The 104,437-nt window shown below is 40.7% G+C and overlaps 1 protein-coding gene across 1 annotated transcript; it reads right to left on the reverse strand.

The window, feature by feature from the left end:
• Nucleotides 1-1,067: 1,067 nt before the first annotated feature.
• On the reverse strand, nt 1,068-83,825 carry MYH15 (myosin heavy chain 15). Its single transcript, XM_040336646.1, has 42 exons — nt 83,701-83,825; nt 79,833-79,936; nt 78,711-78,854; nt 78,373-78,529; nt 77,821-77,848; nt 74,315-74,411; nt 73,195-73,215; nt 71,995-72,087; nt 68,536-68,599; nt 66,642-66,740; nt 66,047-66,150; nt 65,275-65,413; nt 64,899-65,017; nt 55,247-55,396; nt 52,642-52,812; nt 52,345-52,524; nt 48,339-48,471; nt 47,814-47,878; nt 38,682-38,769; nt 36,907-37,024; nt 36,459-36,582; nt 32,809-32,945; nt 31,405-31,660; nt 30,749-30,991; nt 30,457-30,633; nt 30,064-30,209; nt 29,182-29,272; nt 27,207-27,596; nt 25,820-25,946; nt 22,377-22,495; nt 19,539-19,735; nt 18,489-18,838; nt 17,370-17,494; nt 12,992-13,107; nt 11,133-11,325; nt 10,797-11,000; nt 8,726-8,851; nt 6,441-6,611; nt 6,066-6,170; nt 5,826-5,921; nt 3,535-3,666; nt 1,068-1,190 (listed from the first exon to the last, which is right to left on the reverse strand). The coding sequence occupies exons 1-42, from the start codon at nt 83,789-83,791 to the stop codon at nt 1,173-1,175; spliced, it is 5,808 nt and encodes a 1,935-aa protein (XP_040192580.1). The 5' UTR covers nt 83,792-83,825; the 3' UTR covers nt 1,068-1,172.
• Between the last annotated feature and the right edge of the window lie 20,612 nt (nt 83,826-104,437).

Here is a 104,437-nt window from a genome sequence, read left to right on the forward strand (position 1 = left end):
GCTCTTGCCATAGTGGAGACCAGAGAGTGCACAACGCTGTTCAGTGTTCACCACCACTGCTGCATATGAGCAGCCTGAACGGGTGCTGAGTTCGGGGTGCCAACAGCCAGAGTCACCTGGGTGCAGAGTAGAGAGTGGACTAATCGATGTGTGTGACCAGATGGTGAGCTGCAATATCTCTGGGACTGGTGAGTTGCTGCTGTGGGGATATACCATCTGCTGCTAGAGAGACTGAGCCCTTTAGGAACTTACCATACAGTCATCTAGTAGCCTTGTTGCTGTGTGCAGGTTGCACTAGGACTATTCTCATGAGCACCAACAGTACAACTGAGCCCCATTGCTAGCTGGCTGAAGAGTTAGGACTAAAACTTTCCCTTTACAGCTGATACACAAAGACCTTAACCTATTGTCTATGCTAAGAGGTACCTCCCAGGGGACATTGCATCATATTCTAGCCATTCTCCTAGAGTGCACTCTAGACTAGTTATAGTCTTATCATTCACATTGCAGGCAATGCTTATATGCACTGTTTAATGCTGATTTGTGAGTTAATCCCAGCTTAGTACTACAGAACTCTATTCTAAGTTACATTGGCAATGTGATTATACTGTCTAGCTGACTGTCTGAACCTACCTTCTGTATTCATTTATGCTCATACCACCATTCATTCTAACCCATATCAATACAGTGAATTAATTTACCACTAAACGGTCTTGTATCTATTTCTTGGTGCTAATTTACAGCTGAGTTAAAGGCATCTATACTCGTGTTCTTATAAGCGCTTGCAAAAACTTTCATTCAATATGCGCCTATACAGTGAAGCAAAAGAGCTGTAAAAAAAACAGAAAGTAAACATTGCCCTGTGCTTCCCCCTCTCATTGTTTTGTCAATTACTGCTATAAACTTGTGCATTAGACATACAAAAACTGCAGCCAGTGAATCAATATTGTAAGCAGATACCTGGACTCGATAGCTCTAGTGATATTTTGCCCATCATCAACATTTTATCCTCAAGCAAAAACTTTTCTCAAGGACTTATAATGTGAGAATGAAAATCATATACAAAATTATGCTTATTTATTGCAGATGATATTTATTTCAGAAAATTTGAAAACTTCAAGTTGCCGTAGAATAAAGCACAATCTCAAGTCTTCAGACTGTCTTCAGACTGTCTACTCCTCTTCACGTACCTATAGGGGAAATGCACAAAATGAAAACCAGAACTGTGGAAGAGTAGCAGCATATTTACACATAACATACCCATGCTTATTCCAAAGCCAGAACTGTAATGAAGGCAAAGGCACACATTGCATTATTATACAATGAATGACCTGATTAGGACTCATTTATCTTTGGGCTTAGAGTGGCTGTAAACCTCAGACAATAAATATGAACAAAGCACATCCCTCTATAGTGTGTACTTGTCTCAATTAAGAACATTACATGTCATATCTGTCTACTGGTTTGTTCCCCTGCTATCAGCATTAATCACTGAAAAATGGTGACAGGGGAGGGACCTTCAGCAGATTGGCAACCTCAGCTCTGTTCAGTGTGCTGTGTGAAGGGAGTGTGGCTCTTCCCTCCAATCAGCTCTCAGACCTCACCTAACTGAGCTCTGCAGAGTGTAACTTCAGCTCTCCACTCCCTTTTATTCTGAACTCTAAGGCCCCGTACACACGATAGAATCTATCCGCAGATAAATCCCAGCAAATGGGTTTCTGCGGATAGATCCTATGGTGTGTACACGCCAGCGGATCTGTTTCCGCGGAGAAATCTCCTCTGGGATGGATTCCAGCAGATCGAATATTTGTTGTGCTGCACAACATATCCATCTGCTGGAATCCATTCCAACGGATGGATCCGCTCGTCTGTACAGACTTACCGGATCCATTCGTCCAAAGGGATTCCCCGCACGCGTCGTAATGATTTGACGCATGCGTGGAATTCCTTATATGACAGCGTCGCGCCCGTCGCCGCGTCATAATCGCGGCGACGGCGCGACACGTCATCGGCAGAGGATTTCCGCGCGGATTTCAATGGGATGGTGTGTACACTCCATCCCATCGAAATCAGCGGATTTCTTTGAGAGGATTTATCCGTGGAAACGGTCCGCTGGACCGTATCTGCGGATAAATCCTCTCGTGTGTATGGGGCCTTAGGCCCCGTACACACGAGAGGATCTATCCGCTGGAATTTATCCGCGGATCACTTTCAGCGGATAGATCCGCTGGTGTGTACAACCCAGCGGATATTTATCCGCGGATATTTTTCGGGCCGATGGTTTTCCAGCGGATCAAAATTTCTTAGCATGCTAAGAAATCGATCCACTGGAATCCAGTCCAGCGGATTGATCCGATAGTCTGTACAGACTCACCGGATCAATCCGTCCGATTCCATCCCTCGCATGTGTCGTAATGATTCGACGCATGCGTGGAAGTCCTTATATTACAGCGTCGCGCACGTCGCCGCGTCATCATCACGGCGACGGCGCGACGCGTCACCGCGGAGGGAATTCCGCGCAGATTTTTATCTCATGGTTAGTACAACCATCAGATAAATCCTCTCGTGTGTACTAGGCCTAAGACAAGCTTCATAATTCAGTACTTTAGATGTAGATAAGATAGACAGATACAAATTATGTAGGATTTGTTTCATCTTTGTGTATCACCTGAGAATAGTCCATTCGCTGGGTATATGGAAGGGACTACATTCACTTTAAGAAGAAACTGCACATATTGAAATATGCTGTTAAGCAACTAATTTATTCCAAGTTATAGATTTTCTTATCTATCATACTTTATTTACCAAAAAAGCTCATCCACTTTTTTATTGCATATTGGATTGGCTTCCCGTAGTCTATTTAGCTAGTGTCATCACTCTGTATTATCAGCACAGAGCAAAGGGGAAGTAGAAGAAAATAATCCTAAATTAACCGTCGCTTAGAAAAAAAATTAAAGAATGAATGCTCACCTCTCTTGCGATTGGCAAGTATGACATTTGTTGTGTTATAGTTACAGCAGAACACAGTAAAAGCATTTGGAGCAGTGGAATGAACCGTTGAGCACAGGAGGGGAATAGGTATCCGTCAGACATCTGACAGATGAAGTCTTTGTTGGAAGCTGTATCGCTATAACCCCGCGGACTTGCTGCCCTGGACAGAGAGGTAAGTATTCACAGTTTTCTTTTGCAGGGGCCATTCTTTGGATTTTCTTTGGAAAGCAACAGAGTTGCTTTAACTCAACTCTAGTCTCCTTGGATTCTCTAGGTCAGGGATATGCAATTAGCAGACCCCCAGCTGTTGCAAAACTAAAAGTCCCATCATGCCTTGGCCTCTGGGTGTCATCCTTGTGGCTGTCAGAGTCTTGCTTTGCCTCATGGTACTTGTAGTTCTGCAACAGCTGGAGGTCCATTAATTGCATAGCCCTGCTCTAGGTTCTTACAAACATTCAGATTTCCATATGATTGCAATATACAGTATAACAGTATGCCTTTGTAACAGTGTATCCCTTCTGATAAGGTAACAAAATCTCTTACTTTTCCACTATCTCTTGTTTTGCTGCGTAACTTGTTCACTTGAGATTCAGCAATATCAGCCCTTTCTTGGGCATCATCAAGCTCATGCTGCATTTTCTTGTATTTAGATAAATATTGATTAGCTTGTTCTTCCTGCAAGAGAGTTGGTAGGGTTATAAAAGTAAGCTTGACTCAAGTTTGTAACAAAAAAAATATGGTACAACTGTTTTCCCTGCAAAAGAAGACAGGCACGTGACATGGAAAAAACTGGTAATGCAGCCCATGGTCAGAAATGTCCCATAATTTACTTTAAAGTAGAACTAAATAAATTCATTTTAGTAATGGAGGGTTATGACCAATGTACATTTTTTTGCCATCTGTGTTCTATTACGAAGATTTCCCTTCACCTTTTGTCCCATAGACACAACAGGAAACAGGAAGTGAAAGAAAATCCATTCAAAAAAGTGAGTGCTTGTCACCAGGGACACCAGAACTAGTTTCCCTTTTGGAAAATGTCTCCTCTATTCCTGTTCTGGTGATAATCAAAGACTTAAGATTTAATTTTACTTTCACAAACAGTAAACAGGACAAATAGAGAGGGTACATCTCCCTAACCTGGGGCACAGACAGCAATAAAAACCTGAAAGATGTTCTAATCTACCTTCACTCTATACAAGGTGTAAAATGTGGTCTGTTTTAATCAAATTGGCAGGTATTACAGGCATCCTCTGCTTCCTTCTCTTATACCTCCCAAACTATTTAAATCAGACCTAACACTTGAGTTTGGGTTAGCGTTGAATTAATTTTTACATTATTTGGGAGGACCACATCTACCAGAAACCATGATCATCACATAACTATCTTCTTTGTTCCCTTAGTGATCTGAAAATTTACACAGGGGCATCCTGATAGGATAATTCTTCTTTGATCAGTCAAACTTCAAGTGTTCCAGAAGCAAGATAATTTTATTTCAGTTGCACCGGTACAACTGGATGAGATCTACATGCTAAGTGAAAAAGCAAAAGTCCCATACAGACACAAGGTGTGTGACCTTCTTATATGGTCAACAGGAAGTATACTATTGGCTTAAAGCGGAGTTCCGGCCACAATTTCACTTTTTAAATATAAATACCCCTGTAATACACAAGCTTAATGTATTCTAGTAAAGTTAGTCTGTAAACTAAGGTCCGTTTTGTTAAGTTGTTACAGCATTTAGACAATTTATAAAATAGAAATTGACTGGGGCCATCTTAAGTGTGGGCATCATGAAGCCAGACTGTATGACTTCCTGGATTTCAGCCTTGCAGATCTCGCACATGCTCAGTGCTGCACAAGCAGTGTCAGATCAGGTTTCAGCACCTGTGCTGTCCAAGTCACATGATTCTTTGAGACTGGGTAGTGCACAGACTCCTGGAAAGTTACACCCACTACATTCCCAGGAGTCTGTGCGGTGTAGGTTAGGAAGCATTAAGCACCTAGGTGCAGGAAGTGGGAAGATTAACTATTCTGCCTAGCAACAACACTTTGAAGGCATCTAAAAAAAAAAATTTTCATAAAGGACTAATGACATTTTTTTAAAACTACTGATGTAATGTTATATTTATGGGTGGAACTCCACTTTAAAGACCACCGGTGGCTCATGACGCAAACAGCTTTATTGCCAATCCAGTGCCTCTTTACAACTCTTAGCAAAGTTTGATTTAAGGAAGTAAAACAAACAATAGAATTAGGCTAGTTAAAGCAACATGTCTCTAGAAGCCATTACAGAGGCAAGTTAAAGCAACGTGTCTTTAGAAGCCATTACAGAAAACTGGAATCCATTTTACATTCTTATTAATAGTCACACAATACACATAAAAAACTTTTCCAACACATCCTTAAAGAAAAACTGTGGGCATCAAATAGCCAACTCCAAATAATAGGGTGCGCTTCCTGTACCTTACTGTTGTTTAGTGAGACCACCCATTTAAATGATGGGCCTATGATAAAATGCAAAAGGAACAAAGTAGTGGGCCAGAGGCAACAACCACAGAAGTTATATATTGGTTTCGGAAGTCCCTGTGCTCTATCAGAACTGGTATGTAGGCACCTAAAAATGTTTTGTTTTTGTAGTAATTGTCAATTGTCAGTTCACATTCTTTTGGGGCCCACAGGTTCAGTTTAATGTGTAAATTTAAGATTTTCAGTGGTTGTTGTGTGTCTTAAGAGCTTGTGATGGGGCACAGACTTTTATTTTCTGGTGTGTCAAAGGGAGCATCTTGTATGTTGCATACATTGTGTTTAATAAAGGACACATTATTTGAAAAACTTACAGTCTCTTCAGCTTGATGCTTATAACTCTTAACTTTAAGTTGTAATTTATCAATCAAATCTTGCATTCGGAGCAGATTTTTCTTATCCTCTTCCGCCTTCCAAAATAAAAATCAGCATGATTAAAAAAAAGGGACTAGATGACATTTGCATGTTTTTCAATTTTTTATTTATTTTTTATTTTTTTTATAATATTTAATCATTCAACATCTACTTATAGTTTTGTATAGTTTATATTATACCTGATAAGTAAGTTCTTTAATGCGCCTTTCAAACTTGCGGACTCCCTTTAGTGACTCTACATTCCGACGCTGCTCCACTTCCAGCTCATTTTCTAATTCACGCACCTAAAACAAACCATTTTTTTTTTAAGATAAAGAACTGAAAATACAGTATCTTGTATATATATATGGGCCTTTTCATGTAACCCTGCATATTATTTTATTGCTCAATGTTGATCGTTTGCTGCATGATTTTATATACTTATAGATATGAAACATAGTAACCAAAATGAAAAGTGTACAATTAAAGGTATTTACATGTTTCCAGTAGTCTAAGGAGTTTATACAAGTGTAAATGGGGTCATAGTATACACTTAGAAGAGAATAATGTAATACCCTGGACTCCAACTTCTGAATCTGCTTTTTCCCCCCCTTAAGTGCAATCTGTTCCGCTTCATCTAGTCTCTTCTGAAGGTCTTTGATGGTTTGCTCCATGTTCTTTTTCATTCTCTCCAAGTGAGAACTGGTGTCTTGTTCTTTCTTCAGTTCTTCTGCCATCATTGCAGCCTGTAATTGAGAAGGATTACATAGCTGGGTATCTTGGCATACAATATTTAAGATGCAGATGGGTAACCAGCGGTGCACAACAGAATTTAGGAATGCAGACTGGAAAGGAAGCGCCACATTTCACCAGGAGAAAACATACAAGGCTTCTCCCAAAGGTTTTCCACACTTTTTTAAACTCTATTATATAGATGAAACTTTTTGAAGGCACCTCGTAACAAAACTAATATTGGGTTGTCTGTGTTGTCTAAGACAGGGATCTGCAATTAGCGGACCTCCAGCTGTTGCCAAACTACAAGTCCCATGAAGCATAGCGAGACTCTGACAGCATCAAGCATGACACCCAGAGGCAGAGGCATGATGGGACTTGTAGTTTGGCAACAGCTGGAGGTCCGCTAATTGCTTATCCCTGGTCTAGGATATAGATATGTAACTGACACTTGCTTTACGAAGGCTTTACTGCGTGCTGCACTGGTTCAATGGAAGGCTTTTTAGTTTCTCACATATCCTTCTGGGTTATACTTTCTCATTGAGTCCCAAGCCCTACTTCATAGAACCCATGGTTTTCATACACTGCACTGATGATGGTAAACTGAAAAAGCTGTATGGAGTTTGGAATATCATTAGACTGTTTCTGTTCTGGGGATGCAGTTGGCAATTTGGGTAAAAATTAATTATCTGCTAGGCTCTCTACTCTATATTAAATTGGGGAATGAGCCTCTTATTTTGAGATGTGTTGATAACAGCGCAAAATATCACTTACAATTTCTTGCCAAGATGTGTTGTGTGAATTAGAGGTGTAAACATACCTAAAAAATTATGTTTTTTTGTAGCTAACAAGATAATACGTCTTCATGCAAGATTGTAGATGCTTACTTTAGGCATTGATTAATTAATTTTTTTTTTTTTTTCAGATTATTACGAAGTGTTATTTGGATCCAATCTTGTTAACAAATATAATGTATCGCTCCTAATGACAGAATCTCAAATTCAAACAGTGATTATACTGAGTATTCTTAGTTTATCGTGAATCTCTAATTCAACAATGGTTTTACGGTATATTCCCTTAGTTCATCAAGAGATATTCATGGGTATCACAATTGTGCAGCATATACAGTAAGTAAAGTTGAAATCCCCCACAGCTGGCATATACTTTTGGATATGAACCGGCTAGCATGTCATGTTTGAACAGCCATGACAAGATCAAAATGTAGTGCTGCCTAAAACATCATTGGGTGTTATAACTATTTTCACATGTGTCTGTAACCCTCTATACTGAAAAGTAGAAGTCAAACCAAGTATGAGAGCCTATAAATCAAAGTGTAAGTATTATGTTACGATGAAAGGTTTGTCTCATTTATTAGAATGTTTAAGAGTAACAAAAACATAGTGCTGGAATTGCCCAATGAGCTAGTTGACTGGATTGTGCCCTGCTGTGCCTAACCTAAGTTTTTGGTCTGGCCCATAACTATTCCCTGTGGCTTTCTGTGTATTACAATGTAGCTTGGTCCAACATGCAATGCTGTTGATACGTGGAGCCAAAGGCACCATTTGCACTTAAAAAATGTGTCTGTTTCTTGACACACATAGCCCTGACCTTTACATGGGTATGACTGTTGTTTATGTCAACACAGGAGAATGCTCATGCATGCCTTTATGGATCATGTTAATTGGCAGGGCTGATGGCATAAGTATTCCATGAAAACTTCAGTGGCATCATAAGCAGGAGCTGCTTGCCTGCTTGTAATACACTCCCACAAATCCAATTGTTGTACTGCCAATTAAAATTGAGAAGCTATACTTCCAGCTATGTGCTATGGCATTCAGAACATGTGTAACAAATGTGAATTGTTTTTAAATAATTTTATATCGTTTTATCTTGTCTTTAAAATGTGTGAATGGTTTGCTTTATAAAAATGTTAGGAATATTTGAATCACTGAGTAATTACAGCAAGGGTTACGTTTTGGTATGTAATGTAAATACCTAGGTTTCTGCTCTACAAAAAAATACTTGTACAACTGTGTTCATATTGACGATTACAAGAACAATGTTGGTATCAACAAGCTACAACACACTGCTATGAAGATTATGTGAATGGAAAGTGGTCATGACTCACATCAGTGATGGCTTTTTTGGCTTTGTCTTCTGCATTTCGGCATTCCTGAATGGCCTCTTCTACTTCACTCTGCATGTGGGACAAGTCACTCTCCAGCTTTTTCTTCTGATTGATCAGACTGGTATTCTGTAGAGAGAGATATGTACCAGAATATATCATATTTAGAAAATCAATGTACTGCAGAGGTGTACATCCAATGGGCATGAACTCCAAATGGGAGGTCACTAATATTTACTGGGTCCCTTAGATTAAAAATACCGTTCTCTTATTTTTACTACAAAAAATAAATTAATACAAGGTGTAGAAAATGTTTGCTTGCAAGCTACCTCCTTTCAAAAATTTGAACTAGGCAATCTGTACACAGCTGAGAAGGAAGAAATGGGATGATTGACTGCTCTCATTACGGTTGATTTACTAAGGGGGAAGAGAGTGTTCCCTTAATTTTATTAATATAGTGAAAAAAAGTTAATTTAGAAAGTCAAACATGTAAAAAGAGCTCCAAGCTCTATCTGCAGCTGGAAAATTAGAATACAGAATATTCATATGTAATATTTCATATTCATTTAACCTAAAATAAAATAGATGTGTATTTTTTCATTGTGACTACGGATGAGCTTCGTATTCGAGTCGAACTCATGTTCGACTCGAACATCGTATGTTCGATCGTTCGTCGAAATATGAACAAAACGGGTCGTTCGCGACAAATTTGAGTTACGTTTCACAGACCATAATTCACTGTGGCATCGCTGGCTGATGATTGGCCAAGCATGCACTATGGCCCGCATGCTTGGCCAATCACAGCTTGCAAAAAACGGAGAGCCATAATTGGCCAAAGCCAGGGTGACTTTGGCCAATTATGGCTCAGGGGGTTTAGTACACGCCCCACACTATAAAAGGCCGCCTGCAGGTCGGCCTTGTGTAGTGTGTTGCGGTGGTTAAGAGAGGACAAAGAGAGTGTCATTTTGTGCAGGTAGATAGAGCAGGCAGGCAGGCTAGTCAGTTAATGTTACAGTGTGTAGAGAATATATATATATCATAGGTGTTGTATATATATTTATACACTGTATAGTTTAGCTAGATCAGTTCTTTCTAATTTACTGGCAGGCAGGTGATTGTGCTAGCTGCAGTATTCTTATGTGGTTTATTGTCTGTGTCCTCTGTAGTTTGCACCTAAAGCTACTTTGTGTGTACTGGCCGTGTGCTCTGTAGTTTGCTCCTAAAGCTACTTGGTGTGTACTGGCCGTGTGCTCTGAAGTTTGCACCTAAAGATTCAGGAGCAGTGATTTTAATGATGCTTAAATAAAAAAAAAAGAAAAATTCCTTTAAATATTGTACATGCTGGGTGTCTATAGTATGCCTGTGAAAACGTATTTGAGAACCCGGGTCTTGCCCGAGGGAACATGTATCGTTTTTAAAACTTTTTTTTCCATTGATACATGTTCACTCGGGCAAGACCCGGGTTCTCAAAGACGTTTTCACAGGCATACTATAGACACCCAGCAGGTACAATATTTAAAGGAATTTTTCATTTATTTTATTTTTTTAATTTAAGCATCATTAAAATCACTGCTCCTGAAAAAACTACAGTTTTTAAAACTTTTTTTCCATTGATACATGTTCCCTGGGGCATGACCTGGGTTCTCAAAGACGTTTTACGACAATAACTTGCATATGAGCACTTTTGAATTCGAACGTTTGAGTCCCATAGACGTCAATGGGGTTCTAAATGTTCGCGTGAACGTTCGGTTCGTTCGAAGGTTCTGGTGCGAACCGAATGGGGGGGGGTGTTCGGCTCATCCCTAATTGTGACCATAATAAATAAAGAAAATATATGCATAACCACAATACAGTAACTTTAGGTTTCTGTTAAAACTAAAAAAAAAACGAACAAATGGATGACTAAAATAGATCAAAGCATTCCCCCAACAAGGGTTTTAACAATCAGCTGGAGGTTCTCTGTATTTCCAAAAACAAGTCCTGAATATTGGAGATGGATCAGCTTAGTTTGAAAATCTCAAAAGAAGAAATACTACCTACAATCTCAGCAAGTAGTTGTAAACAGATTTTGGACCTGTGAATGAAGCAAGTTGACCCTTTCTGTAGCTTCCAGTAGTTCCTGCTCTGCCAGCTTCCTTGCTCGTTCTGTCTGATCCAGTCCTGCCCTTAGTTCATCCAGCTCAGCCTGAAGCAAGTTGTTTCGCCTCTCACTGACTGCTGCTTGTTCCTTGAGGTCCTCGGAAAGGTGAAGGTTGTCATCCAGCTGAATTTGAAGGTCCTAGTAAAATGAGATGAAAAAAAAACATCTGGGTTTGATAATTTTTGTGACATATTTTTTTTTTATTGTAGAAGCAAACAATTGTATCTTAGCATTAGTTTGTACTTAGAACTCAGTTAGTAATTTACATGCCTTGATGTGGGCTTGCAGATTTCGCATGGCTTTTGTTGCGTCTGTAGCCTGACGGGTAGCGTGGCTTAGCTGAATTTCCATTTCATTTAGGTCTCCTTCCATCTTTTTCTTCAACCTGGTGGCTTCATTTCTGCTCTTGGCTTCTGCATCCAAGTTAGATTGTAATGTTTCAATAATTCGCTGTTGGTTTCTCCTAATGCGTGACAAAGAAATGTAATCAATTCATATGTTTGCACAAAAAGCATAACATACTGTGTTATACCAAATTTAAAAGGGATATAATTAATGTATATTAATTCATATGTATTACCTACTTGCAATATAACCAGATTTAGTTTTGTCTCGTGCAATAATTTTTTGCATCAAAAGACTAAATTATACTAGGTTAGTTTTACCCGATTTGTTGTATCCCAAGCAGATTTTTGAAGGAAACAAAGTAATGACAGCAACATGAAAGACTTCCATAGACAATCAGAATGTGCTAGTTGCCTGTCTCTCATTCTGTCACACTTCCTTAAATACTTTGGGCCAGATTCACATAGAACTGCGGCGGCATAACGTATCGTAGATATGTTACACCGCCGCAAGTTTTCATCGCAAGTGCCTGATTCACAAAGCACTTGCGATGAAAACTACGCTGGCAGCCTCCGGCGCAAGGTGGGCCAATTCAAATGGGCGTGTGCCATTTAAATTAGGCACGCTCCCGCACCGGACCTACTGCGCATTCTCCGTTTCGCAATTCCCGTTGTGCTTTGTGCGCCGTGACGTCATTTTTTCGAACGGCGACGCGCGTAGCGTACTTCCGTATTCCCGGACGTGTTACGCAAACGACGTTAAATTTTAAATTTCGATGCGGGAACGACGGCCATACTTTAGACAGCAATACGATTGCTGACTAAAGTTAGGGCACCCAAAACGACGACTAACTTTGCGACGGGAAACTAGACTAGCAGGGACGTAGCGAACGCGAAAATCCATCGTGGATCGCCGTAACTCCTAATTTGCATACCCGACGCTGGTTTACGACGCAAACTCCCCCCAGCGGCGGCCGCGGTACTACATCCTAAGATCCGACAGTGTAAAACAATTACACCTGTCGGATCTTATGGATATCTATGAGTAACTGATTCTATGAATCAGTCGCATAGATAGAAACAGATACGACGGCGTATCCCTTTTGTGAATCTGGCCCATTGAGTCACTGATCTAAAACAAGTAAACAGGTAACGGCTTCTGACTTACTGACTTTCCTGATAATTAATCTTGTTCCAAGTTAGGGATTTGAAAGTTATTGTTACAAAAAGGTCAGCATAAAAGACAGGAAAATAGCATTTTCAGAGGGAAGATAGCAGTGCCAATTTGCATATTTCACATGCTTTAAAGCAGGGTTTCCTAACCAGAGTTCCTCCAGAGATTTCTAGGTGTTCCTTGAGCAATGAGCTATTTCTGCCTCTCAGATAAGTATCCACTGACACAATTGATATTTTTTTAGCTATTTGAAAAGGGGCAATTCTTCCCAATGACCACAAGTATAAGAAGCATTATTCCTAAGGTCCATCACACAATGTATCATTAGTTGCTATAGAAATTTTTAGCAGTGCTTCCCTGAGACTGGAAAGTTATTTCAAGGGTTTCTATGTGTTGAAAGGGTTGAGAAAGTCTGCTCGAATGCATTTTGCACCACGCTGATGTTAAAGAAATACAGAATAAAGAAAAGTACGGTAGTGCCATGACCATCAATTTTTTTTATTGAGGCATTAGGCACTCCATTGCTGTGTCAGACTTTGCTTGAAAATCATGGGTCATCTTTGACCCACACACAGTTTTTAAATAATGCCTAATCCTATAACAGAAAGTACCTGATATTTTCTGTCTCTTCATCTTTTTCGGCCAATTTTCTTTCAAATTCTGATCTTATCTGAGATAGCTCCAGTTGAAATCTGAGGCTTTTACTTTCCTCATGTTCTAGTGCACCCTAATAATAACATAAACCAGGAATCCATTAAATTAATAAATGGCTAGAATAAAAGCATAATACAGCTTGATGATTTTAACATACTGGTAATGGTAACATATCAGCTACCTCTCAGTTTTCCAGCCTAACCTCATCTTTTGACCCAACATAATGGACAGATACTCTTACTCACTCTAATGGCAACACCTTGTAATATCTTACCTCTGCACTCTTACCTCCTCTCTCCAACGCCCCCCTTTCCTCTCTCTAATCACAACATTATCAGTTCACACAATCCCTGTTTTTAACATCCTATGCCTCCAACCAGCAAGCAGCTATCAGAAATCCTCCACACTTTAGCCCTTCCCCTCTCTATTCTGCTACTGACTACCTCTACAACAAAATCTGACCCTTGTCCTGCCCTGACCTAGCTACTTTGTGTACAAAAGCTCAATCCCTTCCTCCCTGGACACCCTTGCTCCCCTCACTGAACACAGAATTAGGCCCTGACCACTACAGCCCTGGCAAGCAGCACCAGAAGTCTCAAAAGATATAGTCACGCTCTTGAGCGAGTGTGGTGTAAAACTTGGTTACTTGTCCTTCATAAATATGCTCTCCTAAAATTTAACTCCTTCCTCCATTTTGCAAAATAGACATATTTTATCATTTTCATTAATAACCTTTTATCCAGTTCTCTACTTTTAACTTTCTACTTTGTCCCCCCATTGCCCAGTAACTCATTCACTGCCTAGGACTTTACCAATCATTTTAAAAACAAGATAGATGCAGGACCCGCGCGCCCGCTATCCCGCTATCCTGCTTTCACGGACTGACGCAAGTGGTTATGAACTTGCCACATTATCACCACATAACCACTTGCCGCAACATACAATACATCACTATGGGAGCGATTCTTAAAGAATTACGGACAGTTCTTGGTTTCTTGGTTTAGTAAACTGGCGGTAATTAAGACCAACTCTAATCTAGCTTGCCTAACCAGAGAATGCTATGCCTGTGCTAGAAAGCTGTCATATAGGTAACAGTTTCTTATAAAGGGCTGTATCCCCTGCCTCATTTAACTGTCAGCCAGGAAATTCCCTGTCTGAAACTAAGTGTAAGCAAAATGGATGGGGTTACAGCTAATGTCTTTACTCAAATATGGGCAATGCCCACATTTGGGAAATGACTTGTCATTGGGTGGGTGAAGCCTGATGGGGAACTGAGAGAATAGTTACCCATTAAGTCTGTGTCAATTTAGAGTAACCACGAACAGCAGTGTGTGAAAAGCCACTATTGGACTATATAGTTATTAAAGATCCACACACTCCCATACCCAAAATGGGAGTGGGCCTGATGGGGAACTAGTCAGTTCTGCCCACCCATACATTAAAATTCCTTGGTCAAGCACCTGTCAATGTGATGTACACAGTAGACAGGGAGAGAGGGTGGGAGTGAGAGCACTAGGGAAGGAGCGCTCAGTGTAGACACTCCTTCCCTAATGCAGACACCAACAAATTCATGTACCTGTCTGTGATAGGTACAGTACATAAATTGGTCAAAAGCACCAACTCTTTCGTGCTGCACCACAATGGAATTTGAAAGGGTGTCTACAACACCCTTTATGAATTCCCCCCGACCATGTCTACTACCTTATTCAATATTGCCTGATTTTTACCCTGTCAGTACAGAGGGGGTTGCTAAATTTTTCTCTGATGCCCATCTCATCACCTTTCCTTTGGATCTCATTCTCTCACAAGTACCTTAGCCACCTTCACTATTGTACTCCCACTTCTCTCCCTCTCTAGTGTCTTTGTCCCCTTCACTCTAAAACATGCACTGGTCACTCCGATACCTAAAAATCCCTCACTGGACCCCACCAGTCTGAACCTTAATAAGACCCATCTCCTTGCAAAATTATATATAGTATATTGCGCTGAATATTAACTAAGATAATGTGAAAACCAAATTATACGTGATTCAATATCCAATAAGTAATTACACAGATCCACAAACAAAAAAGAAAAAGGCAATTAGTCCAATTGCATGGATACACCAGTGCTTCTTCCGTGAACAACACCCTGTGAAATGATTGAGAGATGTGGGATCTAGTCACACTATGTAGACATCTGTTTCATATATGCAGCGCTTCCTCCACACTGATACAGCTCATAGAAAAACAAGAGAAGAGATCTTCATAGCGCAAATAGCATGAACAAATTGGGATAAATGATTTCTGACAAGGTCTCACTCACGAATCCGCCGAGTTTAAACAGCATTTAGGACAACCTAGCACCAATCCTCCAAATTAAGCCGCTCAGCGTCTCTGATGCACTCTCCTCATTCGGATCTGCGATCCGTCCCGCTCGTAACTCCTCCCCCACGCGTTACGTCACTAGACACGTGACTTAGTCATGGGTAACACCATGACTAAGTCACGTGTCTAGTGACGTAACGCGTGGGGGAGGAGTTACGAGCGGGACGGATCGCAGATCCGAATGAGGAGAGTGCATCAGAGACGCTGAGCGGCTTAATTTGAAGGATTGGTGCTAGGTTGTCCTAAATGCTGTTTAAACTCGGCAGATTCGTGAGTGAGACCTTGTCAGAAATCATTTATCCCAATTTGTTCATGCTATTTGCGCTATGAAGATCTCTTCTCTTGTTTTTCTATGAGCTGTATCAGTGTGGAGGAAGCGCTGCATATATGAAACAGATGTCTACATAGTGTGACTAGATCCCACATCTCTCAATCATTTCACAGGGTGTTGTTCACGGAAGAAGCACTGGTGTATCCATGCAATTGGACTAATTGCCTTTTTCTTTTTTGTTTGTGGATCTGTGTAATTACTTATTGGATATTGAATCACGTATAATTTGGTTTTCACATTATCTTAGTTAATATTCAGCGCAATATACTATATATAATTTTGCACTACTTTGTTTGACATACATCACTTTATTGCTGCGTTTATTATTTGGTAATTTTGTTAATGTCATTTTTTTAAATATTTAATTAGCGCTGTAGTACCATTTTTACAAGACCCATCTCCTTGCTTCCGCTTACCTCCTTCTAAAATTCCTAGTCTACAGCCACCTGAGCCATCACTGATAACAACCTTTTCAACCCATTATAGTCTGGCTTTCGCCCTCAACACTCCACAAAAACTGCCCCTCTATAACTCACTAACGGCTTACTAGCTGCTGAAACCAATGGCCATTGCTCAATTCTTTTATCATTAGACCTTTCTGATGCCTTTGACGCAGTTGACCGCCTCCTCAATAAAAACGTCAATCCCTTGGTCTCCAGGAGTCTGCTCTTTTGAGTTTCTCCTCCTACTTAAATAGGTACTCCTTCAGGACTACCTACAACTCTATCTCTACCTCTCCTTTTCCCCTTTACTTAGGAGTTTCCCAAGGCTCTGTCCTTGGACCCCTACTATTCTCTGCCTACACCTTCTCCCTTCCAATATAATCTCTATGCTCTTGACACACAAATCTATATCTCTACTCCTGACCCCAAAAAACTACCGCTGCTGCTGAGGCCCCTCCCCTGAATTTTCCACTGGGATGAACAGCACAACTGTTCTTCTCTTCCCTCATGCCAGGGGGCTGTAATTCCAGACTCTGACCTCTATTTACAGCCCCATATCCAATCACTGTCCAAATATTGCCACCTTCACTTCCATAACATTTATGAAATACACTCCTTCTTAACCAAAGACAATAGACTCCTGCTATTTAAATGGCATATTGGGAGTGTGTAATAAGTAAATTATCTTCTACCTGATCCTACCATGAGCAGTCAAAATGTAAAAATCATTCTACCTGCCATACTAATGTGTCTGTTAAATACAATGCAAAGTTCAGTCTGCAGCAGTAAGGCCAACTTCTGTTGGGGATAACTCACCATTAGCGCCCCTGAGTCTTATAAATGCTACTGCATAATTTAGTTTGCCAGAAAACATAAAGAAACTGAAATGTCATGTTTGGGTAATATAATTCTAATAGTTTTAGCTTTTTTCAATATAATTTGTTTATCTCAATAGAGACATAATTGCCATTAAGTGACCTAGTTATCTTGTCTAGACAGACTAGTTTACTCATATCTAGCTGTAACTAAAAATGTTTATATTCCTGGAAGAGAAAAGTTTACAAATGGCAACAACTAATCTTTATGTATTGTCCCATCTAGTGGATTTGGGGAGGTTTTATGGGCCATTGTAAGAAAAGCTAGATTGCTCTATGAGAGAATTCTAATAAATTCCTTAGATTATTGTTGGTCTTACCTCTGCTTCTTCCAGAGCCATCTGTACCTCTGACTTCTCCTGCTCTACCTGTTTCTTCACCTTTTCTACTTCATGCAGAGTCTTGTTACCTTCACTGATCTGATCAGTCAGGTCGGAAATTTCCTCTGAAATGGAAAATAAATTTGTAATAATTGAACAACTTTCTCACATTCGAAAATAGCAGCGATGTTGCAGTTTTAGGGTTTTCCCTGCAGCTTAAGCATCCCACTAGTTATCTAAATATCTTCTATGTTGTGCCAACAAGACCTTTGTGCCTGAATTTAAATTTCCACTCACATGTAATAGGCATTATGAACTATTTTTTAGATTTGCCCTTCATTGTAGGTTAAAGTAATACTGTCATGGTAAAAAGTAAAGGTGCCCTGCAAAAGAAGAGTTCTTATTCTTACATTTCTGGCAGGTCATGTCTCCTACCTTTCCAGCACTGCAGCTACCATTAGTCCCTTTGGCATTCAACACTTACAGGTGTCAGATGTTTGTGCTTCCCATCATGTTTTGCAGTTTAATTCTCCCACCCCTAACTAACTACAGGACTCAGCAGTGATGCAGGGGTCCGAGGACGGAACTATGGTAAATGGCAGGATTCAAGGGAACCCAACACTCCAAGAAGTGTTGAATGCCAAAAAGTCTGGCGAAGGCTGCAGTGCTAGAGACACAAGCCACCAGAGAAGTTAGATTAAGAGCGTTACTATTACAGGGCTCCTTTTTCCAGACAGGGTTGCAATAATGTTTTACATACATGAAGAATACAATTAAATGTGAAAAAGGAGCATCATTTCAGGGAAGAACTGGGAAATACAGTGGTAAAGTGTGTGTGTGTGTGTGGGGGTGGGGGGGGGGGGGTACAAGGATTGTAAGAAGTGGCAGATTCGAATCACACTTCTCATCATTCCTATCCACATCACTTTTTCAGTGCTGATCTGATGATAGATCCGCATAGGTCAGAAATATGTTATACACATACAGTAAATACATATATAACACAGCTTTGATAAAAGTTTTCTATTTCTTCTTATGTTCAATCTGTCCAAAAAGGTATATCTTAAAATAAACCTATGCTTTAAATATTTTTTTTCTGTTATCAAGCAAGGTGGCTACCTTGCAGGTTTTTGTTCTCCCTCTTTACAGTTTCCAAGATATCTAAGACTTCTTCATAGGCATTCTTCAGCTTGAAGAGCTCTGTGCTCAGGCTGCGGGCCTCCTTCTGTGATGCTTCCAGTTCAGCCTGGGCTTCCTCATACTTCTGTTTCCAGTCAGCTAGAATCTTGTCAAAATTCCTTTGCCTCTTATCCATGGCAGCAGCAGAAGCATTGGATCTTTCCAAATCAATCATCATGTCTTCTAGCTCACTCTGCAGACGATGCTTGGTCTTCTCCAGAGATGCACACTTTGCATTAGCTGCCTCAACCGCTTCTTCAGCCTCTTGGAGGCGTACAGCTAGCTTTTTCCTATGGAGGGAGGCACAGAGAAAAAAATATATATATTTATAAGCTTATTTAATGAAGCAGTTAGCAACCAGGTGACATTTCTGTAGTCAGCTAAACTGCATTTGGATTGGTTGTTACAGTTATCCACACTTTATAATCACTGCATTTTGCACCGCTGTATTAAAAAAAGACTGAACACATTCAATCTAATTTTAACTTTTTTTGCCACTGTTTTGCTTTTTTATTTATTTTACTAATATAAAATGAAAGGGCAAATCTACTCGTTGCTTCGTTGTTGGGTTTAATCACTCACTTGTTTCTTAGGCCCCGTACACACGGCCGAGGAACTCGACGTGCCAAACACATCGAGTTCCTTGGCCAGTTCAGCCCTGAAGCCGCCGAGGAGCTCGGCGGGCCGAGAGCTCCCATTGAACAACGAGGAAATAGAGAACATGTTCTCAATTTCCTCGACGAGTTCCTCGGCGGCTCCATCGGGCCGAAAGTGTACAGACGACAGAGTTTCTCGGCAGAATCAGGCTCTGACCGAGTTTCTCGCCGAATTCTGCCGAGAAACTCTGTCGTGTGTACGAGGCCTTAGAGATGTTGCTGGATTCTGTGCAAATTCTTTTTGGAAACATATTTATTTTCATACAGATAAATATAGTTCAATACTTGTGACAATACTTTTGAAGACTGGTTATGAAATAAACTTGCAGCTTACTTTGCTTCCTCTAACTCTTCTGTCCTCTGAATGGCATCAGTTTCATATTTATTCCTCCACAGTGCCACTTCAGCATTGCACTTTGAAAGACACCTCTGGAGTTCTGATTTAGCTTCTTGTTCTTCATCAAACTGTTCGCGAAGGAGGTCACAGTCATGTCTGGAAGACTGCACTGCATGTGCCAGTGCATTTTTGGCCTGAGAAAATAAAATTGAACTATAAAATGTGATCATGTAGAAGGGAAGGAATAAAGTTCTTTTAGGCAAAGTTACATTCGTGGAAATAAAATAGTTGGAATTGTTGCTAATAGCAGTGATCAGATGTTGGATTTCATCGTATAACTTGCTCTACAAAAACAGCAAACTTTGTCAGGTTGCCTTTTATTTGCAACTACTCTGCTTTTTTCAATTTTAAAAAGCCGAGGGGTGGGGGGGGGGGGGGGCTTTGTCCAGCCACAAGACTGGGAACAACTAGGAGCGGAGCGGAGTAATGGGTCTTGGAGCATATCAATAGTGGGTCAATATGAATTTTGTCTTAATCTAGTTGTATATCTTATCACTGCCTTTTAAGATGGTTAGGTGCATGTGACAAGGTATTTTTGTGGTTAGGATAAGCTAAGCAAGGTATGGTACTCTTGTGAATGTTGAAAGTCTTATAAAATTGTTCCTTATTGTTTTTTTAATGCTAGCCTAAGGTCTCCGATTGTTTTTTGCTTTTATTCATGTTGGCACACCATAGGCTCAAGAGAGAGGGGGGGGGGTGTTTCTAGCACAAGGAGGCACATACCCTTGCAGCATTTTTAGGTGGCCACGTGTTTTTTTACCCAATTTTATATCTGTCATCTTGAATGTTATATTGTTTATATTTTTTTTTTTTCAAAAACACCATAATACCACCATTGTACTTTCATGTTGACTGTATTTTCAACATAGTGATGAGGTATGGTGGTACATATAGGGTCAGGTCTTTGGGACTTTGGGCCAGATTCAGGTACATTAGCGCCGGTGTAACGTAAGCCGTTTACTTTACACCGCCGCAAGTTTTCAGTTTTAGTGCCCGATCCACAAAGCACTTACCTGGAAACTTGCGGCGGTGTATCGTAAATACGTCCGGCGCAAGGCGGTCCAAGTAGAATGGGCGGCTAACATTTAAATTAGGCGCGCTCCCGCGCCGGACCTACTGCGCATGCTCCGTTTCTTAACTCCCGCCGTGCTTTGCGCAAAGTGACGTCATTTTTTTGAACGGCGACGCGCGTAGCGTACTTCCGTATTCCCGGACGTGTTACGCAAACGACGTTAAATTTTAAATGTCGACGCGGGAACGACGGCCATACTTTAGACAGCAATACGATTGCTGACTAAAGTTAAGGCACCCAAAACGACGACTAACTTTGCGACGGGAAACTAGACTAGCAGCAACGTAGCGAACGCGAAAAAAACTTTGTGGATCGCCGTAACTCCTAATTTGCATACCCGACGCTGGTTTACGACGCAAACCCCCCCCAGCGGCAGCCGTGGTACTGCATCCTAAGATCCGACAGTGTAAAACAATTACACCTGTCGGATCTTAGGGATATCTATGCGTAACTGATTCTATGAATCAGTCGCATAGATACTCTGATGCCGCGTACACACCATCACTTTATGTGATGAAAAAAAACGACACTTTCTGTGAAGTAAAAAATGACGTTTTTGAAACTTCAATTTTCAAAGACGAAGTTGCCTACACACCATCGTTTTCTCACAATGATCTTGCAAAGTGAGGTTACGTTCCACCACGTTTTACCATTGAAGCTTGCTTCATAAGTAGCTTCTGGGCATGCGTGGATGAAAAAACGTCTTAGAAAACGACGTTTTTTGCTACACACGGTCAATTTCTGTGAAGTAAAAAGTGCACTTTTGAAAAACGACACATAAAATTGAAGCATGCTTCAATTTTTTTTGGTCGTTTTTTACAAGACATAAAACGACGTTTTCCCCCACACACAGTCAATTAAAGTGACGTTTTTAAAAACGTCATTTTTTTTCATCACATAAAGTGATGGTGTGTACGCGGCATGAGAGATACGACGGAGTATCTGAGATACTCCGTCGTATCTCCTTTGTGAATCTGGGCCTTAGTACCCAGATGCGAGGTTCCTAAACAAAACCCTTCTGAATTTTGTTCAGCATGGCTCCTTATGTTCTGTATGATCTCGGGTAAATTTAGACTTAATTTTTTTTCCCCCATATTGAGATATAAGGAGGCGCAAAGTATTGTGATGGGTTATTATGATTGAGATATGATTTAGAAAGGCTGTGGTTAAGAGGAGGTCTTTTCTTTTGACAGAGTTCCTCAAAAGGTGTATTTCAGTCAAACGGGTTAGGTCTGCTATTTGGCCACATGAGGTAATGTATCTGGTTTATCATCCAGGAGTTTAACAATAGGCCTGTCATGGCTAGAATAATATACTTATCCAACATCAAAAAGTGCTTTAAACAGAACTTGTTAGAGTTTAGTAAGGTTTTAAAGGCACAGTCGTGAACACCTGGTAGAAAGTTTGAGTAATCAATGACTGGGGTCATCGTTGATTGTTGGTAGATTAGTGTCTATTTTTTTAAATAAATATATGAGTTATTTTTGTTAATTCTGTTAAATCATACAAAAGCCAGATTTTATATTCTAACACTAATGACCTTTTATTACAGTCACTAAATAATCCTATTTCCAAAACTGTATATTAATTAACAGTAGCATTTCTTCTATTCAGTAGTAATTTATTTAGATTTTTTTTTAACGTCCCATGTTTTTTTTGTAAGGTCCAAGCTGATGGGATATAATTAACTAGCCATTAATTACCTTTGTTTCTTCCTCCAACTGTCTCCTCAGGTCCTCAATTTGTTGAGTAAAAGAAGACTTCCCTCGTGACAACTGACTTATTAATGATTCCTTCTCTTCAAGAAGCCTTGCAAATTCACCTGTTGGGTAGAATCCCAAAAGAATACATCATTCTACTTTCACGATAAGAGGTATTTTCTGAGATACTGTAGCATAGAAACGTGGGGGCTTAGGCCAACAAGCTAGCACAGGACACGAGGCATGTTACAGACCATAGCATTCTCAGTGAAAACACCCCTGCTTGCTAGTTATTCCGGATTTCCAGGGATATACATGGATTATTTTTTTTTTAGGATTTGTCCCACCAAATGTCCCTGGCTTTAATACCATAAAACCACTGATTTCTATCTGCTACCAGGATAAAAATATTATAAATATAAAAAAAAAAAATATTCCAATTTATTTAAAATATCACAAATACAGTATGTGACAGTTACAAGTTAAACAGTGTAAAACAGTGTTCCATTTAAATACCTAATCATCTGCAAAGTAATTGGAAAAACAGAATTTTGCTTTGCATGGGATTAGGTGAGTGAAGTGATTATAGCTTACTTTTTTTCATTCTTCTAAGTGAACGTTTAGTCAATAGACTCCTATGACTTAAAGGGTCACTAAAGGAAACATTTTTTTGCTGAAATGACTGTTTACAGGGTATAGAGACATAAAAGTTAACTGATTCCTTTTAAAAATGATTAAAAATTGATTAAATTAAATCATATAATGTGCCTACAGTTTCACGTTCGTTTTTAAACTGGTTTCATGTTTCTGTGAATTAAAGAGACCCACAGAACAAAAACAAACAAATCCAGTGCAGTGTTTTGTTTTTAAAATGAATCTGATTGGTTCTGTTAAGTTTTAGACACACAGTAATGACAGCTTAGACCACCGTGAAAAGCTCCCAGTACCATGGTTATAAGGAATCAGGCAACCAGGAAGTGTGGAGATCAGAGCAGTTTTACAGCAACATCAAAGCAAAAACGAGCAATGAGGACATGAAACCAGTACTGCAGTAAAGTAAAGGAAGCTATTTAGCTAAAAAAAAAATTTCCTTTAGTAATCCTTTAAGTTAAAAAAAATACTTCTCTTTCAATCACAGATAAAATAGAAAAAAAAACACATTTGTTTTAGCATAATAGCAGCAACACAGCACCATCTAAAGATCTACTTGTTGTTTGCAACATACTCAATAGATAACAGCTGCCAAATATGCTCTTTATGTTCCTAATCTGAAGTCTGTGCCATTTGTGCTTTTAAGAGCCGACTGTCTGGAAATCCATTAAAAGAATACAGCTCATACTTTCAATCTCTAAGCCATCTGTTTCAGACACACCAAATCTACTATGCATAAAGGTACGGTTGTTTAAAAACACAAGGTCTATTGAGAAATTGCGAAACAACCTGACATGCAAGAAAATACTTTCTCCTTCAGATATATGTATATTTTCTACCCTGCATGGGCTGTGGAATAAGACTAGGTTCACACTGGTGTAGTGTAAATTTGATTAAATTTTCAATGCAATTTTATAGTGCAGCTGCCGTGTGACTTAATGCGAATTTGATATATTTAAAGAAGAACTGCAGTCTGCTCACATAATTTGTAATAAAAACATATTTTCCATTCTGAAGCTTCCCTACAACCACTTTGCATATTATTTTATGTGGGCAGCTGAAGCTGCTGTCTGTTTAAATCCTGGATTTACACAGAGGCACACCCCAGCTCTGCAGCTTTCATTGGCCCTCTTATGACTCTTCCCCGCTCCCTTTTCTGGCAAACTCTCACAAGAGTGAGAGAGAGCTGTGCATGATATCATAAGTCTAGGCTTTTTGCCAGACAAGAAACAGGAAGTGGGCTGTATAAGGTATTTACTGGCAGATTTTTTTTTTTTTTTACTATCCAAAGTTAAAACAACAAGGACAGAAGATTTAATAGTGGAAAGTTGAAAAAAATACTGAAGGTCTATAATGTGTGCTTAAATGTGTGATTACTATGACTCATCCCTGCCGTCAGCAGCAGGAATGAGTCAGTGGTTGTTAAGGAGCTGGCACCCTCCCGCATCCTAATAACAATGAGTCGTCCCTGCTGCCAGCAGGATTCCCCGCTGACAGCAGAATGTAATCAAGAGAGTTGACATGAAAAAAAAAAAAAAAAAAAGATGTGCTGGTCCCCCTCCCCAATCTGGTATAGATTTTGGTTCAATATTATTTTATTAGTTTATATATAAGTATTACAGGGATTTACCCTATACAAAACTGGTATATATATGGAGACCATCTACATATACTTTCAGGGTACAGTTTATACCTTCCTTTAATCCCTGGTATGGATTTTGAAGGGGACCCATGGCGAAAACAAAATGCATGGGGGTCCCCCCCAAAATCCATATCCGAGCATTCAGCCTGGCAGGCCGTGAAAGGAGGGGGACGAGCGGGTGTCCCCCCACCTGAACCATACCAGGCCACATGCCCTCAACATGCGGGGGGATCCCCTCTTGCAAAGCACCTTATGCTCATAGTCTAGTGGTTGTGGAGGTGTGGGGGGACTTATAACATCTTCCAGGGTGTGACATTATAGGGGTTGGGGTCACCCATAACCCCTTTGTTTACTTAGTAGCAGGGGGAAGCGGCTCTGTCAATTGGTAAGTTCAAGTGGCAGGAGAGGTCGTGTTTGGCGGGCAGTGTTTTTTTTATCCTGCAGGACAGTGGCCAGCGTTCATCATGGCTGACGATGGACTTAAATTGGTGGACATTTTTTTTAGTTCAAAAGGAGTGGGGGTCGCTCGCTTGTCCCCCCCCCTTTTCCTGGCCTGCCAGACTGCATGCTCAGATAAGGGTCTGGTATGCATTTTTACGGGGGACTCCATGCTATTTTCTTTTTGGAGTGAGGTTCCCCCTAAAATCCATACCAAACCAAAAGGAATTCATTTTACACTAAGGGTGACTCATCTTGTTAGGACGCCGGCAGGTGCCAGATCCTTGACAACAAATTACTCATCCCTGCTGCTGACAGCAGGCATGAGTCACTGGGTGTTAGGCTCCTAACAACCAGCACAAATGGCACACAAAAACACATGAAAAAACACATGTAAATGCGATTTTGATGTATTTCAGTTGGGGTCTAAAAAAAAAAAAAAAAAAAAATCACACTTTATTGCTCTAAATTTGCACCGGGCCTTTCCCCAAATTGATGTGAACGAGCACATTTAGTAGAAATAATATTTTAAGTGCCATGTGACTCAATGCAACTCAAGTCACATCTGAAATTGAATCAATGTGAACCAAGCCCAAAAAAATTATGTGTAGGTAACCGTGTACTATTTGAATGCTTTCTGCTTATCTTTACATTTTCTTAAGTTAATTATACAACACTAATAAAACAGTGATTTTAGAGAACAAAATTGTTCAACCATTTTCAGTCTGCAATCTTCCTTTCTGAGTGGTGAGATCGTTTGATTGACGGGTCATCTCATCCAACTTGGCCTTTGTTTCATTAAGCTGGTCTTCATATGTGCGACACATTTTTTCTGATATGCCCTGTATTAAATATACAAAGCTCCTTAATGTCATAAAAATATTAGCTGTACAAGTTTATGGATATTGAACTTCATAAATCATTATAGTACTTGGTTAAGTAAAGCACATCCAATGCTATACATACAGTATAATCATGGCTGAGAGAACAAGACTTCTCTGATCCATGCCATTAACAAAACAGACCCAAATATCAAACTTTCTGCTATATTTTTACACTATATAGATCAGACTTTATGAAACAACATACAGTATATCTGACTGAATAAAACTTGGCAAAAGCCAACATTGTTTTAATATCCTCTAGACACATTTAAAAATGTAAAAATGCGCAATTGAGAGGTGTATTTACAGCCCCCTTAATCTGCAATAGGCAGCAGACGGGGATGTTTACATGCTATGGTCATGCTATGGTGATGCTGTACTTCACAACTATGGCAAAATCTACCCGGCATGTAGCAACACATTCAGCAGAAAGGGGACACGCCACAAACACCCCACAACTGTGTGCAATACATGCGGTTGCAGCACATTTGTTGTCAAAAATGGAGTTAATCGCCTCTGAAGCGCAATCCGAATGCAAATCATGCATTAGAGAAGAGGTAGAGTTCGACGTACATGTAAATCTACCAAGGCACCAGATCGTTTGAATAACCAGCTTCTGTCCCCTTTTAATTGTCATTTTAAGGAAAACAAAAGCAAGGTTATTCCCCAAAAATGTTTGGACTTCAGAGCCCCAGCCTTCCAGACAGCAGAATACCTGACAAGAACCGTTACAGAAGAAAAACTGTTCTGTGATATTCTCTGAAAACCAAACCTACTAAATGTAATCTGAAAGGTGATGAAAGCAGACATTAGTCATGTGTCACATACCAGTTCTAGGGCAGTGATGCTAAACCTGTTCACCAGGTCACTTCCCTGAACTAGCATGTCTGGTTTAATTAATGAGATAATATAATGAATAATGCAATTGTAATGTAGCTAAATCAGTGGTCACTGGGAAGGACCACTAAGCACAGTGGGGGACATAGGAGATTGATATTTCTGAAAGTGTCACTTTGAGAAGAGATGTCTGGGGACAATATTTTAGCAGAGTGAGCAATAGGAGAGGTACATTCTCTTCTTTGCAGGGAGTATTTTTTTTTACAAAAACTTTATTTCAGGGACAGAGTTGCTTTAGAGATTAACTTTAGTATTGATCAGTTTCAATGAAATGAGGCTACACTTAGTGATATAACATTAGTGCTACAAAATATTATCCACCTTGGATTTGGCAAGCTGCTCCATGTTGGAAGCCAAATCATCCGATTCCAGCTTGAGTTCGCTCTTCTCTTTCTCTAGCTTTTGCTTGACTCTCTGAAGATTGTCAATTTGCTCTCCAAGTTCTGAAACAGTGTCTGCATGCTTCTTCCGGAGAGCAGCTGCTGTGGCCTCATGATGTAAAGTGGCTTCTTCCAGATCCCTGCGCATCTTCAGGTACTCTGCTTCTCTCTTCTTATTCATCTCCAGCTGTGCAGATGTTGCTCCCCCAGCTTCTTCTAGCCTCTCACTTAATTCTTCCAACTCTCGGGAGAGATCTGACCTCTGCTTTTCTACCTTGGCTCGTGCTGCTCGTTCAGCTTCCAGTTCCTCTTCTAACTCTTCGATACGAGCCTAAAGGGTAACATAAGCAACATCATAGGTAAAATGACAAGATGACAAGAGTACTACGGGCCGCTATTTAATAAAGATTGGAGTATCTGTTTAAAAAAAAAAAGATTGGGGGCCAGATCCACAAAGAGCCGGCGTAACGTAAAAATTCCCATTTAAGTTACACTGCCTTAAAATTTCTACCTAAGTGCCCGATCCACAAAGCACTTACCTAGAAATTTTCGGCTGTGTAACTTAAATTCCGCCGGCGCAAGGCGTTCCTCTTCAAATGGGGGTGATTCCCATTTAAATTAGGCGCGCTGCCGCGCCGGCCATACTGCGCATGCTCGTGACGTCATTTTCCCGACGTGCATAGCGCGAAATTACGTTACGCCGAGCTTTGTGGATCGCGTCGGGTCAATAAAGTTGCGTCGGGGGAAAAAAAGATACGGCGAAAAAAAAAAATTTAAAACAAAAAAAAACGCGTCGCTGGACAGAAGGGTCTACTTTTACAAGGTGTAAACAGTTTACACTTTGTAAAAGCAGCCCTAATTTTACACATGCAACTTAATACTTATCTAGAAAAAACGAAGCGTAAAAGCTTTGTGGATCTCCGTAAGTGCTAATTTGCATACCCGAAGCGGCATTTCGACGCGAAATGCCCCCAGCGGCGGTTGCGGTACTGCATCCTAAGATCCAGCAGTGTAAGTCCCTTACACATGTCGGATCTTCTGTCTATCTCTTGGAAACTGATTCTGTGGATCAGTTCCAAAGATAGAAACAGGGATACGACGGCGTATCAGTAGATACGCCGGCGTATCCCTTTTGAGGATCTGGCCCAGGAAACCTGTATAACAAGGCAAAACCTACTCACCACAAAAAGCATGAACAAAATTGAAACATGCGTCGCCAAAATTTTAACATTTTGTTATAATGTACAAATCTTAATTGTATGTTGGCTTTATTAAAAATTTTACTTCATTGGCTGTCTACACTGGTGTAAAGTCATGAGAAATTCCCACTTTTCTCTGTCTTTCATTTGCTGCCTGCTTGCTCTATACTTCATCCAAACAACTAACATTTTAAGAGGCAGTTGGAGAAGCTAGCACTTGCAATCTAGATACAGATATGTTTTCATAAAGATATTTTATGAACATGAGAAATACCATAAAAGAGTGCCCACATCTGCAATTTCATTATTCCAACATGCAGTAATCAGAGGCAATACTTTTGCTATTTAAAGTCAGTGTGAAAAACGTATGAGGCCCCGTACACACGACCGTGCCAAATAACGTCGGAAAACAACCTCGCCGAGGTCCTCGTCGGCTTCCTCGGCCGAAAGTGTACACACGGCTGGGTTTCTCGGCAGAATTCAGCTCTGAACCGAGTTTCTGGCTGAATTCTGCCGAGAAACTCGGTCGTGTGTACGGGGCCTGAGTCGCTGTAGAGTGGACAATAGACATACAGAGGAAATAATGGAAATGTTCAAACTGAATCCAAGTTATAATATATAAATTAAGTTAATAAATAGAATATGTTCCATCAATGCATATGTGGCTTCTTTTAAAAAAAAAAAAGTACTAATAGGTTATTATTACTGTCTTCTTACTTGAAGTTCTTTTATTTTCTTCTGGAGCTGGATGATGATAGCTTGTTCATCTTCCATCTTGGATGTCAACTGATTGATTTCAAATTCTTTCCTTTTAAATGTACAAAACAAAATGTTATTGTAAATATACAAATAATATGGCTGCCATCACTTAACTGCAATGAGTTTTAATTGTACTTAATTGTATTTTCTTCCCCAACTTAAAATTTTAGTTAAAATATTTTTACAAAATGTTGCTTTCGTCAATTACATCCAGCAAACAGTATTGCCTATTAAAGCGGAGGTTTACCCAAAAATCCACTTTTTGACATTAGCTGTAGCATACTGCTAACATCTGCAGTATGCTGTTTTTTTTTTTTTACTTGTACTTATCTTTATATGAGCCCTTATTTTCCGGCTCCGAGCGGGGAATCCTGCGGGGAATGGGCGTTTCTAAGAGAAGAGGAGTTGATTGACGGCTGCTAAGGTGCATCTTGGCCTCTGTTTAATCTTCAACTGCCATGATGCTGCACATGTGATCAGTTATGACACCAGCCATTGGATGGTTTGACAGTTTGGTTGAGAGCACAACCAATGTGACAGTTAGCATTCCCGGCATGCCAGGAATGTAACTGCTTTTTCAAACTGTTAAATTGATGGGTTTACTTCCGCTTTAAGGATGCTGGAAAGTTCATTTTGAGGGTGAACCTCCGCTTTAAGGCCAAACGATGCTTCCTTACTAGCAATTTGTTACGCATCAATAGTGCTTTGCCCTAAAGAAGACATACACCACGAAAAAACAACAGCACTCAACTGGCAGATAAATTGCTTGACCCATGAAAAGTCTGAATGTTTTGTGCATTTCGAATAAAAACAAATATATACACAACATTATAAAATTACTTTTTTAATTTCTCATCCAACTGTTGCTTATCATTTTCCGTATCCATTAGACTCTCTTGTGTCAACTTTAGATCCCCCTCCAATTTCCGTTTTGCTCTTTCTAGATCCATTCTAACTTTCTTTTCTTGTTCTAGTGAACCTTCAAGCTAAAATACAAAAGTTTTCAATGTCATAAGGGTCTCTGGCATGTGTTTTCATAAACATACTATATATATATATATATATATATATATATATATATATATATATATATATATATATATATATATATATATATATATATATATATCTATATCTATATATCGATATATATATAGTGAGAAACAGAGAGAGACAGATAGACAAGACAATGAAAGGACATTACAATTATAGGAAAAATCTTCTTTATCTTACATCATCTACTTGCTGTTCTAGCTTAGATTTCATTTTGGTCAGACTGTTGACTTTGTCCTCTTCAGCCTGAAGGTCATCCAGAGTTTGCTGATGTGCCTCCTGTAGAGCTTTTTTCTCTCTAGTTAATTTTGTTATGGTTTCATCAAGAGTCGCCATTTCTTCAGTTAAGTTTTTGACCTGAGTTGATGATGATGAAACAGGCATATTCATTAATCAGAATTTAATGTAATATAAATAAGTCTACTATTGCTGTAGCTGCGATCAAATATACAATGTTGATTGAGACACGCACCTTATTTTCAGTTGCATGTTTCTCTTTTTCTGCTTTTGCCAATGTTATCTCCAGGTCATCAATATCTTTCTTGAGTTCAGAGCACTCATCTTCCAGTTTCCTTTTTTTGGCAGTGAGCTCTGAGTTCATTTCTTCTTCATCCTCTATGCGTTCTGTAAGATCTTTAATTTTCGCCTCCATTTGTATCTTTGATTTAATCAGTAGATCACACCTTTCCTCAGCATCAGCCAGAGTATCTTGCTCCTACAATAATGTTTACATACAAATGTATTAAATTAGTGTAACGTATTTACTCTATATTTTCTATGTGCCAAAATATTTCACCGCTGACAGGGATTCCTATCTTCTTTCCGGGTTCACAGGCTCTGGCCGTTTAATTGGCAGAGCGGCCAAGACGTCATTCCCAGCTCTCTCAATGGACGGCATGTCGTCCAATGAGAGCACAGTGCGCATGCATCGGTGATGTCACCAGCTGCTACACATGTATATATCTCCTAAACTGTGCCAGTTCACTGTACTTACAGGTAAACCTTATTATAGGCTTACCTGTAGGTACAAGATAAAAAGCAGAGTTTACTACCGCTTTAACAACAACCTAGTCTAGCACAAAGCAGGGAAGTAATAACAGAAGCTTTTATAAATCTATGGTTTCTTACCGCTTGTAGCTGAAGTGTGAGATCATTTTTGTCCTGCACTAAACTGACTTGCTTCTCCTCAAGTTCTTTCCTCCTGGCCTCAGATTTTTCAAGTGCTTCCTTTAGTTTAAGGAACTCATCCTTCATGTTGGCCATTTCCTTCTCAGTCTCGGCAGACTTCAGCAAAGGCTTGATCTTGAAGAAAAGCTTCATCCAAGGCCAGTTTTTCACAGACATAAAAGCACGAATATTCCACTGAATAACTAGCAATGCATCCCTAATAGAGAGAAGAAAAGTATACTTATGCATTTAAATCACTGATTAATACTTACAGCATAATATGTACAGTTATTACATTAGTATATTATTTATAAAATTGACAGTCATTGTGAACACATAGGCTAAAATGGCCACGGATTCATAATAGCTTATGGCTAATTGACTTTAAATAAACAGAAAGCAGAAATGTATTTTTGCCTCTAGTCCCTATTTGAATTCAATAAGTATACATCACAAAGTTTCTGTATTTACCACTGGCAACACATGGCCAGACATATCTAACAGAGGGATGAATGGAGCTTATAAAAAACCCTGTTATAGCATGCATTAAATAAGATTACTGACTAGTGTCTGACAGCTACTATGTACTGGCGGGACCATGAATACTTGATCCAAGCTCTGGATCTGTTCTCTCTGTATTTTAAAATTAGCCAGCATACACAAATTACTCTTCTGTCTTTAGAGTTATAATTAAATATAAAAACTCTACATTGATTTATTGGGGTTAACTTACTAAGATTGGAGAGTGCAAAATCAGGTGCAGCTAAGCAAAGAAACAAATCAGCTTCCAGTATTTACTGTCAAAGCTTAAAGTGATTGTAAAGTCTCGTTTTTTTTTAAATAACAAACATGTTATACTTACTTGCTCTGTGTAGTAGTTTTGCACAGGGCAGCCCAGATCCTCCTCTTCTCAGGTCCCTCTTTGCTGCTCCTGGCCCCTTCCTACTGCCGAGTGCCCCCACAGCAAGCGTGTTTCCATTCAGACACAGAGCTGCCATTCAGCCCTGCCCCCTCTCTCCCCTGATTGGCTAACTGACTTTTATTGGCAGTCGCAGGAGCCAATGGCGCCGCTGCTGTGTCTCAGCCAATCAGGAGGGAGTCCCAGACAGCCGAGGGATTCCTGGACATCAGGCAGAGATGGGGCTCAGGTAAGTAATCAGAGGGTGCTGGGGAGGCTGGTGCACACAAAAGGATTTTTATCTTAATGCATCAAATGCATTAAGATAAAAAAACCTTCTGCCTTTACAACTCCCTTAACTGAAGAAGCAGAAGTTAGAAGCTGATTGGCTACAATGCACAGCTGCACCAGATTTTGCACTGTCCAGTTTTAGTAAATTAACCCCATTGCGTTTCAAAACACATTACCTTCTTTCCAAAATTTTCTGGAATTCAATTCTCATTAGTCTTCCCCGTGCTCTTGATTGGATCAATGTTAGAATCTTAGCTAATCTTTCATCTCGCATTTCTTCAAGACTCCCAAGCAAACCAGCTTTGAAAAACACCTGCGGCATATATAAATTCATGTTATGTACACAGTTTTACTATATATAGTTTAAGTCAACATTATAATTTATTGTGCTAAATTTACTATAGTGTGAAGTGAGTTGAAGTTTAAGAGAGATGTTAAGTGAGTTGAAGTTTAGTATAGAATAGTGAAATTAACAAAACCCCCTAAAATTTGAAAACCTGATACGGGGTCACTTCACTGCAATTTATATTGCAAAATGGAAATGAATGCTTTGTCACTTGAATATGTAGAAATCCCAAACCAGTAAAAAGGTTATTGCTCTGCCAACTTGTGTCCTCGCTAACACGGCCTAATCTTAACTTAATGGTATGATTCACAATGTAGCATCAAAAGGGGAATAAAGATCTGATAACTTTAATTTTAATGTGTTCATTTTGAGCTTTACATTTCTGCTACATTACATAAAAGCCATGCTTTTTTAGTGTGATATCATTTTAAAGTGCAGACTTTGTTGGTCAAATATTTAGGGGTGCACAAATTATGTAAACATTGCTTTGGTAAAAAGCATTTTATTTTTTTCTAATTGTTAACTTTATACACTATGGGCCAGATCCACAAAAACCTGGCGTAACTTAAAAAATCCCATTTAAGTTACACTGCCTTAAAGTTTCTACCTAAGTGCCCGATCCACAAAGCACTTATCTAGAAATTTCAGGCTGTGTAACTAAAATTCCGCCGGCGCAAGGCGTTCCTATTCAAATGGGGCGAGTCCCATTTAAATGAGGCGCGCTCCCACGCCGGCCGTACTGCGCATGCGCGAAGTTACGTTACGCCGAGTTTTGAGGATCGCGACGGCTTAAAAAAGTTGCGTCGGAAAAAAAAAAAAAAAAAATGACAGCGTCGCTCGGCATGCATTCCTGAGGGAGAACTCCATGCCAATTTTCAAAGAAAAAACCGGCATGGGTTCACCCCCCAGGAGCATACCAGGCCCTTAGGTCTGGTATGGGTTGTAAGGAGACCCCCCTACGCCGAAAAATCGACGTAGGGGGTCCCCCTACAATCCATACCAGACCCGTATCCAAAGCACGCTACCCGGCCGGTCAGGAAGGGAGTGGGGACGAGCGAGCGCCCCCCCTCCTGAGCCGTGCCAGGCCGCATGCCCTCAACATGGGGGGGTTGGGTGCTCTGGGGCAGGGGCACCGTCACAGAAGAACGCGCCGGCTGCCTGTTAGAAATTGAGCTAACACACAAAGATAGCAGGCAGCCAGCGCTGAAGAAGAAGGCACCGGACATCTGCAGAAGAAACGGGGTTCGCCGAGTCAACAGCGGAAGAGGGGAGAAGATGGAAGAAGCCCCCCGGAGTCCGGAGAAGCCCCCCCCCGGAGAGCGGAAGAAGAAACCCCCCCCGGAGAGCGGAGAAGACCCCCGGAGAGTGGAAGAAGAAGCCCCCCCTGCTAATAGAGCTAATAAAGAAGACAGGGGGGGCATCCGGAGCAGAATAATAAATTATTTTAAAATGCCTTGTGTTGTGTGTTTACTAACTTTAACTTTTTGCCTACAGGTGAATGGATAGGGGTACGATGTACCCCATATCCATTCACTTAGGGTGGGGGGCCGGTATCTGAGGGCCCCCTTATTTGAGGGGACTCCCAGATTCCTATAAGCCCCCGCCCGCAGACCCCGACAACCAACGGCAAGGGTTGTCGGGAAGAGGTCCTGTCCTCATCAACATGGGGACAGGGTGCTCTGAGGTGGGGGGGCCCGCCAGTGCGCCCCCCTGCCCCAGAGCACCCAACCCCCCCATGTTGAGGGCATGCGGCCTGGCACGGCTCAGGAGGGGGGGGCGCTCGCTCGTCCCCACTCCCTTCCAGACCGGCCGGGTAGCGTGCTTTGGATACGGGTCTGGTATGGATTGTAGGGGGGTCCCCTTACAACCCATACCAGACCTAAGGGCCTGGTATGCTCCTGGGGGGGAACCCATGCCGGTTTTGTTTTTACAAATTGCCGTGGAGTTCTCCCTCGGGAATGCATACCAAATGCCGTCGCTGGAATGGGCTTTTACATGGTGTGACTAGTTTACACTTTGTAACATCAGCCCTAGTTTTACACTTGCAAAATAACACTTACGGCGAAAAAACGAAGCTGGAAAAGCTTTGTGGATCGCCTTAAGTGCTAATTTGCATACTAGAAACGGCATTTCGACTCGAAATGCCCCCAGTGGCGGATGCGGTACTGCATCCTAAGATTCGGCAGTGTAATTCAATTACACATGCCTGATCTTCTGCCTAACTTTGGAAAAAGCCTTTTGAGGATCGTTTCCAAAGTTAGACACAGACTGAACAGCAGTTAAGTCTGCGTATCTCTTTTGAGGATCTGGCCCTATATTGTCAAAAGTATTTGGACACTTGCCTTTACACGTACATGAACTTTAATGTCTTAGTCCATAGGGTTCAATATTGAGTTGGCCCACCCTTTGCAGCTATAACAGCTTCAACTCTTCTGGGAAGGCTGTCCACAAGATTTAGAAGTTTTTCCACCATTTGACCATTCTTCCAGAATTGCATTTGTAAGGTGTTGGACGAGAAGGCCTGGCTAGCAGTCTCCGCACTAATTCATCCTAAAGGTGTTCTATAGGATTGGGGTCAGGACTCTGTGCAGGCCAGTCAAGTTTCTCCACCCCAAACTCGCTCATCCATGTCTTTATGGGCTTTGCTTTGTGCACTGGTCCAAATTATTTGGTGGAGGGGGGATTATGTGGGGTTGTTTTTCAGGGGTTGGGCTTGACCTTTTAGTTCCAGCGAAGTGAACTCTTAAGGTGTCAGCATACCAACACATTTTTGACAATTTCATGCTCCCAATTTTGTGGAAACAGTTTGGGGATGGCCCCTACCTGTTCCAACATGACTGCACACCAGCTGTGCAGCAAAGCAAGGTCCATAAAGAGATGTATGAGCGAGTTTGGGATGGAGGAACTTGAATGGCCTGCACAGAGTTCTGACCTCAACCTGACAGAACACCTTTGGGATGAATAAGTGCGGAGACTGTGAGCCAGACCCTCTTGTCCAACATCAGTGCCTGACCTCACAAATGCACTTCTAGAAGAATGGTCAAACATTCCCATAGAACACATTCCTAAACCTTGTGGACAGCCTTCCCAGAAGAGTTGAAGCTGTTATAGCTGCAAACAGTGGGTCAACTCGATATTGAACCCTACGGACTAAGGCTGGGATGCCATTAAAGTTCATGTCAAGGCAGGTGTCCCAATATTTTTAACAATATAGTGTATCCCCCCCTCCATGAAAAGCCAAGAAATAAAAATATATGTATTCAAATTTGCTACCAAATTAAGCCATTTCTGTCCCAAAAAGCTTGTATAATATGTTGAGGTAGATTATAAATGCTAAAAAGATATAAAGTATAAATGAGACATCATCAAAACAATGCCCTGGGTCTTGAGGGGATTTAGGGAGAAAGAGACTTATATTGTTTATTTGACATTTGCTGTCTACTATTTAACATTATCTTTAATAATCAGAACATTTCTTACCTTTGTGTGACCGAATTGAAACTGAGTGCTATCAATGTCCAAAGATCCCAAAAGTTTTTCAGATGCTTTTCTGCTGTCAACAAACTTGTCCTCTGGGATAGCACTGGGATTCAGTATACGATATCTACAACAGATCCACACAGGGTTTACTATATTGTAAATGTTAATACCTACTTTGCTGTACAGTCACTGTTTTCAATGAGCCCTGCTCATATGTGCTCTATATCACAGGGCTTAGTATAATGATCTTGAGTCTGGCTATTTTATCTTTCAGTATGTGTTTTTATGTAACTAAAAAAAAAAATGTTTTGGCCATTAAACTGGAGAGATATCTCAACATCCTATTGTGGGAAATGGGCATATTTAAAGGACAAATGTTATTTACACACCTCTTGTTGTTTATGACACAATGATTATAATTGTTAGTAGCATGTGGCTACTTTGCTACCTCTGTTTGAAGTCAGCGTACAGAACCCTGTTTGGAAATCCTTTGCGACAGATACGAATTCCCTCAAGGACACCGTTACAACGCAGTTGATGAAGAACCAGAAAAGGGTCCATTACACCTGGTTGTAAGCAAACACAAATCTGTTAAGCTGTATTACTTATTAAAATGTATTGCCAAAATATCATTATTTTCTCTCTGCTTCTCCAAATGTCTATAAAACAAGGAGCAACCAATTAAGATGATACAATCTGAGCAAGGCAGGGGGAGCTGCATGATGATTTGACACAGAAATGTGTCATTCCATTTTTTAGTTTTTTTTTGCTAATATGCTGTACTCCTAAACAGTTGCATAGCCTGTGCTCATAAACACTGAATCATCACTGTCCTGATATCTTTGGAACTTCCCTGCTAAAGCCAGATGGAAAGACCCTTACACTCACAAAAAATATTTCAGATATACAGTATCTCACACAAGTACGTACACCCCTCACATTTTTGTAAATATCTTATTATATCTTTTCATGTGACAACACTGAACAAATGACACTTTGTTACAATGTGAGTGTACAGCTTTTTTAACACTGTAAATTTGCTGTCCCCTCAAAATAACTCAACACACGGCTATTCATGACTAAACAGCTGGCAACAAAAATGAATATGAAAATGTCCAAATTGGGCCCAATTAGCCATTTTCCCTCCACAATTGTGACCACCATTATTTTCCAGCACTCCCGTAACCCTCTTGGGCACCAGAGCTTCACAGGTTGCCACTGGAGTCCTCTTCCACTCCTCCATGACAACATCATGGAGCTGGTGGATGTTAAAGACATTCAATTTGAGGATGCCCCACAGATGCTCAGTAGGGTTTAGGTCTGGAGACATGCTTGGCCAGTCCATCACCTTTACCCTCAGCGTCTTTAGCAAGGCAGTGGTCATCTTGGAGGCGTGTTTGGGGTCGTTATCATGTCGGAATACTGCTTCAGATTGTCACAGTACATGTTGCCATTCATGGTTCTTTCAATGAACTGTAGCTCCCCATTGTCAGCAGCACTCATGCAGCCCCAGACTGACGCTCCCACCACCCTGCTTGACTGTAGGCAAGACACACTTGTCTTTGTACTCCTCACCTGAGATGTGTGCAAACCTGATCACCAACTATAAGAAACGTCTTACCTCTTTGCTTGCCAACAAGGGTTTCTCCATCAAGTACTAAGTCATGTTTTGCTTGGGGATCTAATAATTATTTAACACACTGAACTACAACTTTATTTATTTAGTTTATCTTTTTCTGGAATTTGGTTGATATTCTGCTCTATCATATATAATACACCTATGATAAAAATTATAGACCCCCAATTTCAAATATTTATTTCCCCCATATATACACACACATACATACATCAGGTGACGACCGCTCATGCAGGGCGCAGCCCCCCTAATCCATGTGCCCGACCCCTAATCTAAATGCAGGGTGACAAATGCATGGATTTCTATCAATTTGCACTGATAAGGTCAGGATTGCTTTCTAATTACTGATAGATTATAGCTGGCTTTCCGTGTCTTTTTTGTACCTCCTTTTGTTTGTGTCATTCCATTTTATTACACATAACTTCATTTCTGGACTTATTTGTTTTGTTTTCTTTGTATGTATGGATTGCATGGGTTGTTACTGACATGTGGTTAAAACCCACTGTATACATTTCTAATTAGTGGGTAAACTCTGTCCTTTACTATGGTTTAGAACGGAGTTTTACCATTACTATCAAAAGTTTTACCTGGAGTTTTGGTTTCATTGGGAATGATGCAACGTACAAAGTGAGGTGATGTTGACTTAAGATTCGTCATCAGTTTGTTAAGATTTTCCTAAAATAAAACAGATAAGATTAGTAAAAGACAACATGTTGCCAACATACTGTATTCATGAATATACATTTCCAGGAATTAGCTCTGGTTCACACTGGTGCGACTTTGAAATTGTGCTACTTCAGCACGACTTCAAAGCCACACATCAGTGTGATTTGAACTTCAGATTTCATTGCGGCTTGTGACTTTGTTTAACAGAAGTCTATGCAAGTCGCAATGAAATCAGCAAAAAGTCATTCAGGAACCCTTTTCAAAGTCCCCGTGACTTGAGGCGTGGCAGTTTGAACGGTTCCATTGCTGACAACGATTTGTCATGTGAATTGAAACTGTCAAATCACATGACAAATCACGCTGGTGTAAACGGGAGCCTAGTGGTATAATTACAACAAGATTTCTATTCCAACATCATAATATTTTGTTTGAGTTAGCTTTTTGGAAAAACATGCCTGTAAAGAACTACTGTATTTATTGGCGTATAACACTCACTTTTTTACCCTGAAAATAGAGGGTGGCTGTGGAAAGTTTTTTTCCTGAAACTTCCCTCTTAAAGTTAGCGTGCGTGTTATACGCTTGTGCGTGTTATACGCCGATAAATACGGTAAACCTTATAGAGTAACTACTTTTTACAGGACCATTTCTATAGTCACTTAAAATGTTGCACTTGTGGTTAATTTTGCTAGCATGCAGATTCATTTTCAAAGAACAGCATAGGACGGCGTGGGTGTCAAGAGGCTGCTGTTTGAGAAAAATATCATTATCTTAATTTGGCATGAATAGCAAAATAGTTATTCTTTCAGAATAGAGGCTACAGTAGCATCAGTTTTGCTTTAGATGACCCCCCCTTCATATATCACAACACTGGTGATTTGCAATATACTGTATATTCTGGTGATTTGCAATATACTGTATATTCCGGTGATTTGCAATATACTGTATATTCCGGTGATTTGAAATATATATTCAATATAGGCAGGTATCACCTATGGAATATCTTACCACTCAGTTTTAAACCACACTTGTGATTCACAGGCAGATGAGTGTGGCAGAAAATGAACAATTGCTACCAAAAAGTCACATAAAATCCCCAAAAAGCCTGAATTTTATGTGCATGTTTAGTACTACCTCGGTTAGTTCAATTATAACATTAAAACATTGAGAGGTTGACTACTAAAGGCAAATATGCTGTTCACTTTGCAAGGGAGTTTTCCCTTAGCTTCATGAATGTGGCAAAAATCCACTTTGCAGAGCATACCCAATCATGTGTGTAAGCAGTATCTTTGCTTGTATGATTGGATTATATATCAGACAGGAGGCTCATATCTTATGCATTATCTCTCTTTAATAATGCTCACAGCAGAAAGTGTATCTAAAACATTCAGTGTAAAAAACTTAAAACAACCACCACCCCCCGCAGTCCATATAGTCACTAACCACGCCCCAACGGGGACTCCATAAAAGGGGGCTGCTTGTGGTGGATCCTCCTCTTTCTTTCTGCTCACAGGATCAGATAAGTATTCCATTAGATTTTTATTATCAGACAAATATATAGATTTATATATATATATATATATTGATGTTGGCTAGGGATATACAGAGTTCTCTACCACTCCTGTTTTTCTTCCCCTGGCTTATTCGCATCATTGTTCCCAAATTATATTGATTTATATTGATTTATATGATTTTTATATGCTTATATAATTTTACTTATGGATTAACTTCCTGGTTCCACATTTCCAGTCTCTGACAAGAATTCTCTTGTCTTTCCGTGCCTATCGCACAGTTTCTCTGGCGCTCGAGACCCTCTCTCCCTTGTCACATCACACAGCTCCTCTGCTGTCCCCCCAGCGCACTCCGCGGCTTGTCACCATTCTGAGGGAAGTCTCGTCTCCCTCACTCACTGCCGCACAGAGCGCGCGTTCGGAGGGGGCGGAGTTTGGCGCCATCCTATCGTCCAATCAGCGCCCAGCGGCCGTAGTCTCGCGAGACTTCGTTCCCGGGCCGCTGGGGGAGTACAGGTTCCCTTCCCCTCTGTCGCCATTCAGCGCCGACGGAGGGGAAGAGAGAGTAGGAACCTGGAACTGATAAGTTTATTCTATAACGATTTATATACAATCGATTCATACCTCAAATAGCTGACACCCTTGATAATTATCTGGTCTGTGACATTCAGCACAGGTCCAGAGATTAGACACAGCATACAGCTACTTGCTTACACTGCTTGTACGCCTACCTTTACTATTTTAGATTGAGGATTAATATACATAGAGATCACATCAGATATGTCTGAGACAAATCCCCTCAATGGAGACTCCTCTCCCGCTGCTGCCTCACACATGCTGAGTGCCACACAGTTACAGGACATTATACAAATGTCCATTCAAGCAGCCCTGGCTTCTACAGCCTCACCCGCTTGGGCGTTACAACCCAATGTGGTACACCCACCACCGCCGTAGAGCGGCGAGCCACCTCTAAAGAAGGGTAAAGTGCTACATAAAAGAAAACACACCCTGGTGGTAATTGACTCCCCGGCAGGGGAAGAAAATAGCGTGCAACAGGCAGCCCCTAACACGGGCTACCATCCCCAGCAATTACCTGAATCTGCTCGACCCCTGGACCCCAGGGAGACACATCATAAGGGGTATAGAATTCCTAGAAGAGCCAAGCCAGATTCGTACGAAGATTCCTCTGCTGAGGAATCGGCTGACTTTTCTGAGGGCTCAGAAGTATCAGATGCTGAATCTGTTAATCAGGATGCTGGGGCCATGACGACCGACACAGTCGCCAATCCTGCCACGCAGGACGATGTCCTATTGGACGCTCTAGGGGAACCTTTTTTCCACCCGGACGCGATTACTCACCCGCGTTCCGGAGAGTGGACACCCCTGCCACATGTGGCACAATACGTAGAGCTTTGGGTCAGGAAGTCCCTGGACAGAACGGCCCGCAACAAGCTGAGAGCCGAATGCCCTAGACCCTCATTGCCCAAGAAAGTGGTGGCTACCCCGGAGGTAGACCCGGTCCTCACTAAGTACCTAATAAAAACAGGTAAATTTCAGAAAAAGGGCATTGAGAGGTCCTTCCGGTCAATACAGGACCGAGTTTTGGATCTTATCGGTCCACTGACCAAAATCCTGAACTTGTCCGAACAGGCAGCAACTTCGGGACAAGCAGTTGATTTACCACAACTGAGAGGTTGGGCACAAAGAGCCCTATGCCTAGCGGGCACTGCCAACACGGCATGTTCCGTAGAACGGCGCAGATCCATTCTCATGCGCCTGGATCCCCAACTCTCACACCTGGCTGAGACCGAACCCGGCCCATCAGCCGAGGGCATGCTATTTGGGGATTCAGTCATTAAAGACATAAACAAATTCGTTGGTCTGTTTTCCAGCCTGGACAAAGCTCAGAATTCTCTGAGACGTACCGGAACCAATAAGGTTTTCAACAGGGCTGGCAGAAGTAGAGGCCGTTCTGCCGGCCGCGCAAATTTTTACAGGCCACAGGGTAGGAACAATACCCAATATCAGTACCAGGCTCCAAGCTTCTCCGCCCCGGTGGCTCAACCAGCACCGTTCTTTCCCCCCAGAGGCAGACCCTGGCGCGGACGCGGGGGACGCGGCTACCCTCGATCCAGACCCTATACCGGTGAGTATGCTTTACACCGCACTCGATCTCATCCCAGTGGGGGGTCGTCTGAGACATTTTACCCACGCCTGGTCTGCGATTACGGCAGACGCGTGGATCTTAAATTCCGTAGGGGGGTTCACGATAGACATCCTCTTCCCTCCTCTACTCAATATAATCCCTCCCCCCATCCGCTTTGCAAAAAGCAGCTGCCTTCTCATAGACAGGGAGGTGAGAGATCTATTTATCAAACAGGCCATAGTGGAAGTAGACCCTTCTTCCCCAGGTTTCGTAAGCAACCTTTTTCTGGTTCGCAAGAAAGGGGGGGGCTACCGCCCAGTTATCAACCTCAGGGGCCTGAACCAACACGTCCAGTACCGCCACTTCAAAATGGAAGGAATTCACTTCCTACGAGACCTCCTCCAACCCAGAGATTGGCTCGTAAAGGTAGATCTCAAGGACGCTTACCTGACGGTACCCATACACCCGGACTCTCAGCATCTGCTGCGTTTCCCGTGGAAAGGCAAGATGTGGCAATTTACTTGCCTCCCCTTCGGCCTATCATCCGCCCCATGGTGTTTCACAAAGATCATGAAACCCGTAGTGGCAGCTCTAAGGAGCAGAGGGGTGCGTCTGATTATCTATCTAGACGACATTCTCATCATGGCATACTCAAAGTCACAAGCCCTGTTACACATGTCATGGGCCATGTCCCTTATACAGAATCTGGGATTCATAATCAATCACGAGAAATCTATCTTAGCCCCATCCCATCAGATGGAATTCTTAGGTTTCACGGTGGACACCGTCCAATCTACCCTCAGCCTCCCCAAATCCAAACTTACACTTATTCGCAAAGAGATTCGCTCCGCACTTCGCAAGAGATATCTCTCACTACGTACTCTGGCCCGACTGGTGGGCTTACTGGCCGCCTCTATCCAAGCCATATTCCCGGCCCCCCTGCATTACAGGGCCCTTCAGAGACTCAAGATTATGCATCTGAGGCAGGGCCTCGGATACTCAGACGAGATTCCCCTATGTCAGGAGACCACAGAGGAACTGAAATGGTGGCTACACCATGCCGTCGAGTGGAACGGCAGGACTATATTCAATCCCAGTCCAGACGTGGTTATAGAGTCAGACGCCAGTCGACTAGGCTGGGGCGCACGGTGCAGTGTAGCCTCTACAGGGGGGACTTGGTCCCAATCAGAATCCTCCCTGCACATCAATGCACTGGAACTATTGGCAGCCCTGTTCGCTGTCAAGAGCTTCATGCCTCATTCTCCAGCATGCTGTATTCTTTTTCGCATGGACAATGTGGCAGCGGTGCAGTATGTCAACCGACTGGGGGGCACCAGATCCAAAACTTTGGCTTATATCGCCAGGGACTTCTGGCACTTTTGTCTGTCCCACAACATCACACCCATAGCGGAGTACATCCCGGGAGTCCTCAATTCCGTGGCCGACTGGAACTCTCGATATCTTCGAGATTCCAGCGATTGGAGGCTAGATCGACCAATCTTTCTCCTTTTGCAGAAGCTTTGGGGTCCGCTATCTTTCGATCTATTTGCCTCTCGGCTCAATCGCCAGTTACCCCGCTTCTTCAGCTGGAGACCAGATCCAGAGGCCTATGCAGTAGACGCTCTTCGCCAACCTTGGCCGAAGGGGACTCACTACGCCTTTCCCCCCTTCCAGATACTATCCAGACTCCTCCTTCGGATAACCAATCTGGGAGCAACGGTGGTACTGATCACACCATGGTGGCCGACCCAACCTTGGTTCCCTCTGTTGTTAGCAATGTCGGTGGACTCTCCCAGACACCTCCCGCAATACTCACACCTCCTCACCAACCCGAACGGGGAACCCCATCCCTTAGTTCTGGAGGGCAATCTCACACTTCTCGCGTGGTTAGTATCGGGATCCCTACCTCTGATAGAATCCTTTCAGAGTCAGCTCGAAACCTCCTCGCCCTGGCCTGGGCCCCCGGGACTAGATCGGCATATCGATCAGCCTGGGGGCGCTGGGTTCATTGGTGTGATCAACGGCAAGTTGATCCCGTGCGAGCCCCTGTACCCCTAGTGGTCAATTATTTAGCCGATTCCTTCGATTCCGGTAGCTCGTATAGCTCCATTAATATCTACCGTTCAGCCATTTCAGCATATCACCAACCTGTTGATTCTCTACCCATTGGCAGACACCCTTTAGTATGCCGTCTTTTGAGAGGTGCAAAATTCCAACGTCCCCCCAGGCCTAGATACCAAGCGACCTGGGATGTTTCCAAGGTGCTGGATATGTTCGCCAGTTGGGGGGACAACAATAACCTTTCACTTAAACTATTATCCATAAAACTGACGGTCCTTCTCTGTCTCCTCTCTGTCAAGAGAGTGTCTGATGTTAGAGCCCTGGACATTTCCAGACGCCAGTTTTCCCCACAGGGAGTTGAATTCTCCATTGTACGCAGGACAAAGACCGGCATCTCCTCTGTCTTTTACCCCTCTTTTCCGGATCATCCGTTCCTTTGTGTCGTCCGCTGTCTTCAGACGTACGAATCTCAGACTTCTGCTCTGCGCCCCGCGGGCTCTTCTCAACTTATTCTGTCCTATGTAAAACCCCATTTTCCAGTCTCCCCCGCATCTCTGGCGCGTTGGGTTAGGACCGCCATGGACATGGCGGGGATAGACGTCACACTGTTCGGGGCCCACTCCACCAGGGGTGCCATGGCCACGAAGGTGCTCGTCACAGGAGGCTCTCTCTACGATTTACTGAGAGCAGCGGACTGGTCCTCGGAGACCACGTTCCGCCAGTTTTACTTCAGACCTACAGATCACATATCCAGATCAGTTCTCCCTTAATGAATATCTTATGTTGTTTCTAGGTGTTACAGTTGTGATTGCTATATTAGCTTTGAACTTGCATAAGATATGAGCCTCCTGTCTGATATATAATTTGTGATTTTCCTAGCTTGTGACGGAAAATATTGATTATATGAAGACAGGAGGCGAGTATCTTCCCTCCCTACCCTCCCTATTACGGTTGTTTTTTCTCTCCTTTTTCAGGCTACTGACCGACAATCTGCGTTCGATAGACAGATTATCCAGTTTGAAGGAAGACGGAATCCCGTCCGTTGGATGAAACACATCCAGATTTAGTTTCCCCGTTGGGATCGTTCGTTCCCGGACCTCTGTTGGGTCATGGTGAAAAGTCGTCTCTTCCCTACAGAGGACGTCCGTCGTCGACCGGCCGGTCTAGACCTCAAGATTACATGATTTCGTTCTCCTTCGATGCCGTTCTATACTGTAAGCGTCGCATCAAGAAAGAGGAGGATCCACCACAAGCAGCCCCCTTTTATGGAGTCCCCGTTGGGGCGTGGTTAGTGACTATATGGACTGCGGGGGGTGGTGGTTGTTTTAAGTTTTTTACACTGAATGTTTTAGATACACTTTCTGCTGTGAGCATTATTAAAGAGAGATAATGCATAAGATACTCGCCTCCTGTCTTCATATAATCAATATTTTCCGTCACAAGCTAGGAAAATCACAAATTATAGAAGACAACATACAAGCCTCCTATCACAATTTAGATTAGTGGCAAGAATTGGAAGTGTCATTATAATGGGGGATTTTAATTATCCAGACATAGACTGGGTGGGAGGAACCGTGCATTCATCTAAGGCTCGCCAGTTTCTAAATGTCTTGCAGGACAATTTCATGGGTAAATGCACCAACTAGAAACAAAGCGTAACTAGACCTACTGATTACCAACATTACAGACCTGATCACGGATGTGGAAATACGGGGCAATTTAGGAAACAGCGATCACAGGTCAATTTGTTTTAATATAAATCACACAAATAGGAAACAGTAGGGGAATGCTGAAATTTAAAAGAGCCAACTTCCCTAAACTACGAACCTTGCTAGAAGATAATAATTGGGATAAAATCTTAGGAACAAAGAACACGGAGGAAAAATGTGTATACTTTAGGAGCATATTAAATAAGGGCATTAGCCAGTGCATCCCAATGGTAAACAAATTTAAAAGAGCTAATACAAGTCCTGGGTGGCTTAACTCCAACGTAAAAATGCATATAAAAACAAAGGAGAAGGACTTAAAAAAATACAAGGCTGAGGGTTCTTTACTGTAAGAGCGGTTAGGATGTGGAATTCTCTTCCACAGGCAGTGGTTTCAGCGGGGAGCATTGATCATTTCAAAAAACTATTAGATAAGCACCTGAACGACCACAACATACAGGGTTATTCAATGTAATACTGACATAAAATCACACACATAGATTGGACTTGATGGACTTGTGTCTTTTTTCAACCTTGCCTACTATGGGCTAGATCCACATACATTTGTATCAGAGATACACTACGCCGCCGTACCTTACCTGGCGTATATTCGAATCCTCAGCGAGTTTGCGCCGTAAGTTACGGCGGCGTAGTGTATTTCTGGCGGCGGATTTGAAATTGGGCGGGTTGGGGGCGGGTTTCATTTAAATGAAGCGCATCCCCGCGCCGAATGAACTGCGCATGCGTCGTCCAGAAATTTCTTGCCGTGCTTTGCGCGAAATGACGTTGTTTTTTTTAACTTAGACGTGAGTTACGTCCATCCCTATTCACGGATGACTTACGCAAAAAACAAAATTCAAATTTAGACGCGGGAACGACGGCCATACTTAACATGGCAAGTCTATCTATACGCCGCAAAATACCAGCTTTAACTATACTCCGGAAAAAGCCAACTACAGACGACGTTAGAAAATGCGACGGCCGCGCATACGTTCGTGGATCGTCGTAAATCGCTAATTTGCATACCCGACGCGGAAAACGACGTAAACGCCACCCAGCGGACGCCAAAGTATTGTATCTTAGATCCGAAGGCGTACGAAGACGTACACCTGTCGGATCTAACCCAGAAGCCGTCGTATCTTGTTTTGAGGATTCAAAACAACGATACAACGCAGGAAATTTAAAAGTACGCCGGCGTATCAGTAGATTCGCCAGCGTACTTCGTCTGTGGATCTGGCCCTATGTAACTATGTAACTGAGGTTCAGCTCATTCACAAAGCTAATGAAAAAATTCCATTGCAAAGTAAACCGTCTTTTTGCCTTAAGCAAATCAACTCTTGGGTATCTTACCAAGTGTAGATCAACTAACTTTAAGATTCCAACAAACAGATTAAGAACAAAAATTAAGAAATGAGAATATGTATAGAATATATCAGAGCCAAGGAAGGGGAGAATTGTTTTGATATAGAGTGTAGATATTGAGAAGGCGGAACATTAGTTATTTAGTTAAGTGATAAAAAAAAGGCTGTTATGACATAAATGAAACCGAAATGGCTGTATTTTACTTTCTGTATATGGTAAGAGATATATATAAAATAAAGAATTATAAAAAAAAAAAAGAACAAAAATTACCTTGTGCATAGATGACACGGTTTGGAAAGAAGCTCCTTTCTTGCGCTTCTTTTCGCCACTTTGGTCTGCAGTCAAGGAAATACAAAGAGATCCATTATTTAATTTAGTACAGTTTACTGACAGATAACTTAATCATACCCTTAACATGCAGAGATGGATCTCTTGCTAATCCTCACAATCAATCTGTGAACAGCATTTAAAAAAAAAAAAAAATTGATTATCAATGGTGATCATGATGTCTATGTCAATTAATTATTCTCTTTCCAAACAGTATTTTACCATATAACAAAAAATTACTAGCATGACCATATCTGAAACTGGAACTGATTTTTATTTTCATCATATCTTTGTGCCTGTCACTGCTCATTCTTTAACCCAAAGCTACCTGATTATCTCAACAGAATCTGTAAAAATCTCACAGGCCAACAATAACACTCATATAATAAACACCCTATAGCATTACTATAAGCCCTGTCCCCATTTTTTTCAATGGTGACTCTATGGACAAAAGAAGACTTAACTTACCACTGTCTGAACTGATATAATTTTCAAACAGACAAGCCAGTAGTTTGTTGGCTGACTTCTGAAAAAGTCCCACTACTGTCTCATTAAGGGGGTCTTTGTTCTTCTCCAGCCAGCCACAAATATTATATGGAACCTATAAACAGATAGAAAGAATACCAAAAGATGCTCATCACATGAACAACCGTTCATGTGATGTACAGTACATCTATCTGTTAGTTCATTAGATGTTGTTCAAACAAAATTGGCAGTTAGATTTTGATACAAATGCTCTTTAAAGCGGAGGTTCACCCAAAAATCAACTTTCTGTCATTAGATCCAGCATAGTGCTGACATCTGCAGTATGCTGGATTTTTTTTTTTTTTGTACTTATCATTTTAGCGGTCTTTCTTCTCCGGCACCGAGCGGCATATCCTTCCGGGTATAGGCGTTCCTAAATCAAGCACAGTTGATTGACGGGCTTGGATAGCCCGTCACGCCTTCCGAAAATAGCCGATGTGACACTCGTCAATTTACGGCGCCTGCGCAGTCAGCTCTACACAGCAGGCGCAGGCGCCGTATAGTGCCGTAAGCAGCCGAGAGTCACTTTTTGCTATTCTCGGATGGCGTGACACGCTATCCAAGCCCATCAACTGCGCTTGATTTAGGAACGCCTACTCCCCGCAGGATTCTGCGCTCGGAGCCGGAGAAGAAAGACCGCTAAAACGATAAGTACAAAAAAAAAAAAAAAGAGCACACTGCAGATGTCAGCAGTATGCTGGATCTAGTGACAGAAAGTTGATATTTTTGGGTGAACCTCCGCTTTAATACCAATTAATTACTTAGGGCAAACTATAATGATTTTTATAATTAGCACAGGAGATGTTTTTTTGAGGCTGTGGTTTGATTAGAACCAGTGACTGAGCCATCTAAGCGTTCATATACACTACAGCTTCTAAACTTGAGTTTAGGAGCTTTTGGCACTTTTTGCCAAAGCTCCTAAACTCAACTCCATAAAAGCCTTTGGGGGTTATTTACTAAAGGCAAATCCACTTTGCACTACAAGTGCAAACTACAAGTGCAAAGTGCACTTGAAATTGCACTGAAAGTGCACTTGGAAGTGCAGTCACTGTAAATCTGAGGGGTAGATCTGAAATGAGGGGAAGCTCTGCTGATTTTATCATTCAATCATGTGCAAGCTAAAATGTTGTTTTTTATTTTTCTTGTCTGTCCCCCTCGGATCTACAGCGACTGCACTGCCATGTGCACTTTCAGTGCACTTTCAGTGCACTCTCAAGTGCACTTTGCACTTGTAGTTTGCACTTGTAGTGCAAGGTGGATTTGCCTTTCGTAAATAACCCCCCAATGTGTCCATGTACACATAGGCTTTTACAAGAGTTTAGAAGCCGCTGCAGTTAGAAAAGGTTCAACCTCCCTCAACCTCCCTTTCCTGAACGTGGAAGAATAGTGTTCAGGATAGGAACGTTTTGACCGCAAGCTGCAAAACCGGCGGTCAACATAGTCTGTGTGCACATGAGCCCTAAAAGGGAAATGGTCACTGCACAAGTGAGTCATTGAGATCTGTAAACAAATCGAAATATATAAAAATAATAATATAGCTCCAGCTACTTGCTCAAAAGCAGAATACTAAATATTAAGGTGTATCATGGTTTATCTAAACCCATAAACAGAAATGTTAAATACTGCAGTCTACTAGTAATGGATGTGGTAGTTGCATGGAAATTCTACCAGTAAAACTCTTTCTATCCTCGGCTGACAATGCTTACTCAAAATACAGTATCTATGAATGAGCAGTGTTGTCGCCCTCGGGCAGGAAGGGTATTCGATTTACAGAACACCTGCCCCTCTCCTTACATCCATAATTTAAGGGAGAGATGTTCTACTGTATAGTCCTCAGTGGTAGGGCTGATAACACTGCTTGAGATTACAGTACTATAGAATGTTGCTGGCAGGAATAACTGGTATATTTGCTTTCATTTCTATTTGCAGACCAAAAGGGACCAAATTAGGGTTAAAGTGATTTTTTCTTAAAATAAAAAAGATGGTATATGTACCTGCTCTGTGCAATGATATTGCACAAAGTGGTCACTTACCTCCTCTTTGGAAGTCCACCACCAGCACTGTCTGCTCCTCCTTCCTATGAGTGCCCCTTCAGCAAGCTGGGTCCTAGGGGGGCACCCGTGCAGGTGCGCTACCAAGCTGAACCGTGTGCCTCCAAAGATGCACACAGTGCCGTCAAGCCATCCCCTCGCTCCCTCCTCACAGGAGTTCTCTGTGAAAGCCGGAAGAGGGGAGAGTAGTGCTGCAGCCAAGACGCCACTGGATAGGTGAGGAGTCAGGTAAGTGTTTAGGCGTGAAAGGGGGGGGCAGTTAGTGGAGTGTTTACCTTAACCTCCCTGGCGGTATGATTCTTTCAGAAAAAACATGCTAAAAGCGGTACCATTATTTGCAAGGAAATTTGGCGTTTTATATTGTAGGTCTGTAATTTTTAGAAATAACTCACTTAAATCTGACCAAACAAGATTCTAATAGGCATCCCGTGTATTACATTTTTTTAAAAACAAAATTATAAATTATAATATAATAAATAATTATAAATAATTATAACAAATAATAATATAATTATAATAAAAATTATTCAATAATGTAATCAAATCAAAATCACTGAAATTTGCTCAGTTGCAGAATTGTCGCTGTCATTACTTTTATTTTTTTATGACGAATTTCCCCACAAATCGCTATCGCACAATTCTGCAAGTGATTATAATTTATTATCGCTGTTTTTTAGCTGATCTAAAACTATTTTTGACATAAAGGGACACTTTTGGTTGCTATGGACAATCTACAGTTTGCAGGGAGAAAAAAAGGTTTTTATTATATAAAATGACATGCAGGACACTGGGCAGACCACTAGGGACAGGGGGGGTGTGTTTTTTTTACATACAGTACTGTAATCTATAAGATTACAGTATACTGTGTGTATAGTGTTTGTTTACCTTTTTGAATTTGGCGCCGTTCTCCGTCCCCGTGCGTCGTAACGTCGCAGGGAACGGAGATCGGCGTCACACGGAGGCACTATGTGAATCGAGCGAGGTCCTGCTCGCTCACACAGCGCGGTGGCATCGCTGGATCCAGGGACAAGGTAAGTAAACCATGCCTGTGGATCTAGCGAGGCAAGCCCGTGACTGACACGGGGTTACCGATAGTAGCAAGAAAATCTAACCCCGTGTCAGTCTCGGGAAGACCGCCAGGGAGGTTAATAAAGGGAATGCATTAAAGCAGATCTCCCACCGCCATACAACATTTTTTTTTTGGTCATTCATTTCTTTGTAGCATACTATAAAAAGTACTCACAGGTTAGCTGTGCTAAGTCCCCCGCTTTCCGATTCCGTCTCTAATAAAAAGTTATATTCTTCTAGTATAGCAGATTCCATTTTGTTTGTGGGCATGAGAAGCCCACAAGCAGCCACTTCCTTGTTGCGGTGAATGCGATTCCGCACATGCTCACTCGTAACGCCCTCCACAGTTTGTTTATGTGATCGCGTCACTTCCGGGTTTCAGAAATACCACGATACTTCATAGAAAGGCTCCGCAATGAATACTATGAGCTTTGACAGAAGTTCCCAGGGTACACTGCGGGTTTGGGAAATGACGCCCTACCCGCAGAATACCCGCAGCTTGTGCAGACAGGAAGCAATGTCTAAACAAAGGTACTGTACCAATTAAAAAAAAAAACTTCCATTTTAACTTGTGTGACAGGCAAGCAGTAATAATGAGCTCATGTCTTAAATAGGGTGCAGCTCCGCTTTAAGGTAAAAAAAACTGTTTGAGGTTAGAACACTTTAAAATTTAATATTTATCTGACAAAAGAAAGAAATATAAAAAAACATTGTATTTCTTATTGCTGAATATAATATGGAAAAAATGTACACACCCACTACACATTTCCTTTAAATTCCTAACATGAAACATTTGTTCAATGGGTATTTCTTATCATGACTAAACCTACCACGCCAGCATAGTGAACAAGTTCAAAATGAGCTTCATATTTTCGCTTCTTGTCTGGTCTGGGCTTTAGTAAGTTTGGGGATTTTCCAAGATGGTTGTCATAAAGCTTTGCTTTGAAAGTCATATCTGATGCCTTAGGGAACATGCACTCCTCTTCAAGGATTGACATAATCCCCATTGGCTAAAGAAAACAAGATGGTATAATGAATCACAGGTGGTAAATAGCAATCAAACACAGGACAAGCTGTCATTTTATTATTATTGCAATTCATAGGGTGACAACAAAATGACACTTTACCTTTTCAATCAGATCAATGCAGGCCTGTAAATCAAGGCCAAAGTCGATAAACTCCCAATTAATACCCTCTTTCTTATATTCTTCTTGTTCCAGTACAAACATATGATGGTTGAAAAACTGTTGCAGCTTTTCATTTGTGAAATTGATGCAGAGTTGCTCAAAGCTGTTATACTAAAATGAGAGTTTACTTACAAATTTGCAAAGACACTAATTTACAAAATACATGTCATAATATACACAATAAAGTAGAATTAAATAGCATGACAATTATGTTAAAAATACGTTTTAAAAAAATATCTAAATATTCTTCTCCTTCCTATTCAACAATAAACCCATCTTATGCTTAAGGAGATGCTGTGAGTTTTCCCAGTCAGGGGAAGTGACAGTGGCTGCAGATAGCCCACTCCCTCATTGTCTGTTTAATGATAGGATAAGTTTACCTTTTTTTTTTAATTCTAGCTCCCCTATGTACCAATATACCATTAATGTACCTCGATTGCAGAGAAATAAAAGCTTTCTTTGATCTTTAGAACAAGGCCATACCTTAGCACTTGCTGTATTTCTAAAGCCTCATACACATGATCGGACTTCAAAGAAACTTTTCTGTGGATTTTTGTTCAAAGGGCGTTGGCAGGACTTTTTCTGCAAACTTTCCCAAAATCACGTGTTTTTTCAGCTCTTTACCCTTTGGTCAACTTCTGTATTGTTGTCTGATCTTTTGCATTGGTTCTGAGCATGCGTGTTTGTACTTTGGACTTAGGTCCAATGGATTTCTGTACATACGGCAGAACTTTGCACCATAGGACTTTTGTTGCCGGAAAGTTTGTCTGTTTGCAGAACAAACTTTTGTCAGATGGAGCGTACACATGGTCAGATTTTTTGAAAAACATGGTAATTTTGAAATTTGTTGTCAAAAAGTCATATTGTGTGTATGGGCCTTTAGAAAGCTTCAGAGACATCCTGGTAAGTAGATTTGGGACAGAGAAACCAGTAAGACACAGGAAGGAGTTTACCAGCTGACCTCTTTAGCACACACATCCTGCACTGACCTCATTAAAACTGACACCCTTCACCTCATCAGCTATGTTTGCACAGCATCCCCGGCATCCCTCCACTCGTGAATTTGCCTGGCTTGTCAATGTAGTCTGCTATGTTTGCTATGTCCATATGCTAAACTCTCTGGGGCTGCATGCAGCCCAAGGGCTGGGGGTTGGACAACACTGATGTAGTGCAAGGGCCTGCCTGATTGGATACAGAGTGATTAGATAGATGGTGTCTCCATCTATTCCATAGTTTTGATTAATCTAATGGCGATTGGACAATCAGATTGTATAGTGCATGGCCACATTTATACACCTAAAATTAACTAGTTGCACTTTCAGTGCCATTAATTGTTAATGGCACAGCAAACACACATTTTGCCACATGAAAAAACGGATGACAAATGCAGCAAAACACACAGTAAAAACGTGCAACTTGCACCATGCCAAAATGTCCTATGAACTACTTTGCCATGTGTAGGACAGCCCATTAAAATCAACGGGCTGCCCAATGTGTATCATGGGAAAAATTAGCCAAAAAATGTGCGCTCCCACTACGCAAGTTGTGAATAGGCCTTGAAGGTGAAATCGGTGTGTTTACAGAAGAACAATGAGCCTCCATTCACATATGTGTGTTTCCAAACGCATGGCAAACAGCACAGAAAATGCGGGCTTTGCTGTGCATTTCAGAAACAAGTTGCAAACGCACCAAAAACATGCTAAAAAAACTGTCATGTGCAATATACCAGATGAAGACAAAAAATCACACCTTAAAAATAGCACAGTCCAGGAGGGTAGTCAAAAACTGAAACCAGGGTTTGGATGGGTTATTCAGACGAGCTGGGGTCAGGAAGCCAGAAGCCAGCATAGTAAGGAACAAAAAGAGGTATTGGAAGAGATGTCAGCTAGGCCAAGTCATATACAGGAACACAAATAGGAACACAATGGAAATTATAGACCACACAAGGGCATGGAGGAAATGCGCAAAGCTGTTTGATAGCAAAAAGTGGCTGTCTGTAGGTTGGACTAATGAGGCAGGTAATGGTAACCAGGTAAGTCACTGTGGAAAGAACTCGTAATTAACCAACAGCTGAGCAGCTTCTGTGCACTGAAATAAAAGAGCTGCTCATAAAGAGCAGAAGCCCAGCCCTGACAAAAGAATGCACCACTCTCCACTCCAAAAACAGTTCTGGAGCTTCTTTGGGAAGCCGAATGGCCTGTCCTATGCGTGACAAGCGAAACGGTCCAAAAGCCCCCCAAAAAGAAAAAACAAGCACAGGAACGTGAATTCCCGCTATGTGAAGATGTGAATGGGGCCTGACAGCTGAGTGTCCCCATCCACTCCCTCCTATGTACTTGTATAAAGATGGCCATACACTATGCAATCTGATTGTATTACAACTATGGAACAGTAAGATCCACCTTATCAATCTATTAATTTGTATCAAATCAAGCAGGCCCTTGCAATACATAAGGCACTATTTTGTTTGAGGATTTGCTGATTTCTATCATCGCTTTAGCCTAAAAAAATTTACATTGTTGCAACTACCTAGAAAACAACTCACATCAAAAATTTCAAATCCAGCGATGTCAAGCACACCAATAAAGAACTGTCTGGGTAACTTTGTATCCAGCGTCTTATTAATACGGATCACAAGCCATTTAAACATTCGGTCATAGATTCCTTTGGCCAATGCACCGACTGCGTAACTGACCTAAATACGTTTCAAAGGAAAACAGAGTTGGTTATGCTGTGTTTATGTGAACAACATGGTGGTATATCAGTATCTGAACAATTTGGAGACGATTGTAGTGCAAAAATTCCTAAAGGTTAAGGCTTTAAGATATGTTACTGAACATCAAGGAAGACAAACTCAGCAGTCATCCAGAAGGAATAGTTAGTGGTCTGGTATTGTAGATGTAGACACTATGAAGAGAAATGTACATTTATATATATATATATATATATATATATATATATATATATATATATATATATATATATATATACTGAACATGGTAAAATTATAGAGAGGAAATCCTATTGGAGGGTATGGGACTTTCAAGGTGCTATTCATTATACCAAGTAAAACAGTATTCATTAAAAAAAATTAAAAGAAAGAAAAGTATACATTAATACATATTCTCCATACAGATTTTTCACACTTCACGTTTACATACGTTTTACTTAAACATAAAGTGTGGAACATCTGTATGGAGAATATGTATTAATGTATACTTTTCTTTCTTTTTAATTTTTTTTAATGAATACTGTTTTAATACACTTTTCTTTCTCTCTTTTTGTATGTAATATTAATAAAATAATATATTTTTTAATGAATACTGTTTTACTTGGTATAATGAATAGCAGCACCTTGAAAGTTCCATACCCTCCAATAGGATTTCCTCTCTGTTTTTTCTTGTAAAGGGATGATGGTGTTAAACCTTTCAATTTGGTAGTTGATCACTCTAAATGACATACTATGGTAAAATTATACTTTAATCGGAAGAAATGTAAATGGTTCAATTTCCTTTTAATAACAGAGTAACTTCAGGCAGCAAAACAAAACAAACAAAAATTACAAATTGAGCTGCTAAATAAAAAAAAATGTATGCGGTACAAATTAGAACCAGTTGGCAAGTGGTCTTTGTCCCACTATAATTCTATTGCCCTGGCTGTCATGCTGATCTTATGGCTTTAAAGTTTTCCGAGTCACTATCCCAACAAAAGTATGCAGACCAGGAGCTCTAAATTTACTTTGACTTTCCTAATGCACACTTTATCTGAGTTATAGACTTAGTAGTGAAGATAGAGAAAACCATATATTTATCATATGAAGGTCAGAAATGGCAACATACATAATTTCAGTATGTTTCCTTTAAAGTGATTATACATAGTGAACTATAAGCACACACATTTGGTGGCATTGTACATAAAAAACTACAGTATTTAATAACATTGAAATGTCCATCTAGCGTCCCAGTGCTCCTCTGGGGTATGGAAGGCACTGTCTATCCAATGCAGAGTACAGACAATGTATTATTCAAAGAAATGATCTGTTAATTATTTGGAAGCCTTCTCTCAAATCCAGCATTGACCTCTAGAAATGTTACTATTGTATGGATGTGCATATAGGACAGTGGTGTCAAACATGCAACCTGATAATGTTTAGTGTGCAGTTCGCTGTTTCCAGGTCTAAAGCACAGCGGGTCACACAACGAATCCCAGCAGGTCCAGCGGGCATTAGGTGCTGGAACTGCCTGCTCAATTACAGCCACCATCCACCCCTAAGCCCAGGAGTTAAAAAAAATCTTCTAGGTTTACAGAGTGCTCCATAAAAGGACTTAATAGCAGCACATTACAACATGATTCAACCTTCTGATTAAAGGGGGAGTGCTGTGACATCATATGTGATGTTATCGCCACTTATTACTCCAGTTTAGAGTGGATAGGACTTCTCCCGTTCTGGTCTGCCTCCTCTCCTTGCTGATAACAGTGAGCAATACATCACTATTATAAGAAATCTGTTGTTGCTGAGATGCATTGGGAGGTCTGACTCCTCTGACTTGATCCAGGACTTTCATGAAAAAAAAAAATGTAAGAGAACTAACAAATAAAAAGGTTAGCTTATATAAGGGGAAGAAAGAGAATTCCTCTCCAAATATAGGGATTTTTACGTGAGGTGTGTTGCTCTTAGTATCGAAGGTAGGCGCACAAAACACAAGGTTTTTAGATATCAAAAATAATTTAATTATATAAATATAAAGTTTCACATTTCATAAAATAAGTTAGCAAAATGAAATATACATGATCACGACCAAATTCACATGATTTATACAAAAAAGGAAATGGGGGTTATGTTTAGAAGAAAAGCAGATGCGATATTGCCAACTAGTTTCGCACTAGATGTGCTTCATCAGGGCTTGCATGATACTTCTGTTCCTTAATTACATGTGATGGTCTGTGTATGACATAAAGGTTCATCATTAATGCAGGTATGATCAATTAAATGTCTTTAAATTTTGTAAATAAATGTTCAACACATGTACAAATAATAGAATATAATGCGCTTACCAATTATGTTTAAAAAGCTCAAAGAACCTGGCAGAGCAAAGAGAGCTGCCAAGAAAATAGCGAAGGCGAACCTGATGCGGACAGGAGATATTGACTGCTGCACTTTCAATCAGTGGAGGCCAGATCCACTTGATTTTAGCAGGTGCGGACAATGAGATGTATAGAGGGGGTTCACCACAGTTAAGGAGGAAGAGATACAGGTATTTGTACGTTGTATCTATTTCTCTCCTAAGGAAGAGGACACAAAATTAAAAAATTAAAAAAGAAAGTATGAAAAAATGATGAATGAAAAAATGAAAAAATGAAAGAATAATAATAATACAGCAGATTCAGGAGGTATCCATATATATTTATAGACATTTTTAAGTAAAGTAAATATCTTGTATTTAATGGACATAGACAGAGTAAATATCTATGTATTAAATGAGTATGGATAAAGTCTAAAAAATATATAAATCTAGAGAATATTACCTCAATAGTAGTGAAGTTTGGATATAGGGTTAATACTACCAATAGAGTCCAGTGAAGTTCATACTGAATTCATAGTAAGTTCTATAAGTAAGTAAAGTACAGAATATGTATGCATATATGTATATAGATGAATTCAATTTAATTTAAAAGACATGAATTCAGTAAAAAATGACTATTGCATTGCAACGTAGCACCCGTCTATTAGAGAAGAATATAGTAGAAAGGGAAGAGAATTTACCTTAGATGGTTAATGACATGGAGTATATAGTAATATATGCTGTTGTCCTAGAGGGATATAATATCCCAGTGGCATTATAATCAAAGACAATGCTGTCAGAATAGTCCAAGGGCAGTTATATGTGTTTCATTTCCGATTCTATAAACAGACAGGATAATAGATAGGTTAAGTTTGTGCATATAGCAAGCAAAGCCTGCGTAGAGCACTAAATCTTAAAAAGATGGACTGGAAAGTAATTACCTTAGTTGAATCGTGACAACATAAGGCTAAGTGAAGCAGCGTCCCACGTGTGGTGTGATGTCCTCCCTCAAGCCGTTCAAGTCAGCGTCTGACATTTGCTGTGTCAGCGCTGACCTTAAGAGCAACATCTCCACCGGAAGTGAAGAGAGTCAAAATTGACCCCTGGCATCATATCCGGTCCACGTGTCCCAAGACATTTGCGCGCGCATCCTATGCGCTCCAGCGTGATGACGTAAGCTGGAGCGCATAGGGAGGAGACATGTACTGACAGTCTCAGACCGGCCAGAGACGAAAAAGTGGCCGGATGTGCGCGCGCGTCCCATCTGTTGTTAATGATAGGGACGGGAGGCGTCAAAGAAAGCACGCCCCCTGTGTTGGGACCTGTGATTGGCCACACCAAGGCTATGCAGAATCCGACCTCCCCCCGCATCAGGGAACCCTCCACATGTTAGATGGAATAGTTCAGAGCTCAGAAAACGTAAAAAGAAAATTTTAGTAAACACTAATAATAAGTTATACGCAATAAAACGTGTATTTAACTATAGAGAAATATATTAGAATATATTACTGATTTCTCTCAGCTAGACATCCAATGGCTTATTTTTACATTGTCTTATCTGGGGGGAAGGTTAATGGAAAAGACATCCACAGTAGTAAATATTTTTTTAGAAAGTTTTCACATTTTCCAGTTATTAATTCATAAAGCGGAATATAACAAAGCAAAATAGAACAAAACAAAATACAATCCAAACAAAATAAAACAAAAACAAAACAAAACAAAACAAAGCAAGAAACAAAAGCACAAGAGATACATATCAGCCAATAGCAGAGGGCGAAGCAATCTAGCCATAGATCATAAGGTTCATATCATATATTTATCAAAGATGATTCATTAGATACATATAGGGCTAGTATACAAAGCAAAGACATAATTAGCCCCGACAGGGCGACTATATTAAAATATATATACGGTTTGTAAGTTCTATCTCTGTGATTTGAGCCAATGGTAAATAAATATATAAGGTGTATTCTAATAGAGTTTGATGATGATCAATCACGGCCATGACATTTCCCTATAAAAAAGGTTTGAATGGGTTTGATAGGGAATTTTTTATAGGGAAATGTCATGGCCATGATTGATCATCATCAAACTCTATTAGAATACACCTTATATATTTATTTACCATTGGCTCAAATCACAGAGATAGAACTTACAAACCGTATATATATTTTAATATAGTCGCCCTGTCGGGGCTAATTATGTCTTTGCTTTGTATACTAGCCCTATATGTATCTAATGAATCATCTTTGATAAATATATGATATGAACCTTATGATCTATGGCTAGATTGCTTCGCCCTCTGCTATTGGCTGATATGTATCTCTTGTGCTTTTGTTTCTTGCTTTGTTTTGTTTTGTTTTGTTTTTGTTTTATTTTGTTTGGATTGTATTTTGTTTTGTTCTATTTTGCTTTGTTATATTCCGCTTTATGAATTAATAACTGGAAAATGTGAAAACTTTCTAAAAAAATATTTACTACTGTGGATGTCTTTTCCATTAACCTTCCCCCCAGATAAGACAATGTAAAAATAAGCCATTGGATGTCTAGCTGAGAGAAATCAGTAATATATTCTAATATATTTCTCTATAGTTAAATACACGTTTTATTGCGTATAACTTATTATTAGTGTTTACTAAAATTTTCTTTTTACGTTTTCTGAGCTCTGAACTATTCCATCTAACATGTGGAGGGTTCCCTGATGCGGGGGGAGGTCGGATTCTGCATAGCCTTGGTGTGGCCAATCACAGGTCCCAACACAGGGGGCGTGCTTTCTTTGACGCCTCCCGTCCCTATCATTAACAACAGATGGGACGCGCGCGCACATCCGGCCACTTTTTCGTCTCTGGCCGGTCTGAGACTGTCAGTACATGTCTCCTCCCTATGCGCTCCAGCTTACGTCATCACGCTGGAGCGCATAGGATGCGCGCGCAAATGTCTTGGGACACGTGGACCGGATATGATGCCAGGGGTCAATTTTGACTCTCTTCACTTCCGGTGGAGATGTTGCTCTTAAGGTCAGCGCTGACACAGCAAATGTCAGACGCTGACTTGAACGGCTTGAGGGAGGACATCACACCACACGTGGGACGCTGCTTCACTTAGCCTTATGTTGTCACGATTCAACTAAGGTAATTACTTTCCAGTCCATCTTTTTAAGATTTAGTGCTCTACTCAGGCTTTGCTTGCTATATGCACAAACTTAACCTATCTATTATCCTGTCTGTTTATAGAATCGGAAATGAAACACATATAACTGCCCTTGGACTATTCTGACAGCATTGTCTTTGATTATAATGCCACTGGGATATTATATCCCTCTAGGACAACAGCATATATTACTATATACTCCATGTCATTAACCATCTAAGGTAAATTCTCTTCCCTTTCTACTATATTCTTCTCTAATAGACGGGTGCTACGTTGCAATGCAATAGTCATTTTTTACTGAATTCATGTCTTTTAAATTAAATTGAATTCATCTATATACATATATGCATACATATTCTGTACTTTACTTACTTATAGAACTTACTATGAATTCAGTATGAACTTCACTGGACTCTATTGGTAGTATTAACCCTATATCCAAACTTCACTACTATTGAGGTAATATTCTCTAGATTTATATATTTTTTAGACTTTATCCATACTCATTTAATACATAGATATTTACTCTGTCTATGTCCATTAAATACAAGATATTTACTTTACTTAAAAATGTCTATAAATATATATGGATACCTCCTGAATCTGCTGTATTATTATTATTCTTTCATTTTTTCATTTTTTCATTCATCATTTTTTCATACTTTCTTTTTTAATTTTTTAATTTTGTGTCCTCTTCCTTAGGAGAGAAATAGATACAACGTACAAATACCTGTATCTCTTCCTCCTTAACTGTGGTGAACCCCCTCTATACATCTCATTGTCCGCACCTGCTAAAATCAAGTGGATCTGGCCTCCACTGATTGAAAGTGCAGCAGTCAATATCTCCTGTCCGCATCAGGTTCGCCTTCGCTATTTTCTTGGCAGCTCTCTTTGCTCTGCCAGGTTCTTTGAGCTTTTTAAACATAATTGGTAAGCGCATTATATTCTATTATTTGTACATGTGTTGAACATTTATTTACAAAATTTAAAGACATTTAATTGATCATACCTGCATTAATGATGAACCTTTATGTCATACACAGACCATCACATGTAATTAAGGAACAGAAGTATCATGCAAGCCCTGATGAAGCACATCTAGTGCGAAACTAGTTGGCAATATCGCATCTGCTTTTCTTCTAAACATAACCCCCATTTCCTTTTTTGTATAAATCATGTGAATTTGGTCGTGATCATGTATATTTCATTTTGCTAACTTATTTTATGAAATGTGAAACTTTATATTTATATAATTAAATTATTTTTGATATCTAAAAACCTTGTGTTTTGTGCGCCTACCTTCGATACTAAGAGCAACACACCTCACGTAAAAATCCCTATATTTGGAGAGGAATTCTCTTTCTTCCCCTTATATAAGCTAACCTTTTTATTTTTTACAATTTTGATGGGATTGTGAGTGACTGTTGCTCAAGAGGAAGTCATTCATTCACCTACATACTTGTTTCTCTGTAAGAGAACTAACATATGTCAAATGTAATAAGAAATCAATAAAGAAAAAATCCCTTCTTCCATTTCATCTCTAGTTTCCTACAAAAAATGCCCTGGATGACATTCATTACTTCATGAACTTAAAAAAGGCAAGATCATTAAAAATTGCATTACAATCCTGTGAAAATGTCGCTGTCACGCAAATTTATGTCTGTGCAGATAAGACTTGACCTGCTCTTAACCTCCCTGGCGGTATGATTCTGTCTGGAATTACGTACGAAAAGCGGTACAATTATTTTGCAAGGAAATTTGGCGTTTTATACTGTAGGCCTGTAATTCTTAGGAACAACTCACTTAAATCTGACCAAACAAGAGTCTAGTAGGCATCCCGGGTATGAATTTTTTTAAAAACAAAATTATAAATTATAATATAATAAATAATTATAAATAATTATAACAAATAATAATATAATTATAATAAAAATTATTCAACAATGTAATCAACTCAAAATCACTGAAATTTTCTCAGTTGCAGAATTGTCGCTGTCATTACTTTTATTTTTCTATGACGAATTTCCCCACAAATCGCTATCGCACAATTCTGCAAGTGATTATAATTTATTATCGCTGTTTTCTAGCTGCTCTAAAACCATTTTTGACATAAAGGGACACTTTTGGTTGCTATGGACAATCTACAGTTTGCAGGCAGAAAGAACAGTTTTTATTATATAAAAGAACATGTAGGGCACTGGGCAGACCACTAGGGACAAAGAGGGTGTGTATTTTTTACATACAGTACTGTAATCTATAAGATTACAGTATACTGTATGTAATGTGTTTGTTTACTTTTTTGAATTTGGCACCGTTCTCCGCCCCCGTGCGTTGTAACGTCGCAGGGAACGGAGATCGGCGGCACACAGGGACACTGTGAATCGTGCGAGGTCCTGCTCGCTCACACAGCGGGGGTGCATCGCAGGATCCAGGGACAAGGTGAGTAACTTGTCTGTGGATGCTGCGAAAGGTAAGCCGCGCCGCTGCGCGCTCTGCACATCTACCCCGAGCGTGACTCGGGGATACCGATCTTAGCATAGAAAAACAACCCCGAGTCACGCTCGGTGATACCTCTAAGGGGGTTAAAGTGACCTTTTCACCAAACAGAGCGCACAAATAAAAAAGTTCACTGAAATTACAAAGTATATGCTTACCTTTCCATCCGCCTGTGTGGTTGAATGCCAATCCATTGAAAATAAATCCCTGGCTGAGGTTTCTTCAGAAACCAACACTTCCAGCACAGTCTATCTCCTCGTCTTTCTCTGCACTCAGTGGTTCCTTCCACAGACCACTATGTCTCTACTATGTCCTGTAGTGATGTTGGAACTAGACAGCGTAACCACTAAGCACAACAGGGGACCAGGAAATTAATGCGGGTGGCAGGAGATGCAAGTAAATACTCAGGGATGGGACAAGGGGTGGGCAGGAGGGGTGGCTGCCCTGGGAACTGTGGCATCATGTGAGATTTGGGGGCACCACATAAAGATTGGGGGCAGGGGATTTGTGCTGGGAGTGGGAATTTGGGCTGTGGCAGGATTTAAGAATTGTTCTAGAGGGGGAAACTTGTGGGGTGTGCTAGGAGTGGGGATTTGGGGGGATTGTGTTGAGAGGGGAGATGGAGGAAGAGGATTTGTGCTAGGGTGGAGGATTTGGGGGGGGGGGATTGTGTTAGAAAAGGTAATATGGGGGATTTGTTATAGTAGGGATGATTGGGGGGGGGGGCATTTGTGCTAGGAAAGGAATAAAGGGAGGGGGATTTGTGCTGGGATAGGGGATTGGGGAAGGACAATTTGTGCTGGAAGGGGGGATTTGGAGTAGGGGAGGGAGAGGATTTGTGCTCAGATGGGAAAATTGAGGGTTGGAGGATTTGTGTTAGGACATGGTCATTTTGTTGGGAGCATATTGAAATGAGTGGATTTCCAAGCATGCAGATTAGCGCTCAGTTTTTTTTTGGAGGGGAGGGAATGTTTGCTAACACATAAGGTGCATACATCTTGGGGGGATTTGATATGTTCACCGGGGCTCTATATGACCTTGTCCTGGCACTGTATATACTTTCTTCTTTCCAGGGAACACCTCTATTTACATACTGATTTTGGTTACAGAATGACATTAATATAGCACTGGCAACACATGCAAACAGATTTCTTTTTTCCCCTGTGTGTGTGTAAAATTGAAAGGGGAAAACAACTCCTAGGTTAAAACCTCTATTTCATAATTTTGTCATAAAGCTGGGGAAGTGAACTCCTAATATTCTAGAAGAGCACCAGTTTGTCCAATATAAAGGTATAACACCTTTATATTGTATTATCATGTTAATACAGATTCCATCCTAATAATTTACAAAACTAAGTTATTATGTGGACCTCTGGACATGTCAGGGACCACAATTCCAGATCACTATATTTACAAAGTTGACCACCATTGATATAGAGAAACAATCATATGGAACACGCTATTTGCATTTTTATGTGATGGTCTTACCTGTGCTACACTTTGCCCCTTGGTGACATACTCATTACCTACTTTCACTCTGGGATGCATTAAACCCTTTACCAAATCAGAAGAGCTGATGCCCATAAGATAAGCAGCTTTGTCAGTATCTAATGAAAGAAAAATATAAAAGTAAAAAAAATTATGCTTTAGGAACTATCGAAAACACCTATAAAGAAGACAAATTATTCCGTTATAATTTAAGAGATACTGATTATTTTCATTTACGTTTTTATTTTTTAATCTCTTATATAGCACTTTTTTTAATTTCTGTGTACCATAGTTTGCAAAAGCTAGTTAAAGGAAATGTGGAAATCACCATATCCCATTTATAAAATCTGAATTCACTTTAAGTCAATAAACTTACTTTCTGTGCCATCGGGCTCAGCTTGCTCTTCTCTGGGTCTCTGTTTAAATTTCATATTTCCAAAATGCATTATTGCACCTGTTAGTTTAAAAGATCCATACTTTTCTTCAGAGATAAAGCCCAATATATCAAATGCTTGCTGTGGAAAGAAATTACTTAGCTCAGAAAGAGCAGAAAATAAATGATATCAAACTTTGAGGATGATTACTAAAGGTGTAGAGAGCCTTCAGTTAGCAAAGTGAATATTCAACTAACTTATTAAATGAGGTAAAAACTATGTTTAGTTTGAGGATTTTAACTTGCATTTCATTGGATGGCTGAAGTAAAAATAACTTAATCTTAAAGTAGAACTATAGACAAATCTTTTTTCAGTTTTTCTGCATTTTTGATAGAGTAAGGGAGAGTTCTAACCTCTGTCAGATTTTTTTTCCTCACCATCTGTGTCCCATTGTGTGTTTCCCTTCACTTCCTGTTGCATAGCCAAACAGGAAGTGAAAGTAAATTTCAGAAAATTAAGGGAATTCCTTGGAGACCCTCAGATTACCAGAACTAGTGTCCCCATTGGAAAATTTACCCTCTATTACTTTTGTGGGGGCAAATTAAAATGTGACGTTTTCTAAATCACCTTAATAGGGGCACACATTGAAAAGAAAAACTGACAGGTGTACTAATCCCTAATAGCTAAGCAAACTAAACACTCTCTACACATATAGTAAATTAACCCCACTAAGTCTTTAGTACTTAGAAAGAAATTTGATTTGGATATACGTACATCAGTTGCAAGTAACTCTTCACCATCATCTAGGTTGTCCACTGTAACAACACCTTGTGAGCTAAAGTGGAAATCGTATGGATTTGTGGTCACTAACAGCATATCTGCAAAGAAAAACAATAGAATTTGAATGTTTTCACTGGGCTTAGCAAACAGTTTAGAACCATCCACTAATAAACTATTGAGGTCATGTATTAGTACTGTAGTAGCTCTCAAGGTATAAACCTCTCAGTAGACTATCGTATTTCCAAAAATACTAATTTAAACAAACCTAATGCTATATTTGCAATGCTTTGATCTACTGGATTTGACAAACTGATGTCCAAACAATGTCTAAATTGATGTGCAAACTAAATGTTCTAAATATATAAACTGATCTTTAAACAATGGAAAATTTCTGTTGGCAATGATCTCCCCCTTGGAAACCAATAGAATCACTTTCCCCCACTATTGCAGAGATCTAGCCAAGTCTACTGAGATTTACATGATAAATATATATATCAATTTCCTTAAGGAGGTGATTATGCCTTTAAGAAAAAAACATATATCAGTTACTGTGTTGGTATATTAATGGTCGCCATTTAATTAATCTCACCTTGTAGTTCACTTTTTTTCCCAGTGGTGATCTGGTAAAAGATATGGTAGCTTCGTTCTCCAGGCTGTTGAAAAATGACTCTGGATTTTTCTAGCAGATCTACAATTGTAAGAAGGCCACACATTGATAGTGTTAGAATTACCAGTACATATATGTGTTTTAATTTTTTTTGGCATAAACTATGTTGTAGCTTTGAAAACGATCCTGGATATCTAGCTAAAACAGCTAATTATGCAAGTGTACAAGAGTGCAAAAAGTCCATTACTATACTACATGTGCCAATAAATTTGACATCCTGGCACCTTGCCTGATAATCCAGGCATGTAAAAAATGTGTACACTGACATACGACCATGATTGCAGTTTTTAAAATAGAAGAAAATATGGCAGAGGTAAGAGGTTATTGCTTGTCATCCATGGTGTTAATAACCAATGAACTGCCAATTCATGGCTTGTTTTAAAATTCTGTCCATTACCTTTATGACCCCTTTCACACTGAGGCAGTTTTCAGGCATGTTAGCTCTTAAAATAGCGCCTGTAAAGCGCCAGAAAACTGCTTTCCATGCCACCCGAGTGTGAAAACCTGAGTGCTTTCACACTGGGGTGGTGCGCTTGCGGGACGTTACAGCACTCCCAAAATGCCCCGCCCATTTAAATGAATGGGCAGCGCTTCTGAATTGCCTGAAAAGCGATTCAGAAGCACCGCAACACGGGCACTTTTAACTCCTTTGCCTGCTAACGGGGGTTAAAAAAGCCTGAAAAGCACTGCTTAAACAGCGCTAAAGCGACACTAAAACACCGCTAAAACAAGTGGCGATTTAGCTCTAATGCACCGGCTGCCCCAGTGTGAAAGTACTGTAGCTTAAAGGAGTTGTAAAGGAAACATTTTTTTTTGCTGAAATGACTGTTTACAGGGTATAGAGACATAATAGTTAACTGATTCCTTTTAAAAATGAATCATATAATGTACCTGGAGTTTCGTTTTTGCATTTAGTTTCGTTTTTGAATTTAGTTTCGTTTTTGCATGTTATCCTGCCTGTGTGCATGTACAGAGCCATAGAGCAGTGATGGTTTGGAAAATGAAACTAGAATCTCCCAGTACTGTGGTCATCAGGAAACAGACAACCAGGAAGTGTCCAGAACAGAGAAGAATTACAGCAACATCAGAGCAAAAACGAACAATGAGGACATGAAACCAGGACTGGAGTAAGGTAAAGGAAGCTATTTATCTAAAAAAAAAAATCCTTTAGTGACCCTTTAACTCTGTTGAATAGAAGTGATCTGCCTGTAAAGCCAGCTAATCACTTCTACTGACTGGTAAGTGGTGTCTTCCTCTCCTGCTCCCTTGGTTCACTTGACTTCTCTGTGAGCCCAGGACTGCTGCAATAGGATTCAGAAACATTGAGCTCTGAGACATTTTGTGTACAAAATTTTAGTGTATCGGTGGTACCAGTTGGTTAACCTGTAGATTGGGGACACAATCAGTAGGGCTGAGGTGGTGGAGGCATTAGTAGTCTAATAGTCCCCTGATGTTTGGATAAAAGAAAACCTGTTATTGCCATGTCATAGCAGCCAATTATTGGACCCAGTCATATGATCAAAGGAGTGGCACCACTGAGTTCAGCACTGGTTGTGATGGAAGAAGGATCAGGGGGGAGTACAGGCAAGGTGAGTAAGAGGTGGTTGTGTGGGGGCCCTTTGTAGAAACACTGGGGTTTATTTACTAAAACCTGAAAGTGCAAAATCTGGTGCAGCTCTGCATAGAAACCAATCAGCTTCCAGGTTTTATTGTCAAAGCTTAATTGAACAAGCTGGAGTTAGGTTTTGCATGGGCAAAAGGGTTAACAGAGCAGTTTTTTAAAGTAATATTATCTTTATGTAGTTTATCAACTTACAGATTTCGATATCAGCAGAAGACAATTTGCCAGTGGTACCAAAGTGGATTCTAATGAATTTACCCTGTGGGAGGCAAAAGTAAATAACACATGTTAAATTGTGCTTGATCTAATACATGCTAGAAATATTTGGACCCTTGGTTCAGGTTTTTGGCAAGTATGGTAAGCTTTTCGCCCAAAACCACTAAATTCATTGCAGCGGGGTGCAAAAAAGTTAATGGTAAACATAGATGATAGTACTATAGGGTGGCACAGTGAACAATGAACACATGTGACACACTTAGGCCAGGTTCACATATGTGCGCACGCTGTTTCCAGCCTGGGGTATGGTGCGTTCCTCTTCACTGGTTCAGGTGCGATTCAGGTCCAAATTTTTGCCTGAATTTGCACCTGAACCAGACCCAAAAACGCACAGGACCCTTTTGAAATTTGCACCGCGTCCGCCCCGGACATGTCTGAACCAGCTCCATTGAAAACCGGTCACATTCGCATGTCATGCTAATTGGATGCGGTGAAAATCGCATCCAATTCGCACATATATGAACCAAGCCTTGATCTATTTTTAGAGTGGAGTATTGCCAATGTGTGATAATATCTGCAGTCACAGTAAGTATACCATTCAAATATTCCGGAGCTTCCTGAAGACGCTGCTTAGCAAAAAATGTAGAGGCAGTGGCGAGTGTGCCATATCTGGTTTGGTGGTACCTCCGTGGTGATGTCATTTCCATTTCCAGCAATTATAACAAACATTGGTTCCAGTAAGCAGAACGGCGGAGCGGAATACAGGCTGGTTGTATTGGTGCCAAGAGACTGGGCACCAACAAATGTGACTGTATACATTTTAAGCGTTATGTGTTTGTACCATTTTTTTTATAAATACTGCACCATGAAATTATTTTCTGTCCTTTTTGGGAGGAACTAGTATTACTACTGGGGAGGTGAGATACTTATGAAGAAAGAGTACCATCATATGATCCACCAGCTGGAATGCGGCTGTGAACCCTGGGATTAAGCGCTTATAGCCTTCTTTTTAAGGGGTCATTGAGTTGTGGTTAGTGCATTGAATTATCACTTGTGGTGAAACACTGGGAAATAAGGAGTGGAAGGCTATTGATAAAAGGAACACTAATGGTTTTTATTTTCTTTGCACACTGTGGACTGGGACTTTAAATACAGTATTATCTGGACTATGTTATGTCATTTTATATTATTGCAGTTATATTAATTACTGTATTATGAGATTTGGGATTTTACTGTGTTATGGGATTCGAGTATGTTTATGAGAGCACCGGACCTTACTTTGGAATATTTGAATGTTGTAAGTGGAATAGTTTCTAAAGGGGCAGCTTTTAGTAATTATTATTGTTTTAAACAATATATTTTTTAGATAAAAAGCAGGCACCCATTATTGCTAATTTGTACACAGTAAATATAGCGCTGAATAAAAAGCAGTCAATCAGGATGCAATGAAGCCAAAAAATCAGCTGCTATCACAATGCATGCATTGGGGAAACACCAACTTTTCTGTAGACTAGAATTGTATTTCCTATAAAATCAATCTAACACAGACAATATTTTCTACTATGTTTATCTAACAGCACATTTAGTTGCTTGGTTGTGTTTTAAGACTTATGTTATTCAGCAGTGAAGCAAATTATCTATACAAAGCATTGCTAGCATAAACAAGTACAGGCATACCCCACTTTTAAATACACAATGCGATTTATTTACTATCGCTGGAGAGTGCAAAATCAGGCTCAATTTTGGATAGAAACCAATGAGGTTCTAACCCTAGCTTGTTCAATTAAGCCTGGTAATAAAACCTGGAAGTTCATTGGTTTTTATGCAGACGTGAGCCTGATTTTGCACTCTCCAGCGATAGTAAATAAACCCCATTGTGTACTTAAAACGTGGGGTATGCCTGTATATATTGTTCAGGACTGAGTGTGCAAGTGGTTGGAGCAGTGGTAATATTATACCATAAAACATAATAAAAATAAAAAACCACCTAATCTATTCTGGTAAGAATGTTAATTGCAATTACGCTAAACTTGCCAGGAATACACCTCTGTGGATGAACCCCAAACTTCAACACTTTTATAAATTAGATGATGCACCCGGGTGGGCTTCCAAGGGGGTTAAATTGCTCGGAGAGGTTACTCGGGATGGTGACCTGCTAACATTTGATCAACTGAAAACCAAACACGACCTTCCGAACTCGCAATTTTTTCGGTATCTTAGTTTAAGGCATGCATATCAGTCCCAGTTTGAGTCGCGGAGGGTTGAATCTTTTCCCTCTAGATTGGAGGACCTGCTTGCAACGGAAGAACTGCCCAAAACACTGTCAGTGTCCTACAAGGAGTTATTTAAGGCTAGTCCCAAAGGGTTACTTAAGTGCAGAGAGAGATGGGGGGTGGAGGTCCCGGGCATACAGGGAGAGGAGTGGGATGAAATGGGATCGTCCATTTAAATACTTAGTGGCAGCGAGAGATCGCCTAATTCAATTCAAGTTTTTGCATAGGGTCTATTATACTCCTGCCAGGTTGGCATCAATATATCCATCTGTCCCTGCTGAATGTTGGAGGTGTACGTTCTCCCCTGCTGACGCGCAACATGTGTTCTGGAGCTGTCCCCTAATCCAACAGTTCTGGACGGAGGTCACGGAATGTATTAAGGAGGTGCTGGGAGTCCCGGTCCTGCGGGACATTAGTGTCTGCCTACTGGGTCTGGTCGAGGATGTGGTCCCATCTAGGGCACACAGAACACTATTGAGTATCTTACTGTTTTATGGGAAAAAAGCCATCCTACTCAAATGGAGAAACCCAAAGGCCCCTGAGATTGCGTTTTGGAAGGGCTTGGTGAACGCCATGCTACCATATTACAAAGCAACATATCTGTCCCGGGGATGTGTGGGGAAATTCGAGAAGGTGTGGAGGGCCTGGTATGAATCAGAACACACGGTGGGGTAGGGGGTAGGATGCATAATTCTGGTCGATAATGTTCTGTAAACTGGGGAGAAACGTACATCAGCTGGGTTGGTGACTTGGTTTGCGGCATGCCGTGACGGAGGAGAATATGATTACTGACTTGATCTTAGGCTGAGGCCGGTGGGGGAAGGGAACTGAGTAGAGGGAGGGAGGGGGGGTGGGGGGGTATTGTTGCTGTATTTTGTTTTTTTTTTCCAGTATGCCATCTGCGATGGCACAGTATTTTGTATGTTCCCGGTCATGTTGACCGACTGTTCACCTTGGTACTTTGTCAAGGTGTGTTTTGTTCTGTTTGTATGTCATATGCAAAAACCTTTAATAAACAGAAATTTTCAAAAAAAAACTTGCCAGGAATACAGAACTGATGATTTGCTGAAATTGGTTACCTATGTAAACATCCTATATACATAAATTACAGTCAGGGGGGAAAAAATAAACTGTAGTCTAACCGACAGAAGAATGGCAAACTTACAAAACGAGATGAATTATCATTTCTCAGGGTTTTGGCATTTCCAAAAGCTTCCAGGGCTGGGTTTGCCTGGATGATTTGATCTTCCAGGGTTCCCTAAAAAAATATGCATATTTAAATCAATATCTATTTCCATAATTTCAACACAATACCACAGGCTGACTAAAGGGGTCAATAATGTTTAGCACAGTGAGTGAATAGGGCAAAGCATTGTTCACTTTGCATCATGTTAGGGGGAAAATAAAATAAAATACAAAGAGAATTCTTGCTGGCCCATGATTATATGATTCACCCTAGTCATTTACCTCTTCCTACGCCCTCCCAGTGGCCCTTTAACTGGGTCCTAATGTTGGGAGGTGATATGGACTTCCCAATAACGTGATCACTGCGATTGGCTGTCACAGTGGTCACATGATCGGGAGCCCATCCCACCAGCTCCCAATCACAAGCATAGATTTAGAACTGTTTTGTGACAGCTCAGTCATTGTGCCGGGAGCGCACACTGAGTGCGCACTCAGCACAGAAACCTCAGCCATCATGAACGCATATATAAAGAATGTAAGTGTTAGGCCGCGTACACACGGTTGTTCCTGAGAATGGTCCGACGGGCCATTTCCATCGGTTCACCGCTGAAGTGGCCTGATGGTCTGATGTGCGTACACACCATCGTTCCAAAAACCGATCAGGTCAGAACGCAGTGACGTCAAACACACGACCTGCTGAATAAAACGAAGTTCAAGCATGTGTCGACTTGTTTCTGAGCATGCGCGGGTTTTGAACCGATGCTTTTCTGTACTAACCATCGGTTTGGACCGATCGGGCAGCGGTCCATCGGTTCAGTTTTGAAGCATGTTTTAAAATTTTGGACCGAAGGAAAACAGACCGATGGGCTATACACATGGTCGATTTGGACCGATGAAACTGAACCTCGGTCCATTCTCATCGGTTTGGTCTGACCGTGTGTAAGGGGCCTCAGGGCTCATCCTCCTTGCCCCTACAGATAGATATCATGTGGTCGCCAACGGTTAAAACAGGAAAATGTCTCCACCAAGAACCTAATACTCTCACTTAATAAAAATGACACTGATATTTGCCATCAACCCAATCTTGTTCTCTTATATTTGAGCGTGTATACTGTATATTGATATTAGACAGACTGATATATTCAGGTAGATATTTGGCATATTGATTATGCATACTTACGCCAGTCTTTGTTGCTGGTTGCTGTTAAGAAAAAAACATCCAATTACACTTCAGTTTTAATCACTGAGAAAACGCAACAATACAATGTATGTCTGCCCAACAGACAAAAAAAAAAAAAACATAAAACATTATACCCTGCTTAGCTTCTAAATTGTATTAACATTTCTTACAGCAGGACCTGAACTTATTTACATTTAGTACTTAAAAAATTGCAGAAACAAGCTATGTTTAAATAAAGTATAAAATTAGCCAAACAAGAAACTTTGAATGAAATAAGTCATACGCAGGCCCCATTCACACCTGAATGATTTGAAGCTTCACTAGAAGCATTTCAACGCTCAACACTAGAATTTTCATTCACACCTAAGCGTAGTGTCGCTTGAAGCTCAAAAAATAAAAAAAGCTTCCCTTGGGGCAAAGCTAAGTTTTTGTCCCAATAGACTTTAATGGGAGCACTGTGCATTTTTTATTCCCTTATTCCCTAATAACTAGCTTTCTATTGGTTAAAAAAAATAATTGCTCAACCTGAAACCTGAGCAGAAACATCTGTAAAAACGCTCATAAAAAAAGTCTGAAAAATCACCAGACGCTCAGCTCAAGTGTCAAAAGAGAAATAGAAAAAAGAGGACGCACCAACCTTGTGCATTATCCTTTATAGGATATGTATAGGAATAACATATGTTGCCGTGAAAAGCCTTTGACACTGGTCAGATGAGTCACAGAAGCCAGATATGTTTATCCCTAATGATAACCCTACTATTATGAAGTAAAACAGACACATGAAATTACATGAAATCAGAATGGATGATTAGTATAGCAACTGGGAACTGGTGATGCTGGAGAATCTGTCTGAGAGAATAATGGTGTCTGCCATTGCTGAACTTTCTTTTTGATAATGGTAGTTCCCTGGCTGTCATGCTGATGTTTTTTTAAAGTTGATAAATAAATCACCCAGAACAGGTAAAGAAATAGTGAATTCGGACATTTTCTAACCCTTTTTGGCATACTGGTTCCATGTCTATGACTCAAACATACCCAAATCAAACATGAACAAGCAACTGGAATTTTCAGAAGGAGGTCAGTAAAAGTAGAGTACTCTACAACTAAGAAAAGTACTTACATTCTTTTTACCAGAAGGGTCACCGATTGCTGCAACTGTGGCAAAGTACTGAATAACACGTTTCGTGTTCACAGTCTTGCCAGCACCAGATTCTCCACTATAAACAACAATTTGACAGAATGAATTGATTTGCATGCTAATCATTATACACTGAGAAAAATATTGCTAAAAATATTATCAATGATGACTGGGATGATCTTTCCCTGGATATCGAACTAAACATGTAAAAATGTATATGAAAATGTAACACTATACAGGCGGGGGGGGGGGGGGTTGATTTATTATAGGAATAGAGTATTTTCACCTAGCTAAATGAATGTTTACTTTGAAAAGTGAATGGAAGTGAATGGAATGAATTTGTGGTCACTTTAAAACAACCAATCATGAGTTAGGGAAATTAAGAAAACAAGATTGTTTTCTACCTAATGACTGTATATTTAAAGTAAGCAGTTTCACCCTTTTTTTTAGGTATATATACAGTAACCTATACCAAAGACATTGGGGGAAAAGGAAGATGATAGAAAAGGATAAGGTAGTAACCTTTTGACATAACTTTAATATATACAGGCATACCCCACGTTTAAGTACACAATGGGGTTTATTTACTATCGCTGGAGAGTGCAAAATCAGGCTTACTTCTTCATAGAAACCAATGAACTTCCAGGTTTTATTACCAGGCTTAATTGAACAAGCTGGGGTTAGAAGCTCATTGGTTTCTCTCCAGAATTGAGCCTGATTTTGCACTCTCCAGCGATATTAAATAAATCGCATTGTGTATTTAAAAGTGGGGTATGCCTGTATAAGCAGTGTATTTAAACACAAAGTTTCCCTATCCTTTTGCCCCTAACCACTTAAGAAATATAGGCTAAAAATAAAAAACAGGGAACAGGCAGGCTCTTTATTACAGAAGAGACATGCAATGTCTTCTGCAATAAAACACACTTGCCTGCCGTCTCCCAGTCCTCTATAGATTGTACACTGAGCCACGTATACGCAGCTCAAACTACATTCTGGCACAATGCCTGTTAGCCAGGATGACTGCACTCTTGCACATGCATGGAAGTGACTTTATCTTGCACCGGCCAATCAAGATGGAAGAGAACTGCCACCCAGAAGAAGCCGGGAAAAAGATGTTGGCGTTGGCGAGAGACCTTGTCGATGTTAGACCTTTGGAGCACAGGTAAGTATTCTTGCCTTTAGTTCTATTTGAAAGTGGTTGTAAACCCTTACATATACCCAGTGAAGTGACTGACTTCATGTGATGCACAGAGATGAGACAAATCCTCATACATAAGTTGTATGCGTCTATGAGTTTTCTCTTATGAAGATGAAGATCTGTTCAAAGTGGTCAGAAAGCTGAAATTACACTCTGCAGAGGAGGAGAGGTCTGAGAGCTGATAGGAGGGAAGAGACACACACTCCTTTACACAGCACTCAGGAACAGATGAGGCTGTCAATTAAATGCAGCTCCATCCCCTGTCACCATTTTTCTCTTGGTGTCAGGAAAACTTGTCAGAAGTGATTCATACTGATAGCAGAGGAAGGAGGCAGCAGACAGAAATTACACTTGGTGCTCTTAATTTAGACAAGGATATGCTTTGTTCATATTTCATGTCTGGGGTTTACAAACACTTTAAAGCGGAGTTCCGGCCACAATTTCACTTTTTAAATATAAATACCCCTGTAATACACAAGCTTAATGTATTCTAGTAAAGTTAGTCTGTAAACTAAGGTCCGTTTTGTTACAGCATTTAGACACTTTATAAAATAGAAATTGACTGGGGCCATCTTAAGTGTGGGCATCATGAAGCCAGACTGTATGACTTCCTGGATTTCAGCCTTGCAGATATCGCACATGCTCAGTGCTGCACAAGCAGTGTATTAGGTTTCAGATCAGGTTTCAGCACCTGTACTGTCCAAGTCACATGATCCTTTGAGACTGGGGAGTGCACAGACTCCTGGAAAGTTACACCCACTGCATTCCCAGGAGTCTGTGCGGTGTAGGTTAGGAAGCATTAAGCACCTAGGTGCAGGAAGTGGGAAGATTAACTATTCTGCCTAGCAACAACACTTTGAAGGCATCTAAAAAAAAAAAAAAATTTCTTAAAGGACTAATGACATTTTTTTAAAACTACTGATGTAATGTTATATTTATGGGTGGAACTCCACTTTAAGTCCACCCCCCAAATCCCCTTCATACCAGATCACAAGAAGCTGGCAGAGAGATGTAAACATTACTTCAGGCCTTGCAGCTAGATCTAGGTAAGTCAAAGGGTAACTCCACTTTCGTGGGAAAAAATGTTGCAAATAAACAAAATAATATAGCATATACAATTGTGACTCAAGTCCTATTGTAATTAAATGTTATTAAAAATTACCTTTTCTTTTCAATCTGCAGCTCTGTAATTTTCTGTAAAATGTAATGCAAGATGGCTACCTGGAGGCATTCTATACACAGAGGGTGCACAGAACGCAACCCCCCCCCCCCCCCCAGAAACATTATTTCCTGCTTGTGTGATTGGCTTACTGATTTTCCCAGAAGTCTGCCCTAAGATACAAATCATGAGCATCCCCTGCAACAAAATGTCATTTTTGGTGAGATACCCTCAAAGGGAAAAACTAATCTAAAAGGGATGCAGACCCGATTGATATTTATAAAACCACTCCCATACAGGTTCACTTTGCACATGGACACAGACAAACAAACCGTTATTTCTTCAGAATAACAAAAGGTAGGAATCTGCAACAAAGTTTGTTAAAATCCCTGCAATGTACATAGATCATTCAGAGGGTAATGTTTTGTTTTTTTCCTCAACAAAAGTGAAGTTACTCTTTGAGCAATTTAGGGAGCTATGCCTACTTAGAGGGGTAGAAAGTGTCCTTACTATTTAAGTTACACATTACTACAGAAAATATCTGTTGTGTTTTATCAGTCTAGGATTACTTTAACACTAGGATTAATTTAACAGTGTAATAAAAGCCAAGCAAGTATTGAACAAGGTGAGATAACACAAGTTTTACATACATAAAAGTTATAACAAATATGTGTCAAGTGTATTATTAAATAATTAAAATGCATTTTTAACTTGGGCCGGTTGGACGTCAACTGTGTTGGGAAATATAGAGGTGCAATTTAGTATTTGGGATTTTTATATGGAACTCTTTCATCACTTTACTAATTTGCTCTTTATGGATAGTAGCTATGTTTGTCTTTAGTGTTGTCTAAAAAGATATTTGCTTCTAATGCAAAATGTGTCTTTACCAGCTCATTTCTGTTTTGTTTGTTTTTTTGTTTCCTTGGCATTTGTATTTCTTATGGCCTTTCAAAATGGTCTAGATGGCTTTTCTTTTCTTTAATATATAACTATGTAAGCCTATGTTTACTGTAGCCATGTTTGTCTGACTTGTCAGTATGTATTCTGATTTATGTCACCTTTCTTTTTCTTGAATTTTTTTTTATAAAAGCATCTTTAAAAATAAAAAATAACATTTTTAAGCTTACTTACGTGATTAACATTGACTGATTTTCACGATCTAACAAGCAAAAAAAAGAAGACATGTAGATATTTTGATACCTTCATAAGAAAATGATTGCAAAAGCCATAAAGTAGCTCAGAAACCCTCATAGATAAAACATGTAATAGTTATTATTATTTAAGGTACTTATATAGCGCTGTCAATTTACGCAGCGCTTTACAGTACATATACATTGCACATTCACATAATTAATGGATGTGTAGATGTTGCCCATAGCAAAGGGTCATATGTTAGCAATTTTATTCTAACCTGTAATATTCTGCAGAAAAAAAGAAGCCAGGATTAGATTGGCTAATGAAAAATAAGGACATACTGTAATGTATGATAATTATACTTATACAATAAACATAAGATACCCAAATTGTTTGAATGTGTTTATCCTGGATGAGATCTAATAAAATCAACGTCAGAATATATAAAATGATTACATTTTACAACGCACATTAAATCAATGTGTAGCACAATAGAAAAAAAATGGTAACTGCTAATAGCTTGGTAAAAGGAAATTAATTTATGCTTACTGCGCAACATGTCATGGTAAGCATTGTCAGCAATGGAGAAGATATGAGGAGGGGCTTCAGAACGTCTCTTGCCCTTGTAAGCAGTGACCACCTCTGTCTTGTAGACTGGAAGTGCTTTGTACGGGTTCACAGTCACACAGAAAAGGCCCGAATAAGTCTGTATTACAAGAAACACTTAGTATTGCATGAACTAGATCCCAATAATAGTAATTGTAAAATAGAAGAATACAGTTGCAATGCTGCAAACACCTCACGAAAAAAATAAAATAAAAATCAGACAAAATGTAACAAAAAAAATTTGAGTAGCTAAGTAGAGGGTATACATTTGAGTTACTTACATAGATCATCCAGCTAGCATAGCGTTTGCGCAGATTAGATAACACTGATGCTTCATTGAGGTGAGTTAACATAGCCATATCTTCAATCATGTCAAACTTCGGGGGATTCATCTGCTGTACATCTGCCTCCTTTACCGTGACAGTCTATGAAAATGGGGAATACATAAATTAGAAAATACACTCATTTACCACCTCATTGTGTTATGCTTTATCTCATATTCCACAACATGGTGTGCTGCTCTCTTGACGTGATTATCATTATAAGGTCACTTAAGGCCAGAGTGGGTCAAGCAAATAAAAAGGCAGTAAAAAAAAATATATATATATATATATATATATATATATAAAAATATATATATATATAAATATATAAATGTCTTTATTTATTATCACTTTGCCTCTTGGAAAAAGCTAATAGGAAAGGAGTTTAAAGGACCACTGTCATGAAAAATGCTATCCAACAAACGTAATTGGAAAAAGGAAGCAAGTTATAATTGGAATGCTCTCAGCACTCACCTTTATTCCCATGGTTTAAAGGTAAAGGGAAATGCTGCCTAAAGTACACGTAAATGTGAAAACAAGATAAATAAACGTAATAGATATAAAAACAAAAGAACTAAAGTTGAACTCCATGCACAAAAACTTAAATTTTGTATATACAGTATACAAAATTAATATCTTAATAATATAATATCTTTTATATATATATATATATATATATATATATGTATATATATATATATATAGATAGATAATATATATAATATATTATATTATAATATCTTGATAGCCACACATTATATCAATCAACGTATGTGTACCAAATGTTTTTGCAAACCTAAATATTATTTTGTAAAAATAACAGTGACTGTGCCGCACAAAAAAAAAAAACTGTGGTGAGACCGACCAACAACATGCTACATGCTTATCTCAGAGTTCAACTTTAATATACTGAAAACTATCATATTAAACACATACAGTTTTCAGAATACATTATTTTTCACAATAGTGGCCCTTTAAACTGCCAGTTATGAAAACGTAAAGTATGCTATTTTAACAATATTCAATAAACTGTTAGCACTGCATAGATTATACCTTGTTCTGTGATAGGTTTAACTTTACCTTTCCATCAGCAAGCTCAACAGTGACTTTTCCTGCACCAGTCTCTTTAATTTCAGCCTCTAAATACGCTTCCTTCTCGTCAGGTATCCAACATTTCTTCTTTCCTATTCAATAAAATAAAAACTTTATTCTGGAGCTATGCTCTTTTCTATATATTATACTTTTTTTTAGCATGACATTAGCTCTGTACTCACATCTTCTGACTGTATGGCTTTAGGAGGGACTTAAGACAAGAATGCAGGATAGAGACTATTGTGTGGTTTGTAAAGTGTCACATGGCTTGTAAGTGTTATGTAAAAAAAATAAAACCACTACCAAATGTTATATACCGTAATCTATAGTCCCAAATGAAACAATGGTAACACTGCATAATGATATACATAAAGATATAAAACATTTCTGGATCTGGCCAAGTACTGGAATTGAGCAGTGAAAACTATAGAATGAAAAATCAGAGCTGACATGGAGCTGTTGCTGCTGTAGCAATCAGGTTTGGCCCTTGAAGTGAAACAGAGAATTATACTATTGTCAGGATCAGCTCCACTTTCACTCCACTTAAGTATATTTTTTTTCATTCAATTTATCATTAACTTTTTTCTTTTACCTATACTACTATTACCAGCCTTTCTTATTTTTGGCACAAATTTTCTGCTTGCATTTGCATAATGAAATGACAACATCCCCCATTGCTAGTGGCTTACTAAACCCTGTATTATCCAGTTTAATTTGTCCAGGCCATTTTTCCACAATACAGATAAGGAATTAGAACAATCATAGATTGCTAAAAATGCATAAGGCCTCGTACACACGGCCGAGGAACTCGACGTGCCAAACACATCGAGTTCCTCGGCCAGTTCAGCCCTGAAGCCGCCGAGGAGCTCGGCGGGACGAGAGCTCCCATTGAACAACGAGGAAATAGAGAACATGTTCTCTATTTCCTCGCCGAGGTCCTCGTCGGCTTCCTCGGCCGAAAGTGTACACACGGCCGGGTTTCTCGGGAGAATTCAGCCAGAAACTCGGTCGGAAGCTGAATTCTGCCGAGGAAACTGGTCGTGTGTACGGGGCCTCATGGATCAGCAATAGTGCATATCTCAATGCAAATGTTAGTGGAAAATTTTAGGTGGGTAATCATAATTATGGTAGTTGTAAGAATATTAATGCACTTGCAACAACAAAATTGAGTACTGTCAGAACAAGTTTTGGGGGGGGGGGGGGATATCCCCTTCTAAATGCAAAAGTGTTTTATGCCTCTTGGGTTATGTGAATCCTAATAGCATGGATCGTGATCAGGTAGTGGCTTTTTATAGCATGTAAGTTGATAGCCTGTGGTTGGGTTTCACCCAATCCTACTACTCTGAGGGACTGGATTGGGCAAATGGATAAATATGTAAATATATAAAAAATATGCCTATGTTCAATGCATATACATCAAAGAGGATGAGCATGTCCCGACCAAAACACTAATACATTGATATCAAGAGGATCTATAAATTGTCACATCCAAGAGTTTGAGGGTCACCACCGTAGCCAAAACTAATCATACAAAAAGGGGGGAGGATGTTATCCCATGGGACAACCGAGGAATGGTATCCCAAGGGACAACCAAGGGGCTACCAAGGCAGTGACGGACAATGATATAGATATAAAAATAAAAAGTTTAATGAATGTTACAAAATTACACTTCTATATATGATAAGATATCAAAAATTACTACCATATGAGCTAAAAAGCTCTATTACAAACCTAATTGCAACGGCCGGCCAATACTGCACTAATGAACCTGGTTCATATAAGTGCAACAAACCCACATAAAAGACTATGTTCAATGCAACATAATCTTTCACATTATACAAAAAATTGGGCTAACTTTACTGTTTTGTCTTTAATAAATTAAAATGTATTTTTTCCCCAAAAATTGCTGTTGAAAGACTGCTGCACAAATACAGTGTGACATAAAATATTGCAATGACTGCCATTTTATTTTCTAGGGTCTCTGCTTAAAAATATAAATATATAATGCCTACCTAAACAAGCTTTCCACCACCCAGTGAACTTCTGCATGCCTCGCTCTACCCTTGGAGAGGGATGACCGGGTGACCGTTCTGCCTTTCCTCCCCTCCTCCTAGTTTCTTTTGTGTCCCTTCTCTGGTCCTGTTCGCCCTCCCTTGCTCTGCTTTCTTTCTCTATCCTCCCTGTTCCCCCTAATTTCAGATTACTAGATAAGTGGAACTCCCTTGATCACTCAAGGTCTTCTACCTGCCGGCACACATGACCCTGCCATGTGTGCCTTTTCCTGTTTCAATGCCAATGTTTTGATGTTTGCTCCCCTGCAATATGGGTGAGCAGTACTATAGATACTTCAGTCGTGGTATTGGATTGTCCTATTGAATACTTCCCCTGGGATCGTTGTCTTAGTGCTTTTTGTTAGCCATTCATATGTTGGAGTTTTTATTGATGATGTACTCAGATGTGTATCTCTTATGTCTGTGTTTTTTTATGACTCTTTATACAAATAAAGGAATTACAAATATATATTGGCTTACCTCTGCATACTCTATCCCCCCTTCAGTCCATCATGAATGCTGCTGCCAGACTAATCCACCTTACCAACCGCTCTTTCTCTGCTACTCCCCTCTGTCAATCCCTCCACTGGCTTCCGCTCACCCAACAAATTAAATTCAAAATACTAACAATTACCTACAAAGCCATCCACAACTCTGCCCCCAGCTACATCACTGACCTAGTTTCTAAATACCAACCTGTACGTTCTCTTCGTTCTTCTCAAGACCTCCTACTCTCTAGCTCTCTCATCACCTGCTCCCATGCTCATCTCCAGGACTTTTCTAGAGCCTCTCTAAGCCTATGGAACTCCTTGCCCCAATCTATCCATCTATCTCCTTCTCTATCAGCTTTTAGAGGATCCCTGAAAACCCTCCTCTTCAGAGAAGCCTACACTTCCCACACATAACTGTATTTTCATTTGAGTCCATCTGATCATCCCCCACAGCCAACTACCCTTTGTTCCACTTGACCCTCCCTTCTAGATTGTAAGCTCTCTGGTCCCTCCTGTATTGATTTGTATTGTGACTGTACTGTCTTCCCTGATGTAAAGCGCTGCGCAAACTGTTGGCGCTATATAAATCCCGTATAATAATAATAATATATATATATATATATATATATATATATATATATACACATAATGTTTGGGGGTTCTAAGTAATTTTCTAGTAAAAAATGGCGCTATATAAATCCTGTATAATAATAATAATAATAATATATATATATATATATATATATATATATATATATATATATATATATATATATATATATATACATAATGTTTGGGGGTTCTAAGTAATTTTCTAGTAAAAAATAAATAAAGTTTTACATGTACATGAAAAGTGTCAGAATTTTTTTTTTTTTTAGGTAGTTGAAATCATAAACCGAAATGCATTATATCCACAGAAAACATTACCGCCTACTGCTACAATACTATTGCTAAAAATCTGAATAATAGCATCTGTCATAATTTGCAGTACAATGGGTTAGCAGTTAGCATTCGTGCCTTGCAGCACTAGGGTCCTCGGTTTAAATCCCAACCATCCCAACTACCTGCATTGAGTTTACTTGTTCTCCCTGTGCTACCAAGGGATTTCCATTGGTACTTTGGTTTCCTCCCACACTCCAAAGGTAGTATAATTGGCTCCTGCGTAATTAATCAGCACTATAACTTCCTATAATAAATACCAAATCCAAAAACAACTGTCCATCAAATCAATGGGATACACTTATAAAATGTAGTAAAGGAGATGTAAGTAATTCAAAACAGAACCTCAAATGATATAATTAAACAGTCACTTGCCATCAAATGCCACTGTCTGCAATATCATTCTTTCTCTTTCACTCTTCCTCAGGAAGGAAGCTGCCTCCCCGAATTCCGACATGTCCATCATTTTGACAGATGTAAGTGATACTCAGAATCAGATACTGTAAAACAAGTAAAACTGTTAAGACAATATAGAAAATATGCAAGTGGAATTGTTATAAGGAAAGCAATTAACTGTAACCAATATCCTCTCAGTCCTGATACATTCATTTTAAATATGCACACATACACCTGTGTGTCTTCCTGTAAATCATCATGTAGAATTGAAAAGATCATTGTGTGCATACCCTGTCAAGCAAATGATGTGGTAATGACTGCTAGATGACTTCTGGCTTTTATATGAGGTCTTCAAGGTCAACAAGGCCAAGTACTTTTCATTAGATCCTAATTTAGTCCTCAGGGTGCGGGGAGATGGGTGCAGACATTTAGCTTACAGTTCTAGGAGGAGGGGGTTATCTGGCTCTTGTTTGTCACTTCACTTGATTGTTGGTGCATTGTTAATAAATGACCTAATGGAATGGAGAAATTGTTTCCCTAATCACATGTCACAAAAACACGAGATAAAATATTTACTGCACAGCTCCTGCTGGAAAGGGTTGTGAATCTACACTGAAGAAGGCTGTAAAATGTTTAAACTTTTTATGGTATCGTTCTGTGGAGTATTATCATCTCTCATAGAAAAACGTAAAAACAAATAAAACGGTGAAAGCTAATACTGATATGCTTGTGGTACAGTAAATCTCTTTTCTAAACAAGTTGAATTTTTTTTGTATTATCTTATTATTGTTCTTTTTTAAAAATATTTAAATGGTCCTCATGGAGTGCAAAATGCAAAGATTGAAAGCATATCCAAACCCAAAAACTAAAATGTAAACCATTATAGCTTATAAAGAAAAGAAAAAATTGCACATAGAGAATAGATAAGCTGCCAACACACTACTGGGCCAGATTCACAGAGGAAATACGCCAGAGTATCTACTTATACTCTGGCGTATTTTCAAATTTGCCGCGTCGTATGTTTAGTTTGAATCCTCAAACCAAGGTACGACGGCTTTTGGCTTCGATCCGACAGGCGTACGGCTTCGTACGCCTTCGGATCGTAGGTGTAATTCTTCTGCGCCCGCTGGGTGGAGTTCGCGTTGTTTTTCCGAGTCGGGTATGCAAATTAGCTGTTTACGGCGATTCACGAAGGTACGCGCGTTCGTCGCCTTCTCTTACGTCGTCGCTAGTCGGCTTTTCCCGGCGTAAAGTTACAGCTGCTATTTCGTGGCTTATATTTAGACTGCCCATGTTAAAGTATGGCCGTTGTTCCCGCATCAAATTTAATTTTTATTTTTTTTTGCGTAAGTCGTCCGTGAATAGGAAAGGGCATAACGCACGTCGCCGTTCAAAAGATTACGTCGGTGCGACGTCATTTCGCGCAAAGCACGGCGGGAAATTTCAAAACGGAGCATGCGCAGTACGTTCGGCGCGGGAACGTGCCTAATTTAAATGATACGCGCCCCATTTGAATTAGGCGGGCTTGCACCGGATGGATTTACGCTACGCCGCCGCAAGTTTACAGGCAAGTGCTTTGTGAATCAAGCACTTGCGCTTAAAACTTGCGGCGGTGTAACATAAATGACATACGTTACGCTGCCGCACTTCTATGTGAATCTGGCCCATAGTGCAAAATATAATCAAAACAATAGTGTGGCGCTCAATAGTGAACAAATATACCGTATACTGATCAAATGATGAATATAAGGCCAATCTGACTGGAAAGTATTAATGTTGAATAAAACGTGTGAAAAAAACATCAAAACATTAATCAAGGTGAGTTTTCAAGAAGAATGAGTGAACATCCTAAAACAGTCCATCTTGAGAAACAAATACACAAAAATAAGTGAGAGTCTTTCTTGTGTTATTCAAGGTAATAAGACTTGATCTAAATAGTGCAAATGATAAGATTGGCACGCTTACCAGAAAGAGTGGGCACACGTACCGTTCGGCATGTGGGTCAAACAGGCAATCGTAAGGGAGTATGTTTCAACGAGATCCACCACAAGAGGAACGATGCTAAGAGGACAAGCTCCACTTGGTATTGCGCAAGGTGTTCCAGCATCAGAAAAGGTGTGCCGTGAATCGCATCAAGTGTTGCAATGGTCCATTGTATTGTGAATTAAAAACCATGCATAGTGTAACTCTGTATGGTATATTTATCCGATAAAAAGGGGGTTTACACTTACAGCAAATCCAATAAAACAAGCTTGTATCCTAAAAGTCAATAAGAAACGATTCCATGAGCGTCAAGGGATGCATTTCTTCCTATTGGACATCATCTGGGGTGATTTCCAATAGGACGGATTGTGTCCACACTATTGTTTTGAATCCATTATAGCTTGCCAGGGTCCATCGATGTGGTAGCTGCACTTTTTTTACTTTATTTTTGCCAGGTGATACTGCCATTTACCGTATTTATCGCGGTATAACGCGCTCCCGCGTATACCGCGCACCCCCAAAGTTGACCCGAATCCTGTGGAAAAAAAGTTTTTTTTGTACTTACAGTTTTGGTGTCTTGCGCGGCGTCCATCGGCGGCCTCGTCGGGTACGGCGTTCGTCTGCGGCTTCGGGTGTCCTCTTCGGCGGGTTCGGCGTCCTTCTGCGGCTTCGGGTGTCCTTCTGCGGCTTCGGGTGTCCTTCTGCGGCGGGTCCGGTGTCCTCTTCGGCGGGTCCGGCGTCCTTCCCGCTCGTTTCCCGTGCCGAGTTTGAATACTGCGCCGACATATACAGAGCGTAGTACACTCGTGTATTGTCGGCAATGCTCGGCTACCCGCGCTGACGTCCTGTACGTCCAGGACGTGAGCGCGGAAGGAGCCGAGACTGCTCGACTATACGCGAGTGTACTGCGCTCGGTATATGTCGGCACAGTATTCAAAACTCGGCGCGGGAAAGCGGGTATCGGCGTATACCGCGCACCCACGATTTTGCCCTGATTTTCAGGGCAAAAAAGTGCGCGGTATACGCCGATAAATACGGTACATGTTTCCTGTCCAAGGTGATAATGCTTGCTCACTGTACTGTACTGTATCTATGAAGGAGCAGGATTGTCATCCTTGCAATTTAGACTACTAACCCTAATGCTAATCGTGTTTTTGATTTTAGTTTAGGTCACAGGAAGTTACAAGGACGCTGTATTTCTGGCAGGCCTAACGGACATTTTCTGCACTTGCAGACATTGGAGGTTATTTACTAAAGGTAAATCCACTTTGCACTACAAGTGCACTGCAAGTTTGAAGTACTTGTACATAAGTGCAATCGCTGTAGATCTGAGTGGAAGATCTGAAATGAGGGGAAGCTCTGCTGATTTTATCACCCAATCATGTGCAAGCTAAAATGCTGTTTTTTATTTTCCTTGTATGTCCCCCTCGCATCTACAGTGACTGCACTTCCAAGTGGATTTGCCTTTCGAAAAAATAACCCTCATTGTACTTAAAGGCAGAACAGTGGCTTAGTGGTTAGCACTCCCACCTTGTAGCACTAGGGTCATTGGTTTTAAACTCAACCAATACACTGCCTGCATGGAGTTTGCATGTTCTCCCTGTAAATGCATGGGTTGCCTCCCACATACCAAAGAGGTGCTGGTAGGTTAACTGGCTCATCTCTAAAATTGCCCTAGAATTTATGTGTATTGGGTAGTGACCACAGATTGTACGCTCCTTGAGAACAGGGACTGATATGAATAGCATATAAAGCACTGCGTACACCTGTAATAATCACCTGAAAAAGGAAAACAAATGCAGCCACCACATCTAAGGAATGGTAAGCTGCAATATATTACATTTTCCTGTGGACAGATTCTCCCACCTGAGCTGTGGATCTCTGCAGCTCCTACAGAGTTACCATGGGCCTCTTGGTTGCTTCTCTGATTAATGGTCTCCTTGCTCGGCCTGTCAGTTTAGGTGGACGGCCATGTCTTGGTAGGTTTGCAGTTGTGACATACTCTTTCCATTTTCGGATGATGGATTAAACAGTGCTTCATGGGATGTCCAAAGCTTGGGATATTTTCTTATAACCTAACCCTGCTTTAAACTTCTCTACAACTTTATCCCTGATCTGTCTGGTGTGTTTCTTGGCCTTCGTGATGCTGTTTGTTCACTAAAGTTCTCTAACAAACCTCTGAGGGCTTCACAGAACAACTTTATTTATACTGAGATAAAATTACACACAGGTGGACTCTATTTACTAATCAGGTGACTTCTGAGGGCAATTGGTTCCACTAGATTTTAGTTAGGGGTACTAGAATAAAGGGGTCTGAATACAAATGCACGTCACACTTTTCAGATATTTGTTTGTAAAAAGAAATGAAAACCATTTACAATTTTCCGTCCACTTCACATTTATGTGCCACTTTATGTTGGTCTATAACAGGGGTCTCCAAACTTTTTCAAACAAAGGGCCAGTCTATTCTCCGTCAGACTTTAGGGGGGCCGGATTGTGGCCAACAGGGGCAGAAAATGTCAGGCCTATCATTGGTGAGAATAAATATGGCCTCAGGGTTGGTGGTCAATAGGAGGAGTGGTGCCCCTATTGGTAGGAGGAATAGTATACCATCATTGGTATCCATAGAATAAATAATGCCCCATTGTTGGTGTCAGTGGGAGTAATAGTTCCTTATAGCAGTGGAAGGAATAGTTCTCCAAGGGCCGCATAAAGACTACCAAAGGGCCACACCTGGCCCTTGGGCCGCAGTTTGGAGACCCCTGGTCTATAACATAAGATTACAATCAAATATATTTACTATTTTTTTGGGTTGTAATTTTTTTTGGTTGTAACATGACAAAATGTGGAAAATTGCAAGGAGTATGGATACTTTTTCAAGGCACTGTACTTTAACCACTTAAGGACCGCCTCCTGCAGATATACGTCGGCAGAATGGCACGGCTGGGCACAAAAATGTACCTGTACGTCCTCTTTAAGTGCCCAGCCGTGGGTCGCGGGCGCGCCCGTGACCTGGTCCGAAGCTCCGTGACCGCAGGACCCGATCGCTGCCAGAGTCCCGCAATCGGTCCCCGAAGCTGAAGAACGGGGAGAGGTATGTGTAAACAGAGCTTCCACCGTTCTTCACAGTGGCAGCTTCATTGATGGTGTGTTCCCTGATATAGGGAAACAGGATCAATGACTTCACATGTCCAGCCCCTGCCCCCCTACAGTTAGAAAAACATATGAGGTCACACATAACCCCTACAGCCCCCCCTAGTGGTTAACTCCCAAACTGCAATTGTCATTTTCACAGTAAACAATGCATTTTTATAGCATTTTTTGCTGTGAAAATGACAATGGTCCCAAAAATGTGTCAAAATTGTCTGATGTGTCCGCCATAATGTCGCAGTCATGAAAAAAATCGCTGATCGGTGCATTAGTAGTAAAAAAAATGTTTTATTATAAAAATGCAATAAAACTATCTCCTATTTTGTAAACGCTATACATTTTGCGCAAACCAATCGATAAACGCTTATTGCGATTTTTTTTTACCAAAAAAATAGGTAGAAGAATACGTATTGGCCTAAACTGAGGAAAAAAAAGTTTTAATATATATTTTTGGGGGATATTTATTATAGCAAAAAGTAAAAAATATTGAATGTTTTTCAAAATTGTCGCTCTATTTTTGTTTATAGCGCAAAAAATAAAAACTGCAGAGGTGATCAAATACCACCAAAAGAAAGCTCTATTTGTGGGGAAAAAAGGACACCAATTTTGTTTTGAAGCCACATCGCACGATCGCGCAATTGTCAGTTAAAGCGACGCAGTGCCGAATCACAAAAACTGGCCAGGTCCTTTACCTGCATAATGGTCCGGGTCTTAAGTGGTTAAAGTAGGACTCCAGCTAATGTTTTTATTTTTGTTTTAGAAGGGAGTAACCTCTGTCAGGTGTTGTTGTTGTTTTGAGCCTTGAGATCCCACTTTTTGTCCACATGACACAGCAGGAAGTAACTTCAGTCTGGTATGGTTTTTAAGGGGAACCCCCACGCCAAAAAAATGGCAGGGGGTCCCCCCCAAGAACAAGCAAGCACCGCCTGCCCAAACCATACCAGGCCACATGCCCTCAACATGGGTAAAGGTGCTTTGGAATGGGGGGGCGCAGGGCCCCCCTGCCCCAAAGCACCCACCCCCCATGTTGAGGGCATGTGGCCTGGTATGGTCCAGAAGAAGGGGCGCTTGCTCGTCCTCCCCTCTTTCCTGACCTGCCGAGCTGCATGCTCAGATAATGGTCTGGTATGGATCTTGGGGGGGACCCCACGCCTTTTTTTTGGCATGGGATTTCCCCTTAAAAACCATACAAGAACGAAGGGTCTGGTATGGTCTTTGGGGGGGAACCGCACGGCAGTTTTTTTTTCACCTTAGCGCACAAGTGGCACCTCAAGTCAGATCATCATAATCTGACTTCTGTTGCAACTTCTATTCAAATCAATGGGCTTTCATAGGGAACCATTGATTTTGAAATGTTAAAAAAAAAAACCTTAATGGGGCTGTGTCCTGTGTTTAGTATCTTTTACCAGCATCAGACATTTTTACAGCTGTAATGCCGGTCCTCAGAACGAGCTTGCCCTGGGGGTTTTTTTTTGCAGCTTGTAAACGCCTATGCCACTTAGAACTCCTAACAGCCTGTGGCCCCATACACACCATAGAATCTATCCGCAGATAAATCCGTGCAAACGGGTTTCAGCGGATAGATTCTATGGTGTGTACACTCCGTGGGATATTTATCCGCAGATAAATCTCCCCTGGGATGGATTTCCAGCAGATGGATATTTGCTGACATGCTCAACAAATCCATCTGCTGGAATCCATTCCAACGGATGGATCCGCTCGTCTGTACAGACTTACCGGATCCATCCGTCTAAAGGGATTCCCCGCACGCGTCGTAATGACTTGACGCATGCGTGGAATTCCTTATATGACAGCGTCGCGCCCGTCGCCGCGTCATAATAGCGGCGACGGCGCGACACGTCATCGGCAGAGGATTTCAGCGCGGATTTCAATGCGATGGTGTGTACACGCCATCGCATAGAAATCCTCTGAAATCTTTGAGAGGATTTATCCGCGGATACGGTCCGCTGGACCGTATCTGCGGATAAATCCTCTCGTGTGTATGGGGCCTGTGTGTGCATGAGGCCATAGAATAATATTGAAAGGCATTTTTAAGCTGCATAAAAATCCCTATGCTATTGTCACCAATGCAATGGTATGCAATGTGGCAGATGTGTGTTAATCACATGACATCCAGGAATTCAGCCACTTTACACAATGTGCTGGATTACCATGGGTTAAGTTCAGTAAGGTGCATGCCACCTCATGGACTTATATCTTTAATTTACAATTTGTATTAGGCTGCATGCTGGAAAAATAGCTGTCACTATAGTTTCAGTGCTCCAATGCTGGACCTTCTGTTCTCAGCTACTGCAGCTGCAGAGTCGCATGCAGCCACTGTGCCCACCCTCCCCTCCTCCTGTCAGATCACAGAGTAATTGTATTACGTGAACTCATTAACAAAATACTAAGCCTTCTGTGAATGAACAGAGGAGAGGAGGGACAGGCAGAGAGCAACGTCTAGCTGTACTCCCAGAGCTCCATAAAACTGTCAGCTAAAAATAAAATAAATAAATTCATGAGGTAGCATACACCCTTCTGGACTAAACCCATAGTAATCTAGCACATTATACAATGTATATTTCTACCCAAGACATGTTATTTCAGTCTTGAGAAGGATGTTGGGGTAGCATACACTTTAATCATAGAGGATTATTCTACCTGGCAGAGACACAGACAGCAAAAAATAAATAAAAAACAGGACAGGAGTTTTAACCCTTTAACACTCTCAAATTTAACACTCAATCGAAAATAAAAAAATGGCTATACATACACGTCAAAAGTTATATAAGTGCACATTGGCATTTTGTGATGTCTTCTGTGTTTATTGTACTACAGTACTTAGTTATTGATTCTCAGCAGAAGTGGTATTGCCTGAGAAGCTAGGGTTAAAGTATAACTAAAGGCAGAACTTTCGTTTTGGATAGAGCGGAGGTGGATTAGAACCCCAGTCAATTTTTATTGCTGTCTGCGCCTCCGTTGAGGAGATTCACCCACTTCATTTGTCCTGTTTACTATTATCACTGAAAGTGAAAGCAAAAGAAAATCACAAATTTTGGGTTGTCCCCAGAATAGTAATTTTCCAATGGGGACATTAGTTCTGGTGACATGTGAGTCCCCAAAGAATTTCCTTAATTTGCAGGGATTTCCTCTCAGTTCCTGTTCGGCTATGGGACAGGAAGTGAAGGGAAATCTTTCCAATGGGACACAGGTGGCAAAAACAAATCTGACAGGGGTTATAACCCCCCCCCCCCCTTACTCTATCCAAAATGAAAGAAAAGGGTTTGCTTTTAGTTCTACTTTAACTCTGCTAGCCAGACTTTCCCGGGGTTTTTCTGCAGAACCCTGTCCCCTGCTGGGAAAACAAATGAAAATAGATTAGCTTGTGTGAGACAGAGAGAGAGCTCCAGCATAGGAACAGAGAGGAAGGAGCGACGCATCATGAGAAGCTGTTCAGAGCACATGTCCTCCCTTTTGGGGTACCCATTCCAGGTACAAAAATAAACTGCGCCAGTGAAAACAACCAGCACCAAAGTGCCAGTGCTCAATACAAACAAAGTCTCTGAGCCCCAAGAATAGTAACATAATAGGGGTATGAATAATAAAAAGTCCCAAGTAGTAGGTAGGGGGATCAGGCAGGCCCCACAAACAGGATAAAAACAGCACCACCGTGAGAATGACTTCTTGTGAGGAAACCACCACCTAATGGAAAGCCACTTACCACAACCATAAGGTTCAAAGGCCTGTAAGAAACTTCATCCATGGACTGAGGCACCGAACCAGAGACGCCAAAGGTCAAATATCCAGGATATGATCACTTCCTCATAGGTAAACAGGTCCTCTCCATCACCATCACTTCCCTACACAGGGCAGCTTTTGATTGCTGCCTTTGATCTTTATTGATGTCATTTATATTTGTTTAGCGCAGTCTTTTTTTCCTTATATTACCCATTCCAGGTACAGGAAGATGGATATGGATTCTTATTACAGGACTTTGCTTTTCTGGATTATATGATTTGGGCATCCTAAGTTAGGAGGAACTCGAGCTGTGTATGGAAGGATCTTTCATACTGTGCTTTGTAATTTGCAAGAAGTTCAAACAAAGGTTCTTAAAGTTCCCAAATGCCTGGTCTGAAGTTCCTATAAAGGCGTCCATGTAAGCAGAGGCAGCTCTAGGCTTTGTAAGGCCTTAGGCAAAACTTAGACATGAGACCTCACTCATGACCATAGTGGGAAAAATAATTCAAGCGATAAAAATTAACTGTATAGATTGCATTTATTAAAGTGATTGTAAAGTCTTGTTTTTTCCCTATAAAAATAACAAACATGAGAATATTGGACAGCTGGACATCAGTGTTAGAATGGCTGCACACAAATATAGAGACAATTTGTGCAGGTGCCTGTGTGTGGCTGCCTACTACATATCCATGGTGCTGTCTCCTAAATGTGAAATACATTTCTGACCAAAGTTCAGCTCCAGATGTCTTAGGGGAGGTAAGTGAGACAGGGCTCTTAACGCTATCTGACCACAGCAACATTAAGGTCCCCTGTCCCTCAAACCTGGGGTATTAGGCAGGTGCGAGGCCTTAGGCGACCGCCTAATTTAAGAACTGCCTCTGCAATTAAGAGCATTTGAAAAGGGTCCCCCACATTGGGTGATATGCCCCGTTCACTAACGCAGGTTTTACGGCATGTTGCCTCAACACACAGGCATATCTGTGTTGCGTTATGCTGCCTTTTTTAATGCTCATATTTTAAGGTGAACTGAGTGCATTTTTTGTTTGTTTGTTAGGCTGTACACATTAAGTTGCACAGTACACATTTATTAATAAAAAAATGCATTACAACATTGTAAATGGACTCTAACATAAGCAAATGTGCTCTTAAACCCATAGATAATCAGGGAAAAATATCCCTAACATATAATAAACTATATAGCATTTTGTGTTGGATAAATGTCATCAAACATAGGTTTTGTATTTAGAAATGTGCCCCTCCATCCACAAATACCAGTTGCTTTTTTTTTTTTTTTTAAAGAACTGATGACAGCTTTATCTGTAGTGAAGCCACATTATTAAGATAGTTAGAATAGCGTTGCAAGTACCTTTAAATTGCAGAGTTCAATGGAACAGCCTGTGATTTGATATGTGCTCTGCAAGAGAATAAAACAATATTACTGTAGTACTACCCTATATGGTTTAAGGCTCCATGCACACTAGGAGCAGAAAAAAGCATCAGCGTTTAAGCTGGAAAAATCTTGCATAAAAAAAAACCACGAATTGAGAGCATATTGTACAAAGTTTAGGCGAGTTTACAGGCGTTGTTTGCACTTGACAACACTCCCCTCTGCAAAAGTTAACCCCCCCCCCCCGAAAAAAAAGAATTTGAAACTTGACATTCGCAAGATACAGCAGGAGCTGTAAAAACATCAAATCGCTCCTAACGCGGTCGAGAAGGTTTTTTTTCCAGCTTTTGAAAATCCCTGTCAGAAAACGCCTGTAGTCATCATAATGTGCAAAGACCCATAGCTGGTCTTGCTGGTACAGGTTATTCTATACATTGCTACAGTCTATCTTTTTGGCTTCTCTTCATATCTTCAACATTTATCCTTTTCTGTCAATTACCTCTTTCTGGCTGGCCACCTCATTCTCATGAGTCATGAATCAGTCATCACCAAAACAAGACCCTCTTATGCAGGGCTTTTTTCTCAAACAATAGGTGGTGGAACTTAAACACGGCCCCACAAAACCCCTCCCCCACACACCCTCCAATTCACATCAAATAGTGGGTGTGGTCAGTCAAATTTCATGAAAACAGTACGAGGGTCTTAAAAGGGCATTAAATACCAGGATTGCATTACATACAGAGTGCAGAGCTGTCACTTGTAAACACAGAAACCAGACGTCTGTGTTTACAAGTGATTGTGGTGAGCAGGCACCAAAGGGGGTGGAACTGAGTTCCACCAAGTTCCCCCTGAAAAAAGGCGCTGCTCATATGCATGATAGGTAAGAAAAAGTTTAGGTAAGGGTAAAAAAAAAACATAAAAAGGTGCTTCTGCTGCAGGTCCTTCAGCCCTGTCATACAAGGCTTAGGTCTAAGAGATCTGAAAAGCATTATAAACATCTGTATTAGGACAGCCCTTCCTCTGAAGCTTCTAGGCATCCATCTAGCCACCATTAATGCGCAATTCATGCAAAAAAAAGAAAAAAAAAATCCAGGAAGAGGCTTCAATCTCCTTCATCGTGAGACAATGCCTGTAATTCGAGGGATAAAGTTTGCTGGGCCTGTGGAACAGTCCCAATGCTCAATAAATTAGTCTGTATGGACTGTTTGGGTGAAATTTACAATTGACAAAAATCAGGTAGTATTCCTCCTCAAGCAGGTGGTAAAAGGCTCCATCTCAGAGTTCGCTGTGGCTTTCCCAAAGCAAGATCCCTCTCCAGCTCCTTGCCTAGAGGTACAACAAGAACAGGAGGCCATGGGCAGTACAGTGGCTCAGTGGTTAGCACTTCTGCCTTGCTGCACTGCGGTCCTTGGTTTTAATCCTGTCAGGACACTATCTGTATAGAGTCTAATTGTTCTCCCTAAAGGTCAGTGGGGCCCAACCATCTTCCACTTCTCATCCAGTATCATTCCACTTCTCATCCAGTGGAGCAGCGGGAGGCATTCAGCACTCCTCATCAGATGGTGACAGATCTGAACTGTATAAATTCTGTTTCGTGCTTGTGCAGCCCTATATCTAGGCAGGTAAACAAGCTATCTTTTGTGAGAAAGAGGATTCCCCAAAAAATAAAAATAAATAAGTTATTATTTCTCTGTACCCCAAAAGTAACAATGTTTTTCTCTTTATGGAAGAAGTAATGGGAGAAGACAGAGACAAGGATTGCTCTGAGCCATCTGAATATATTACACCTTTTGCTGCTGCGCCACTTACCTTGGTCGCAAATGTGATCAAAGGAGTCACCCAAGACATTATGACCTCAATAACTGAAGATGTTCTATTTGAACACATTGGGGTTGATTTACTAAAGGCAAATCCACTCTTTACTACAAGTGCACTGCAAGAGCACTTGTAAGTGCAGTCGCTGTAGATCTGAGGGGAAGCTCTGAAATTAGGGGAAACTAGGGGAAGCTCTGAAATTAGGGGAAACTAGGGGAAATTAGGGGAAGCTCTGAAATTAGGGGAAACTTTGCTGATTTTATCATCCAATCATGTGCAAGCTAAAATTATGTTTTTTATTTTCCTTGCATGTCCCCCTCAGATCTACGACTGCACTTTCAATGCACTTACTAGTGCACTTGCAGTGCAAAGTGGATTTGCCTTTAGTAAATAATTCCCATTGTCTGACCTTGGACGAATAAAATGTCTGCAGATGTTATCAGCAAGGTGGCAAGAGATGCCATCAGATGTTCAGCCTAAGTAACGCTTTACTGTCAAGAGATAGATCTTGTATGGTCAATGCGGTGACTGTATCTGCGAAACGTAATGGGTACAAATTTCTTTCAACAAGAAGTCTCTTTGAAAATAGGCTGGATACAGCCATAATGAGAATGATAGGTGGATGATCAGGTCTTTGTCCCCTGAACAGGAAACGTGGAGACTCAAGATCTTTCCTAATAAGTTTCACCCCAAGTGGTCAAGGAATTTCAAGCCTTTCCACTAGCCAAGTAATACTAGAAAGGTTTTGTAGAGGTACCCAAGCAAACATCTTGAGATCACAAAAGTAAAAGACTAAATGTTCCTCAGGATCTTTTTGACAGATTGAATGTCGAGACACTTGCAATGGGGGCCAGGCTATCCACTTTGTGGGGGTCTGATCAAAGTTTTGCACAGATATGTGGGTAATAGCAACAATCTTGTGTGGTTTTTGTTACAGTTCCAGTTCCCAACTCAGAAAGGTTCATACGGTTCTACTCAGTCATTCTGGATCAAAAGGATAATGGCAATTGGCGTCCAGTAACAGATCTAAAGAACCTAGATCAATAAATCTTACTGAAAAAATTCAAGATGAAATCCCTGCACACAGCCCAAGCAGGGCAGCCAGGAGCCTGCGTGCTTATTCTAGGTCTCCAAGGCGCTTACCTTCACGTCTACATTTTTTTCCCATCCTTTCATAAAATAACTAAGGTTCGCAGTCAGCCACCTTTACTTGATGTTCAGGAGTCTCTTGTTCGGACCTCAGCATTTCCCTGAGGACTTTATCCCTAAGTCTTGAAAGAGGTTTCTAGCTCCTCTCAGAGGGTAAGGCCTTCATGTGCACCGTTACATGAACAATATTCTTCTCTTAGCTATCAGATGATAACTCCTGCTTCATAGGAAAATTCTGGTGACTACACTGCAGAGCTTTTGTTGGATCATCATCTATGGCAAAGTCAACTCTCTCTTTCTCAATAGACTGTGTACTTGAAGGCCCTCTTCAAAACTGCCAGCACCTCAGTCTCCCTCCCTCCCCCCAGAGAAAAAATATATATCGCAGAGAGATTTCTCAGAACAGCTGCCTGTCCTTTCCGATCAACTTCCCAATGTCTGAGCCTACTGAGAGCAATATCGGCCTGTATTCCATAACCACCGGCACTTTCAAACAGGCAAAATGTAAGTAAATGTGACTTCTGCGCTACCCCTAATAATATAAAAAGAAAGCGTGATCAATCAAGCGGGAATCAAATAAATGTGGATTCCCGCACTGTGTGGTGATAGCAGTTAATGTATATGTTATGCAGTGTTCCCTTACTGTGCACTCACTATGTATCAATAAAGCTGCTGAAACAAACCAAAAAACAGAAAATCATTCATATAAATTTAGGGGATCGGTGTCACCCGACTCCTCCCACGCATTACGTTACAACCTCATGACTTCCTCAGGGAGGTACTGTCCCCTGAACTTATATGAATGGATTTATGTTTTTTGGTTTGTTTCAGCACATTTATTGATACATAGTAAGTGCACAGTAAGGGAGTGCCGCAAAATATATACATTTACTGCTAATTTCAAACAGGTGTCATGATTCTCACAAAGTCTCAGAGATTTGGGCAGCATTTCTGGCCATGACAGCCCCTTCACACCAGTCATGTTACAGGGCAATGTATCTGATGGGCAGGCTAAATATGGTGGCTGACTATTTTGCAACTTTCAGATCACAACTACTGGTCTTTGCATTCTCAAGTGTTTGGTCATCTGGTTCACCTCTGGGATCTTCCCCAAATAGACTTTTTTTGTGTCTCAAAGCAATGACAAGCTACTAAGTTTTCCATTCTGATTCCACACCCAAGGACTGAGGGGGGTGGGAGCTTTTTTCCTCTCTGCAGGCTAACCTTTTGTCCACTGCCACTCATAAATGAGATTCTTGAGGGGCCTCCTGAGAGAATGTCTTGATCATAGCCATTCTGCTCTATTGGTCGCTTAGGACATGGTTCCCCAAAGCAGTTTACCTTAGCATGCATGCTGCAATTCCTTTCCTGGCCTTCCTACACCTTCTGTCTCAGAGGTGCTTACCGTGTTTCCCCGAAAATAAGACGTACTCCGAAAATAAGCCGTAGCGGGATTTCGACGCAAGATCGAAATATAAGACATCCCCCCGAAAATAAGACGTAGCGATGGCGTGTCGAATCCCCAAAAATAAGACGTAGCGATAGCGTGTCGTATGCGTAGCGGCGCGGGCGGGAAAACAAGACGTGATAGGCGTACTGTACTGGTGCGGAGCACAGGAGCTGTAAAGAAGTCGTGCAGCCCTTCTTATCTGCTCCACGGTATCTCTAAGTGAGCGGAGAGGTGTCGGCAGCCCCATAAATACGGTAAGGTCGGCTCCATACTGTTGTACCATACTTGCCGGTAAAAAAAATAAGACGTCCCCCGAAAATAAGCCATAGTGTGATTTCTGGAGGAAAAATAAATATAAGACGGTGTCTTATTTTCGGGGAAACACGGTATACAGCAGAGTCAGCACAAGCTGTATCTTTGAGTCTGATCATTAAAAGGGGAAGATTAGGGGGTCCTGACTTGTTAAAAAAATTCAGCCCTGTCTTCCTCATGTGATCCACAGGAAAAAGCAGACACTTCAATATATCTGCACAAATGGATAGCCTTTATTGAAAAATAATGGGGTACAGCTGATAAAAATGCCAACCCATTTTGTCCGCCAGGCCTTATCAATGCGTTTGACTGGCTTTCAATAAAGCCAGTTTTAAAAAGGGTCCTGTGCGATCTTGGGTTTGGTTCAGGTGCAATTTCATCTACACCTGAACCAGTGAACAGAACCACACCGAACTCCCACACAGAAACCGCAGTCGCATATGTGTGAACCCAGCCTTAATGGCCAGAGGAGCCACTGGTCACAGTTCCTCAAAGCAGTGTGTATACATATGTTATAAAGCAGTGTTTCTCATAGCTGGGATTTCCAGAAGAACCTCAGACCTACATGTCCTGGGCACTTCAGAAATATGGGTTTCATTCCTCCAGCCTTACCCAACCTCCCAATATCACAGACAGGATCCCTATATGTACTGGATGTCCCTAGAGCCTTAAGAAATATCCCTGTCACAGGCCCAATCAGAGAGCATCAGATAGAATCTTGTTTTTCCAAGCAGAAACAGGGGAAAATAAGTTGCTTCCAGAACTTTAGCCAGATGGATTGTAAAGCTTATACAAAGGGCATACAGGGCAGGGGGATTGGAGCCTATGTTGGTGATGATGGCCCTCTTTACAGGATCGGTTGCAATTTCCTGGGCGGCTAAGGCCAGGTTTTCCATGGAGATGGTTTGCAGAGTGGTCTCTTGGTCCTTGCATCATACGTTTCTGAGATACTACAACGTGGTTCAAGGAGAACGCTGTGGATTTTTGAAAAGCAAATTGTCCAAGCTTCTGTTTCTGAGTAAAACATTTTTCGTATATCTACCCACCCTGTCAGCTAGCTATTTATCAGGGAATGCTGCCACGTAGGCACCGGGAAAACAGAAAATGGTATCAAATACTTAAATTTCCTTTCTTAGTGGCTATCCCTGGCAGCATACAGACCCATCCTCGCATATTAGAGAAACTTTTTGTCTTTTATGCTATTCACTGGCCCTGAAGGAGTGGTTAAAGGTGCTTTGTCTCAGGTATGCTGTCATGGATAGGCACCAGGAATGGAAAATTATGATAACCAATTTTCTTTTTTTTTTTCCACTTTGGATACAGTAAGGGTGGGATATAACCCTGGTTGCTTCTTTTTTTTTTTTTTTGCTATTTGTGTCCCATTGGAATATTTCTCTTCACTTCCTATCCCATAGCCAAAACAGGAAGTCAGAGAAAATCCCTGCAAAGTAAGGGAATTCCAGTGTGTCATCAGTACTTGGTCCCTGTTGGAAGATTTCCCCTCTATTCAGGTTCAGATGTCATCTAAATGTTTAGAATTGACTTTTCCTTCACTTTTGATAATGGTAAACAGGACAAATAGAAAAAGTGAAACTCAGCAACAGGGGCGACGGCAATAAAAAACTGACAGATGTGCCAATCCCTCTCTAAGCTATCCAAAGCAAAACAATAAGAAATAAACAATTGCCTTTTGCTACATTTTAATTAAGTGTTTTTTTTTTTTACAGGATGCAGCAGCACAGTTATACAGGTGAAACTCGAAAAATTTGAATATTGTGCAAAAGTAAATTTATTTTACTAATGCAACTTAAAAGGTGAAGCTAATATATGAGATAAACTCTTTACATGCAAAGCAAGATAGTTCAAGCCGTGATTTGTCATAATTGTGATGAATATGGCTTACAGCTCATGAAAACCCCAAATCCACAATCTCAGAAAATTTGAATATAACATGCAATCAATAAAACAAGGATTGTACATAGAATATCGGACCTCTGAAAAGTATAAGCATGCATATGTACTCAATACTTGCTTTGGGCCCCTTTTGCAGCAATTACTGCCTCAATGTGGCATGGCATGCAAGCCATCAGCCTGTGGCACTGCTGAAGTGTTATGGAAGACCAGGGTGCTTCAATAGCGGCCTTCAGCTCTTCTGCCTTGTTCAGTCTCATGTCTCTCATCTTTCTATTGGCAATGCCCCATAGATTCTCTATGGGGTTCAGGTCAGGCGATTTTGCTGGCCAATCAAGCACAGTAATCCCACGGTCATTGAACCAGGTTTTGGTGCTTTTGGCAGTGTGGGCAGGTGCCAAGCCCTGCTGGAAAATGAAGTCAGCATCCTCATAGAGCTCATCTGCTGAAAGAAGCATGAAGTGCTCCAAAATCTCCTGGTAGATGGCTACGTTGACCCTGGATTAATGACACAGTGGATCAACACCAGCAGATGACATGGCTTCCCAAATCAACACAGACTGTGGAAACTTCACATTGGACTTCAAGCATCTTGCAGTGTGTGCCTCTCCATTCTTCCTCCATACTCGGTTTTTGGTTTCCAAATGAGATGCAAGATTTGCTCTCATCAGAAAAGAGGACTTTGGACCACTGAGCAACAGACCAGGTGTGTTTTTCTTTAGCCCAGGTAAGACGCTTCTGACATTGTTGTTCAGGAGTGGCTTGACAAGAGGAATACGACATTTGAAGCCCATGTGCAGGATCCGTCTGTGTGTGGTGGCTCTTGATGCACTGACTCCAGCCTCAGTCCACTCCTTGTGAAAGTCCAACACTTTTGAATGGCCTTTTCCTGACAATCCTCTCCAGGCTGTGGTCATCCCTGCTGCTTGTGCACCTTTTTCTTCCACACTTTTCTCTTCCACATAACTTTCTATTAATGTGCTTTGATACAGCACTTTGGGAACATCCAACTTATTTTGCAAATTGCATTTTGAGGCTTCCCCTCCTTATGGAGGATGTCAATGATGGTTTTCTGCACAACTGTCAGGTCAGCAGTCTTGCCCATGATTGTGATTCCTACTGAACCAGACTGAGAGACCATTTAAAGGCTCAGGAACCCTTTGCAGGTGATACGAAGAGAGGAAATGGATAGCCGCACTCCAATAACCAAAAAGGTTGTCTTTTTATTCAAACGAACAGCAAATGCATCACTTCACAAGGTCACAGCAAAGGAACAGGGGAACAGCCGACGCGTTTCGCACTGAGCTAGTGCTTAATCATGGCTATGATTAAGCACTAGCTCAGTGCGAAACGCATCGGCTGTTCCCCCTGTTCCTTTGCTGTGACCTTGTGAAGTGATGCATTTGCTGTTCGTTTGAATAAAAAGACAACCTTTTTGGTTATTGGAGTGCGGCTATCCATTTCCTCTCTTCGTATCTCATGCATGGTCAGTGCATTGCCAGCACCCACGGTATCCTGAGTCAGTCTACTCCACATAGCGACCCACCTGGAGCGGTGATCCTCTTTAACCCTTTGCAGGTGTTATGGCTTAATTAGCTGATTAGAGTGGGACACTTTGAACCTAGAATATTGCACCTTTTCACAAAATTCAGATTTTCTGAGATTGTGGATTTGGGGTTTTCATGAGCTGTAAGCCATAATCATCACAATTATGACAAATCATGGCTTGAACTATCCTGCTTTGCATGTAATGAGTCCATCTCATATATTTGTTTCACCTTTTAAGGTGCATTAGTGAAATAAAGGAACTTTTGCACGATATTAAAATTTTTCGTGTTTCACCTGTATAACACCGATTTAAAACCTGAATAATATATGGTAGACATTGGATTACAGCTTTGCCAAGATGTTTTCCTTATGCATAGCTCAAAAAGAACAAGATCCATATGACCTTGTGTCTTGCAATCCTTTTCAGCACTCTGAAGGTATTTTCTGTTTGTTCTGCTACATGGAAAATATGTTGCCTTGTAAACCTATCACAATTTGATTCTGTACAGGCAGCACATGCTAAGTTGTCCTGTAACCTGTTGGCCAAGGCTGAGAATTACATATGCCGTAAGCCAGTGGTTCTCAACCTCAGTCCTCACGTACCCTCCCCCCTAAACAGGCCATGTTTGCAGGTTTTCCTTTATCTTGCACAGGTACTTTTAATCAGTCAATGACTTGGTATTTTGGACAGCTATTTTATCTAAGAGGAATTCCCAAAATATGGCCTTTTGATGGTACTTGAGGACCGAGGTTGAGAACCCCATGCAGTAAAAAAAAAACTGGTCCGAATTGGGCACTCGGGTCTGGGCTCAGCTGCTTACACTTAGCACTCAAAGGACACATGACAAAATCTACCTTTGACAAGAGGAACTTTGACCTACCAGAAAATTACATCTATTGGAGTAAAATACAGGACAACGTTACACACAGCCAAAATAACAAAGGAGTGGTTACAGGACAACTCTCGGAATGTCCTTGCTTGGCCCAGACTTGAAACTGATTGAACATCTCTGGAGAGATCTGAAAATGGCTGTGAGTAACTTGTATAGCGCAGCAAATGTGAACTTAATCGCCTCAAGGCGCTTGGAATCCAGCATCGTACTGGTCTTTCAGAAGAGATGGGTCTTTAGTTTTTTCCTAAATGCCTGATGGTTTTCCTCTAAGCGAATGGTGGTGGGTAGAGCATTCCAGAGCCGTGGTCTTTGGACCGAAAATCTACGTTCTCCCTTCGATTTGTAGCGGGATTTAGGAATTTGGAGAAGGTTTTTGTTGGTTGACCAGAGCACGCGCTTGGTGACATACGGTTTTATTTTCTCGCTTAAGTATTGGGGAGCCTTCCCCTGTATACATTTATGGGTGAGGCAGAGCGTCTTGAATGTCACCCTGTGCACAAACCTGATGGTGCTTGAGAGGTCCTGCAAAGAAGAATAGGAGCAACTGCCCAAAAATAGGTGGACCAAGCTTGTAGCATCATACTAAAAAAAATACTTGAGGCTGTAATTGGTGCCGAAGGTGCGTCAAGTATTGAGCTAAGGCTGTAAATACTTAAGTACATGTGATTTTTATTTGCAAAGATTTCAAACAAATCTTGTTGTTATGGGGGATGGTTTGTTGAATTTTGAGGAAAATAATGAATTTAATCCATTTTGGAATAAGGCTGTAACAAAATGTGGAAAAAGTAAAGCGCTGTGAATACTTTCCGGGTGCACTAAGTAAAGCGCAGAGCCACGTCCATCAAATCATAGTATATATCCATCTAGCGAGGTAGGTTAGGTTGGATCAAGGGAAAGAGACAAAGGATAAATTCCTTTTAGTGCATTTATTCATTAAGGTGTTTTCTTACCCTTGTAATTTTCAATACATAATATCTGTTAGCTTTATAGCAGTGGCTCTCAACCTTTCTAATGCCGCGACCCCTTTATAAAATGACCCAAGTTGTGGGGACCCTTAACGGTAAAATTAGTTTTGTAGCGTGGTTTGTCAGTACCCAAGGCAAGACCATGTGTCCCCCAGCCATGCCGTGAACGGAATTGGCGGCTGCGAAGAGGCTGAGTGGGCAGCCGCGGGCTCCAGAAACAGCCCTGCTGGGCCGCCCGCAAAAAATGCTGGGAGTGGTGCGGACTTCAGGAACAGCCCAAGATTCAGTGACCCCTGACAAATCATCATTTGATCCCCCAGGTTGAGAACCACTGCTTTAAAGGAAACCTGTACTAGAAGGAATATGGATGTTGCTATTGCTGACCCCTTTTGGTTGCCAGTGAAAATGAGTAAAT

This window comes from Rana temporaria, chromosome 2, assembly GCF_905171775.1.
Source record: "Rana temporaria chromosome 2, aRanTem1.1, whole genome shotgun sequence".
In the NCBI taxonomy this organism is placed as follows: domain Eukaryota; kingdom Metazoa; phylum Chordata; class Amphibia; order Anura; family Ranidae; genus Rana; species Rana temporaria.

Coding starts and splice junctions, on each gene's coding strand:
- MYH15 (XM_040336646.1), bottom strand. CDS start 83,791: ATGATGGACATGTCGGAATTCGGGGAGGCAGCTTCCTTCCTGAGGAAG. Junction 78,855..79,832: donor TTGAGCTTGCTGATGGAAAG/GTAAAGTTAAAC, acceptor CCATTTTCATAG/ACTGTCACGGTAAAGGAGGC. Junction 30,992..31,404: donor TCACACTTCAGCTACAAGCG/GTAAGAAACCAT, acceptor ACATTATTGTAG/GAGCAAGATACTCTGGCTGA.